The sequence below is a fragment of the Hemitrygon akajei genome, chromosome 1 (genome assembly GCF_048418815.1).
Source record: "Hemitrygon akajei chromosome 1, sHemAka1.3, whole genome shotgun sequence".
NCBI lineage: Eukaryota > Metazoa > Chordata > Chondrichthyes > Myliobatiformes > Dasyatidae > Hemitrygon > Hemitrygon akajei.
In genome coordinates this window covers 153,265,614-153,387,509 of record NC_133124.1, presented here as the reverse complement: position 1 = coordinate 153,387,509, position 121,896 = coordinate 153,265,614, and the positions used below count along the sequence as shown (strand labels likewise).

The window sequence follows — 121,896 nt, the reverse complement described above, 5'->3', positions numbered from 1 at the left end:
GAATATACATTTAAAATATATGTTCACATTGAAACTGATACACATTAGGATGAAGACTATTAAGTTAGGAATGCATTATTGTGTATGTGCACGTGTGTATATGTCTTCCTACAGTATACATATAAATATGTACACACACTCATGCACACAGAAACACACGGTGGATTCTAGATCATTTGGTCATTAGCTAATTGGGGCAGCAGCTTCTTTGGGACAATTCTTAAAGGACAAAAACTAACCAAGAAAACAGCCAGGGTTTCCTTTGTTGATTTGGGACACTATGCCACTCAACCGGGGCAGGAGACTGTTGTCAGACAGGTCCTAACTGTGGTGGGTCGCGCTCGCACTTTTGTGGCCATTATACACTACTCCACGTCTCGAGTGAATGGTTTTTAAATAGCTGCAGTTGCATGTGTTTGTGTTCAAAAATCAGAGTTTTGTCACTGATAGTTGGTGATACATAAGCAGTAAGACAATTCAGAACCATTTTGCTCACTGTGGTTTCAAGAGTTCAGGCTTGGAGATGTCAGTAATAGCTGGGAGTGAAAATGAAACGATTTCACTTCTTCAGCAAGTTAGGAATCATGAAGAATTAAGGTATCAACAATCATCTTGAATGTTACAATGAAAATTAAGATTTGCAGGATATAATCATTGAAAACATTGTATGAAGGCAGTCCATTGTTTGCAGCAGGTACCAATGCTGATTTTGTTCATTAAACATACTGGATGAATTCCTCTGTCAATATGTAGTATCAGGAACTAATAGTTTTGTAGTTTTTTTTTAAACTTTTTTTTATTGTTTTCAAATAGTTACAGAATAAAAGTGTATGAGAAAAAAAAAATGTTACCCAGCCCCCCTCCCCCCTAACATCCCTAAAAAAAAACGAAAGAGAAAAAAAAAAGGAATGCCTGGATATTGGAAGATCCCCACACGCTCCACGGAGTTCGTAATAACTTTAGTGTATGCATTTATTTCTTTCCCCAAGTAACCAATTATTTCATCTTCGGAGCACCTATATATTTAATCCTGTCTTTTGTAAATAAGGGCGCCAAATTTTCAAAAATGTTTCATATTTATCTCTTAAATTGTAAGTGATTTTTTCAAGTGGAATACAGCCATAAATTTCGTTCTTCCAATGATCTATACTTAGGTATGTATCCGATTTCCAAGTCACTGCAATAGCTTTTTTGGCTACTGCCAATGCAATTTTTATAAATTCTTTCTGATATTTATTCAATCTGGATATCGGTTTTATCCCTTCAATATTACCTAGTAAAAGTAATGTTGGATTGTGTGGAAGTTGTATTCCAATGATTTGTTCCAGTAAAACTCTTAAATTTGTCCAAAAAGGTTGAATTTTAGAGCAAGACCAAGTAGAATGTAAAAAAGTACCAATTTCTTGGTTACATCGAAAACACTGATCAGATAGATTTGGGTTTAATTTGTTTATTTTTTGTGGTGTAATATATAGTTGATGTAAAAAATTGTATTGCACTAATCTTAATCGAACGTTTATTGTATTTGTCATACTCTCAAGACATAGTCTTGACCAGTTTTTTTCTTCAATTTTGATATTCAAATCACTTTCCCATTTTTGTCTTGACTTATGGACTCCTTGTTTAATTGCCTGTTTTTGAATCAAATTATACATACAAGAGATAAATTTTTTAATCTTTCCTTTTTGAATTAAAGTTTCTATTTCATTGGGTTTCGGTAGTAACATTGTTTGACCTAGCTTTTCTCTTAAATAAGCCCTTAGTTGAAAGTAACAAAAAAGAGTGTTGTTTGATACTTTATATTTATTCTTTAATTGATCAAATGACATTAATATACCTCCTTCAAAACAATCTCCTATATATCTAATCCCTTTTTGAAACCAATTATATAAAAGTTGATTATCCATTGTAAAAGGAATAAGTCTATTTTGGATTAAAGATCTCTTTGCTAATAAGGATTTCTTTGTCTCATCGTCAACATTTATCTTATTCCATAAATCAATCAAATGTTTTAATATAGGAGATTCTTTCTTTTCCCGTATCCATTTAGATTCCCATTTATATATAAAGTCTTCTGGTATGTTTTCTCCTATTTTATCTAGTTCTATTCTGATCCACGCCGGTTTGTCTTTCTCAAAAAAGGATGCAATAAATCTAAGTTGATTTGCTTTATAATAATTCTTAAAATTTGGAAGTTGTAACCCTCCTAGCTCAAATTTCCATGTCAATTTTTCCAACGATATTCTTGACATCTTACCTTTCCAAAGAAACTTCCTCACATACTTATTCAGCTCTTGAAAAAACTTCTGGGGTAATTGTATTGGTAGTGATTGAAATAAGTATTGTAATCTAGGGAATATATTCATTTTTATGGTATTTACTCTACCTACTAATGTTATTGGTAATACCATCCATTTATCAAGATCTTCTTGAATTTTTTTCAATAGTGGTAAATAATTTAATTTGTATATGTTCTTTATATCATTATCGACTCTTATACCTAAATATTTTATACCATTTGCCGGCCATCTAAACTGGGTTATTGATCGACATTGATTATAGTCTCCTTTAGTAAGAGGTAAAATTTCACTTTTGTCCCAATTTATTTTGTAACCTGATACTTTCCCATATTCTTCTAATCTATAGGATAATTTACGCAACGATTGCAATGGGTTTGTTAGATAAAGTAGAACATCATCAGCAAATAAGTTGATCTTGTATTCTTCTTGGTTAACTCTAAAACCCTTAATATCTGGGTCCATTCTGATCAGTTCAGCTAATGGCTCTATCGCCAACACAAATAAAGCAGGTGATAATGGACAACCTTGCCCAGTTGACCTTGTTAACTGAAATGGTGTTGAAATTTGACCATTTGTTACTACTTTAGCTTTGGGATTAGTATTTAAGGTTTTAATCCATTTTATAAAGGATACTCCTAATCCGTATTTTTCCAATACCTTAAATAAAAAATCCCACTCCAATCTATCAAATGCTTTTTCTGCATCTAAAGCAACTGCCACGCTCATTTCCTCCCTCTTCTGTGCTAAATGAATTATACTAAATAAGCGAGTTACATTATCTGCTGATTGTCTATTTTTAATAAATCCTGTTTGATCCATATGTACTAATTTTGGTAAGCATTTAGATAATCTATTAGATAAGATTTTTGCTATTATTTTATAATCAGTATTTAATAAAGAAATCGGTCTATATGATGATGGCTTTAAAGGATCTCTATCTTTTTTTGGCAATACTATTAAAATGGCTGTCGAAAAGGATTCTGGAAGTTTATGCGTTCTTTCCGCTTGGCGTATTAACTCCATAAGAGGAGGAATTAATAAATCTTTAAACTTTTTATAGAATTCAGGCGGAAAACCATCTTCTCCTGGAGATTTATTACTTTGAAGTGATCCTAGGGCTTCTTCGACCTCTTTCAATGTAAAAGGCATATCTAATCCCTTCTGTTCTTCCGTATTTAATTTTGGAAGAGTTATTTGTGATAGAAACCTTTCTATCTTGACATTGTCATTTTGTGATTCTGATTTGTACAACTCAGAGTAAAAATTCTTAAAAGCTTCATTAATTTCTAAAGGTTTATAAGTAATTTTATATACTCTTGTTCGAATTGCATTTATTGTTTTAGAAGTCTGGTCTGTTTTTAGCTGCCATGCAAGAACTTTATGTGATCTTTCACCTAGTTCATAATATCTTTGTTTAGTTCTCATAATTGCTTTTTCCGTTCGATATGTTTGGAGTGTATTATATTGTAACTTCTTGTTAATGAGTTGTCTTCGTTTTTCTTCTGTCATATTTCTTTGGGATTCTTTTTCTAATTTCGTAATCTCTTTTTCCAATTGATCTATTTCTATCATATATTCCTTCTTAATTTTAGAAGTATAACTTATTATCTGACCTCTCAAGTATGCCTTCATTGCTTCCCACACTATAAATTTATCATCAACTGAATGTGAATTTATATCTAAAAAGAACTGAATCTGTTTTTTCATAAAATCACAAAAGTCTTGACGTTTTAATAATATTGAATTAAATCTCCACCTATAAACTGATTCCTCTTTATCTGTCATTATCATTGTCATTATTAAAGGAGAATGATCTGACAGTATTCTTGCTTTATATTCCACATTTTTCACTCTATCTTGAATATTTGTTGATAATAGGAAAAAGTCTATCCTTGAGTATGTTTTATGTCTATTTGAATAAAATGAATAATCTCTTTCTTTTGGATTAATTCTTCTCCATATATCAATCAGATTTAAGTCTTTCATCAATGATAGAGTTAATTTTACTGCTTTTGATTTTGTAACAACCTTTGTTGATCTATCTAAAGCTGGATCTAGACAAAAATTAAAATCTCCACCTATTAATATTTTATCATGTGCGTTGGCCAAATTCAAAAAGACCTCCTGTATGAATTTTACATCATTTTCTTTTGGTGCATAAATGTTCATAAGGGTCCATAGTTCTGAAAAAATTTGACAGTGTATAATTAGATATCTCCCCGCCGAATCAATTAATATGTTTTGTATTTTAATTGGTAGATTTTTGTTAACCAAAATTGCAACTCCTCTCGCCTTTGAATTAAATGAAGCTGCAATAACATTTCCAACCCAGTCTCTTTTTAATTTCTGGTGTTCTGTGTCTGTTAAATGAGTTTCTTGTAAAAAAGCTATATCTGTTTTCATTTTTTTAATATATGTTAAAATTCTTTTTCTTTTTACTGGCCCATTAAGCCCATTAACATTAAAACTTAAAAAGTTTAGTAGATTAGTCATTTTTTTTTATTATATTATTCCAATCTATAATAGTACCTAATCTTTCCACTTTTGTGGTATCTTGGGAAATCTTTATAAAAATCTCCGTGTTGCTATGTGTGTCCCCACCAATCATCCAGGCTAAAAGATAGAAGAAAATTAAAATATAAAGAAAAAAACAAAATACCCCCCTACTAATGTTGTGGAAAACTAACACAACATTACCCCCCTCTGCTGTACGGGTCATGGCAACCGCCATGATTACACACGTGAATCCCGCAGTAACCGATCCAAAGCTCCCCAGCCCCCCCGCAACACAAAAACGTATATGTATAAGAAGAGAAAAAAAAAATACCATTCTCATTTAGTATTTCTAAAATTTTGCTCCCCTTTTCTATAATATCCATAAATGTCCATCAATTCTGTTCGTTGGGTCTATCTTCATAGCGAATAGATGGAAGATCTTGTACAAACTCCTCCGCTTTTCGATAATCGGGAAAAAATTTTTTTCCTTCCTCCAAAAAAATTATCAGTGTTGCTGGATGACGCATTGTAAATTTGTAACCCTTTACCCATAAGGCTTTTTTCACTGGGTTAAATTCCTTCTTCCTCATCAACAGGTTGTGACTTATATCAGGGTAAAAAAGGACTGGTTTTCCTGCTATCATCAATGGCCCGTTTCTATTTTTGGCACTTTGGGCAGCAGCCTTCAGGATCTTTTCTTTGTCTTGGTATCGTAAGCATTTTATCAAAATTGATCGTGGGTTTTGATCAGCTCGAGGTCTTGGCCTTAAGGATCTATGAGCCCTTTCGATCTCAATTGGAATTTCTCCTTCCATTTCCAACTTTTCAGGGATCCATTTTTGAAAAAAATTTATTGGGTCTTCTCCTTCTATATCTTCTTTAAGTCCAACAATTTTAATATTATTTCGTCTACTGAAATTTTCAAGCTTATCAATTTGTTCCATAAATTGTTTTCTTTCTGATGCCCAAGCAGCATTTTCATTTTCTATTTTGTCCATTCTTTCAACCATGTCCTCCGTTGTAGTTTCCAAGTCCGTAATTCTTTTTTCCATTTTTTCCTGTCTCTTTGTCATTTTATCAAGCATAATCTCCATTTTGGTCATTTTTTTTTCGAGTCTTTTTTGATTATTTTTAATTATTTTTAATGTGTCTAATTTACGCATTATTTGCCTCAAAGTCTTTTCTATATTTCTAGAAGGACTTTTAGCTTCTTCTTCATCTGATCTTTCCGAGACATTTGACTCTCCCTCCGATTCGCTATCACTTTCAGTTGCAGTGGTAGCTGGGCTTTGTAGTTCTTGTTGCTCCCGTTTGCGCATGCTCCGTCCTTCGGGTTTGCGCAATTCACGATGACCCTTCCCTTCAGGAATGGCCATTGTTGCCGCGGTCTCTTGTTCCGCCTCGCCGGTGGCACAACGTACCTGAGACCGCGGTTCCTCGGCAGATGTGGGCCCCGCCCTTGTTCCAACTTGCGTAATCTTCCCGGTATTAGTTTTCTTCATCTTCCTTCTTTGAGGCATTGCTTGACACAGTCCGGAGTAGTTTATAAGTAACTTTTAGAAGATACTGACTAACTTTTCTTCATTTAGACATTGATTTATTAACTTTTTACGGGAGAGCTGGGTTCCAGCGTCTCGATCCTACGTCATCACGTGACGTCCCCCCCAGTTTTGTAGTTTTGTAGAGGTAGTGGTAGTGTTCTAATTTGTTCTGCAATTCATTTAAATACATAATTTTTAAAGGAAGTTTGTCTTTTTCCTACTTTTTTAACTATTTCCATGAAACTTCAGCTAATTGGGGCAGCTGCTTAATTGGACCAAGATGTACTGTTCCCAATTAACTGGAATTTACTGTATATATACACACCTGTTTCTTGTATGAAACTCCGCTGGTTTCCTTTGCTGTGAAAGTCGAGGGAAGACGCACACTGTTCCTAGCAAACCCGTAAGATTGATACGGCTCCCTCATCCCAAACCCCGGTATGTGTGGATGCTGTGTAATTTGCTACCCTGTTAAAACTCAGTGCCAAGAAGTAACAGACAGTACACCGTATATGATTAAAGGAACATATTTATGAATCTTAACTAAAGGGCTACTAAAGAAAAGAAAGAAAAATCAAAAAGGGCCCATTATAATGAAACAGTCAAATGTGCACCAGTCGGAGCTCAATTTGCTGATCCTCAGTCGATCTCGCCGTCTGGATCCATCGAATCACGATCTCCCCACCGAGTCGTATCCTACGTCCGATTCTCCCCAGCGTCATTGTTCTTCACCTCCCGGCGAACAAAACACCCAGCTCGCAGTCCAAAGCACCCGTTATCTCTAACCATAACCCAAACACCGCTTCTACAGAAAGACCATTACGTTAGCAGTGAAACCGTTCCCGTGGTGTTACATACAAATGTAATGGTTCTTCACTCACTGACTTACACAGGATCATTCAAACTTGAGGCACTCTGATGTCATGCGATGGACTTTTGCTACCCTTGATCTGTCTGCAACAACATCAACTCAATTAGAACACTTCCAATACCTCCACAGTGCTCTAAAACTGTGCATTGTTCTAATGGTGATTGATAGAGGAGTTTATCCAGTGTACACTGCCGTGTTCTTTTGATTGACTGTAAATCAGCAATATCAGCACAGGCACCTAGTGTAGGTAATGGACTGCCTTCCTATAATGCTTTTGATGATTGCATCCTCCAAATCTTCATTTTCATTCCAACATTCGAGATGATTGTTCATACCTTCAAATTCTTCATAGTTCTTAACTTGAAATAGGAAAATTGTTTCATTTTCACTCCCGACTGTTTCTGACATCTCCAAGCCTGAATGCTGGAAACCAGTGAGTAAAACAGTTCTGAATTTTCTTACTGCTTATTGCTCACCAACTATCAGTAACAAAGATCACTGCTTTTTGAACACAAACAGACAACTGTCGCTATTTAAAAACTGTTGATCTAAGCACAGTGTAATGTCTAATGGTGACGCAAATGCACATGACTGATGCTAGGAAGAAACTGTTTGGCAACAATTTCCTGTTTGGCAGGAAATACACAAAGGTAATCATGGCTATTTCCTCAATTAATTTTTTTTCCAAATAAACAGCTACCCCAATTAACCAATGGCCCAACTAACTGTAGTGTTCTATCTTCTAAACATGACTATTGCCCTTTGGCAGCTGGAAGCCTGCACAGATGAATCATGTAGACCCTACCCCATCACCAGGAGTTCAAACAACCAATCACCATTCCTGGAGATTTCCATACTAAGTTGGGGAATAGGGAATCCTGACAATGATAAACACGTTGATAAGCAAAGGGTGAAGCAGAATTTTATCTGAAGAATTTTATCATATCCCCTTTGTTGTTGTTTGCCAGTTTTTTTTTAGCCAGGCCATTTATCAGTGGGATTATTGCAAGCTTTCTGTGGAAGTAACCTGGTAGAAACTGTTCCTAGTAGTGTTGCAGACATAATTATCAGTAAGATATTTCTCATTCCCATTGTTCTTTGCATTTCTGACACCAATGAGAACCTCTACAAGGAGCATTGCCACAAAAAAGCAGCATCCTTCTTCAAGGATTCCCACCATACAGGTTGTACTGTCTTATCATTGTCACAGTTGGGCAGGAGGTACAGGAGCCTTAGATCTTACACCACCAAGTTCAGGAACAGTTATTACCCTACAACCAGCAGGCTGCTGAACCAGTGTGGACAATTTCACTCACCTTAACTCTGAACAGATTTCACAACCTACAGACTCACGATCAAGGACTCTACAACTCATGTTCTCAGTCCTATTTATTTACTTTGTTTATTGCAGAGTTTGCCTTCTTTTGCACATTGGTTGTCAGTCTTTGTGTGTAGTTTTCACTGATTCTATTGTGTTTCTCTGTTCCACTGTGAATGACTGTCAGAAAATTAATCTTAAGACAAGAAGTATTTATTGCTGCACTGACACCACAGTCCCTTGCACTCTAAACTATAAAATCATTGCACATAATCACAATAGACACACAAACTCCTTCCTGATTTTGCTTCACAAACAGAATTCTGCACTTGAGATTTCAATAGGTGAACATCAGAGAGGGAATCATCCTCTGAATAAATAACAGTGCAAGAGTAGATAGATATGTTTTATTTTAAGTTATCCATTGATGCAATATATGCTCTTGAGAAATTGTCTGGAAATTCTTCACATGTACTTTCATACAATGAAGTGGTATTACACTAGGAATGCTAGGCACATAAAGCATAGAACTTGACAGCACAGTACATGCCTTTGGCCCACAATGTTGTGCTGACCTTTTAGCCTACTCTAAGGTCAATCTAACTTCTCCTTCCTACATAACCATCCATTTTCCTATCAAAGAGTCTCTTAATTGGCCCTAATTTATCTGCCTCTTTGGGGATTCTTGTGGTCTTCCAAGGTTATTTATTGCTTTCTAAGTGATGATACAATCAATTCTGATGATATTAATTCTGCTTTGTAACACATAAGGGAGAAATCCAAGGAGCAAATACATCTTTCTAGTTCTACCTGCTGTCTTCCACAGACATCATCAGCAAATCTGGGGTTTGAGGCCTGGTGTTTAGCAGGGCTTGTGGTTGATGCCAAGGATTGAGGCCCAAGGGTTGAATCAGAAGTCTAGATGTCAAGGCCCATTGGCCGGAACTCAGGATAGGGATGCAAATCGCTGGAAGTCCGCAGGGTTAGTCAAAGGCCCAATTTTGTGAGTCTAAGGCTGCTGGAGGCTAAAGATGATGGCCTTTCTTGAGGTTCAGAGGACTGTGCATGTGTGTGTGTGGAGAACGGAGCTTGTTTTGCTGTTGTTGCGTTCTGCCAAGCATTGTGGGTTTACTCTGTTGAAACTTGCAGGCTGCCCCCAGCACATACTCACTGTAGATTTTGATGTACATGTGATAAATAAACTTGAATTTTGACTGATCTACTTCCTGTGATAGACGACACTAGCCTCCACGAGGTTTTATTTCTCTAAATAAATAAACCCTTATTTGGAAGCAGAAGGCATGCTGAACAAATAAAGATTAAATTTTAAAAGTACAGTGAAATTTACAAGACTGTTGACAAGACTTGAGGACCAGAGTTATAGAGAAAGACTTTCTTCCCTGAGTGTAGGAGAATAAGGGGAGATTTGAAACATAGAATAGAAAACAGAAAACCTATGGCATAATACAGGTCCTTCGGCCCACAAAGCTGTGCTGAATATGCCCCTAACTTAGAGATTACTAGGCTTACCCACAGCCCTCTATTTTACTAAGCTGCATGTACCTATCCAAAAGTCTCTTAAAAGACCCTATCGTATCTGCCTCCACCACTGTTGCTGGCAGCCCATTCCACACACTCACCACTCTCTGTGTAAAAAAACTTAATCCTGACATCTCCTCTAGTACCTACTTCCAAGCACCTTAAACTTGTGGCAACCATTTCAGCCCTGGGAAAAAGCCTCTGACTATCCACACGATCAATGCCTCTCATCATCTTGTACACCTCTATCAGGTCACCTCTCATCCTCTTTCGCTCCAAGGAGAAAAGGCCGAGTTCACTCAACCTGTCTTCATAAGGCATGCTCCCCAATCCAGGCAACATCCTCGTAAATCTCCTCTGCAACCTTTCTATGATTTCCACATTCTTCCTGTAGTGAGGCAAACAGAACTGAGCACAGTACTCCAAGTGGGTTCTGACCAGGGTCCTATATAGCTGCAACATTACCTCTCAGCTCCTAATTTCAATTCCACAATTGATGAAGGCCAATGCATCGTACACCTGCTTAACCACAGTCAACCTGCACAGCTGCTTTGAGTGTCCTATGGACTCGGACCCCAAGATCCCTCTGATCCTCCACACTGCCAAGAGTCTTACCATTAATACTATATTCTGCCATCATATTTGATGTCTCATCAGCAAACTTACTAACCCATCTATCCTCTTCCTCATCCAGATCATTCATAAAAATCATGAAGAGTAAGGGTGCTAGAATAGATCCCTGAGGCACTCCACTGGTGACTGACCTCCATGCAGAATATGACCTGTCTACAATCACTCTTTGCCTTCTGTGGGCAAGCCAGTTCTGGATCTACAAAGCAATGTCCCCTTGGATCCCATGCCTCCTTACTTTCTCAATAAGCCTTGTATGGGGTACTTTATCAAATGCCTTGCTGAAATCCATATACACTACATCTACTGCTCTTTCTTCATCAATATGTTCAGTCACATCCTCAAAAAGTTCTATCAGGCTCATAAGGCACGACCTGCCCTTGACAAAGCCATGCTGACTACTCCTAATCATATTATACCTCTCCAAATGTTCATAACTCTTGCCGCTCAGGACCTTCTCCATCAACTTACCAAGCACTGAAGTAAGACTCACTGGTCTGTAATTTCCTGGGCTTTCTCTACTCCCTTTCTTGAATAAGGGAATAACATCCGCAACTCTCCAATCCTCCAGAACCTCTCCCATCCCCATTGATGATGCAAAGATGATCACCAGAGGCTCAGAAATCTCCTCCCTCACCTCCCACAGTAGCTGGGGTACATCTCATCCGGTCCTGGTGACTTATCCAACTTGATGCTTTCCAAAAGCTCCAGCACATCCTCTTTCTTAATATCTACATGCTCAAGCTTTTCGGTCCTCTGCAAGTCATCCCTAGAAAAAGTTTCTTTTTCATAGTGAATACTTAAGTAAAGTATTCATTAAGTACCTCTGCTATTTCTTCTGGTTCCATACACACTTTCCCATTGTCACACTTGATAAGTCCTATTCTTTCACGTCTTATCCTCTTGCTCCTCACATACTTGTAGAATGCCTTGGGATATTCCCTAATCCTGCCTGCCAAGGCCTTCTCATGCCCCCTTCTGGCGCTCCTAATTTCCTTCTTAAGCTCTTTCCTGTTAGCCTTATAATCTTCTAGATCTCTAACATTACCTAGCTCTCTGAACCTTTTGTAAGCTTTTCTTTTCTTTTTGACTAGTATTACTACAGCCTCTGTACACCACGGTTCCTGTACTCTACCATAACTTCCCTGTCTCATTGGAACGTACCTATACAGAACTCCACACAAACATTTGTGTCCCCTGAACATTTGCCATATTTCTTCCGTACCTTTCCGTGAGAGTATCTGTTCCCAATTTAAGCATCCAAGTTCCTGCCTGATAGCCTCATAATTCCCCTTAATTCAATTAAAGGATTTTCTAACTTGCCTCTTCCTATCTCTCTCCAATGCTATGGTAAAGGAGATAGAATTATGATCACTATCTCCAAAATGTTCTGAGAGATCTGACACCTGACCAGGTTTCTTTCAAGTACAGCCTCTCCTCTTGTAGGCTTATCTACATATTGCGTCAAGAAACCTTCCTGAACACACCAAACAAACTCCACCCCATCTAACCCTTTCACTCTAGGGAGATACCAATCGATATTTGGGAAATTAAAACCTCCCACCATGACAACTCTGTTATTATTACACCTCTCCAGGATCTGCTTCCCTATCTGCTCCTCGATATCCCTGTTACTATTGGGTGGCCTGTAACCCAGTAAAATTATTGACCTCTTCCTGTTCCAAACCTCCACCCACAGAGACTCTGTAGACAATCCCTCCATGATGTCCACCTTTTCTGCAGCCGTGTCACTATCTCTGATCAACAGTGCCACGCCCCCACCTCTTTTGCCTCCCTCCTCATTCTTTCTGAAACATCTAAAACCCGGCACTTGAAGTAACGAATCCTGACCCTGAGTCATCCAAGTCTCTGTAACAGCCACATCATCATAGCCCCAAGTACTGATCCACACTCTAAGCTCATCTGCTTTGTTCACAATACTTGTGTTAAAATAGACACATCTCAAACCGTCGGTCTAAGCGTGTCCCTTCTGTATCACCTGCCGATCTCCCTCACGCACTGTCTCCAAGCTTTCTCTATTTGTGAGCCGACCTCCTCTTCCCCAGTCTCTTCAGTTTGGTTCCCACCCCTCAACAATTCTAGTTTAAACTCTCCCCAGTAGCCTGAGCAAACCTCCCAGCCAGGATATTGGACCCCCTGGGATTCAAGTGCAACCCGTCCTTTTTGTGCAGGTCACACCTGCCCCAAAAGAGATCCCAATGATCCAGAAATCTGAATCCCTGCCCCCTGCTCCAATCCCTCAGCCCTGCATTTATCCTCCACCTCATTATATTCCAATTCTCACTATCACATGGCACAGGCAGTAATCCCGAGATTACTACCTTTGCGGTCCTGCTTCTCAACTTCCTTCCTAGCTCCCTGTAGTCTGTTTTCAGGACCTCTTCCCTTTTCCTACCTATGTTGTTGGTACCAATATGTACCACGACCTCTGGCTGTTCTCCCTCCCACCACAGGATATCGTGGACGTGATCTGAGACATCCCAGACCCTGGCACCTGGGAGGCAAACTACCATCCAAGTTTCTTTCCTGCATCCACAGAATCGCCTGTCTGACCCCCTAACTATAGAGTTCACTATCACTGCTGCCTTCTTCCTTTCCCTACCCTTCTGAGCCCCAAGGACAGACTCTGTGCCAGAGGCACGGCCACTGTTGCTTCCCCCAGGTAGGTCACCTCCCCCAACAGTACTCAAACAGGAGTACTTATTGTCAAGGGGTACAGCCACTGGGGTACTCTCTAGTACCTGACTCTTCCCCTTCCCCCTCCTGACTGTGACCCACTGGTCTGTCTCCCATGGCCCCGGTGTGACCTCCTGCTGATAACTCCTTTCTATCACCTCCTCGCTCTCCCTGATCAGACGAAGGTCATCGAGCTCCAACTCCAGTTCCCTAACGCAGTCCCTTCGGAGCTGCAGCTCGACACACCGTCCGGGAGGCTGGGAGACTCCAGGACTTCCCAAATCCTACACCGGCCTCACACACATTCTTCCTTTCTGCAATTAACACAGTTAAACCTACCTCGTCTCGTCCTGTTACCGCCTAACCCCATTGAGCCAAAGCCCTATCAGTCTACTACCCTCTTCCTCCGCTGCCCACTGGATACGGCGGTCTTCTTTTTGAACTTTTCTTGCACTATTTGATCGAGGAATACAAATGGTACATAATGAATGAAAGAGTTCAGAATTAGGCAGGGTATAGACAGGATAAATGGAAACAGGCTTTTTCCACTGAGGTTGACCGAGACAAACTACAGTTCATAGGTTAACAGTGAAAGGTGAAACACCGTACTGAAGGGGAACCTGAGAGGACATTTATTCAGAGTGGTGAGGGTGTGGACTAAGCTGCCAGCAGAAGTGAAGAATGTGGGTTTGATTTCAACAAATAAAAGAAATTTGGATAAGTACGTCAATGGGGAGGGGTTATGGGGGGGCTATAGTCCACGTGCAGATTGATGGGTAAGGTAGAATAATTGGCCAAACTGCCTGTTTCTATGCTGTATGGTACTAGCTTAATAAAGGAAAGATCAGTTTTCGGAGATTTCATTTTGGATTCAAACTGCTGGGTTTCAGGTCACATATTTGACATTTTACATTACAGAGATCTGAAAATAGAAAATATTTCTATTCCTGTGGTGCTACAATAGGCTTTTGTCCACATACTGTCTTGGTATGCCCTTTCTGCTGGTGCTGTCTTCTCAGTCTCCTCTCTCTCTGTCTCCATGTGCCCAGCATAGCAGCAGGCAAATAGAAGTTTCATGCCTTGTACAACAGAGTCAATGGGTGTGGAGTTCCGAACTGGAGGAATGGTGTGTTCTGGCCTCAAGTAAACAATGCAAAACCATTTGCAGCAGTTTGAGCTGTTGTCATTAGAACAAATAAGATATAACCCAACTGTCCCAGAATTTTTAAAATGACTGGAAAAGCACGGGAATAGGCATCAACCACCAGCCTAAGTAAACATCCAACTAATCATATCATTCTCTGCATATTGACGTGCCCATCTTTTCTGAGGATGATCACCTTGTCGTGGGGGCAGAAGCTTGCTATCTTTTGAGGACTGTTTGGTGGCTGCCCATGCATCAGCCTCCCCATATTAAACAAAATCACGTACAGGCATTCTCCCTGAAGGGAATAACCGCTAGGGAGAATGTCATGCTCAACTCGAGCGATCGCACTACTATCATTATGAGTTTATTCAAGAGCCTCATAGATGCCTCTATGGAGGAGGAGAAGATGGCTCTCTGGAGAATGGATATCTGTTCCGTGTTAAGTAGGGATCCGTGCACAATCCTGATTTGATGGAGGCAGACGTGAGAGCGTGGAGGAACATCTGAAATGCCTGCTTCGCTGCCGCTGCTACCGTGCGGTCCGGAATCTCCGGAGGAGAAGGCCTCCGAGACCTCGGCTTTGCTTGTTTCGGCGGCCGGGACGAGGTCGAAGGCGCTCGGGAGGCTGTATCGGAGGCTCGAAGTTTTTGGACGGACTCAGAGTCTGCTGTCGTCAGGTGCTTCCGAGGCATTGTCAGTGCCTGGAAGTTTATGGCAGGAAGAGTTCTCCCGTTTGCTGCCTGATATCAGGACGATTGGGACTTGAGACTTTTTAAACCGCGTCCATGGTCTGCGTTTATCGAATTACGGTATTGCTTTGCACTGCTGTAACTATATGATATAATTGTGGTTTTGTCAGTGTGAGTCTTGGTTTCTCCTTTTTTTATTTTGTGATATCACTCCGGAGGAACATTGTATCATTTCTTAATGCATGCATGCATTTCTAAATGACAATAAACGAGGACTGAGTGTTCTCATAATCTTAAAAAAAGAAGTATTTGCCACACCTGGTCCAGCACATCTCCTTTGAACTAGCTCCCTCTCAGCTTAAATACATGCTCTCTCGATTGTTGCTCACACATTGTTAATGGCACCACACTGAAAATTATTTTTTTTTTTTAAAGTTTTGCTGCTTCTGAAAATCCGTAGTAAAATGAAATGATGAGAATACTCACCAGGCTGGGCAGCAGTTCCTGAAAACAAAGGAGTATATTGTGTTATATTCTGTAACTGGGAATCAATGGAGGCCAGCAAATGGATTTGTATCAATGGTCTAAATGAGGACATGACCAGTATTGCTGCAGGTAGTTATTCTGAAATGGGTAAAGACAAGAATGAGCATTTCAGTGCAGAATGATAGCCTAGTGTTTAACACAATTGCTTTGCAGGGCCAGCATTCACTGATCAGCGTTCAATCCCACGGCTGTCTGCGAGGGACTTGTGCGTTCTCCCTACTGTGTTGACTGTGTGTGTTTCCTCCTACATTCCAAAGATACACATATTAGAGTTGGTGCCGGAATCAAGGCAACACATGCAGGCTACCCAGGCCAATCCTTGCTGTAACAATACAATTCACTGTACATGTGACAAATCAAGCTTAATCTTTTTCAATTGCTTCAATAACAAACTTTGAAAGAGTGCAAATCATTTCTTACAGAAGAAAAATCTGTATAACCACTAATGTACCTCCTGCCAATTTCTATACAGAGAAGGCAGAAAATTTGGTGAATAATACATTTTAATAATTTAGTTTATTAATTCAAAGAAAACAATACTGTGATGAAAGGCCACTGACCTTCTCTTTGCACAGATGCTGAAAAACAAGGTGAACATTTCCAACATTCTTTTTATTTCAGCTTTCCAGCATCTGCAGTTTTTCTTTTTAATAATGTTTCCAGGACAAAAATTTGCTTAACAATGGTGCTGCACCATCAGCATGGTGATTGCGGGAGGTATTAGGAACAAAACAAAGCTTTTGATTGTGGCAACCAACTCACTTGTCTAGCCTCTGTAAAGAGTGGATAACAACATGCACAACTGTAACATTAACACTGTGGAACAGGGAAACATTCACAAATTTGTCCAGGATGGACAAACTTGTATTGACTAAGTGAAAGATTCAAGCTTAATGAATACAGTTGTATTTCAAACCCATGTCTGAAATTAAAGTCATGGACCCTTTCTTGGAATTGAATTTAGCTGTGACTTTGAATATGATCTTAAAATTTCAAAACATTTTAGTGCTGTTTAAGAGCTTGAGAGTCACAGAGAACTGCAGCATAGAAACAGGTCTTTTAGCCCATCTGGTCCATGCTGAACTATTAATCTGCCTAGTTCAATTGATTTGCATCTGGACCATAGCCCTTAATACTCCTTCATCCATGTACCTATGCATACTTCCCTTAAACGTTGAAATGCAACCCACCATTTCTGCCAGCAGCTCGGTGCACTCTCTCACCACCTTGTGAGTAAAGAAGTTTCCCTTCAGGTTCATCTTTCACTCTCAACACATGACCTCTCATTATAGTCTCTCACAACCTCGGTGGGAACAGCCTGCTTACATTTACCCTATTGTAAAGGGGGTTTCTTCTTTTTTCTTTGTTACTGTGTATGTAATCAAAATGGCTTCTTTGTTTTGTTAAAAGCAGGAATGCTTCTTTGTTGCGAGAGAGTGCTGGAAGCTTGTTTGGGTTAAAATTTACTGATAACGAGAATTGTATTCCTTTGTAAACCAATTGGGATTAATGTTGTTCTTTCTTCTGAGTCTGTAAGCTATTGTTGGCGGGCTTTTGGGGAGATCGGCACGAGGGGTTGAGAGAGAGAGAGGACGCGATGCTGTAAGCTGGGCGAGGAACGGACCCCAAGGGGGGGGTCCAAGGCCAGGAGGTACTCCGAGGAGAGGAGATAAAGCTAGATGTGCTTGGTTGACCACTTTGGGTGGTCCTAAGCTGCGAGTCGAGGAGTTCAGAGGGGATCGAATGGTGGCCAGAAGACTTCAGTAATTGAGCTCCAACGGTTGTGCACAAAGTGGTTTGGACTTTGATAAGTTTGGCACCTTTTCTTTATTGTTTTTTCCTTCATATATACTGTATCGTTATTAATCACTTAGTTATAGTAACCTTTATAAATTGTACTCATTTAATCGCATAAGGTGTACTGTCTGTGTTTTTTGGGCGAGGCGGGGACATCACACAGCATCCACACCAGCTGATTACCCAGTTTGGCGGGGCCGAAGGCTGCTCCCCCTAGACGAGAACGAGCTGAGCGAGCCTGAGGCGACCCAGGGGGTTACACTATCTACCCCCCTCATTATTTTGGTTACCTCTAATAAATCTCCCCTCATTCTCCCACGCTCCAGTGTATAAAGCCCTGACCTATTCAGCCTCTCTCTATAACTCAGGTCACCATGTCCCAACAACATTCTTTTAAAGTTTCTCTGCACTCTTTCAATCATATTGATATATTTCCAATACCCAATATCTGAAAACATGATGAGATGAAAATAATGTCAAACTATATGAATGCATATGAAGTTTTTAATTAAGGTTCATAGTAACATCTGATCATTAAATGAAAATGCTTCCCATATTTATTTTAACAGCAAATTATATACAAGTGATATTTTAATATTGAACACTAATTTATGATATAAACATAAAGCTGAAAACTACAAGCCAATACACTATTTCACTGCTCACAGAAAAATAAATATGATTGCACAAAAAAATTGTGAAGTAGTTACATTATAATCAAGGCCGGGTAGATCACTGATAAATGAGGCCTGCATATGCCTTCATGCTTTAAAAACGGTAACTCTGATCAACAATGATGAGCCCCTACCCCACCCCAAATATGATTTTTCTGCACCTCCTAAGGTCTATGATAATCTCTTTCCCCATTTTCTCCACATCAACGAAATAAAAACTCTTATTGCTCATGCGTGGTTTTGACTTTCAACCTAATTACTCTTAATTGTGAGATTAGCAATGTACATTAGGTACATCAAGTTTAATCATGAGTTTGTTAACATCAAAAAAACAAGCAAAAATTAGTAGCTTGGACTGTATATATTTCCATTTGTATTTTACAAAGGTAATCAATAAGCACTAACAAATGGTTCTTCATTTTTCTACATTTAGTCATTCCAACCATAATTTTATAATTAACAAAATTGATAACCCACCTTCCAATGAACAAAGAAAACCTTAGAAGAGCTCAAAATTTAATTTAATTTCCACCTGGACTTTTGACCAGATAGTTCATTCTTATCAGTTCCCCTGCATTGTGTTCATTATTCAGTAGATATATGTTAAGTTGGAGACTTGCACTTCTGAAAGTTGTGATGGCGGTGGTAACATCTACAGCAAATAACAGTTCCGATTAATTAGAGTCATAGAACACTACGGCACAGAAGCAGGCCATTTGGCCCATCTAGTCTGTGTTTAGCTGTTATTCTGCCTAGCCCCACTCATCCATATACTTATCCAAACTTCTCTTAAATGTTAAAATTGAACCTGCGTCCACCACTTCCACTGGCTGCTTGTTCCACACTCTCACCATTCTCTGAGCAACAAAGTTCCCCGTTATGCTCCTCTTAAACGTCATCTTTCACCCTTAACCTATAATCTCACGCCTCAGTGGAAAATATATGCCTCAGAATATACTCTTGTCTACATTTTATTGGACTATAAAACCATAAAGCAGCTACTAGGGTCCACACTGTCAACAATTACAAATACATTCTACATGACGGCAAAGTTGTCTTCAATATCTAGTAAATACGAATATTCTAAATTACCTTAATTTACACACTTCTTTATTACTTGTTGGTTTAAACTGTTTTAAATGTATCTTGAAACAAAAATATATGAAAATAAAAATACAGAATTCTCAGAGATCCAATGCTCATGTTACAAGACACAAATCCTGGTACTTCTTCATCAAACCAATCAAACATTCAGTTCTGCAAATCAACTTTGAAGATCTTGAACTAATTCATCATATTTTGGTGCCCAATTACTTGCAGATTTAGTCTGGACATATCTGAAGCTTGGAGACAAGTGTCACAGACAGTCATCAGCAACATTCCATGACATCAGGAGTCTTTCAGAATTCAATATTTCACTGTTGTATAGTGCAAGATTTCACCTGACATTTGGAGATGACACATGCAAGATGGAATGGTGGAGTAGACTCGATGGGCCAAATGGACTCACTCTGCTCCTGTGTCTTATGGTTTAAGATATTCACCACTGGCTATTTTAAATATTTGGACTAAAATCTCACCGTCAAGTTTAAGTTCATTAACTATCAATTCTAGTACCCTTCATGAAAAAAAATCTCCTGTAAAATAAGTTGTGTGCTTAGTTGGAAGCAGCATTTTTGATATTCAGTACCCACAAAGTGCAATATAGATTCAATTTGTTTAAAACAATGAATTGTCCCAGTTTTAATAATTTTCATCCAGTTTTATCATTTGTTCTAACACAAGAGCACTGACCCAAAACAATAACTTAGTTTCAATCTCCACTGCTCTTTGGCCTACTGTAGATCCAACAATTTTATCAACACTGTCAGTATTTCACTCTCATTATTATTTTAGGCATCACATACAAGTAACTCGGCCATGGATGGTCCCAAGCCCAGATGCAAAAGGAGGAGGGTTGGGTATCGGACTAGCAACCTCATCCCATAAGAACCCAGAGCAACAAAAATACCAACGGAAGCTGCAAAGACCTTATCCTGGGAGAGGAAGGATCTTGGAGGATGGGCTACACTTGAAAGACTGGTCCAGGACAGAGGACTCTGGTGAGCTACTGTCAGTGGTCTAATCCCCTGTAGGGGTGATGGGCTTCAGTGAGTAATACAAATCAATACATGCATTCCAGTCCACATTCCCTTCAAAAGGAAAACCATAAGACCTGTAGGAAAGAAAGGCTCATTCGCCCGCAACCACAAAGTAGTAAAATAAAGGGCCAATATGGGAAAGAAAACAAACAGTTCAGATACGTTTCTCACTCCAGCCATCCTCCGCAATGATGCCGAAAGGTATGGTTTTTACTGTTGAACTGCCCCTCAAAATATCAACTTCAGTTAAAAAGTCATTACTTCTGCCCTCACAGCACAACTGCTAGTTAGAAAGTCCAAAGGTTAAGCTGAACCAAATGATATTTTAACAGAATATTTTCAATCTTTAAGCTTTGCATTTGAATAAACAAATCACATTATGTCTTACATTAGCACCATAATATTGAGATTGGAGTGATCTTTCAAAGTGCTTATTCAGCAGTATTTTGATTAAACTTAACAGCACTGCACTCAAAGCGAGCAGTGCCTGTAACTACTACTATTTAGTGCTGTTCTGGAGTTCAAATGTAGTTCAAAATATCAAGTTGAAATGCACAAAGTAAAATTGTAATAAGCATTACATGAACATAGAAATACAACTTTAACTTTCACAATTAAATAAAATGCACATTTGCCTTTTATCAAATCATAAGACTTAAATATTGCAGCATCTAAAATGTAAACCTTTCAAAATAGGAATTAATCAGTTGTGAGAGATACATAATTTAATATCACTGCTAAGACGTGTTTTACAACTAGATTCATTGACAGAAATGTTTAACATTGACTACTTGACAAAATAAATTTTCAAAGTATCACAAATAAGGAAGGAAAATATGGCAGTCTGACATGCAGTGAATCTGTACTTTAAAGATCACGTGACTGCACTTTGAGTGACTATGTCTGCTTTTTGGATAAAGAATCAATCAATATATTCTCCATGATTGTAGTAGTGACACGAGGTTTGTCCATGTTCCTGGTCTGGATTGACTGCCCATTTCCCAGCATTCCTTCAGGATGAAGTGCTCAGTAACCTAGTTCAGTTCTTGGGTTCCTGCTGCACTTCCTCATCTTCTGTTTTAAAGAAAAGTAGTGGAAACATTCCTAGTAAACAACCAATGGTCACTCCTATAACTTTTCCCTAAAAAGAAAAGAAAAATTTAAGATATTTAAAGTAACCTAAGTGACACAAGGCATAATCAGAAGATAATTCAATTCACATTTCCAAAGAAGATTAGATTTAAAGATTAGCTCTATTGGTGAAACATACATTGAAACATACAGTGAAATGCCCTGTTTGCATCAAATCAAATCAAATCAGCAAGGATTATGTTGGACAGTCTGTAAGTGTCACCACAATTCTGGCACCAACATAGCATGCCCACATCTAACTAAGCCTCACCCATCCATCTTTGAAATGTGGGAGGAAACTCGCACAAACTCCTTACAAGCAGCAGGAATTGAACCCCAACTGGTGATCAATGGAACTGTAAAGCACATTCCGATGGGCAGCAGTGACAGGTCTGCTTCCATGTAATATGACCATTGAAACAAGAGCTACACAAATTACTGGCTTGGGCAGAAACTATTTCCATGTGAAGAGCATGAGGATAAGACGTGAAAGGACCTATCAAATGTGACAGTGGGAAAGTGTGTATGGGACCGGAGGAAATAGCGGGGGAACTTAATGAATACGTTGCTTCAGTATTCACCATGGAAAAGGATCTTGGTGATTGTAGTGATGACTTGCAGTGGACTGAAAAGCTTGAGCATGTAGATATTAAGAAAGAGGATGTGCTGGAGCTTTTGGAAAGCATCAAGTTGGATAAATCGCCGGGACCAGATGAGATGTACCCCAGGCTACTGCCGGGGCGAGGGGGCAGATTGCTGAGCCTCTGGTAATGATCTTTGCATCATCAATGGGGACGGGAGAGGTTCCAGAGGATTGGAGGGTTGCGGATGTTGTCCCCTTATTCAAGAAAGGGAGTAGAGATAGCCCAGGAAATTATAGACCAGTGAGTCTTACTTCAGTGGTTTGTAGGTTGATGGAGAAGTTCCTGAGAGGCAGGATTTATGAACATTTGGAGAGGTATAGTAAGCATGGCTTTGTCAAGGGCAGATCATGCCTTACGAGCCTGATTGAATTTTTTGAGGATGTGACAAAACACATTGATGAAGCTAGAGCAGTAGATGTAGTGTATATGGATTTCAGCAAGGCATTTGATAAGGTACCCCATACAAGGCTTACTGAGAAAGTAAAGAGGTATGGGATCCAAGGGGACATTGCTTTGTGAATCCAGAACTGGCTTGCCCACAGAAGCCAAGAGTTGTTGTAGATGGGTCATATTCTGTATGGAGGTTGGTCACCAGTGGTGTACCTCAGAGATCTGTTCTGGGACCCTTCCTCTTCGTGATTTTCATAAATGACCTGAATGAGGAAGTGGAGGGATGAGTTAGTAAGTTTGCTGATGACACAAAGGTTGGTGTTGTAGATAGTGTAGAGGGCTGTCAGAGGTTACAGCAGAACATTGATAGGATTGCAAAACTGAGCTGAGAAGTGGCAGATGGAGTTCAACCCAGATAAGTGTGGTGGTTCATTCTGGTAGGTCAAATATGATGGCAGAATATAGTATTAATGGTAAGACTCTTGGCAGTGTGGAGGATCAAAGGGATCTTGGGGTCTGAGTCCATAGGACGCTCAAAGCAGCTGCGCAGGTTGACTTTGTGGTTAAGAAGGCATACGGAGCATTGGCCTTCATTAATTGTGGAACTGAATTTAGGAACCGAGAGGTAATGTTGCAGCTATATAGGACCCTGGTCAGAACCCATTTGGAGTACTGTGCTCAGTTCTGGTCGCCTCACTACAGGATGTGGAAACCATAAACCATAAACCAAACCATGTGTGCAGAGGAGATTTACAAGGATGTTGCCTGGATTGGTGAGCATACCTTATGAAGACAGATTGAGTGAACTCAGCCTTTTCTCCTTGGAGCGACGGAGAATGAGAGGTGACCTGATAGAGGTGTATAAGATGACGAGAGGCATTGATCGTGTGGATAGTCAGAGGCTTTTTCCCAGGGCTGAAATGGTTGCCACAAGAGGACTCAGGTTTAAGGCGCTTGGGAGTAGGTACAGAGTAGAAGTCAGGGGTAAGTTGTTTTTATTTTAAAAATGCAGAGAGTGGTGAGTGCTTGGAATGGGCTGCCGGCAATGGTGGTGAAGGCAGATACGATAGGGTCTTTTAAAAGTCTTTTGGATGGGTACATGGATAGAGGGCTATGGGTAACCTTAGTAATTTCTAAGTTAGGGACATGTTTGGCACAACTTTGTGGGCCAAAGGGCCTGTATTGTGCTGTAGGTTTTCTATGTTTCTACGTCTCTATAATTGTTAACTAGGTACTTTCTGATGCTTCTCAGAGACGAGATGACCTACTGTACCAGGGGTATCAAAGTGAAACTTTCCTATTTTGTTTCTTTCTTTGAATGACAGCAGGTAAGGCGCCAGTTGTGGAGCCTTGTGGCATAGACCGCCTGTTTAAGGGGTGCTGCAACAACCTTGCACTCAACACCAAGGAACTGATTGTGGACTTCAGGAAGGGCAAACGTGTAGCACTTCTCATTGATAGAATGGGTGAGCAGTTTCAAGGTTTGGACGTCAACATCTTTGAAGATCTATCCTGGGGCCAACATGTTGATGCAATTACAAAGGCATGTCAGCATTTATACTTCATGAAGGGTTTGTGGTGATTTGGTATGGCAAGCAAATTTCTACATACTGTATGTACCATGGAGCGCACTCTGACTGGATGCATCACCATCTGGTACAGGGGTACCAGGGCACAGGACTGGAACAAGCTCACCCATCTCCATCATGGGCACTAGCTTCATCACCATCTGGTACAGGGGTACCAGGGCACAGGACTGGAACAAGCTCACCCATCTCCATCATGGGCACTAGCTTCATCACCATCTGGTACAGGGGTACCAGGGCACAGGATTGGAACAAGCTCACCCATCTCCATCATGGGCACTAGCTTCATCACCATCTGGTACAGGGGTACCAGGGCACAGGACTGGAACAAGCTCATCCATCTCCATCATGGGCACTAGCTTCATCACCATCTGGTACAGGGGTACCAGGGCACAGGACTGGAACAAGCTCACCCATCTCCATCATGGGCACTAGCTTCATCACCATCTTCAAAAAGCTATGCCTTAAGAAAGCAGTATCCATCATCAAGGACCCCATCACTCAGGACATGCCCTCTTCTCATTGCATCCATCAAGGCGGTGGTACAGGAGCCTGCAGATACTCACTCGAGCAGTTCTTTCCCTCCGCCATCACATCTCTGAATAGGTACTGAACCCATGAATACTACCTCCCTGTTCCTCATCTCTTTTTGCAGCATTTATTTAATTTTTTTATATACACACTAATTCTTATTGTAAGTTATAGTTTTTATTTTAAGTATTGCAACATACTGCTGCAAAACAGATTTCACGACATATTAAACCTGATTTTGATTCTTATTCTGACACAAAGGGGACTAATTAACATTTTGTTTGGGAGTCCACTGCAGTGAAATTCAGCTGCACAAGGTCCAAGGTGACATGAGCTAATAACAAAGGACTGGATGGTCATAGGACTTCCTTATGTGTACATGACCAAGGCGAGCGCTGGTGGCAGCCGGATACAGAGCAAAAATTAGCAACTGGCATTCAAATGTAGAAACACAGTGAAATGTCTAATTTGTATTAACAACCAACATAACCTAAAGATGTGTTGGGGCAGCCCACAAGTATCAGCACACAATCCGGCACCAATCAAACATGCCTACCATCAAGAAGGATCAAGAATCAACTTTAATCTCCACATATCAGGACATGTATCAGGAATTTATTGTGGTGTGTTGGTCAGGGTGCCGCATAGAACAAAAAAACCCAGCATTCAACAATTAAAATATAGATAACCAGAGGGTCCCTGCTAAAGATATATTTTTAAAAATGAGGGCTTTGATAGAGATTTCCCCAAAGAAGATGGGTTTGAAACTGGGAGCCGAGACTTAAGTGAGGGATACAATGGTGTCAGAAACAGCTGTGATGGGAGAGAAAGCAGGCATGGGTAAAGCAGCCTTTCCAACTCAGGGAATGAGCCTGTACAACTAAACTCAACTGCTAATTGTTATGCTTCAAGTGGTGGTGCTGTTGGAGGAAACGCACATTGAAATTCTCCATTCCCTTCCCCCCTTCCATTCTTACTCGGGAGATGCCTGCAGCCCTACAGCAGCTGGAGTATCCACCAAGACAGTCTCCTAAACACCGGTCCATACATACAGGCATTCACAACCTAGAAAAAACCTGTAAACAGGTTTAGTACAAGAGATCTGGATGAACATAGTGGTCTGGGGGGGGGGGGGGGGGGGGTGTCGAGTTCTGTGGTCTCTACCATACTGTGCAAAAGTCTGGCACATGCAAAAACAATTCTGTAAAGTGAAGATGCTTTCAAGAATAATGAAAAGTTTCTGAATACCAAAAAATTTACTATAGAGGGCAGTAAACAGTAAAAACTAAATCAAATCAATATTTGGTGTGACCACACTCTGCATCTTAGGTAAACAGTCATGCAGTTTTATAAGAAAATCGACTGGTAGGTTGTTCCAAGCATCTTGGAGAACTTGCCACAACTCTTCGGCAGACTTTGGCTGTCTTACTTGTTTCTGTCTCTCCAGGTAAACCCAGATGTTGAAATCAGGGCTCGTAACTTCTGGTTAAGATGGTGCTGTCGAACTTGTGCAACAGCTCACTGGTAGTTAAGAAGTTAAGAAATTCAACTAAAACCATCTCTGAAAACTCGTTTTCTGAGGTAAATTGTGTTAACTCATCACTACAAACAGTGAGGAGGGTGAGTGATGGTGAGGGGAGTTTGGGGGATGCACCAGGATGGTGTGTTGCGGAATTGATGCAGATGGAACGAGCCATTCGGAGAGAAGAAGATGGGGCAGTGGAGTTCCAATGCCTGTAAAATTGGCCCAGGTTGGATCGCTCTGGATGCCAAGCTGATTTAGATCGTAAGACCGCGAGAAATAGGAGCAGAATTAGGCTAATTAACCCATCAAGTCTGTTCTGCCATTTCTTCATGGCTGACCCAATTTTCCTCTCAGCCCCAATCTCCTGCCTTCTCTCCGTATCCCTTCATGCTCTGACCAATCAAGAATCTATCAACTTCTGCCTTAAATATACATTTAGATTTGGTCTCCACAGTTGCCCAAAGCAAAGAATTCCACAGACTCACCACTATATGGCTAAAGAAACTCCTCATCTCCATTCTATATGGATACTCCTTTATTCTGAGGCCGTTTCCTCTGGTCTTAGACTCTCCCACCTTAGGAAACCTCCTCCTCACATCCTCTCCCCACATCAATAAGGCCACCCCTCATTCTTCTGAATTCTAGCAAATACAGGCCCAAAACCATCAAAAGCTCTTCATATGACAGGCCATTCAATCCTGGAATCATTTTTGTGAACCTCTTTTAAACCCTCTTCAGTTTCAGCACATCCTTACTAAGGTAGGGACCCAAAACTGCTCTCAATACTCCAAGTGAGACCTCACCAGTGCTTTACAAAATCTCAAAATTGCATTCTAACTTTTATATTCTAGTCCTCTTGAAATGAATGTTAACATTGCATTTGCCTTCCTCACCACTGACTTTAAGGGAATCCTGCACAGGGATCCCAATTCCCTTTGCACCTCAGTTTTATTTTTGCATTTTCTATTTAGAAAAAGTCAACTCTTTCATTTCTTGACGATACACTTCCCGACACTCTCTGCCACTGCTTTGCCCATTCTTCTAATCTGTCCAAGTCCTTCTGAGTCTCTCTACTTCCTCAGAACTACCTGCATCTCCACCTATCTTCATGTCACCTGCAAACTTTGCAACAAAGCCATAATTCCATCATCCAAATCATTGATATATAACATAAAAAGTATCAGTCCCAACACAGACCCCTGTGGAATACCACTAGTCATCGGCAGCCAACCAGAAAACTACTACTACGTCGATTCAGGCCTAGGGGGCTGGCATCGGGCATGATGACGGACTCTCCACTCCTCCCTTTCCCTCATCAGTGTGTTCAGTTCATCTACATCAGCTGCGCTGCTATCTTCTAGGAGCGTGTTGACCATAGTCTTGGGAGGGCGCCCTGGGTTCATCCTCCCATCCATGGGCTGCCATGTGATGATGAGGCTGGCAGGTAGCTCAGGGTGGCGTAGATAGTGCCCCGCTAGTTGCAGTCTTCTTGCCTCGATTTTAGTAGTGAGCATCGTTAGATCGTCATAGAGCTCGACGTTCATCATGTGCTGTTGCCAACTCACGTCAAGAGCCATCCGGAGCATTTGTGTATAGCAACCATCTAGTGACTTTCGCATGGTCTTAGTGAGTGTCCACGTCTCGCATCGGTAGGGGAGAATGTCGACTGGCCGCTGGCCAGAGCTTTATTATGCTGCCGCAACCCACACTGCCTTTTATCCTCCTCTCCAAACTTCTGATGTCTGGATTACCCGTTGGTCAAAGCTTGAAGAGCTTAAGAGTGGCTTTGGACTGGGTGGCAAAACCTGGACCCAGAGCAAGTTGTTGGGTCCTAGTGCAAGGTAGGATTCATTGTTTAGTCAAGGTAAATGCTGGCCCAGATCGGAGGTGAGAGCTGCTTTCCCTCTTTCTCCGCGACATTCACTCCTCTCTCCGAGGTGCTGTTCCGTTGTTTGGTCAATTTAAATGCCAGCCCAAACAGACCGAAAAGACAGGGTGTCTAGATCCAAGGTGAGAGCCAATTTCACTTGTTCTACACGACGGTCACTCCTCTCTCTGTGGCGCTGAGGCTACGAAGACTGTCCTGGCTGCTGTGCTCCCTACCCATTAATATGATTAACTGATTAGCGAGGCTTTGGGCCCACTTTGGGTTTCAGATCTGAGGACTTAATTTAATTTGGAATGCTGTTGTTCTCTTCAATTCTTTGCATGATTTATGTTTTTTTTCTCTTTCTCTTGCGCATTGATAATTTTTATTCTTTAACCTTGGGCCAGTTCCTGTCTCATACCACTGTAATTTCGTTTGTTCCACTGAAATATCGATACACCTGATACCAGCTTCTCCTTTTCAAATTTGAAACTGAACTCAATCATATTATCATCACTACGTCCAAGGGGTTCCATTACCTCTAGCTCCCTAATGGCCTCAGGTTCATTACACAGCACCCAATCCAAAACAGCCGATCCCCTGGTGGGCTTATGGATAAGCTGCTCCAGAAAGCCATCCTGTAGGCATTCTACAAACTCCCTCTCCTGAGATCAGTACCTTCCTAACTTTTCCAATCCACTTTCATATCAAAATCCCCCATAATTATCTTGACATTTTCCTTCTGACACGCTTTTTCTATTTCCAGCTGTAACTTTTTGTCCTCCCACGTGAGACCCTGTCAAATTTCTTGCTAAAGTCCATGTAGACAACACCCACTGCCTTTCCTTCTTCAACTTTCCTGGTAACTTCCTCAAAAACACTGTAAGGTTAGTTTGACAAAACCTAATCAGTCCCTCCCTATCCAAATTCAAAACCTTCCAGTAACTTTTCCACTGCTGATATCAGACTCAGTGGCCTATAATTTCCTGGCTTCTGTTTAGAACATTTTTAAACAGTGGAACCACATTAGCCATCCTCCATCCTTCTGATACCTCTCCTGTTGCTAAGGATGATTTAAATATCTCAGCCAGAGCCCCTGCGATCTCTGCATTTGCCACCCACAAGGTCCGAGGGAACATCTTGTCAGGCCCTGGGGATTTATCCACAATAATTTGCCTCAAGACAGTAAATACCTCCCCCTCCTCGGTAATCTGACCTCACTGCTCCTTTGCCTCACCTCTATAGGCTCTGTGTCCATCTCCCGAGTAAATAGAGATGCCAAATACAGATCTCCCCCATCTCTCTTTGCTCCATGCATAGAACCAATTTTGTCCCTTGTAATAATTTTGCTCTTAGCATATCTGTAGAATTCCTTGGGATTCTCCTTCACCTTGTCTGCCAGAACAACCTCATGCCTTCTTTTAGCCTTCCGGATTTCATTCTTAAGTGTTGTCCTGCGTTCCTTATACTCTGTAAGTACCTCACTTGTTCCTGCCCACCTATACCTGCTATGCACCCCCATTTCTTCTTAACCAGGGCCTCAATATCTCTAGAAAACTATACTACCCCACACTTGTTATCTTTACCTTTTATTCTGACAGGTACATACAAGCTTCGTATTCTCAAAATTTCACATTTGAAGGCCTCCCACTTTCCAAGTACACCTTTGCCAGAAAACAGTTATGTCCTGATCCACAATGCCTGATCCTTTCTGATACCATCAAAATTGGCCTTTCTCCAATATAGGATCTCTACCCACAGAGCAGGCTTATCTTTTCCATATTCACTTTTGAAATAATGGTATTGTAATCACTGTATGCAAAGTGTTTCCCTATACAAACTTCCGTCATTTGCCCTATCTCATTCACTAATAGCAGATCAAGTAACTGCTGCAAAGTTTCTGCTTGGGAGAGACCTTATTGATGCAGTACAACTACATTGTGTTGTGTTGTTATGCACTCCTGCCATGGGAAAGTTAAACTGTTGCATCTGGTACACCCTTGCATTTTGGTTTAGTTGTGTTTCGCCTAGTTTGATCCCTTTTACATCTGTTTCTGTTACAGTTAATCAAGTTTAGTTCATGCACCCCGTTATGTCATTGGTCATTAGCGCCCGTTTGTTATCTTTGTTTAATCAGGCACTGCGCTATATACCTACAAAGTAATCAGGTTTTTAATTGAACAGTTAATATGTTACTTTCTTTAATGAAATACAAAAAACAATGTTTAATTTTTTGGAAAATGAATGTTTGGAAATCTAAAATCTGCTCTTTCTACTGACACACTAAAACAGAAGACAAAAAAATAAACATCTGAAACAAAATTTATCTAAAAAATTTAGGGTGCCTAAGACTTTTGCACAGTACTGCTTGATCAGAGAATATAATTACTTTCTTCTCCCAGAAAAGAGGCATCTCCATTTACAAGTTGATGTGGGTAAGGTACAATTTCAAGGATCAACTTCATTCACCATATACATTTAAGGTATTTGCTGTGGTATATTGGCACAACATGAAACAAAAACAACTTCCAACAATTATAAGAATAAAAAATTTGATAAAATAAAGTTAGAAATACAGATATGGAATACAATACAGGCAGTCCCCGGGTTACGTATGAGTTCCGTTCCTGAGTCCGCCTTTAAGTCGGATTTGTACGTAAGTTGGAACAAGTACATCCGGTATTATTTAGTGTCAGTTAGTCAAACGTTTGTCTTAATATATAGTATATATTTTACCTTTCTATGCATATAAAACACTTAAGAAATGTATGTATTCCAATAATTAAACCACTGCATTGCTTAGTGATAATTGTAGCTTTCATTGGGGCAGGGCTTTTCACATGCTCCATTATTCTCACTTTATCCATTATCCTTCAAAATTGTTCTGATCGTTGACCGATTGTAGCCTAACACTTTTCCAATGACCGATGGCATTTCACCTCTTTCCAAACGCTTTATTATTTCCACTTTATTTTCAATCGCGATTGCTTCCCGTCAATGGAACAGAAACTCTGCGGGCGGTGGGTCCCTACCTCTGCCTGCTCCCGAGGTCCGCTGGGTCCTAAGGACCACCGCACTGAGCCAGGTTAAAAGGGAAAAGTGGGGGCTGTGCTGGGTTTGGGTATTTGATCCTCCACAATATTCCACGTAGGAATTTAAACTGGAGGTGGCAGTTTTTTTTTATGAGCTCGAGTTGCGAGCTCGACATCAACCCAGCATGGATGGTACAGGAGTCACTGGATCGACATCAACCCGGCATGGGAGCAGTCTGTAACTGGATCAAACTCGGGAACCTCCATTCTGCATCTGATCTCACTGCGCCATCAGCCGACCGGAATGGGGGGGGAAGGGGCAGGGTGAATCTTGCTAAGAAAAATTCAAGCCAAATACAAAGTTAAACACTCAACACAGTGTCAACGGCAAAAACTTAAAATGGCGGACGGCATCGCGATCTGACTTAAAATGGTGGACGGCGTTCTCCTTCCTTGGTTCGTAAGTACAAGTTGTTCGTAAGCCGGATGTTCGTAACTGGGGGACTACCTGTATGCATAACTGCCAGCATATATTTACCATGTAAAGAGCATTTTAATGGGGTTTAAAGAGAAGCACAGGAGTGCCTACAGGACTACTTTGAATCGGTGGACTGGACTGTTCATCTTCGAACCTGGATGAGTATGCTGCAGTTGTTACTGACTTCATTAAAACCTGTGTGGATGAATGTGTGCCCACAAAGTTTTACTGTACATTCCCAAACCAAAAGCTGTGGATGAACCAGGAGGTACGTCGTCTGCTGAAGACTAGATCTGTGGCATTCAAGTCTGGCAACCCAGGCCTGTACCAGAAAACCAGGCGTGATTCGCGAAGGGCTATTTCAAGAGTGAAGAGACAATTTCGAACAAGGTTGGAGACAATATCAGATGCACGGCAACTCTGGCAGACAAGCGAAACCCAGTAGTATGAATGGCAGTGATGCTTCACTACCAGATGAACTCAATGCCTTCTATGCACACTTTGAAAAGGAGAACACAACTAAAACTGTGAAGATCCCTGCCGCACCTGATGACCCTGTGATCTCTGTCTCAGAGGCAGATGTTAGGCTGTCTTTAAAGAGAGTGAACCTTCACAAGTTGGAAGGTCCCGATGGAGTACATGGTAAGGCTCTGAAAACCTGAGCCAACCAACTAGCGGGAGTATTCAAGGACATTTTCAACCTCTCACTACTACGGGCAGAAGTTCCCACTTGCTTCAAAAAGGCAACAATTATACCAGTGCCTAAGAAGAATAATGTGAGCTGCCTTAATGACTATCGCCCTGTAGCACTCACATCGACAGTGAGGAAATGCTTTGAGAGGTTGGTCATGACTAGACTGAACTCCTGCCTCAGCAAGGACTGGACCCATTGCGATTTGCCTATTGTCTCAATAGGTCAACAGCAGACACAATCTCAGTGGCTCTCCACATGGCTTTAGACCACCTGGACAACACAAACACCTACATCAGGATGCTGTTCATTGACTATAACTCAGCATTTAATACCACCATTCCCACAATCCTGATTGAGAAGTTGCGGAACTTGGACCTCTGTACCTCCTTCTGCAGTTGGATCCTTGACTTCCTAACCAGAAGACCACAGTCTGTGCAGATTGGTGATAACATATCCTCCTCGCTGACAGTCAACACTGGTGCACCTCAGGGGTGTGTGCTTAGCCCACTGCTCTACTCTCTATACAATACATGACTGTGTGGCTAGGCATAGCTCAAATACCATCTATAAATTTGCTGATGACACAACCATTGTTGGTAGAATCTCAGGTGGTGACGAGAGGGCGTACAGGAGTGAGATATGCCAACTAGTGGAATGGTGCCGCAGCAACAACCTGGCGTTCAACGTCAATAAAATGAAAGAGCTGATTGTGGACTTCAGGAAGGGCAAGACAAAGGAACACATACCAATCCTCATAGATAGTTCAGATATGGAGAGAGTGAGCAGCTTCAAGTTCCTGGGTGTCAAGATCTCTGAAGATCTAATCTGGTCCCAACATATCAATGTAGTTATAAAGAAGGCTAGACGGCGGCTATACTTTATTAGAAGTTTGAAGAGATTTGGGATGTCAACAAATACACTCAAAAACTTCTATAGTTGTACTGTGGAGAGCATTCTGACAGGCTGCATCACTGTCTGGTATGGAGGGGCTACTGCACAGGACTGAAAGCAGCTGCAAAAGGTTGTAAATCTAGTCAGCTCCATCTTGGGCAGTAGCCTACAAAGTACCCAGGACATCTTTAGGGAGTGGTGTCTCAGAAAGGTAGCGTCCATTATTAAAGACCTCCAGCACCCAGGGCATGCCCTTTTCTCACTGTTACCATCAGGCAGGAGGTACAGAAGCCTGAAGGCACACACTCAGTGATTCAGGAACAGCTTCTTCTCCTCTGCCATCCGATTCCTAAATGGACATTGAAGCTTTGGACACTACCTCACTTTTTGTTTATATACAGTATTTTTGTTTTTGCACGTTTTTCAAAAAATCTATTCGATATACATAATTGAATTACTTGTCAATTTATTATGTTTTATTTTATTATTTTTTTCTCTCTCTGCTAGATTATATATTACATTGAACTGCTGCTGCTGTTAACAAATTTCACCTCACTTGCCAGTGATAATAAACCTGATTCTGCTTACAGTGCAGTGTCTGAGGTAATAGATTGGTGGGGGGGGGGGGGGGCGCTAACTCGAATGTTTGATTAGATTAACTGCCCAGATCTTAAACATTTCTTCCCCCGGGAAGTTTTTGCTTTAATTGCCCTATAACACTTTGCAGAAGGAAGATTTTGGCAAAGCAGTCTGCTGGAATGATATTTTTCCTGCCCATTCTCTGTCCTGGACACATACAGGTCCTGGTGGGATGTTAGAGCTTTTCTGCTGACTTGACAGTTTGCTATCATTTTCTTATATTGTGAGAGGATGCTACACAAAACAGACAGAAACGGCTGATGCGAGGATGCTCTCTAAGATTTTGAAATAAATATATTTATAAATATCAGTATATCCTAAAATTCTGCCATTCAAGGATACCTGTTTGACTAAATACCAATGTGGAATTTGCGCTGAACAAATTTTGAGCCGTAGTCCATGTATCGGGAAGAAATGGAAATTCATTAGGTGATCAGAAACATAATGGAAGAGAGGGAAACCCGTGTAGGGCAAAGGCAGGAACACCGGAAGCCACCAATACTCACCAGCTGTGAGCTCAGTCGAGTTTGCCACATATCGGCCTGCTTTGGGTTTAGATCAGGACTCGGTAGCCCCAGCCTTGATGCAAGAGCCTCGACATATCCTGCAAGACTGTAAAACAAGATGTTAAATCAGTTTTTTTGTAATATTGTATAAACATTTCTTCATAATCATCCATGTAAGACTGTAAGACAGAATTAGGTGTTTTGATTCATCATGGCTGATTTATTATTTCTCTTAAACTCATTCTCGTGCCTTCTCCCCATAACCTTCGGGAACTGAAAGAAATTTCTTCTCATCTCTGTTCTAAAGGGATGTCTTTCTATTTCAAAGCTGTACCCTCTAGTTCTGGACTCCCACACCTTAGGAAGCATCCTCACCACATCCACTCTATCTAAGCCTTTCCATATTTGATAGCTTTCAATGAAATACAGTACCCCCTCATTCTTCTGAACTCCCAGAGCCATTAAACACACTTCATACATTAACCCTTACATTCCCAGGATCATTCTTGTAAACCTCCTTTGGACCCTCTCCAGCACTTTTCTCAGATAAGAAGTCCAAATTCCCCACATGTTGTTGGGAAAAGATTGCACTAACATCTCTCCCATTTCACGCACATCTGCCCTCACCCCATCCACCTGCCACCCCACTCGGAATAGGGTTCCCCTTGTCCTCACCTACCACCCCCACCAGCCTCTAGGTCCAACGTATCATTCTCCGTAACTTCCGCCACCTCCAATGGGATCCCACTACCAAGCACACCTTTCCCTCCCCACCTCCTTCTGCTTTCCGCAGGGATTGCTCCCTACGCGACTCCCTTGTCCACTCGTCCCCTCCATCCCTTCCCACCGATCTCCCTCCTGGCACTTATCCTTGTAAGCGGAACAAGTGCTACACCTGCCCTTACACTTCCTCCCTCACCACCATTCAGGGCCCCATTCCTCCCCACCTCCTTCTGCTTTCCGCAGGGATTGCTCCCTACGCGACTCCCTTGTCCACTCGTCCCCTCCATCCCTTCCCACCGATCTCCCTCCTGGCACTTATCCTTGTAAGCGGAACAAGTGCTACACCTGCCCTTACACTTCCTCCCTCACCACCATTCAGGGCCCCAGACAGTCCTTCCAGGTGAGGCGACACTTCACCTGTGAGTCGGCTGGTGTGGTATACTGCGTCCGGTGCTCCCGGTGTGGCCTTTTATATATTGGTGAGACCCGATGGAGACTGAGAGACCATTTCACTGAACACCTACACTCTGTCTGCCAGAGAAAGCTGGATCTCCCAGTGGCCACACATTTTAATTCCATGCCCCATTCCCATTCTGATATGTCTATCCATGGCCTCCTCTACTGTCAAGATGAAGCCACACTCAGGTTGGAGGAACAATACCTTATATTCCGTCTGGGTAGCCTCCAACCTGATGGCATGAACACTGATTTCTCTAACTTCTGTTTATGCCCCTCCTCCCCTTCTTAACCCATCCCTGATTTATTTATTCACCCCCCCCCCCACTTTTTTTCTCTCTCTGTCCATCACTCTTTGCCTGCTCTCCATCTCCCTCTGGTGCTCCCCTTCCCCTTTCTTTCTCCCTAGACAGTCCCATGATCCTTTCCCTTCTCCAGCTCTGTATCCCTTTTGCCAATCTGGAATAATGGGTTGTCTTACAAAGCAAGAGGAAACATAAGGATTGTTTTCTTTAGAGAGAAGGAGGATGAGAGGTGACTTGATAGAGACAAGAGGCATAGATCAAGCGTATAGGCAGAGATTTTCCCGGGTTGGAAATGGCTAATCCTAGGGGCATAAAATTAAGGCAATTGGAAGAAGTATAGGGAGGATGTCAGAGGTAAGATTCTTTTTACAGAGAGTAGTGTGTGCATGGAACATCTTGTCAGGGATGGTGGTAGAAGCAGATATATTATGGACATTTAAGAAACTCTTAGGTAAGCACATGGATGATAGAAGAATGGAGGGCTGGGTAGGAGGGAAGGGTTAGATTGTTCTTAGAGTAGCTGAAAGGTTGGCACAACATTTTGGGTCAAAGGGCCTACACTATGCAGTAGTGTCTAAGTTCTATGTTAGAAAAATACAAGATCCTGAGGGGCCTTGCTGGGCTGGATGTGGAGAAGACATTTCCTCTTATGGGGAAAATGTAGAACTCAGCGTTGAATTGTTAAGACTATGGCACAGTATGACATCCAGAGGTTATTCAGTTTTCCTACTAATTTGAGGTACACTGATTACAGAGGCTTAGACTCTGCAGGATCACCAGACTTTCCCCAAGCCGATCAACACTTCCACTCATGAACCTACCACCACTACTTTATCATTTCCTGTCTGTCCCTGTATGTACAGACACTCACTCCTGTGCCTAGTAACACGCAATATGCTGGAGGAACTCAACAGGTAAGACAGCATCTACGGAAATGAATAAACAGTCGACATTTTGGGCCCAGACCCTCCATCAGGACCTGTGCCTGGTGTTACTTTTTGGAGGTACAATCAATCTGGGGTTGAGAGGGTAAACAGCTTCAAGTTCCTCAGCATCCACATCATTGAGGACCTCACGAGGTCTGTGCACACCAGCTGTGTGGTGAAAAAGGTACAACAGTGCCTCTTTCACCTCAGACAGTTGAGGAAGTTTGGTATGGGCCCCCAAAACCTAAGTACTTTCTACAGGGGCACAATTGAGAGCATCCTGACTGGCTGCATCACAGCTGGTATGGGAACTGTACCTCCCTTAATCACAGGACTCTGCAGAGAGTGGTGTGGACAGCCCAGTGCATCTCTAGTTGTGAAGTTCCCATGATTCAGGACGTTTCCAAAGACAGGTGTGATAAAAGGGCCCACAGGATCATGGGGGACCTGAGACACCCCAACCACAATCTATTCCAGCTGCTACCATCTGGGAAGTGGCACTACAGCATAAAAACCAGGACCAATAGGCTCCGGGACAGCCTCTTCCACCAGGCCATCAGACTGATGAACCCACGCTGATTTGAGTGTACTCTATATTACATTGACTGTTTTATTTATTATAAATTATAATAAATTACTATGATTGCACATTTAGATGGAGACATAACATAACGATTTTTACTCCTTATGTATGTGAAGGATCTAAGAAATAAAGTCAATTCAATTCACAAGCTATCTTATTATTTATATTTGTTGTGTTTTTATTATTGTGTTCTTATTGATTTTTTATTTGGATTTGCATCAAATATGAAGTAACAATAACTTTGTTCTCCTAAACATTAGTGTAGGAAATGGCATTAAACAAATATTGAATGCATGTTATTTAAGACAGTCATCATATATTTTTGCAGTCAAATAATCAACTCCATGATGCTTTCATTATTACACCTAGTTTCATATTTTGGATACCTTAGTGCAGTACGTAACTGAGCATCACTTCTCACTGTCAGCAGAGTTCTCCTTCAAGTCTCATACCATCCCGACTTAGAACTACATTGCTATTCCCTTATTTTGCCAGCTTCCTCCTCGGAAACCTCAGCGTGCACTTAAATCTTGTCTTGCAAAGATAAAAGTGACTGTACAATTCTAGATTAACTGAATTTGGAGCCCAGGTGTAGACATACTCAAAGACAACCAACCCACCTCCCTCAGACCTAGCACTTGCTGCTTTATGGCTGTCCTTTGGATCACCCAACATTCAATTAAACAAGCTTTATTTATGTTCATGCTCATAGGCTCTTTTTCTATATGGTTTGAGGATCATGGAAGTATGTTAATGCTTTCACTGGTTAATTGTAGAAGCTCACATATGCAAGCACAAATCTAAGGGTGACACTCTGGGTACAGCATCTGATGCACTATACAGGTTTTCCTCACAAACCCTGCAGACAGTTGATATCTGAAATAAAATCTGTTAAGAGCTCTAGAAAGTTACAACAGTGCAAGGAAGGAGCTCAAGAATGAAATCAGGAGAGCTAGAAGGGGCCATAAGAAAGCTTTGGCAAGCAGAATTAAGGAAAACCCCAAGGCATTCTACAAGTATATGAAGAGCAAGAGGATGAATTGTGTGAGAATAGGACCAATCAGGAGCAATAGTGGAAACGTGCACATGGAGCTGGAGGAGGTAGCGGAGGTACTTAAAGTTTACTTTGCTTCAGTTTTCAGCAGTGAAAAGGACCTTGGCAACTGTGGGGATAACTTACAGTGAACTGAAGTGCTTGAGTCCATAGACATTAAGAAAGAGGATGTGCTAGAGCATTTGAAAGGTATTAAGTTAGATAAGTCACCAGGACTGGACAAGATATACCCCAGGCTACTGTGGGAAGTGAGGGGGGAGATCTTTGCAGCATCAGTAGGGATGGGAGAAGTACCAGAGGATTGGAGGGTTGCAAATGTTGCTCCTTTGTTCAAGAAAGGGAGTCGAGATAACCCAGGAAATTATAGACCAGTGAGTCTTACTTCAGTGGTGAGCAAATTGTTGGAGAAGATCCTGAGAGTCAGGATTTTTGAGCATTTGGCGAAACATAATCTGATTAGGGACCGTCAGCATGGCTTTGTCAAGGGCAGGTCGTGCCTTATGAACCTGACTGAATCAGAGTCAGAGTTGGAATGAGTAGAGTGGAGAAAAGTTGAAGTTGAATTTTTTTTTGGAGCCTGTCCACTGAAATCGGGAGTGAGGTTGGATCCATCTAAGAGCTGACCGGTTTAGGCCAGAACTGGCCCAGAGCGTATGGCTGCAGCAGGGCCCAGGTCAAAGTGCAGGGGACAACCCAGTGCTTGGACAATTTAAATACCAGGCTAGATGGACTGAAAAAGGCAAGGTGAGGGGCGAGCCGGTTCTGCTCTGTGACATTTTACTCGGCTGTCCTCGGCTTTTGGACTGCTCTGTGCTTGGTGTCTGCGAGCTTCACAGCAATTTTGCCTGTGGTGTGATGAACTGAGACTGAAGCTATGGGCCTGTTCCGACTGCTCCAGGCTTCTGGCTTATGGACTCAGTTTTGTTTTGGATGCTGATGCTTGCTTTATTGTGTGCAGGATGTGGATGTGTGCAAAGAACAAGAATTTCAGGATAGATGTGGCTTACATTTCTCTGATTTTAAATGGAACTACTGATCTTTTTTTCCTCTTTCGCTGCATTGGGCATTGGTCTTTTTTTTAAATTGGGTTCTTTCAGGCTTCTTGTTTAGTGGCTGCCTGTGAGCAGACAAATTTCAAGATTGTAGAATTTATATGTACAATGATAATAAATTTGAATTTGAAACCCAAAATCCAAAACCCTTCCAGCTCCAAGCATTTTGGATAAGAGGTGCTCAACCTGTATCAGTATTTTAAGTTTCCCTGCTATGCTATTGGATTGTTGAGGGTTATATTGAATTATTCCCGATGAATATAAATAAAAATGCATGGAAGCACGGCAGATCGAGCAGAGATCCTGGAAATGGAAGTGTCTTTAATCTGAAACTAGTCTGGCATATGAGATCTCATTTTCCAGGTGGGACAGACAAAGTGGAGGGCAGAGGCTACTGCATCATCAGTAGATCAATTCGAGCGATAAACAAACTGGAAAGGGTCCAGTGTAACCGGGAGAAAGGCTTCAATGTGCTCCATGACCAGCTGCCCAAAGCATTTCAGAATGATTGATATTAATGGCACAGAACAACAGTCACATCAGCAGATTACAGTCACCTTCATTGGCACTGGAATGATATTCCTCACCAGCACTTTGTTCTGTGCATCAAACAGGGCATACAAGACATTCACCCTCTCAGGGAGTGAGGCATCGTGGCCACTGATATGCAGAAGAGACTTGTAGTCTAATCTTCTGTCCCATGCATCACGTGTCTCTGGTATCGCAGAAGTGACTGTAAATTCTCTGAGGATGCTCCCGTTTGGCCTTCCTGGTGGAGCAGGAAAGCACAGTCCTCGCTTCTCTGAGAGCTGTCACATCTTACGATATAAAAGCAGTTTCATGGTCCATCAACCTGACACAGATCTCCACAGTAAGCCATGGAGTGTCACAGTCCGTCAATCAGACACAGATCTCCACAGTAAGCCATGGAGTGTCACGGTCCCTCAATCAGACACAGATCTCCACAGTAAACCATGGAGTGTCACAGTCCGTCAATCAGACACAGATCTCCACAGTAAACCATGGAGTGTCACAGTCCGTCAATCAGACACAGATCTCCACAGTAAGCCATGGAGTGTCACGGTCCCTCAGCCCAGTACAGATCTCCACAGTAAGCCATGGAGTGTCAAAGTCCCTCAATCTGGCACAGATCTCCACAGTAAACCATGGAGTGTCACGGTCCCTCAATCAGACACAGATCTCCACAGTAAACCATGGAGTGTCACGGTCCCTCAATCAGACACAGATCTCCACAGTAAACCATAGGGTGTCATGGTCCCTCAGCCTGGTACAGATCTCCACAGTAAGCCATGGGGTGTCACAGTCCATCAATCTGGCGCAGATCTCCGCAGTAAGCCATGGAGTGTCACAGTCCGTCAATCAGACACAGATCTCCACAGTAAACCATGGAGTGTCACGGTCCCTCAGCCCAGTACAGATCTCCACAGTAAACCATGGAGTGTCACGGTCCCTCAATCAGACACAGATCTCCACAGTAAACCATGGAGTGTCACGGTCCCTCAGCCCAATACAGACCTCCACAGTAAACCATGGAGTGTCACGGTCCCTCAATCAGACACAGATCTCCACAGTAAGCCATGGAGTGTCACAGTCCGTCAATCAGACACAGATCTCCACAGTAAACCATGGAGTGTCACGGTCCCTCAGCCCAGTACAGATCTCCACAGTAAACCATGGAGTGTCACGGTCCCTCAATCAGACACAGATCTCCACAGTAAACCATGGAGTGTCACGGTCCCTCAGCCCAATACAGACCTCCACAGTAAACCATGGAGTGTCACGGTCCCTCAATCAGACACAGATCTCCACAGTAAGCCATGGAGTGTCACAGTCCGTCAATCAGACACAGATCTCCACAGTAAACCATGGAGTGTCACGGTCCCTCAGCCCAGTACAGATCTCCACAGTAAACCATGGAGTGTCACGGTCCCTCAATCTGGCACAGATCTCCACAGTAAACCATGGAGTGTCACGGTCCCTCAATCAGACACAGATCTCCACAGTAAACCATGGAGTGTCACGGTCCCTCAATCAGACACAGATCTCCACAGTAAACCATAGGGTGTCATGGTCCCTCAGCCTGGTACAGATCTCCACAGTAAGCCATGGGGTGTCACAGTCCATCAATCTGGCGCAGATCTCCGCAGTAAGCCATGGAGTGTCACAGTCCGTCAATCAGACACAGATCTCCACAGTAAACCATGGAGTGTCACGGTCCCTCAGCCCAGTACAGATCTCCACAGTAAACCATGGAGTGTCACGGTCCCTCAATCAGACACAGATCTCCACAGTAAACCATGGAGTGTCACAGTCCGTCAATCAGACACAGATCTCCACAGTAAGCCATGGAGTGTCACGGTCCCTCAGCCCAATACAGATCTCCACAGTAAGTCATGGAGTGTCACGGTCCCTCAATCAGACACAGATCTCCACAGTAAACCATGGAGTGTCACGGTCCCTCAGCCCAATACAGACCTCCACAGTAAGTCATGGAGTGTCACGGTCCCTCAATCTGGCACAGATCTCCACAGTAAACCATGGAGTGTCACGGTCCCTCAATCAGACACAGATCTCCACAGTAAACCATGGAGTGTCACGGTCCCTCAGCCCAATACAGATCTCCACAGTAAGTCATGGAGTGTCACGGTCCCTCAATCAGACACAGATCTCCACAGTAAACCATGGAGTGTCACGGTCCCTCAGCCCAATACAGACCTCCACAGTAAGTCATGGAGTGTCACGGTCCCTCAATCTGGCACAGATCTCCACAGTAAACCATGGAGTGTCACGGTCCCTCAATCAGACACAGATCTCCACAGTAAACCATGGAGTGTCACGGTCCCTCAGCCCAATACAGATCTCCACAGTAAGTCATGGAGTGTCACGGTCCCTCAATCAGACACAGATCTCCACAGTAAACCATGGAGTGTCACGGTCCCTCAGCCCAATACAGACCTCCACAGTAAGTCATGGAGTGTCACGGTCCCTCAGCCCAATACAGATCTCCACAGTAAGTCATGGAGTGTCACGGTCCCTCAATCAGACACAGATCTCCACAGTAAACCATGGAGTGTCACAGTCCCTCAATCTGGCACAGATCTCCACAGTAAACCATGGAGTGTCACGGTCCCTCAGCCCAGTACAGATCTCCACAGTAAACCATGGAGTGTCACAGTCCCTCAATCTGGCACAGATCTCCACAGGAAGCCATGGAGTGTCACGGTCCCTCAATCTGGCACAGATCTCCACAGTAAGCCATGGAGTGTCACGGTCCCTCAATCTGGCACAGATCTCCACAGTAAACCATAGGGTGTCATGGTCCCTCAGCCTGGTACAGATCTCCACAGTAAGCCATGGGGTGTCACGGTCCGTCAATCAGACACAGATCTCCGCAGGACGCCATGGCTTCACATTTCTGACCTGATATGTTTCATGTTGGTAACATCTCCAGTATACTCCTCTGTGTAGCTGGTCACAGCATCCACATATTCCTCGATGTTAACATAGTTGCCACACAGAGCAGCCTCTCTGACCATCCTCCAGTGTGTATTATCAAAGTAGCCCTGTAGTGCACAGGTTGCTCCATCAGTCCACGTTTCCACCACCTTTAGAACTACATACTATTAAGTAGCAAATGGTCACTCTGACACTGACAAATTCACTCTTTCAAAACATGACTGAGATCTTCATTTTCTCTTTATGCAGTATTTTTCTATTTGTAACTAACTTCTGTTTATCATATGTGTGAGGTCGCTTCTTAGACACGCGCATCACAGTGTCTTGTGGAACTCTCCAGTTATGACAGCACGTCAGCGCTCAAATAAAAATTTGGATTTCAGAGGTTTTCAGATTTTGCAATTTCAGATAAAGGGCGACTATGTAAATGCACTCAGTGGACACTTTACCAGGTACCTCCTGTACCTAATAAAATAGGCACAGTGTGAATGTGATGGTCTTCCAGTGCAAGGTTCATACACAAGATGCTGCAGGAACTCATCAGGCAAGGTTCAGTGTGTTGTCTTCTGCACACCAGTGTTATAACGCTTACTTCTTTCAGTTACCGTCACTTTCCTGCCAACTTGAACCAGTCTGGCCACTCCCTCTCATAACAAAGGGCTTTCACCATTAGGATTGGATGTTATTTTTTTAGTTTTTTTTGCACAATTCTCTATAAATTCTAAAGATTGTTGTGCATGAAAATCCCAGGAGATCTGCAGTTTCTGAGATACTCAAACCACCCGTCAGGCACCAACAATCATTTCACGGTCAAAGTCACTTAGATCACATTTCTTCCCCGTTCTGATGTTTGGTCTGAACAAGGACCGAAGCTCTTGACTGTGTCTTCATGCTTTTACGCATTGAGTTGCTCCTACGTAATTGGTTGATTAGGTATTTGCATTAGCGTGAAGGTGTATAGGCATACCTATTAAAGTGGCCACTCAGTGGACTTCTTACGGCAATTTATAGTTTTTTTGTATTGCAATGTGCAAAACAACAAATTTCATGACATGTCAGTGATGTTAAACCCCATTTTGATTATTAATTGCATTGAACTTAGAAAACACTGTGCCCCAAGTTGTGTTTCTTTCTTCGAGTCATATGCAATGCTATAGAAGAATCATTACAAGCCAAGAAAAAATTTAGAACATAGATTAGTACAGCACAGTATAGGCCTTTGGGCCCACAATGTTGTGCCAACACTTAAACTCTGCCTCCCATATAATTTCCCACCTTAAATTTCTCCATATACCTGTCTAGTAGTCTTTTAAATTTCACTAGTGTATCTGCCTCCACCACTGTCTCAGGCAGTGCATTCCACGCACCAACGACTCTCTGAGTAAAAAACCTTCCTCCCCCTAAATATCCCCCTTGAACTTCCCTCCCCTTACCTTTAAGCCATGTCCTCTTGTATTGAGCAGTGGTGCCCTGGGAAAGAGGCACTGGCTGTCCACTCTATCTATTCCTCTTAATATCTTGTATACCTCTATCATGTCTCCTCTCATCCTCCTTCTCTCCAGAGAGTAAAGCCCTAGCTCCCTTAATCTCTGATCATAATCCATACTCTCTAAACCAAGCAGCATTCTGGTAAATCTCCTCTGTACCCTTTCCAATGCTTCCACATCCTTCCTACAGTGAGGTGACCAGAACTGGACACAGTACTCCAAGTGTGGCCTAACCAGAGTTTTATAGAGCTGCATCATTACCCCGCGACTCTTAAACTCTATCCCTCAACTTATGAAAGCTAACACCCCATAAGCTTTCTTAACTACCCTATCTACCTGTGAGGCAACTTTCAGGGATCTGTGGACATGTACTTCTAGATCCCTCTGTTCCTTCACACTCCCAAGTATCCTGCCATTTACTTTGTACTCTGCCATGGAGTTTGTCCCTCCAAAGTGTACAACCTCACACTTCTCCGGGTTGAACTCTATCTGCCACTTCTCAGCCCACTTCTGCATCCTATATGTTCTATAGGTCAGTTGTGGAGAGCGCCCTCTTCTTTGTGGTGGCGTGTTGGGGAGGCAGCATTAAGAAGAGGGACGCCTCATGTCTTAATAAGCTGGTAAGGAGGGCGGGCTCTGTCGTGGGCAAAGTACTGGAGAGTATGACATCGGTAGCAGAGCGAAGGGCGCTGAGTAGGCTACAGTCAATTATGGAAAACCCTGAACATCCTCTACATAGCACCATCCAGAGACAGAGAAGCAGTTTCAGCGACAGGTTGCTATCGATGCAATGCTCCTCAGACAGGATGAAGAGATCAATACTCCCCAATGCCATTCGGCTTTACAATTCAACCGCCAGGAGTAAGATATGTTAAAGTGCCGGGGTTAGGACTCAATGTATTTAAGTAAACTACTTAAGAACTTTTTAAAAGCTATTATTAATGCTTTTTGAGAGGGTGATTTTAGATGCATATCATATTTTTACTGAGTTAAGTATTGTATGTAATTAGTTTTGCTACAATAAGTGTATGGGACATTGGAAAAAATGTTGAATTTCCCCATGGGGATGAATAAAGTATCTATCTATCTATCAATGTCTCTCTGCAATCTTCGACAATCCTCTACACTATCTACAACACCACCAACCTCTGTGCCGTCTGCAAACTTGCCAACCCACCCTTCTACCCCCACATCCAGGTCGTTAATAAAAATCACAAAAAGTAGAGGTCCCAGAACAGATCCTTGTGGGACACCACTAGTCACAACTCTCCAATCCGAATGTACTCCCTCCACCACGATCCTCTGCCTTCTGCAGGCAAGCCAATTCTGAATCTACCTGGCCAAACTTCCCTGGATTCCATGCCTTCTGACGTTCTGAATTTAGTATTAACTGAATTCTTAATGTTATTGAATTTAGATTTCTCATATTTACAATGATGCCAGTTCGTAAGGTATACTCACCCTAGGCCAGCTACATCAGACACAAGGTTACCCAGTGCTGCAGCTGTGTTTAAAAAAAAAAGAAAGAATCCGTTGAAATAACAGCAGCAGTATGAAGGAAAATTTAACAAACATGCTCTGCTCTATAAAATAATTAAACTTCCCAGTTATATTTTCTATCTTGATTTGTTTACTTGACGAAAAACCTTAAGGTACAGGCATTGCACATCCATTGTAATGAAGTGCTTTAAGAGGCTGGTTATGAAGCATATCAACTCTGTCTACGGAGTGACCTGGATCCTGCTACACCAAGTAAACAGCAGATGCCATATCATTGGCCTTTCACTCAGCCATGGAATATCTGAACAATGAAGATGCAGACATCATACATTATTGACTACAGCTCAGCATTCGAGTATCCCCTTGAAGCTCATCAATAAGCTCCAAAACAAAGACCTCCTTGTGCAATTGGATCCTCAATCTTTTTCACTTGCAGACTCCAGTTAGTATGGATTGGCAACATCTTCTCCACAATCTCCATTAGCACAGCTGCACCTCAAAGCTATGAGTTTAGCCCTGCTAATGACTGTAAGGTTAGCCATATTCATATTCAAGTTTGTTAATGACACCACTGCTGTTGGCAGAAGCAAGGGTGGTGATGGATCAGCACTTAAGAGGGAGATTGAAAATCTGGTTGAATGGCAACACAACAATCTCTCACTCAGTCAGAAAAACCAAAGGCTACAGGAGGAAGAGGCTGGTGGTCCAGGAGCCAGTGCTAATTAGGGGATTAGAGGTGAACAGAATCAGCAGTTTTAAAATCCTTAGCAATGTCATCTGTCCTGAGACCAGCATGACAGCACCTCCACTTTCTATATATTTGGCATGTCACCAAAACCTTTGACAAACTTCTATAGATGCACATCCTAATTAGTTGCATTGTGGCCTGATACGGAAACACCAATGCCAAAGAACACAGAAGACTACAGAAATTGGTGGATACAGCCTTGCCCATCACAGGCAAAGCCCTCTGCACATTTACACAGAGCACTGCCACAAGACAGCGTCTGAGCATCCATCAAGCACCCACCATCCAGGCCACGCCATTTTCTCGCCACTATCTTTGGCAGGAGACACAGAAGCCTTTGGTCCCACACCACCTGGTTCAAGAACAGTGACCACCCTTCATCAATCAGGCTCCAGTACTGGCGTGGAGAACTTCACTCACCACAACTCTGAAGTGACTCTTCAACCTACAGACTCACTTTCAAGGACCCTACAACTTCTGTTCACAAATTTTTTTTGTTTGCATAATTTGACTTCTTTTGCACACTGGTCGTTTATGACTTGTTTATATTGTAAATTCCACTATTTTCCCTGTAAATGCCTGCAAGTAGATGAATTTCAAGGTAGTATACAGTGATGAATAGTACGATGATTACTTTGAACTTTTCTCTTCTATTATAGCTGCCTTGGGACCTCTGTTTAAACATGTGTATGCTTCGCAGTAAGAATTCCGGGTAGTAATATCACAGCTGCAGATTTTGTAATGAGTCCTGACACAAAATACAACAGTCCCATCCAACTACATACATTCATGTGGCAACTACTGTGCTTGTCACAAACCTTTGGCCAATATTGTGAACTTTTCAGGTAATTGCTGTTTACACTATACAACACAGTCAACTGAAGTGTGTAAACTCCAACATCAATGCACAGGTGCCTACATAGTTGTGTTATAACAAGACACAGGTTCAGGTGGATCCAAAATAAACAAAGGAGAAGAATAATTTTTTTTTTTTTTTAAAAACACATGGTAGATGCAAAAGTTTCATAAATAGTTGAGTAACACACAAAGAGCTGAAGAACTCAGCAGGTCAGGCAGCATCTATGAAGGGAAACAAACAGTCAGCTTTTCATCTGGAATGGAAAGGAAGGGATCTAATCAGCATAGAGGGTGTATCGGATACAGTAGATGACACTAACGGACTCAGTAGAGACCAGATATAGATTAGAATGCCATTTCATTGAGCATCTTCGCTCCATCCTCCACAAAAGGCAGTATTTCCTAGTAGTGTTCCACTTCAATTTGATTTCCCGGTCCCTTTCCAACCTGTTACTCTATGGCTACTTCTACTACAACGGTGAGGCTACACTCAGGGTGAGGGAGCATCACCTCATTACGTCTGACTCCTCCAGCACCCAGCGACTTCTCTAATACCTGGCAATTTCTCACCCCTCCCACTTCTCTCCTATTCTCCTCTCAGGTCTTCTCTTCTCCTCCTCTGTCTATCATTTCCCTTTGGTGCCCTTTCTCCTTCACTTTCTCCCATTATCTACTGTCCTCTCCTTTCAGATTCTTTCTTCCATAGCACTTTACTTCTTCCACCTATCAACTCCCAGCTTCCTACTTCATTCCCCCTCATTTGGTCACACCAATCACTGGCCTGTTCTGCTCCTTCCCCTCCCCCCACCTTCTTATTTCCCGACTTCTTTCCCCTTCATTTCCAGTCCTGATGAAGAGCCTTGGCCTGAAAGATTGACTATTTATTACCTCGACCTGCTGAGTTCCTCCAGCAATGTGTGCGTTGCTCAAGTTTTCCAGCAACTGCAGAATCTCGTGATCATAAATAGTTTCCAATCCAGTCATACAAGAGCCTGCAGACCTCAAACATAAATTTTATCCCTTTTCTGTAACCATTCCAGGAATGCACTTTTTTTTGCCAGAAGTAACTTGCGCATTCTTTTGGGATCGATAAGTTTCAACGTGAATATACACGTCTGAAACAAAGTACTGGAAGCCCAATATAGCTGCTCTTTCACATCACGAGCTACTTGTATTCAATTCTGACTTCTGGTGCTGTCTAGGTTTTGGTTTCCAATTGCATGCAGATTTTAAGGTTAATTGTTTCTTGATGGTCAGAGGTATTTATGGAAACATACTGCCAGGTTCAAGAACAAAATTTCAAGGACTCTACAACTCATGTTCTCAACATTTAGTTGCCTATCTATTTATTTTTATTATCTTTGTATTTGCACATGGATTGTTTGTCAGTCTTTGTGAGTAGTTTTTCATTGATTCTACTGTATTTCTTTGTTCTAATCTGAATGCCTGCAAGAAAATGACATATATTTGCTTTGACAATATATTTATTTTGAACTTTAGAATTTTGAGAATAGATACGTGGAAATCAGTGGGATAGTGGGATCTCCATGAGCCAGTGTAGTGTATGGCCTTCTCCTATGCCACAAAGAAAAACAGATCCAGATCATGTACAATTTGTTTGGATTAAATCCAATTCAGCAATGCTCACCTGCCATTGTAGAAATTCCGAAAATAACCCCCATGGACAACTCGATTTGCGTTCCCTGGAAAACAGAACATCAAGTAACGTTGCATGAAAATGACTAAAGCTCAATTGTGAACCCCCACAGCTGCTTTCTTTAGACAAACATTTTAAGACTGCTAAAATATATAGTCTCCCCGAACAAAATATGTAATTGTATTCTTTGCTGCAGGCTTTTACATCTTAGCAAGGAATGCAACTGGAATTCAAGTACTGATTCAAAAATCTTATTTTCTTTGCACAAATTTTAGCCCAAAACAACACTAACTTCTTCTGGCAAAATATAACCAGCTTATGAATTCAACCTTCACAGAACTCAAAGGAACTATGGACTAATTTTACCATTGTTACAACTTAATTAAAATAATTTGCCATAATTTGAAGTGAAAGCTAATGTAAAAGCAAAAGAGCGGGCATACAACAAAGCAAAAATCAGCAGGAAGACAGAGGATTGGGAAGCTTAAAAAAAACTAGAGAGAGCAAATAAAAGAATCATTAGGAGAGAAAAGATGCAATATGACAGCAAGCTAGCAAACAATATCAAAGTGAATAGTAAAAGCTTTTTCAAATATGTAAAAATATTTACATATACGTAGCTGAGTAGGCTACGGTCAATTATGGAAAACTCTGAACATCCTCTACATAGCACCATCCAGAGACAGAGAAGCAGTTTCAGCTACAGGTTACTATCGATGCAATGCTCCTCAGACAGGATGAAGAGGTCAATACTCCCCAATGCCATTAGGCTTTACAATTCAACCGCCAGGACTTAAGAACTTTTTAAAAGCTATTATTAATGCTTTTTGAGATAGTGATTTAGATGCATATCATATTTTTTACTGAGTTAAGTATTGTATGTAATTAGTTTTGCTACAACAAGTGTATGGGACATTGGAAAAAAAGTTGAATTTCCCCATGGGGATGAATAAAGTATCTATCTATCTAAAAGAGGTGAGAATGGATATAGGACCACTAGAAAATGAGGCCAGAGGAATAATAACAGGGACAAGGAGATGGCAGATGAACTAAATGACTATTTTGCACCAGACTTCACTATGGAAGATACTAGCAGTGTGCCAGATGTTGAAGGGTGTGATGGCAGAGAAGTGAGTGCAGTTTCTATTACAAGGGAGAAGGTGCTCAAAGAGCTAAAAGACTTAAGGGCACATAAGGCACCTGGACCAGAGGAACTGCACCCTAGGGTTCTGAAAGAGGTAGCAGCACAGATTATGGAGGCATTAATAATGATCTTTCAAAAATCATTGGACTCTGGCACGGTGCCAGAGGACTGGAAAACTGCAAATATCATTCCACTCTTTAAGAAAGGAGAAAGGCAGCAGAAAGGAAATTATAGACCAGCTGGCTTGACCTCAGTAGTTGGGAAGATATTGGAGTCGATTGTTAAGGATAAGGTGATGGAGTACTTGGTGATACAGGACAAGATAAAGTCAGCATCATTTCCTTAAAGGAAAATCTTGTCTAACGAACCTATCGGAATTCTTTGAGGTGGTTTCATGTAAGATGGATAAAGGGGATGCATTGGATTTTGTATATTTGGACTTTCAAAAGGCCCTTGACAAGGCGCCACATGTGAGGCTCTTTACCAAGTTAAGAGCCCATGGTATTACAGGAAAGTTACTGGCATTGGTTAGAGCACTGGCTCATTGGTAGCAGGCAGTGAGTAGAAATAAAAGGATCTTTTTCTGGTTGGCTACCAGTGACTAGTGGTATTTCACAGGGGTCAGTGTTGGGATCACTTGTTTTTAAGCTCCATGTCAATGATTTAGATGATAGAATAGATGGTTTTGTTGCCAAGTTTGCAGATGATACAAAGATTGGCGGAGAGGCAGGTAGTGTTAAGGAAACAGGTAAGCTGCAGAAGGACAGACAGATTAGATGGGCAAGAAAATGGCAAATGAAATACAATGTTAGAAAATGCATCTTTGTAAAAGAAATAAATGTGAAGACGATTTTCTAAACGGAGAAAATCAAAAAATCTGAGATGCAAAGGGACTTGGGAGTCCTTGTTCAAAGGTTTGAAGGTCCAATCTAATGTCAGAGAAATGTATACAATATACATCCTGAAATGCTTTTTCAGAAGCTTTACTGCAGAACATCTAAAGATGAACTTGCAGGCAGTGTTGGTGGTGAGGAAGGCAAATGCAGTGTTAGCATTCATTTCAAGAGATCTAGAACACAAGAGCAGGGAAGTGATGCTGAGGCTTTATAAGGCACTGGGGAGGCCTCACCTTGAGTATTGTGAATAGTTTTGGGCTCCTCATCTGAGAAAAGATGTGCTGGCATTGGAGAGGGTTCAGAAGAGGATCACAACGATGATTGCGGGAATGGAAGGGATATATGAGAAACGTTTGGTGGCTCTGGGTCTGCACTCGCTGATATTTAGAAGGATGGGGGTAGAATCTAATTGTAACCTTTCAAATGTTGAAAGATCTAGACAGAGTAGATGTGGAAATAATGTTTCTCATGGTGGGAGAGTCTAGGACAAGAGAGCACAGCTTCAGGATAGAGGTGCATTTGTTTAAAAAGTGATGCAGAGAAAATTCTTTAGCCAGAGGGTGATGAATTTGTGGAATTTATTACCACAGGCAGCCGTGGAGGCCAGGTCGTTGGGTATTGAAGGTGGAGCTTGATAAGTTCTGGATTGGACACGAGAAGAAGGCTAGGGAATGGTAAACAGGATCAGCCATGATTGAATGGCGGAGCAGACTCAATGGGACAAACGGCCTAATTCTGGTCTAATTACATTGTGAAATTGACAGATGCCTTTAAGTGTGCATAGACACAGTCAAACTTGGAAATCCAAGTCACTCAGACCAGTCAAGGGAGTATTGGTTTCCAATCGCACCTCAGAAGAAAAAAAAAAATCAGTGAACTGGCAAAAACTTCAAGTTGAATAAACTAATCCAGCACAGTAATTTGAAAACTGTTGCAGGAGGTTAAGAGCAAATATTAAATATTCATATTACTGGTCAATAAGCACATGACCTAAAAACTAATTATGTGTATACATTTTTAAAATATTTACTACAGGGAATTATAATATTCGATGTACAGTGGATTCAAGTTAATTGGGACACATCAGGGCCAGTACATCTTAGCCCATTGAAGCGGCTGCCTCAATTAGCCAAAGTTTCATGCAAGTTGAAAAGTATAAAAAAGACAAACTGAGTAACAAATTATGCATTTAAATGAAATATAGAACAAATTTGAAACACCACAAGAATACTACAGTAGTATAAAACTATGCATTAGTTCCTAATAGTTACTGACAGAGAAATTCATCCAGTGTATACAATGAACAAAATCAATGCAGACACCTACTGGAGATATTGACAGCTTTCATACAATGCTATTGATGATTGAGTCCTCCAAATCCACATTTTTATTGTAACATACAAGATGATTGTCAATACCTTTGAATTCTTTATAGTTCGAAGTAGTGAAATTGTTTCATTTTCACTCCCAGCCATTTCTAGCATCTCCAAGCCTAAACACTTGAAACCACAGTGAACAAAACAGCTCTGAATTGTCTTACTGCTTATTTCTTGCCAACTATCCTTCCTCAAGTATGGAGACCAGATCAGCACACAGTACTCGTACCCTGTGTAGTTGCAGCATGACCTCCCTGCTTTTGAATTCAATCCCTCTAGCAATGAAGGCCAACATTCCGTTTGCCCTCTTAATAACCTGCTGTACCTGCCAGCCAACTTTTTGTGATTCATGAACAAGCAATCCCAAATCCCTCTTTACAACAGCACGCTGCAATCTTTCACCATTTAAATAATAATCTGCTCTTCTATTATTCATTCCAAAGTGGATGATCTTGCATTTACCAACGTTGTATTCTATCTGCCAGACCTTGGCCCAATCACTTAACCTATTGCTCCACTACAAAACCTCTTAGGAGTCAGCGGGAGACGCTCATGGAGTGAGTACTGTTTCAGATCCGCTCCATAACCTTTACTTTTTTTAAACCTTTGATCACCATTATTCAACTTATTGTTACCTACACCAAAAGATTTTTGCTACTCTCTCGGGCTTATCGTTAAGATTTTATTGTGAATTTTGGAAGATATGCAAACAGAAATGGCTCTTAGATCCAAAGGACGAGAACCGGGGCGAAACCCGAACGGTAATGGAAAGAAGCCAGCTCAACCGCAACGCACTGAGTTAACTTATGAACTGCTTATGGAGCTTTTGGATAAAAAATTTGAGGAACTACATCAGGCTTTTCAACGAGATATAAAGGCTTTTCAAGATTATATGGTTAAGACGGATTCAGTAATTAACCAGCAGCAAGCGCTTATCACATTGCTGCAAGAAGAAGCTCGGAAACGAGATTTGACAATTGAAAAATTGCAACAGGATTTAATTTCGACTATTAAACTGGTGGAGACACTTAAAGCCAAGAGTGTCGATTTGGAGAATCGGTCCAGAAGACAGAACCTACGCATACTTGGTCTCCCAGACGGCATAGAAAAAGGCGACCCTTCGAAATACTTTGCTCAATTTCTAAAAGATGCGTTTCCGTCGGTTTTTCCAGAAAACCCTCCGCTACTTGACCGAGCACATAGAATTTGGAGTCGTTCACCGACGGTTTCAGATAAGCCCCCGGTAGTAATCGTCCGATTTCATTACGTACACGACAAAGAGCAACTCATTCGTGAAGCTCGAAGGGCTGGGATGATTAAATTTCGTGATTATTGCTTCCGTTTGGTGGATGATTTTAGCCCAGAAGTTATGAAAAAAAGGCTGCTTTTTAAACCTCTGATGTCTGAATGTTATGAGAAAAATCTAAAACCTGCGCTCTTATACCCGGCGAAGCTCAGGATCTCCCCCCCGAATGCTCCGCGTAAAGTATTTTTGTCTACCTTTGAAGCGAAAAAGTATTTGGAGGAGAACTTCCCTACTGATACAATTACTACTCCCCATTAAATGAGTGATTCTGATCGTGAAAGATGGTTTTCGATTTCTTAAACCAGGGTTAGTCTCTGGTTATTGGTGTAGGTTTATCCTATACTTCATATTTAAGTTAAAGTGTGTTTTCGTTATATTAATCGCTTTGTCTTATACACTTTAACTACTATACTATATTTTTGTCTATTATTTTTGTTCCCTTGAAGGTATATTTTTAACCTTTCGAAGTGAATTTTTTGTTTAATATCAAGATAATGGTTTTTTGCAAAGTATTGGTTTAGTTTAAGATGGCGTTATTGTTTCTTTTTTCGTCTTCTTCCTATAATGCATCGCTTATCATAGTTTAAATACTTCTTGATTTGTTTGGGTTATAACCCGATGTATAAACTTTTAGTGATTATATTCCCTTTTTCTTTACAACTCAGCATATTAAGAAGCGTAGTTTTTAGTACTGCGATCATAATTCTTAAAGTTCGGGTGTTTTTTTTTATATATATCCGTTAAACACGGAGTGGTCTGCCGTTGATATGGGGGTAGAGTTAGTCTGATTTTTTATTTTTTCTAGCCATATTTTGGCTTTTTTTCTTTTTCATGTGGGGGTGGGGGTTGGTCTGTTTTCCTTTTTAATTTTTCTCTTATCAATTTGTTTTAGTTTTTTTACTTGGGCTGTTCTTGAACTACAAATATGTCTACGATGTCGTCACTTCCGGGTCCGCTCTTTATTTTTGTTCCTCTTCCGGGTGCATGAGTTTATAACATGGTTAACCCTTTATATACCAAAGGGATGACTTTAGAAACATGGCTCAAACCATTAACTTTGTGTCTTGGAATACTAATGGATTAAACCATCTGATTAAACAAAAGAAGATTTTCAAAGTATTCCAAAGACTTAATGCTCATATTATTTTTGTACAAGAAACTCATGTGAGGAAGGAGGACAAATATCACTTTTTTAGGTCTTGGCGGGGTCAACAGTATCATTCGAATTCGAATGTCAAAGTTAAGGGAGTTTCAATTTTTATTGACTCCTCTATTGCATTTGTTCAACATGATATCCTTTCGGATCCGAATGGTAGATTTTTGTTAATTACGGGTTTACTCGGTAATAAAAAGGTTGCTATGGTTAATGTTTATGCCCCAAATGTGGATTGTCCTGATTTCTTTAAGTCTTTATTTACTTCTTTACCTAATTTAAATGAATATAAGTTAATAATGGGTGGTGACTTTAATTGTTGTCTAATTCCTTTGATGGACAAATCTACACCTATTCAGACTCTACCCAATAAGTCGGCCACTTGTATTAACTCCTTTTTGACTGATAATGGAGTTTTTGACATTTGGAGATTTCGTCATCCTAATGACAAAGAGTTTTCTTTTTTCTCACATGTTTATCACTCCTATTCGAGAATTGATTATTTTTTTATTGACTCTTGTTTTATTCCATCGGTAATTGGTTGTAATTATGATATTATAGCTATTTCCGACCATGCTCCATTAAAACTTTCTATTAATTTTACGGATACAGCTTTAAGTGCTAGACAATGGCGTTTTGACTCTACCTTATTGCAAGAGCTGGACTTTATTAAATTTATGAAGGAACAGATCGATTTCTTCTTTTCAACTAATTCCACGGAGGATATCTCTTGCGGAATACTTTGGGACACTTTTAAAGCGTATATACGTGGACAGATTATCTCTTATTCTGCTGGTCTGAGAAAACGCATTAAGAAGGAAACTCTTTTATTGGTTGATAAAATTAAAGAGATTGACAAGAAATATTCGACTACTCCTAGCAAGGAGCTTTACAAACAAAGGGTTGAACTTCAAATGGAACATAGTTTATTACTTACATCTCCGATTGAAAATCAATTAATGAAAACCAGATCTGATTTTTATATACATAGTGATAAATCGGGAAAACTGTTAGCTAGTCAGCTGAAGAATGTTTCAGTTAAACGGCAAATCACTATGGTTCGTCAGCAGAACGGGGATTTGACAGTTAACCATGATGAGATAAATAAGTCTTTTCAAGACTTTTATACCTCCCTGTATCAATCTGAATTCCCTCAGGATCATAATACCATGTGTGATTTTCTTGGGAAATTGAATTTTCCAAAACTATCATCTGATGATCTTTCAGTAATAGATACTCCGTTTACGGATGCGGAAATTAAAGGGGTCATTTCCTCAATGAATTCTGGGAAAGCACCAGGTCCAGATGGGTACACAGTAGAATTTTTTAAATGTTTTTCAGCTACTCTATCTCCTTGGCTATGCAAGGTTTCTGAAGAAGCAATTAGATTGGGGAATTTGCCTCAATCTTTTTATAGAGCTTCCATTTCCTTAATACTGAAGAAAGATAAAGACCCTACTGATTGTGCATCTTATAGACCAATATCTTTATTGAATGTGGATTCTAAGATTTTTTCCAAGTTACTGGCTTCCAGGCTGGAGAAGGTACTACCCCAAATTATTTCGGAAGACCAAACCGGTTTTATTAAAAATCGCTATTCTTTTTTTAATGTTAGGAGATTATTGAATATTGTTTATACTCCTTCACACAATACTTCAGAATGTGTTATTTCATTAGATGCGGAGAAAGCATTTGATAGAGTTGAATGGCCTTACTTATTTTATGTGCTGGAGAAGTTTAACTTCAGTCCGACCTTTATTTCTTGGATTAAACTGATATATCAAACTCCAGTAGCCTCGGTGTTTACTAATAATCAAAGATCTCCATTTTTTCGTTTATTTCGGGGCACTAGACAAGGTTGTCCTCTTAGTCCATTACTATTTAACATCGCTTTAGAACCTTTGGCAATTGCCATCAGAGAATCACAGGATATTTTGGGTATTAATCGTGGAACAGATATTCATAAGGTATCTTTATACGCAGATGATTTATTATTATTCATCTCTAACCCTGAGAAATCTATTCCAGCAGTCTTATCATTGTTGGCTCAATTTAGTGAGTTTTCTGGGTATAAGTTAAATCTTAATAAGAGTGAATTGTTTCCTTTGAATAGACAGGTCCCAAACTATGGTATTTTACCGTTTAAATTAGTTAAAGACTCTTTTACTTACTTAGGGATTAAAATTACAAAAAACCATAAAGAATTATTTAGGTTTAATTTTCTACCCTTAATTGATCAGATTAAAGGCTTGTTTATCATTATCTTTGTCTCTGATAGGTAGGATTAATGCTATTAAGATGGTTATTTTACCTAAATTTTTTATATATTTTTCAAGCGGTACCAATTTTTATTCCGAAATCCTTTTTTACTAATGTTGATTCAAAAATTTCCTCATATATATGGCAGAATAAAAATCCCAGGTTAGGTAAAATATACTTACAGAAGACAAGGAAGGATGGTGGGTTGGCATTACCCAATTTCAGATTTTACTATTGGGCAGTTAATATTAGATATTTGATATGTTGGTTGAAAGAATGGGATGGTCCTTTTGGCCCTCATTGGGTGAGTTTGGAAACTAAATCGGTATCTGCTTATGCTCTGGGTTCTATTTTAGGGACATCTCTCCCTTTTGCTCTTTCTAAATTGCCGAATCGAATCGACAACCCGATAGTTAAATATACCTTACGTATATGGTTTCAATTTCGGAAATTTTTCGGGTTGACTCAATTCGTGTTAAATAGTCCTATTGTATCTAATTGTTTTTTCCACCCCTCAATTATAGATCAAGCTTTTTTGGCTTGGAAAACTAAGGGATTATTAAGATTTTCTGACTTATTTTTGGACAACTGTTTTATGTCTTTTGAGCAATTAGCAAATAAATATAATTTGCCTAGATTTCATTTTTTTAGATACTTACAGGTTAGGCATTTTTTAAGTACGGTACTTCCTTCATTCCCAAATTTTGTGTCTTCAGATATTTTGGAGAGTTTGTTTGAATTAAACCCTTTTCAAAAAGGGCTTATATCAAAACTTTATAATATAATTATGAAGATACGTTCAGTGCCCTTTGATAAGACCAAAAATGATTGGGAAAGAGAGCTTAATCTTATTATTCCTATTGAGAATTGGGATAGAATTCTTCAATTAGTTAATACATCATCTATATGTGCCAAACATTCATTAATACAATTTAAGGTTGTGCATAGGGCCCATATGTCCAAGGATAAATTAGCTCATTTTTATTCTCATATAAACCCTATTTGTGATAGATGTCAATCAGAAATCGCGTCTTTAACTCATTTGTTTTGGTCATGTCCGATTTTGGAAAAATATTGGAAAGATATTTTTGATATTATTTCGGCGGTACTGAACATTGATTTACAACCCCATCCTATTACCGCAATTTTTGGTTTACCGATGATGGGCTCACTTCACTTATCTCCTTCCGCCTGTCCAATGATTGCTTTTCTCACTTTGATGGCTAGAAGATCTATTTTGTTGAATTGGAAGGAAATTAATCCTCCCACGGTATTTCATTGGCTTTCTCAAACTATGTTATGTCTAAATTTAGAAAAAATTAGAAGTGCTGTATTTGATACTTCTATTAAATTTGAAAAGATATGGAGACCATTTATTCAATATTTTCATATGATGTAATGGCCCTGTGCCAGGCTTATTGGTTTTTTCAGCTTTAATCGTATGTATGTTGAGAGGATCGGAGTTGACGACATTGATGTTTATGTATGCTTGTGAGATATTATGAACAGCCCTTTTTTTTTTCTTTTTTTTTAGTTTTTTCTTCCTTTTTTGTTTTTTTTCTTAGATATTAGATTAGTAGATTAGTTAACTTTCATATATAGATTTATATTTTTTTTCTCTTTTTTTTGTATTATATATTATGGAATATCTAGACTTACCTTGTTCATATATACACTATATGGTTTATGTTTGGGAAAGCTTACTTATACTGTATTCATTGTTTATGTATTCCTTCATGTGTAATGGGAGTTCATATGTTTGTAATCCATTATTAATATTTTAATTGTATTTTGTTCATAATATTTTTAATACTAATAAAAAGATTAAAAGAGAGAAAACCTCTTAATCACAAAGTATGTACATGGTGGGACACTTACTTGAGCTGATGGTTCTGCACTGACACTATCATTTATAGGCAAGCTTTCATCCGACTCGTAAACAGCGCAATACTCCTTAGTGCCTCGTGGTCTTACCAGTCAGATAATTCAATTAAAAAAATCAAAAATGCAAAGTAAAAATACTTACAGCAACAATCATTATTGCATTATCCAGGAAGCCAAACCCAATAAAAGGAATTGCACTGTGAAGAAACACTGCAAGATTAAAACAGAATTGTATAAAAGGTTTTTTCCCTAAATAATGTGTCAAAATAATATGATATTACAGCTAATCCTGGTCACTCATTACAACTATGTTGCACACACAAAAAAAAATCAGTAGGAACTCAAGTAACTTTCAAGATCTTAATCTTTTCAACACTGGTTTAACATTCAATTTAGCTTCTGAATTACCGAATATGAAAGAGAAAGTACTCCAATATTGTAAATAAATATTTAAGTATATTTGCTTCCTTATAATTTTCATTGCTTTAGAATTTTACATTCTAAAAAATTGAGTATTCTAATATTGTAAATAAATGTATAAATATATTTGCTTTTTTTTTACAATTGTCATTGCTTTATAATTTTGTATTCTTAACTTTCCCTGCTTTCATGTTTACTTTGGTACTTCCGCAATGGAGATCTGATCAAGTCACAATCTGATTCCCCGCAACACAGAAATACAAGGGTAGCTGGTGCCACTTGTCATCAGAGGAAATTTACCTTTGCTCATCTCAAAATCTCTTTTTAATTGCAAAACTCTGGTTTGGCAACTATTTGCCAGATGGGAGATACATTTATATTTAATAGCATGATGCTATTAAGTTCACCACCAAAACGTGAGCATGTGTTGGCAATAATTGCCTCTCTGGCTGGAGGTCTGTGACTAGTGGAATATTGCAAGGATCGGTGCTGGGTCCTTTACTGTTTGTCATCTACATCAGCGCTTTTGATGATAATGTGGTTAACTGGATTAGTATAATTGCAGATGATACCAAGATTTGGGGTGTGGGAAGACAATCAAAACTTGAGGTGGGATTTGGACGGGCTGGAAGAATGGGCTGATGAAAGTTAATGCAGACAAGTGCTGAATTTTTGGAGGACCAACCAGGGTAGATGAGTGTGCGGTAGGGCACTGAGGAGCGCAGTAGAACAGAGGGATCTGGGAATACAGATACAAAATTCCCTAAATGTGGCATCACAGGTAGATGGGGTCGTAAAGAAAGCTTCTGGCACATTGGCCTTCATAATTCAAAGCATAAAGGTACAAGAGATTAGATGTTATGTTGAAGTTGTATAAGAAGTTGGTGAGATCTAATTTGGAGTCTAGTGTGCAGTTTTGGTCACCTACATACAGGAAAGATGTAAATAAGATTGAAAGAGTGCAGAGAAAATTTACAAGGATGTTGCCGTGACTTGAGGACCTGAGTTATAGGGAAAGGTTGAATAGATTAGAATTTCATTTCCTAGAACGTAGAAGATCGAAGGGAGATCTGATAGCGGTATATAAAATTATGAGTGGCATAGATAGGATAAATGCAAACCGGCCTTTTCCATTGGGTGAGAGTAAACCAGAGGTCATGAGTTAAGGGAAAAAGTTGAAATGTTTAAGGGGCACCCTTTCACTCTGTGGGTGGGGAGTGTGGAACAAGCTGCCAGTGGAAGCAGTGGATACAGGTTTGATTTCAACACTCCTGACAGAGTGGTGTCAAGAAAACAACCTCTCCCTCAATGTCACAAAAACAAAGGAGCTGGATGTGGCCTACAAGAGGAATGGAGACAGGCTAACCCCTATTGACATCAATGGATCTGGGGTTGAGAGGGTGAACAGTTTTAAGTTCCTCAGCATCCACATCACCGAAGACCTCACGTGGTCTGTACACCCCAGCTGTGTGGTGAAAAAGGCACAACAGCATCTCTTTTACCTCAGACGGTTGTGGAAGTTTGGCATGGACCCCCAAATCCTAAGGACTTTCTACAGGGACACAATTGAGAGCATCTTCACTGCCTGGTATAGTAACCGTTCCTCCCTCAATCGCAGGACTCTGCTGAGAGTGTTGTGGACAGCCAGGCGCATCTGTAGATGTGAACTTCCCACTATTCAGTACATTTACAGGGCCTGAGGTATCTTTAGGGACCTGAGTCACCCCAACCACAATTCATTGCAGCTGGTACCATCTGGGAAATCGTACCACAGCATAAAAGCCAGGACCAACAGTATCTGGGACAGCTTCTTCCACCAGGCTTTCAGACTGATTTATTCGAGAGACAGAGAGAAACAGATTGATTGTTGGTTCCTATTTTGGGTGGCTTGGAGAAGCAACACAGAAGATTGTTATATTGGAAGAGGGAGCGCCCACTCTCTCTCTTTCTCCTTCATTGTTGAGAGAGATCCTGTCTGAGATATCGAAGTGTTGGGTTATGGACTGTAGTTTTTGATGGACTCTGGATCAAGGTCTCTTTGGAGAAAATGGACACTTATTGATAAACTGTGATACTGGTAAGTTCAAGTCTTTCTCAAATTATTGTTCTTGTCACATCCTGTCCATAAACTGAAAACCAAGATTCAAGGGAGAGTGGCAGATTGGAACTAAAATATACTCAAATTCAAGGAGAAAAGGACAATGGTTGATGACAATGGTCATATTATTGCCAATGAGGCCCCTCATAGGTCAGTAGTCCACCCCTTGCTGAAAATGTGATGGAGGCAGAAACTCTCATCACCTTAAGACTTGGATGTGTAGTGCAAGAACCGTAATCCGGAGGGCTTTATAACAAGTGTAGGAATGTAGATTTCTTCTTTGTTGATCAGTACGGGCACAATAGTCTGAATGGGCTCCTTTGATGTCCAGGAGCTTCTGTGATTCTGCAATTCCATTGCATTTTGATCTAGTCCTTTCCTTCCAGTTTTCTTTTATTCTGTACAATGAGCCATGGCATCCCAACTAATGACGGAGACAAACTGATCCCTCATGACTGCAGTAGCCACAAACAATAATTGCTTTGAAAGGCGAGTCAAAGTACTGGTGCAGGGTTTGGGATTGAATGGACAAAACGTTCTTCCTACATTGGAAACTTGCTGGTCTTCTTAGGAATCCACCTGAGCACGGAACAGAAAGGTCACATGGCCCCAGGAGCTTGCTCTAGCTTATCAAATGAACATGGCTGAACGACCTCAACCTTCAGTTCCCATAAACTTTCATCCTGTTGCTTATCAAAAATTTAACAGGAATAAATTTTGAATCATTGGACAACCATGTTATCATAAAACGTCTTCTAATGTTCTTGAAGGAAGATCTTTGCTATCCCCACCTGGGCTCTAGTGTAACATTGGACTTACCAGTGTCACAGAAGTTTAACTGCTGTTCAGAATTATCTAGCAAGCCACCAAATTCAGGGGTAATTTGGGAAGCAGAGCGATAATCCATGATTATCCTTCCCAGCTGGCCAATAGTTCCTCCCCTTCCCACCAATGCAGTGAAGTGACCCTGCTTCATCGATTCTGATGGAAGAGAATGAAGGTGCAGAAAGAAAATCCTGCTTTTTTTCTCCGCTGAAAATGGAAATTTTAGGCAAAAGTGAAAAGTGTTGCAAAAATGTCCTGTATTATCACTCAGATGGATCTTCTGTTATTATTTGTTCACAAGCCATGAACATTACTGGCAAATTGGTGCAGTTAGTACCACCAGTGCCTCACAGCTCCTAGGAGCCAGGTTCAATCCTGACCTTGGGATCTCTCTCTGTGGAGTTTGCACATTCTCTCTGATTTCATGTGCTTCCTCCCTTGGTTGCCCTTCCCTGAGCTGGCCAAAATCTGAGTGCATACACAATCATCTGTTTGATCCCTAAATGGTTGAGAAAGGCTTTCAGGTAGACAGAGATGTAACAAAGATTTTTATTCCTCATGTATATGAAGGATGTAAGTAACAAAGTCAATCAATTCAAATTATAATATGATTAGTAGTAGTCAGCATGGCTTTGTCAAAGGCAGTTCATGCCTTATGAGCCTGATTGAATTTTTTGAGGATGTGACTAAACACATTGATGATGGTAGAGCAGTAGATGTAGTGTATATGGATTTCAGCAAGGCATTTGATAAGGTACCTCATGCAAGGTTTATTGAGAAAGTAAGGAGGCATGGGATCCAAGGGGACATTGCTTTGTGGATCCAGAACTGGCTTGCCCACAGAAGGCAAAGAGTGGTTGTAGACGGGTCATATTCTGCATAGAGGTCGATGACCAGTGGTGTGCCTCAGAGACCCTTCCCTTTGTGATTGGGGGTGTTGTGGATAGTGTGGAGGGCTGTCAGAGGTTACAGCGGGACATTGATAGGATTCAAAACTGGGCTGAGAAGTGGCAGATGTAGTTCACCCCAGATAAGTATGAGGTTGTTCATTTTGGTAGGACAAATATGATGGCAGAATATAGTATTAATGGTAAGACTCTTGGCAGTGTGGAGGATCAGAGGGATCTTGGGGTCCGAGTCTATAGGACACTCAAAGCTGCTGCGCAGGTTGACTCTGTGGTTAAGAAGGCATACGATGCATTGGCCTTCATCAAGGGTGGGATTGTGTTCAAGAGCCGAGAGGTAATGTTGCAGCTATGTAGGACCCTGGTCAGACCCCACTTGATCGCATGTATAGTCAGGGACTTTTTCCCCCAGTGCTGAAATGGCTAGCACAAGAGGGCATAGATTTAAGGTGCTTGGAAGTAGGTATAGAGGAGATGTCAGGGGCAAGGTTTTTTCAAACACGCAGAGAGTGGTGAGTGTGTGGAATGGTCTGCTGGCGGTGGTGGTGGAGGTGGAAATGATAGAGTCTTTTAAAAGATTCCTAGATAGGTACACGGAGCTTAGACAAATAGAGGGCTATGGGTAAGCCTAGGTAGTTCTAAGGTTAGGACATGTTCAGCTGAGCTTTGTGGGCCAAAGCGCCTGTATTGCGCTGTAGGTTTTCTATGTTTCTAATTCAAATTCATTTGAGCTATTAGGATAGGTACAAGGAGGGATATGGTCTAGGTGCAGGTCAATGAGATTAGGTAGATTAATGGTTCAGAATGGACTAGATGGCCTGAAGTGCCTGTTTGTGTGCTGTAGCGTTCTTTGATTATGACTAATGGGATTGAAAGGGGTAATAAATCAGCCATGATGGAATGACATAGCACACTCAATGAGCTGAATGACCTAATATACTCCTATAAGTTATAGTCTTCTGGTCTCAAAATTTGTACCCATTGCCCTGTTGAGCATGGTTCATTGTGCACTGAATGCACAACGGACTATATTAACTTTTGTGTGGATGCCGTTGTCCCTGTTAGAACTGTTCGCTGCTATCCCAATAATAAGCCCTGGATCACTAGTCACATCAAAGGCCTCCTAAACCAGAAGAAGAGGGCCTTTAAAGATGGTGATCGGTTGGAGCTTAAAAGAGTTCAGAAGGAACTCAGAGTACAGATAAGGGGGGCAAAGGAGCAGTATAGGAGGAAGCTAGAACAAAAGCTGCAGAAAAAAAGCATGAAGGAGGTGTGGGATGGGATGAAGATCATCACCAGATGCGGTGCAAAGCGGGGGACAAACATAAGTGGAGATGTGGAGAAAGCGAACCAGCTGAACAACTTCTTCAATAGGTTCGACAGCACAATCTCATCCTCACCGCAGAACTCCACACCAGGCTTACTTCCCTCACAGGAAAATAGCCACTCACAGGAGACCTGGCCCACGCCCAGGTTTACGGCTGCACAGGTGGAAGGTCAACTGAGGAAGATCTGTACCAGCAAGGCGGCGGGACCGGATGGAGTTTCCCCACGATTACTGAGGGCCTGTGCGACTGAGCTGGGAGAACCACTACAGCGCATCTTCAACATGAGCCTGGAGCAGAGAAGAGTACCCAGACAGTGGAAAACATCCTGTATTGTCCCGGTACCGAAGAAACCACAACCAAAGGAGTTGAATGACTTCAGACCTGTTGCCTTGACGTCGCACGTGATGAAGACCATGGAGCGGCTGATAATACAGAATCTGAGGCCACAAACCAGGCACGCCCGGGATCCTCTTCAGTTTGCGTATAAGGAGAAGGTGGGAGTGGAGGATGCTATCACGTATTTGCTGCACAAATCCCTCTCTCACCTAGATGGGGTCAGTGGTGCTGTGAGGATTACATTCCTGGACTTCTCTAGTGCCTTTAACACCATCCAGCCCAAGATCTTAAGGCACAAACTAACGGAGATGGGAGTAGACTCTCACATGGTGGATTGGATAGTGGACTACTTGACAGATAGACCTCAGTATGTGCGGTTGGGAGACTGTAGGTCTGACACAGTGGTCAGCAGCACAGGAGCGCCGCAGGGGACCGTGCTCTCTCCGGTCCTGTTCACCCTGTACACATCAGACTTCCAATATAACTCGGAGTCCTGCCATGTGCAGAAGTTCGCTGATGACACGGCCATAGTGGGGTGTGTCAGGAATGGACAGGAGGAGGAGTATAGGAAACTGATACAGGACTTTGTGATATGGTGCAACTCAAACTACCTGCGTCTCAATATCACCAAGACCAAGGAGATGATGGTGGACTTTAGGAGATCTAGGCCTCATATGGAGCCAGTGATCATTAATGGAGAATGTGTGGAGCAGGTTAAGACCTACAAGTATCTGGGAGTACAGTTAGACGAGAAGCTAGACTGGACTGCCAACACAGATGCCTTGTGCAGGAAGGCACAGAGTCGACTGTACTTCCTTAGAAGGTTGGCGTCATTCAATGTCTGTAGTGAGATGCTGAAGATGTTCTATAGGTCAGTTGTGGAGAGCGCCCTCTTCTTTGTGGTGGCGTGTTGGGGAGGAAGCATTAAGAAGAGGGACGCCTCACGTCTTAATAAGCTGGTAAGGAAGGCGGGCTCTGTCGTGGGCAAAGTACTGGAGAGTATAACATCGGTAGCTGAGCGAAGGGCGCTGAGTAGGCTACGGTCAATTATGGAAAACTCTGAACATCCTCTACATAGCACCATCCAGAGACAGAGAAGCAGTTTCAGCGACAGGTTACTATCGATGCAATGCTCCTCAGACAGGATGAAGAGGTCAATACTCCCCAATGCCATTAGGCTTTACAATTCAACCGCCAGGAATTAAGAGCTTTTTAAAAGCTATTATTAATGCTTTTTGAGATAGTGATTTAGATGCATATCATATTTTTTACTGAGTTAAGTATTGTATGTAATTAGTTTTGCTACAACAAGTGTATGGGACATTGGAAAAAAAGTTGAATTTCCCCATGGGGATGAATAAAGTATCTATCTATCATTCAGTATTAATAACTTGCAAGCATACGGTAACCACTAAACTTTTAAAAAGACATGCTTATAAAACAATTACATTACCGTATCTCTGCTGTGCTGATGATGGAGGGCTAACTTGCATTTCTCCTGCAAAGAGAAAGAGGAAATGCTTACAACTGTATAATTTTCCTGAAAAAAAAACTATTACCATTAAATCCAGTGCTCCTCTTCTACATCATTGAGATCCTAAGTAGTTTTGGGGGCCGCTTTGTCAAGCATCTTCATTTTGTCCGCCACAGGCAGGATCAGCCAGTGGTCACACATTTTAATTCCTCTTCCCATTCCAACATGTTGGTCCACGTCTTCCTCAGCTGCCACGACAAGGCTACTCTCAGATTGGAGGAGCAACATCTCATTCTGCCTGGATAGTCTCCAACCTGATGGCATGAACATCAATTTCTCTAACTTCCAGTAATTTCCCCCTCCTCCACCTCCCTCTTCTTCTATTCCCCATTCTGATTCCCCTCTTACCCCTTTTTTCTCACCTACACATCACCTCCCTCTGGTTCCCCTCCTCCTTCCCCTGTTCCTATGGTCCATTCTCTTTTCCTAACATTTCCTTTACCTTTTCCACCTATCACCTTCCAGCTTCTTACTTCATCATCTTGATTACACCGTAAGAACACAAGACAGAAGAACAGAATTAGGCCATTCAGCCCATCGAGTCTGCTCTGCTATTCCATCATGGCTGATTTATTATCCCTTCAACTGCATTCTCCTCCTCCCTATAATCTTTGACACCCTGACTAATCAAAAATCTATCAGCCTCAACTTTAAATATAAGGAATGACTTGGCCTCCACAGCCATCTGTGGCAATGAATTCTACAGATGCACTGCTCTCTGACCAAATAAATTAAAACACAAGATATAGGAGCAGAAGTAAGACATTTGGCTTATCGAGTCTGCACTGCCATTCATTCAATCATGGGCTGATCCAATTCTTCCAGTCATCCCCACTCCCCTGCCTTCTCCCCATACCCTTTGATCCCCTGGCTAATCAAGAACCTATCAATCTCTGCCTTAAATACACCCAATGACTTGGCCTCTACAGGGCTCTTGGTAACAAGTTCCACAGAATTACCACCCTCTGATGAAAGTAATTTCCCTGCATCTCTGTTCTAAATGGATGCACCTGTATTCTGAGGCTGTTCTTTCTGGTCTTCGATTCCTCCACTGTAATAAACATCCTCTCCACATCCACTCGATTCCACTGTAATAAACATCCTCTCCACATCCACTCGATTCCACTACAATAAACATCCTTTCCACATCCACTCGATTCCATAATAAACATCCTCTCCACATCCACTCGATTCCACTACAATAAACATCCTCTCCACATCCACTCGATTCCACTGTAATAAACACCCTCTCCACATCCACTCGATTCCACTACAATAAACATCCTCTCCACATCCACTCGATTCCACTGTAATAAACACCCTCTCCACATCCACTCGATTCCACTACAATAAACATCCTCTCCACATCCACTCGATTCCACTACAATAAACATCCTCTCCACATCCACTCGATTCCACTACAATAAACATCCTCTCCACATCCACTCGATTCCACTACAATAAACATCCTCTCCACATCCACTTGATTCCACTACAATAAACACCCTCTCCACATCCACTCGATTCCACTACAATAAACATCCTCTCCACATCCACTCGATTCCACTACAATAAACATCCTCTCCACATCCACTCGATTCCACTACAATAAACATCCTCTCCACATCCACTCGATTCCACTACAATAAACATCCTCTCCACATCCACTTGATTCCACTACAATAAACACCCTCTCCACATCCACTCGATTCCACTACAATAAACATCCTCTCCACATCCACTCGATTCCACTACAATAAACATCCTCTCCACATCCACTCGATTCCACTACAATAAACATCCTCTCCACATCCACTCGATTCCACTACAATAAACATCCTCTCCACATCCACTTGATTCCACTACAATAAACACCCTCTCCACATCCACTCGATTCCACTACAATAAACATCCTCTCCACATCCACTCGATTCCACTACAATAAACATCCTCTCCACATCCACTCGATTCCACTACAATAAACATCCTCTCCACATCCACTCGATTCCACTACAATAAACATCCTCTCCACATCCACTCGATTTAGGCCATTCAATATGTTTCAATGAAACTACCCCCACACAATTCTTCTAAACTCGTGAGTACAGTCCCAGAGCCGCCAAACACTCCTCAAATGTTGACACTTTCAACACTCATTAATCTCCTCTGGATCTCTCCAAATCCAGTATATCTTTTCTTAGATAAGGGCCAAAAATTGCTCAACATTTGCATTAACAAGCAATGTACAGGTCTAAAGAGTGGCATTTTGTGTTACAAAGGGAATGTAATGTAACCAGAATAACCAAACACTGTACTCAAGAGAAAGGTACTAAAGGATCAACTTTACTCACCATACGCATTTAAATGTGTTATGAATTTTCTGGTGTTTGACTGTCAGACATACAACAGCAAACAACATTTAGATATTCTAAAGATTAAAGAAATATATAAAATAAAGTGTGAGGTTGAAGTATTGATATGAAATAAATTGTGCATAAAGAGTAAATAACGATGAGGGAATTCTGATACTGATTAAAGGCAAATCTTTGTATTCAGAGGCAAAAATGAAAAAAGGAAGTTAACACCTGTAGGGGAAAATTTTAAAATAGTTTGTTTTTATGGCCAGCGTTAGAGACAAATACCACTGGGCATGTGGCTAAAAGATCAATCTCAATAGCAGAAATTCCAATTTCAATATTCGCTCTATTGTTTCAATATCAGAACATTAATTGCTACAACAGCATCTGAAATTGACTGCAGTTTAAATTAAAAGGTTACACACAACAAGAATTGGCTGTCTGGGATGTTGGCAGTGATACAGGAAGAGCAATGAAAGTAAGAACAATTTCAAAAACACAAGAGAAGGGGGAAGAAGTCAGAAAAAGGTCAGAAGAGAGGAAGGAGTACAAGCTAACGTGGTGGGTGAAAGCAAATGAGGGTTGGGTAGGTGGGAGACATCACCCGAAGTTTACTCATAGAAAAATTTCAGACACACTCCCTGCAATATATAGAAATGTACAGCAACACAAACAAAAGTGTAGAGGAACCGGTGAATTGATGAAAGATCTGGACTTAAAACGTTGATTGTTTGTTCCTCTCCATAGATGCTGCCTGACCTACTGAGTTCCTCCAGCATTGTGTGTGTGTTGCTGAAGAACCACTTCAACTCATAAGTTCAATGCAGAACTTTTAAAATATATGTTAAAGCAAAAATATGCCAAGGAACGTGACATGCAGCAACTGAAACTGGGTGCTGAATAGACTAGCTAATTACCCTAAATTACATATAAGGTATATTCATGGGTATTCATGTACAGTTGAATGACAAGTAAACTTGAACTAGATTGGGATAGGAGTATTAGAATGAGGTTGATGAGCACAAGAGAGAATAAAGGAATAGGGGAGGCAGATAATGGAAGTTAAAGGCCAGTTAGCCAGACCAGTGATTGGGAAAATGTTGGAATCGATTTCTAAGGATAAAGTTTCAGGGTATTTGGAGGCTCATGATAAAATAGACAAGCAAGGTTTCCTTAAGGGGAAATTTTACCTGACAAATCTGTTTGTGGAAATAACAAACAGGATAGACAACGAAGAGTCAGTGGACGTTGTCTACTTGGATTTTCAGAAGGCCTTTGACAAGGTGCCGCACATGAGACTGTATAACAAGATACGGGCCCATGGAATTGTAGGAAAGATACCAGCATGGATAGAAGACTGGCTGACTGGCAGGAGGCAAAGAGTGGGAATAAAGGGAGCTTTTTCTAGTTGGCTGCCTGTGACTAGCAGTATTCCATAGGGGTCTTTGTTGGGACCACCTCTTTTCATGTTATATGTCAATGATTTTTGGATGATGGAATTGATGGATATTTGGCCCAGTTTGTGGACTGTATGAAGATAGGTGGAGGAGGACAAGCAGTGTTGAGGAAACGGATTCTACAGGAGGATATAGACAGACTGGGAGAATAGGCAAAGAAGTGGAAGATGGAATATAGAGTAGACTAGTGAAGAAGTAAAGATGTAGACTATTTTCTAAACAGGAAAAAATACAAAATTCAGAGGTGCAAAGCAGCTTGAGAGCCCTTGCACAGGATTCCATAAAGGTTAACCTGAGGGTAAGGAAGACAAATGTGATGTTTGCATTCATGTTCAAGTTTATTGTCGTTCAACTATACATATATATACTGCCAAATGAGACAACGTTCCTCCGGACCAGGGTGCACAACACAGTAACCAACACACCACACACATACATCAACAATAAGGTGCAAATATCATACAAGTTAAAAAGTAAACAGTATAACACTACTGACCTTCAGACATGACGAGACCAGGTGGTGGCAGGACATTCACTACTCTTACAGCGTGGATGAAGAAGCTGTTTGCCATCCTAACAGCTCTTGCTCTAACGCTACGGTACCCCCTGCCTGATGGTAGGGGATCAAAGAGATTGCTGGGTGGATGGGAGGGATCATTGACACTGCTAAGGACCCTGCATATGCAGCACCCCTAATAAATATCTCTAATGGATTGAAGAGAGACCCTGATTATTCTCTCAGCTTTTTTGATGCAAGAGGTCAGGGACATCAGAATCAGGTTTAATATCACTGGCATACGTTGGGAAATTTGTTGTTTTACAACAGCAGTACATTGCAATACGTAACAATAACTAAATTACTATATATATATATAAATAAAAAGAAAATTAAATTAAATAACTAGCGCAAAAAGAGCGTGAAAAATACTGAGGCCCATGGGTTCATTGTCCCTTCAGAAATCTGATGGCAGAGAAGTTATTCCTGAAACGTTGAGTGTGTGTCTTCAGCTTCCTGTAACTCCATGATGGTACCAATGAGGGATTTCCTGGGTAGTGGGGGTCCTTAATGGTGGATGCCACCTTTTTGAGGCATCATCTTTTGAAGGTGTCCTCAATGCTGGGGAGGCTAGTGCACAAGATGGAGCTAACAGAATTCACAACTTCCTGCAGCTTTTTACAATGCTGCACAATGGCCCCTCCATACCAGATGCTGATGTAACCAGTTAGAATGCTCCCCATGGTACATCTGTCAAAATCTACAAATGTCTTTGATGACATACCAATTCACTTCAAACTCCTAATGAAATATAGCCGCAGTTATGCCTTCTTTGTAATTACATCAATATGCTGTAGATCCTCAAAGATGTTGCCCCCCAGGAACTGAAACTGGTCACCCTTTCCAATGCTGATCCCTCGATGTTGTTCCCTTGACTTCTCTTCCTAAAATCCACAATCAATTCCTTGGTCTTACTGACATGGACTGCAAGGTTGCTGCCGCAACACCACCCAACCAGCTGATCTATCCCACTGCTGTACGCCTCCTCAGTACCATCTGAAATTCTGCCAACAACAGTTGTGTCATCAGTAAATTTATAGATGGCATTTGAGCTGCGCCTAGCCAATCAATCATGGGTGTAGAGAGAATAGGGCAGTGGGTTGGCGTTAGATAGGTTCCACAGGAGGGTCACAAGAATGATTCCGGGAATGAAAGGGTTAACGTATGAGGGGCATTTATGGCTCTGGGCCTGTACTCGCTGGAGTTTAGAAGAATGAGGGGAGATCTCATTGAAACCTATCAAATATCGGAAGGCCTAGATAGAGAGGGTGTTTCCTATAGTAAGTGAGTCTGGAACCAAAGGGCAAAGCCTCAAAATAGAAGGATGTCCCTTTAGAATAGAGATGAGGAGGATGAGAATCTGTGGAGGTTACAGGGATCGGCAGGAGAATGGAGTTGAGAGGGATAATAAATCTGCCATGTTGAAATGGTGGAGCAGAGCCGATGGGTTGAATGGACTAATTCTGCTCCTATGTCTTATAGTCTTGTGGGAATAAGTAGGAGTATGGGATTGCTGCTGCCATTGGGAAGGAGATACAGGAGCTGTAGGTTCCATATCACCAGGTTCAGAAACAGTTATGACCCTCCAACCATCAGGCTCCTGAACCAGCATGGGTAACCTCACTTGCCTCAGCTTTGAACTGGTTCCACAACCTATGGATTTACTTTCAAGAACTCGAAAACTCATGTACTCAATACTATTTATTTACAGTTTTTATTTGCATGGTTTGTCTTGTTTTGCAAATTGGTTGTTTGTCAGTCTTTGTGTGCAAGTTTTCATTGAATGTATTGTATTTCTTTGTTGTACCATGAATGCCTGCAAGAAAATGGATCACATATGATGAGATATATGTACTTTGATAATAAATTTATTTTGGACTTTGATGGACCAAGTTACATTCTTCTGTAGATATGAGACAATGGAAGGTTGTAGGTTGAGAAACATTTGATGAATTACTGTCGAAAGCCAAAAGTGGTAATTTAGAGTAATGAGTTAATCTATGTAACACTCGTAAACATAACGTGTGCACGTTTTTGAATGAATATACCTCAAAAAATTTCTGCATTGAATTTATGAACAGATTTAATGGTTTCTTGACCAACTAACATAAAATGCTGGAGGAACTCAGCATGTCAGACAGCATCTATGGAAACCCTATTTGAAAAAAGAATAGAACAGATTTTTTTTTAAAAAAGGACAATGTAACAGTGTAAAAGAAACAAACTTTGTTGGACACATGGGTTACAGAGAGACAAATTCAAAATCTGTTCAATGCAGAGAAGCTTAAAAAGTGTGGAGGTAAAGTTTGATGCTCAGGAGAAAGCAGCTTTTTGAATAGTGAAGAAAAGAAGTTTTGCTTTATTTGTCACATGCACATCGAAGCATACAGTGACATCCCCAAAAGGTGATAACTCAAACGGTGGCATCCATCATTACGGACCCCCAACACGCAGGCATGTCCCCTTCTCAGTACTGCCTTCAGGCAAGAGCTACACTCAACATTTTAGCAACAGCTTTTTCCCCTCCACCATCAGATTTCTAAATGGACAATAAACCCATTAACACTACCTCACTATTTTTGGTCACTTTTTGAACTACTTAATTTTTTATATACATTTCTTATTGCCATTTATAGCATATTTGATGTATTGCTCTGTACTCCTACCTCAAAACAACAAATTTCAATGCTAATAAAGCCGATTCTGATTCCAATTATCTGAAATGCACAGTAATGGTCCAGAGAAAGTGCTGCAAAAATTACAAACACACAAAATTATTAACAGTCTGATGTTAATTTAAAATGTGGAGAAGCTAGAAAAAACAGTATAGTGCTCAAGAGGCAGAGCAGCTTTAATGTTGGAGAGTTGGAAGATTAGTTTCTTTTGTCTCATCTACATTAGAACATTGAAGCATACAGTGAAATGTGTCGTGACTGTGCTGAGAAAATGTTTAAGGTAAACAAACTTAATAACAGTCTTAAATGGGATATATAATGTATAATATAAAAACGAAGTGGAAAAATAACAAAGTGCTAGAAATATAGAACTCCTGAGGGAATATGTTAACAGGTCAAAGGCATTTCAACAGGAAAAGAATTAGCATTTCTGTAGAGGGAAAAAATGAAAAATATGCAAATTAAATGACCCATTTTGAAATACAAAAAGAATTATAAAATAAACCAAATCAGATAGAGGGCAAATGGAGAACAAGTGAAGTATGGTTGCAAAATTAACATATTTTCATTATACCGATCAAAATACCACCTCATATGTAATGGATATGGACAAGAAAGAAACTCATTAAAAAATATCTGAAGAAATGAGAGCTGAAATTGAGGTTCTGTAATTAACACCATGAGACCATAAGACATAGGAGCAGAATTAGGCCATTTGGCCCATCAAGTCTGGTTCACCATTGAATCATGGTTGATGCCTTTATCCCTTCATAAAAACATAGAAAATAGGTGCAGGAGTAGGCCATTCGGCCCTTCGAGCCTGCACCACCATTCAGTATGATCATGGCTGATCATCCAACTCAGAACCCTGTACCTGCTTTCTCTCCATACCCCCGATCCCTTTAACCACAAGGGCCATATCTAACTTCCTCTTAAATATAGCCAATGAACCGGCCTCAACTGTTTCCTGTGGCAGAGAATTCCACAGATTCACCACTCTCTGTGTGAAGAAGTTTTTCCTCATCTCGGTCCTAAAAGGCTTCCCCTTTATCAAAAACTGTGACCCCTCATTCTGGACTTCCCCAACATCGGAAACAATCCTCCTGCATCTAGCCTGTCCAATCCCTTTAGAATTCTATACGTTTCAATAAGATCCCCCCTCAATCTTCTAAATTCCAGTGAGTATAAGCCTAGTCGATCCAGTCTTTCTTCATATGAAAGTCCTGCCATCCCAGGAATCAATCTGGTGAACCTTCTTTGTACTCCCTCTACAGCAAGAATGTCTTTCCTCAGATTAGGGGACCAAAACTGCACACAACATTCTGGGTGCGGTCTCACCAAGGCCTTGAACAACTGCGGTAAAACCTCCCTGCTCCTGTACTCAAATCCTTTTGCTAGGAATGCCAACATACCATTTAACTTTTTCACCGCCTTCTGTACCTGCATGCCCACCTTCAATGACTGGTGTACAATGACACCCAGGTCTCATTGCATCTCCCCTTTTCCTAATCGGCCACCGTTCAGATAATAATCTGTTTTCCTGTTCTTGCAACCAAAGTGGATAACCTCACATTTATCCACATTAAATTGCATCTGCCATGAATTTGCCCACTCACCTAACCTATCCAAGTCACCCTGCATCCTCTTAGCATCCTCCTCACAGCTAACACCGCCGCCCAGCTTCGTGTCATCCGCAAACTTGGAGATGCTGCATTTAATTCCCTCGTCTAAATCATTAATATATATTGTAAACAACTGGGGTCCCAGCACTGAGCCTTGCGGTACCCCACTAGGCACTGCCTGCCATTCTGAAAAGGTCCCGTTTACTCCCACTCTTTGCTTCCTGTCTGCCATCCAATTCTCTATCCACATCAATACCATATCCCCAATACCGTGTGCTCTAAGTTTGCACACTAATCTCCTGTGTGGGGCCTTGTCAAAAGCCTTTTGAAAATCTAAATATACCACATCAACTGGCTCTCCCCTATCCACTCTACTAGTTACATCTTCAAAAAATTCTATAAGATTCGTCAGACGTGATTTTCCTTTCACAAATCCATGCTGACTTTGTCTGACGATTTCACCTCTTTCTAAATGTGCTGTTATCACATCTTTGATAACCAACTCTAGCATTTTCCCCACCACTGATGTCAGACTAACCGGTCTATAATTCCCTGGTTTCACTCTCCCTCCTTTTTTAAAAAGTGGGGTTACATTAGCCACCCTCCAATCCTCAGGAACTAATCCAGAATCTAAGGAGTTTTGAAAAATTATCACTAATGCATCCACTATTTCTTGGGCTACTTCCTTAAGCACTCTGGGATGCAGACTATCTGGCCCTGGGGATTTATGTGCCTTTATTCCCTTCAATTTACCTATCACCACTTCCCACCTAAAATGTATTTCCCTCAGTTCCTCCATCTCACTAGACCCTCGGTCCCTTACTATTTCCGGAAGATTATTTATGTCCTCCTTAGTGAAGACAGAACCAAAGTAGTTATTCAATTGGTCTGCCATGTCTTTGTTCCCTATGATCAATTCACCTGTTTCTGACTGTAAAGGACCTACATTTGTCTTGACCAATCTTTTTCTTTTCACGTATCTATAAAAGCTTTTACAGTCAGTTTTTATGTTCCCTGCCAGCTTTCTCTCATAATCTTTTTTTCCCTTTCCTAATTAAGCCCTTTGTCCTCCTCTGCTGGTCTTTGAATTTCTCCCAGTCCTCAGGTGTGCCACTTTTTTTTGCTAATTTATATGTTTCTTCTTTGGACTTGATACTATCCCTAATTTCCTTTGTCAGCCACAGGTGCACTACCTTCCCTGGTTTATTCTTTTGCCAAACTGGGATGAACAATTGTTGTAGTTCATCCATGCGATCTTTAAATGCTTGCCATTGCATGTCCACCATCAACCCTTTAAGTATCATTTGCCAATCTATCTTAGCTAATTCACGTCTCATACCTTCAAAGTTACCCTTCTTTAAGTTCAGAACCTTTGTTTCTGAATTAACTATGTCACTCTCCATCTTAATGAAGAATTCCACCATATTATGGTCACTCTTACCCAAGGGGCCTCACACGACAAGATTGCTAACTCATTGCTCAATACCCAATCTAGAATGGCCTGCTCTCTAGTTGGTTCCTCGACATGTTGGTTCAGAAAACCATCCCGCATACATTCCAAGAAATCCTCTTCCTCAGCACCCTTACCAATTTGATTCACCCAATCTATATGTAGATTGAAGTCACCCATTATAACTACTGTTCCTTTATTGCACGCATTTCTAATTTCCTGTTTAATGCTATCCCCAACCTCACTACTACTGTTAGGTGGCCTGTACACAACTCCCACCAGCGTTTTCTGCCCCTTAGTGTTATGCAGCTCTACCCATATCGATTCCACATCCTCCAGGCTAATGTCCTTCCTTTCTATTGCGTTAATCTCCTCTCTAACCAGCAATGCTACCCCACCTCCTTTTCTTTTCTGTCTATCCCTCCTGAATATTGAATATCCCTGGATGTTGAGCTCCTATCCTTGGTCACCCTGGAGCCATGTCTCTGTGATCCCAACTATATCATATTCATTAATAACTATCTGCACATTCAATTCATCCACCTTGTTACGAATGCTCCTCGCATTGACGCACAAAGCCTTCAGGCTTGTTTTTACAACACTCTTAGCCCTTATACGATTATGTTGAAAAGTGGCTCTTTTTGCTTTTTGCCCTGGATTTGCCTGCCTGCCACTTTTACTTTTCACCTTACTACTTTTTGCTTCTACCCTCATTTTACACCCCTCTGTCTCTCTGCACTTGTTCCCATCCCCCTGCCACATTAGTTTAACAACAACGCTCCCCCTAGGACATTGGTTCCAGTCCAATGTTCCTCAGCCTTCTCCTTGTAACCTTCGATGCTGTGCCCAATCAAGAACCTATTAAGCTCTGCCTTAAACACACCTTTCGTCCTGGCCTCCACAGCTGCCTGTGGTAACAAATTCCACAAATTCACCACCTTCTGGCTAAAGAAATTTCAGGGCATCTGTTTTAAATATACGCCCCTCTATCCTGAGGCATATATTCTGCTCCTATGTCTTACAGGGTCTTATAGTCTTGTGGGAATAAGTAGGAGAATGGGATATCTGCTGCCATTGGGAAGAAGGTACAGGAGCTGTAGGTTCCATATCACCAGGTTCAGAAACAGTTATGACCCTCCAACCATCAGGCTCCTGAACCAGCATGGGTAACTTCACTTGCCTCAACTTTGAACTGGTTCCACAACCTATGGATTTACTTTCAAGAACTCGAAAACTCATGTACTCAATACTCAAGACCCTCTTGTCCTAGACTTCTCCACTATGGGAAACATCCTCTCCACATCTACTCTGTCTGAAACCTTTTCAGTGTTGAAAGGCTTAATGAGATTCTCCTCCTAAATTCCAGTGATTACAGACACAGAGCTATGAAACATCCCTTGTATGATAACCCTTTCATTCCCAGAATCATCCTTGTGAACCTCCTCTGAACCTTCTCCAATGCCAGCACATCTTTTGTTATTTCTTTTGCCATTCAGCTCATCGAGTCTGCTCCGCCATTCCATCATGGCGGATGACTTATCCCTCTCAACCCCATTCTCCTGCCTTCCTCCAAGAACCTTTGATGCCTTGACTAACCAAGTTACGAAATTTGTTGATCTGTGGTAGCTGTACAGTGCAGTACATAAAAATTTACTGTGAGTTACAAAAATGCAAAATTAATAAATTAAGATGGCATGATCAGCCATCTTATAAAGTATTCAGACAGGTTCAAGGGACCATCTGTTTCTATTTCACATTCTTAATTCTTGTGACAGCAAACTTTATTTTACAATTATGAATAATCCTGCTACTTACACACTTTTTGTTTTACTTATTTAGAGATGCAGCACAATAACCTTTCCAGCCCAATGAGCCAGCACTGCCCAAATCAAAGTACATACATGTCACCATATGCAACCCTGACAGACAGACTCAATAAACACAACCACCATAATAAAATCGATGAAAGATCACACCAACAGGGTGGATACCTAGTGTGCAAAAAACAACAAACTGTGCAAATACAAAATGAAAGAAAAAAATATTAATAATAAGAAACAAGCAATATCAAGAACACAAGAGTTCTTGAAAGTGAGTCCATAGGTTGTGGGAACAGTTCAGTGATGGGGCAAATGAAGTTGAGTGAAGTTATCTTCTCCAGTTCAAGAGCCTTGAGGGGTAATAACTGTTTCTGAACCTGGTGGTGAATCCTGAACCTCCTGTCACTTCATTCTGGTGGCAGCAGCCAGAAGAGAGCTTGGCCTGGATGCTGGAAGACCCTGGAGGTGGATGCTGCTATCCTGTGACAACCCTCTGTGTAGATGTGCTCAGTGGTGGAGAAGGCTTTAACCATGATGGATTGGGCAGTATCCACTACCTTTTGTAAGCTTTTCCATTCAAAGGCATTAATACCAGGCTGAGGTGCAGTCAGTCAGTATACTCTCCATTACACATCTACACAAGTTTGTCAAAGTTTTAGATCTAAAGCACTGCTGTACATTCTTTACAATTGCACTTACGTGGTAATCCCAAGACAGGTCCTCTGAAATGATAACACCAAGAAATTTAAAGCTGCTGACCCTCTCCACCACTGATCTCCTAATGAGGATTGTGAAATGTCGACCCTGCGTTTCCCTCGGCAGCTGCTGACTGATGTGCTACGTTTCTCCAGCATTGTGCTTTTAGCATCTTCCAAACTTGGACAGCACGATAGTCAGTGTTATGCTTTTTGAGTGCCAGTGACCTGGGTTCAATTCTCACTGCTGTGTGTTTGTATGAGTTTGTATGTTCTCCCCAAGACCCTGTTGGTTTCCTCCCACTTTCCAAAGAGGTACAGATTGGTAGATTAATTGGTTACAATGAGGATTGACTCTCCAGTTTCCTCCTCCTGAAGTCTATAATCATTTCCTTGGTCTTGCTGACATTGAGTGAGAGGTTGTTGTTGTGGCACCACTCAGCCAGATTTTCACTCTCCCTCCTATACGCTGATTCGTCACCACCTTTGATTTGGCCTATGACAGTGGTGTCATCAGCAAACTTAAATATGGCATTGGAGCTATACTTAGCCACATAGTCATAATTGTAAAGCGAGTAGAGTAGGGAATTAAGCACAGAGCCTTGTGGTGCACCTTTCCTGATAGAGATTGTGGAGGAGGTGGTGTTGCCAATCCAAACTGACTGGTGTCTGCAAGTGAGGAAATAGAGGATCCACTTGCACAAGGAGTTATTGAGGCCAAGGACTTAAAGCTTATTAATTAGTTTTGAAGGAATGATGGCATTGAATGCTGAGCTTTAGTCGATAAAGAGCATCCTGATATATGCATCTCTGCTGTCCGGATGCTTCAGGGTTGAGTGAAGAGCCAATGATACTCATTGTAACCAATTAACCTACCAATCTGTACCTCTTTGGAAAGTGGGAGGAAACCAAAAGGGTCTTGGGGAGAACATACAAACTCTTTACACACAGCAGTGAGAATTGAACCCAGGTCACTGGCACTCAAAAAGCATAACACTGACTATCGTGCTGTCCAAGTTTGGAAGATGCTAAAAGCACAATGCTGGAGAAACGTAGCACAATAGGCAGCAGCTGCCGAGGGAAACGCAGAGTCGACATTTCACAACGTTGAATCAGAATCAGGTACGAGACCATTAGACATAGGCATCTCACATCTGAATGAAGTGCCAGTAAAGACAGCAAGTTGTGAAAAATTAAGCATAGGTAAATCTTCAAAGTAGCCCAATGTGTGCGATAAACGTTTGCAAAAGTAAACCACTAAATAGCAGTCAATTGTGTGTTACTATTCATCCATTGAGATAGTACACTATCACTTGAGGTGCTTATTGACAACCATGAAGCAACAACACTTTTATAACTACCATAATTGGTAGCTGCCCTGGGGAAGCAAACCTGTTATGACAACAAGCTGTGCAACTATAAAAGTGGTATATCAATGATTTTGATGATCATGTGGTAAATTGGATCAGCAAGTTTGCTGATGACACTAAGATTGGAGGCATTGTGGACAGCAAGGAAGACTTTCAAAGTTTGCAGAGGGATCTGGACCAACTGGAAAAATGGGCCAGAAAATGGCAGATGGAATTTAATGCAGACAAGTGTCAGGTGTTGCATTTTGGAAGGACAAATCAAGGTAGGACATACACAGTAAATGGTTGGGCACTGAGGAGTGTGGAAGAACAAAGGGATCTGGGAGTTCAGATACATAATTCCCTGAAAGTGGTGTCATAGGTAGACAGGGTTGTAAAGAAGGCTTTTGGCATCCTGGCATTCATAAATCAGAGAATTGAGTATAGGAGTTGGGATGTTATGATGAGGTTGTACAAGTCATTGATGAGGCCAAATTTGGAGTATTGTGTACAGTTCTGGTCACCCAACTACAGTAAGATTGAAAGAGTGCAGAGAAGATTTAGTAGGATGTTGCCGGGTCTTCAGGAGTTGAGTCACAGGGAAAGATTGAACAAGTTAAGACTTTATTGATTGGAGCATAAAATAATGAGGGAGGATTTGATAGAGGTTTACAACATTATGAGGAGTATAGACAAAGTAAATGTAGTAGGCTCTTTCCACTTAGATTAGGAGAGATAAATACGAGAGGACATGGCTTAGGGTGAAAGGTGAAAGGTTTATGGTGAACATTTGGGAGAACTTCTTCACTCAGAGAGTGATGGGAGTGTGGAACAGGCTGCCATCTGACGCGGGCTCATTCACTCTTAAGTTTTAAGAATAAATTGGATGGATACATGGATGGGAGAGGTCTGGAGGGTTATGGACTGAGTGCAGGTCAATGGGACTAGCGGAATAAATTTTTGGCACAGACTAGAAGGGCTGAATGTCGTGTTTTCTGTGCTGTATGGAGGCGCAGTAAAAGCCTTTGAACGTCATTGAGACAAGAGATTCTGTTGATGCTGGAAATACAGAGCAGCATCATTATTGAACACCACTGAATGCTTAATTGTGAAAAATAGGCTACTTTACAGCATCTCAGAGACACACTCCAAATATAGTGATGTCTAGAAATAGCAACTCCTTCCTGTTGTAATATAACATGCAGAGATGAAAAATAGCTTCTCCAAGTTTTATCCTGAATCATGAGCAACTAGAAATTTCAACAGAAAGTTGAATAGTCTCTGCTTTTATATGACCTACAGCAATGGGCCAAAGTGCCTGTTTCTGCACTGTAGCTCTATGACTCTGCAGGTGTGGAGCATGGAACTAGGCAGAGTAACAATTTGGCATTGAATAGACAGGCCAAAGGGCCTGCTTATGTACTTTTGTGTACTATGATAAGGCTAAGCCTCTATAGAACTTGTATATCAAAGTGAAACTTCTCTGACCTACAACCAGAGGGTGATTTCATTGCATCAGTGTGATGTGTTTGGAAAATTGCAACAGTACTTCCAAATCCAACATGTTAGGCTCAAAATAAAGACACAAGCCAAGGCACAAGTACACCAATTCACAACATGCAATATTGACAGATTATTTATGACACATATTTATAGCACATAATTATGACAGTCACAGGGCAACAGTTAACGTTCACTTCACAGCAATATGAAAGAAAAATATACAAACTAAACTTCTGAATATCTGTTCTGATATCCAGAGCAGCACAGAAAGACAAAGGCAAAGCAACTGCAAAGCTCTAACTGCACAAACACCACAGACACTTTTCAAAAGACAACGAAACAGCAGGTGAGAGCACTACAGCAATCTGCCATTGGGGCTTGAACAGGTACACCAACATACAACAAAGCATCCAGCATCACCTGCAGCTGCCTGCTCACTCCACTTCCCACTTATGGCAATCTGGGCTTTAGGGTAGCGGTGTCCAGGGCTTGCTATAAATTTAAATAGAAGCACCTCATTATGAACCATTCGACGTGGAGGTACGTACCTAATGCATTTCTCAAAGGTTAATGAAATAACTCGCCCACACAGCACCCATACCTTTCATCCTTCTAATCAGAGGTGCAACACAGTGCTCAGAGCCACTTTATCAGGTACAGGTGTGCAGCCCAGTGTAGTCTTCTGCTGTTGTAGCTCATTCACTTCAAGGCTCAAGGAGTTGTGCATTGGGAGATGATTTTCTGCACACCACTGTTGTAACGTGTGGTTAGATGAGTTACTGTTACCTTCCTGTCAGCTTGAACCAGTTGATCTGACCTCTGTCATTAACAAAGTGTTTGCACCCACAGAACTGCTACTCAGTGGATGTTTTTCCTGTTTTTCACAACTCTAGAGGAAAATCCCATCCCGTTTAGTACCAACAATCATTCCACAGTCAAAGTCACATTTCTTCCCCATTCTGATGTTTGGTCTGAACAACACCTGAACCTCTTGCTCATGTCTGGCTGCTCTTATGTATTGAATTGCCACCGCGATTGGCTGACTAGATCTGTATTAATGAGGTGCACAGGTGTACCTAATAAAGCGGCCGTTGTATTAGCACATTCAAGATCTTGTCTGGAGAAAAGGACGTATTGTTCATCACATCTCACTATTGTTTTGTTTCCTAGCTAACAAGTACAATATGGAGTGATTATTACAATTGATTTTTAGGCATCAACAAAATAAGTGCACTGATTCTTCCAGTGCTGTGATTGTCAAGTTCTCTTCAGAGTGATAGATTGAGGACTTCAATGATTCATAATTAGTTAAAATTAAGTATAACTGAATGGCATGTGCATTGTGCATAGCTGCTAGCTGTCAATTATAATGCTATCAATCACAAAGCCATCAATTCCATTATCTAAATCACTGACAAACATTGTGAAAAGTAGTGGTCCCAATACAGACCCCTGAGGAACATCACCAGCTCAAAGGTTGAAAGGTACAATCTAATGTCAGAGAAATGTATACATCCTGAAATGCTTTTTCTTCACAACCATCCATGAAAAGAGGAATGCCCCAAAGAATGAACGACAGTTAAATGTTAGAACCCCAAAGTCCCCCTCCCCCCCAGCGGCAGCAAGCAACAATCCCCCCTCCCCCCACTGGCAAAAAAAAGCATCGGCACCCGCCACTGAGCACTCAAGTGTGAGCAAAGCAACAGTAAAGTTACAGACCTGCAGTTTCACCAAAGACTTCGCATTTCACCCTGTATTCAACACACCACAGGTCTCTCTCTCCCTAATAAGGGAGAAAGAAGTGTCTCCGTTTTCCCAGCGAGCAGAGAGACATAACAAACAACTCGCTGGTTTATGATGTTAAAAGTCCACCACATCGCTTTTTCCTGGACACACAACCACAGACATTCCGACTCCCCTGACGACACACGGATCTCCTGCCGTGACTCCAATCCTCGATCCACCTGTCTCCAGAGCCCCAAGATCCTAGGCTTCCAAATCCGAGCCAGACCCTTGGCGTGCCAAACAACAACGGCCGATTGTGGAACCCCGAGAGCGGGTCCCATTCCCGCAAAGAACCATAGACAGCATGTAACTTCAGGGTACTAGTCACTAGAAACCAACCAGAAAAGGCCCCCTTTATTCCCACTCGCTGCCTCCTGCCTGTCAGCCATTCCTCTATCCATGCCAGAATCTTTCCTGTAACACCATTGTATCTTATCTTGTTAAGCAGCCTCATGTGAGACATATTATCAGATGTCTTCTGAAAACTAAGTAATTGACATCCACTACCTCTCCTTTGTCCACCCTGCTTGTTACTTCCTTGAAGAATTCTAACAGATTTGTCTGGCAAGATCTCCCTTTACAGAAACCATTCTGACTTTGACTGATATCAATAGTCTCCAAGTACCACATCCTCAATAATGGAGTCCATCACTTTCCCAGTCACTGAGGTTAGGCCAGCTGAACTTCAGTTGTGGGAAAGTTGATGGAGTCTGTTGTCGAGGATGATGGTTTGAGGTACTTGGAGACTAATGATGGGATGGGTCATGGTTAGCATAGGTATGTTCAGGGAACATTTGCATGGTGTTCTGCATAGGTAAGTTCCATTGAGGCAGGGAAAGATGGTAGGGTAAAAGAACCAGGGTGTACAAAGGATGCTGAAACTCTAGTTAAGAAGAAAATAAAATCTTATGAAAGGTTGAAGAAACTAGGTGCTGTCAGAGCTCTAGAAAGTTACAAAGGTGCCAGGAAGGAGCTCAAGAATGAGAAGACTTTGAGAAGGACTTGGCGAGCAGGATTAAGGAAAACCCCAAGGCATTCTACGAGTATGTGAAGAGCAAGAGGATGAGCCATGTGAGAAAAGGACCAATCAGGAGCGATAGTGGAAACATGTGCATGGAGCCAGAGGAGACTGTGCAGGTACTTAATGAATACTATGTTTCAGTACTCAGCAGTGAAAAGGACCTTTGCAATTGTGGGTATGACTTACAGTGGACTGAAATGCTCGAGTATATAAACATTAAGAAAGAAGATGTGCTGGAACTTTTTAAAGGTATTAAGTTAGATAAGTTGCCGGGACAGGATGAGATACACCCCAGGCTACTGTGGGAAGCAAGCGGGGAGATTGCTGATCCTCTGGCAATGATCAATAGAGATAGGAGAAGTACCAGAGGATTGGAAGTTTGCAAACGTTGTTCCCTTGTTCAAGAAACAGAGTAGTGATAACCCAGGAAATTATAGACCAGTGAGTCTTACTTCAGTAGTGGGCAAGCTGTTGGAGAGGATTCTGAGAGGCAGGATTTGTGAGCATTTGGAGAGATAATTTGATTGAGAATAGTCAGCATGGCTTTGTCAAGGGCAGGTCATGCCCTACAAATCTGATTGAATTCTTTGAGGATGTAACAAAACACATTGATGAAGGTGGTTGCGAAGGTAGAGCAGTGGATGTAGAGTATATGGATTTCAGTTAGGCATTTGATAACGTTCCCTATGCAAGGCTCATTCAGAAAGTACGGAGGCACGGGATCTAAGACCTTGCTTTGTGGATCCAAAATTGGCTTGCTAAGGGTGGTTGTGGATGGTTTGTGTTCTGCATGGAGGACAGTGACCAGTGGTGTTCTGCAGGGATCTGTTCTGGGACCCCTCCTCTTTGTGATTTCTATAAATGACCTGAATGAAGAAGTAGAAGGGTGGATTAGTAAGTCTGCTGATGACACGAAAGTTGGGGGTGTTGGGAATAGTCTGGAGGGTTGTCAGAGTTTACAGCACAACATCGATAGGATGCAAAACTGGGCTAAGAAGTGGCAGTTGGAGTTCAACCCAGATAAGTGTGAAGTGGTTCATTTCAATATATCAAATGTGAAGAGAGAATGGTAAGACTCTTGGCAGTGTGGAAGATCAGAGGGATCTTGGGTTCCGTGTCCGAGGGGCACTCAAAGCAGCTACACAGATTGACAGTGTTGTTAAGAAGGCATATGGTGTGTTGGCCTTCATCAATAGTGGCATTGCATTCAAGAGCCATGATGTCATGTTACAGCTATACAAGACCTTAGTTAAACCCCACTTGGAGTACTGTGCTCAGTTCTGGTCACCTCATTACAGGAAGGATGTGGATGCTGTAGAGGAGGTATTGTCTGGATTGGAGAGCATGCCTTATGAAAATAGGTTGAGTGAACTTGGCATTTTCTCCTTGGGCAATGGAGGATGAGAGGTGACCTTATAGAGGTGTATAACATGATGAGAGGCATTGATTGTGTAGATAGCTAGAGGCTTTTTTTTCCAGGGCTGAATTGGCCAACACAAGGGGCATAGTTTTAAGGGGCTTAGAAGCGGGTACAAGGGGGACGTCAGGGGTAAGTTTTTCCCCCACAGGGAGTGGTGAGTGCATGGAATGCACAACCAGTGATGGTGGTAGAGGCGGATACAATAGGATCTTTTAAGAGACTCTTAGACAGGTGCATGGGGCTATGTGGTAGGGCAATTCTAGACAGTTTCTAGAGTAGGTTACATTGTCGGCACAACACTGTGGACCAAAGGACCTGTAATGTGATGCAGATTTCTATGTTTCTGTGTTTAACTTCCCTGGTCAGCCACAGTTGCCTAGCCCTGCCATTTGAGAACTTCTTCTGTGGGGCATTTTGTAAACTATTCCCAGAAATAGCAGGATGACAAATATTACTGCTGCTGCTCACATCACAGATAAATAGCAGAGTTCAAATAAAACTTTGGATCTTTTTGCCTGATTCAGTTGGCCATTGTTAACATAGAATACCATGAGTCTGAATCACTGGTCCATTGGCAAGAGCAGCAGCAAGGGAGGTGCGTAGCCTCAATTATCATGCAGACCATCTCTCATGCCTCCTGGTCACCTGTTTTAGCCAGCAGGGAAGGGAGCTGGGTGTAGGCTCTGTTGGGGGGCTGGCCTCTCCCGTCAGTGTTTGCTCAGCGGAACCCAAACTGGATTGTGCCCATCTGCCACTGTACTTGCGCAAAATAAGGAACTGCTGTGGGCTCCAGGACAACTTCCATGCATCATCAATCTACAAGCCATAACACTCAGAGACTTGGGCTAGATTATTACCTCTTTTACATTTTCTTTGCAATTTACGTTTTTCTGCTATCACAAATATATACACATGTGCTGTGTGCAGTGTATGACCATTGGTTCTGTGTTTTACACCTTGACCCCAGAGAAACGTTGTTCCATTTGTTGTATTCATGTGTATGCTTGAATAATAATTAAAATTGAACTTGACTATCTTCTTTTGCACATTGGTTGTTTGTCAATTTTTGTATGTGTAGATTTTCATTGATTCTACCGTATTTCCTTGTTCTACTGCAAATGCCTGCAAGAAAATTAATCTCAGGTTAGTATATGGTGACAGATCTGTACTTTGATAATAAATTTACTTTGATTTTGACTTTGAGTATTAGTGGGATGAACTGTCAATGTGTATCTGTTTCAGACAGGATGTTGTAGTGCTGCAGCCTTTTCCCACTTTAATTGATAGGGTATGGGGTCCACAAGTGATATCTTTGTTTACATTCAGATTTTTCATAAATTCTATTGTATTTCTTTATGCTCCTGTGAATGCCTGCCAGAAAATGAATCTCAAGGTAGTAAATGGTGACATACGTATAAAGGTAAAATAAAACTTTGATGGGGTTGGTGAAACCCAGGAACATTTTGCTGGCAGCTTACAAAATTTATCAATATATTTCTTTTCAACTATTCTCACTGCAATCTGCAGCCGATCATTTCCTATTAAGCAATGTACTTTCAAACCTTCTTACCAACCAATCAATTTCACAATCAGTCATCTGAAGGACTCAGTAGACTTAAACTCTCATGAATACAAGTATGTCACCTTTAAGTGGACAAAGGTATATCGCCTAGCTGGAAGAGGGGAGGACTCCAAGATGGAGTAAAGCAGCAGGTGTAAAACTTCCTCTAACCAGTATCTTGTTAGCAAACGTGGTCACTGGAGAACAAAACTGAAGACCTAAGGGCAAGATTGCTCTATCGGAGGGGAATGAGGAATCATTGAGTTCTGCGTTTCAAAGAGACGTGGCTCACGCCGACCACGCAGGATACATTGGTGAGACCAGAGGGCTTCTTGACACATCTGATGATTCAAAGAGGGCAGAAGTGGGATTCTGTGTTTCAAGATAAACTCCTCATGGTGCTCAGACATCATGGTCTTGTCACACTCTCGTTACCCCAACCTAGAACATCTAATGATTAAGTGCCTACCTCTCTCATTCCCAGGAGAGCTCCCCTCATGATCCTGACTGCAGTTTACATACCACCAAAGGCTATGACAAACTTCTATAGATATGTGGTGGACAGTATAGTGACTGGTTACTATCACGGCCTGGTACGGAAACACCAATGCCCTTGAATGGAAAAGCCTACAAAAAGTAGTGGAAACAGACCCATGCATCTTGGGTTAAACCTTCACCACCATTGAGCACATCTACATGGAGTGCTGCCCCCGCCGGATCCAGGGATCTGGTGTGCAGGAGGTACTGGGATTGTCAATTGGACACAAGTACAGTTGTGTTGAGAGATGGTACCTGACAGCCGGTACATCCTCTGTTCCCCTTAAACTCACCCGGAAAATTCATCATTACTATGATGCAACATATTAAAAAGTGAAATGTAAGCATGTTGGGGTAAGAGATTAGCTTTATTTGTCACATATACATCTAAACACAGAGAGAAATGCATCGCTGGTGTCACATCAAATCAGCAAGGATTGTGCTGGGGGCAGCCCACAAATGTCGGCACTCTTCCAATGCCAACATACCATGCCCATAACTCACTAACCCTTACCCGTGCATCTTTGGAATGTGGGAAGGAAGCAGAACACGTGGAGGAAATCCATGTGGTCATAGGAGAACATACAAACTCCTTACAGACAGCTGCAGGAACTGAACACTGACCTTATAGCTGACACTGTGAAGCAATTGTGCTAACCGCTACACTACACTGCCACTCTAACAGAAGTATTAATTGGTCTCACTTCCAATAGTCCAGAAGATATGCTTGTCCAACACTGAAGTCCCAAGATTATTGGAGCTTGACTGAACTTAATTCTAAAAATGTTTCACAGGAGCATGTGGTCGATTGACTTGACACTTGGCCAGGAGTCAAAACATTATATAAAAAGAATAAGAACTGTAAAATGATGTGTTTGAAGTAAAGTCACATTGCAACATATGGTCTCCCTAAATAGCCTTTTGCAGATTAGTTCTCGCAGTATGATGCTGCAGGAGCTGACAAAAACTAACGTGATGACTATGGCCTAATAGTCATAAGCTCAGTGATAATTTAAGTTTTCCATTTAGCCTTTCTGATTAGAAATGGCACAAGGACATAGCCATCGTATTATCTCCTAAAAGTTTAAACTATACTGATAATATATGCACTTTTGAACTTGGTCTTATCACAGCTTGGAGTTCAGTGAAACAGTTGGAGTCTCACTGTTATCATTCTCCCCCGTGCACCTGCCAAGGAATTCAAGTTCATACCATATCATTAGTATCCGGATCAAAGACACATTATTGTACGTGGAAGTTGATTTTCGATCATAATGTGCACTGGTGCATGTCAAGTACTACAGTAACCGAAATGGATACGCAGTTGTATCATATTCAGTGAAATTTTGCACAATCAGTAATTGCACTTGTTAGCCAGCTTGGCTATAAAATATGTAAACAGCTGAGATGATAAAAAGACTTTGGACAGGTATAAGCAGTCTGAATGTGCTACAGATTGAAGATTGCGGAGCAAGGGTCTGTATTGTGCTGTAGGTTTCTGTTTCTATAATGAATTGTGAAATTCACTTCCAGACCTGTGGTTGAGGCAAATTAAGCTGGACAGCTGAGTAAAGTATAAATAAGATAATATGATGAGGAAATCAAATTAAATTTTATTCACTTTCAGACCTACACATTATTTCTAAAATCATGTTTTAATTGGTTTCTGACTCTTTGTGAATGAAACAATTTTAAATTATATTTTCCCACTTGCAAATTGAAACCAGTATCAAAGTTCAAAGTAACTGTATTATCAAAGATGTTTATATCACCTTCTACTACCCTGAGATTCATTTTCTTGCAGGCATTCACAGCAGAACAAAGAAATACAATAGAATCAATGAAAAATTACACACAAAAAAAAACTGATAAGGAACAATCAAGGAATTAATTATGAACTTCAAGAAGGGGAAGTCGAAAGAACACGCATACCAGTCCTCCTCGAGAGATCATCAGTGGAAAAAGGTGAGCAGTATCAAGTTCCTGGGTATCAACATCTCAGAACATCTATCCTGGGCCCAACATATTGATGCAGTTACAAGGAAGACGTACAAAAAAGCTGGATGAACTCAGCAGGTCGGGCAGCATCCGTTGACTGCTCGACCTGCAGAGTTCATCCAGCTTTTTTGTACGTCTTGATTTGACCACAGCATCTGCAGTGTACTTGGTGTTTACAAAGAAGACATGATAGCAGCTTGAGGAGTCTTGGTATGTCACCAAGGACTCCCACAAATTTCTACAGACTAGTATTCTAACTAGTTGCATCATCGTTGGTATGAGTTTGGGAGCCTGATGGCTGAAGGATAATAATGGTCCTTAACCTGGTGGTATGGGACCTAAGGCCTGAGAAGAGAGCATGGCATAGGTGATGGATGTCCTTGATGATGGGGGCTGCTTCCTATTTGAAGAGCTGTCACTAACCTTATGCAATGAGCAGTTATATGGAGACTTCATTCTGTAATTGTCAGCAGATAGTCATGAGCAGGAATGCAGCATAGGCTGGTTAAAGCTGTGTGAATATTTTGGATGGGATAGGGATGAAGTACAAGCTTGTGTTATTTTTATTCAGGAATTCATATGAGGAGATGACTGAAGCCATACTTCCAAGAGAATAAGGTCCTAGAGTTACATCAAAGAGTCTTCATCCTGGCTGAAGGGAGTGTAGTTCTTTAGATTTTTTACTTTGCCAAAGTGATAACTTGCATGGACTTTTATATATCTGCTTTATTTTTCCTGGCAAATGGATTTTTCCTCAAATTCTATTTAAAGTGGGCATTATACTAACAACAATAGTAATATCACATAAATGATTAAAGCTTAGCTTTATTTGTCAAGTGTACACCCAAACATCAGAGCATACAGTGAAGCCCATCAATATACCGCTATAGATGTGTAGTGCAGAATATATTTACTGACTGCATCACAGCCTGGTATAGAAACACCAGTGCTCTTGAACGGAAAATCATCTGCAAGCCCAGTTCATCATGGGCAAAGCCCTCCCCGCCACTGAGCACATCTACGTAAAGCATTGTCATGGGAAATCAGCATCCATCATCAGGGACCCATCACCACCCCGGACACTGCTGCCATCAGGTAGGTGGTACAGGAGCCTCAGGACACATATCACCAGGTTCAGGAACAGCTACTATCCCTCAACCATCAAGCACTTGAACCAAAAGGGGTAATTTTTCTCAACTTCAGTTGCCCCAGCATTGACTCACTTTCCAGGACTCTTCATTTGATGTTCCTGACATTGATTGCTTATTGCCTAACCAAGGTAGAACATACAAGGTAAATGGTAGGACACTGAGGAGTGCAGTAGAACAGAGGGATCTGGGAATACAGATTCAAAATTCCCTAAAAGTGGCACCACAGGTAGATAGGGTTGTAAAGAAAGCTTTTGGTACATTGGCCTTTATAAGTCAAAGTACTGAGTAGAAGAGTTCGAATGTTATGGTGAGGTTGTATAAGGCATCGGTGAGGCCGAATTACCTTACATACAAGAGAGTGGTGGGAGTGTGGAATGAGCTGCCAGTTGAAGTGGTAAATGCGGGCTCACTTTTAACATTTAAGAAAAACTTGGACAGGTACATGGATGAGAGGTGTATGGAGAGATATGGGCCAGGTGCAGGTCAATGGGACTAGGCAGAAAAATGATTCAGCATAGCTAAGAAGGGCCAAAAGGCCTGTTTCTGTGCTGTAATGTTCTATGGTTCTATTTATTTATTATTTCTTTTGTTTTTTTTAATTACGTCTGCGTGAAAATGCATCTCAGGGTTGCATATGGTGACATATATGTACTTTGATAAGAAATTTACTTTGAAGTGTGCTGTTTTGCATCAAATTTCAACACCGTCCAAGTATTGTGCTGCGGGCAGACTGCAGGTATTGCCACATTTCCAGCACCATCGCATGCCCACAACTCACGAGTCAAATCCATACATCTTTGGAACATGGGATATCATCAGGAGGAAAGCCACATACTCATGGAGTGTAGATACCAACTCCTTACAGGGAGCAGCAGGAACCAAACCCGATCTGTGATCAATGGTACCGTAAAAACAATTGTACTAAATACTATGCAACTGCACCACCCCATACCCATTGCACTTTCAAAACAGTGTTACCCAAGTTACAGATGCTTCATAAAAGCGACACTGATGTAAATCATCTAGTTTAGAATGTTCTCTCTCCATCAACTCTCACCTCAAGAGCATAGTCATTGCTGAGTTGTAACAATTTTTTGTTGTCTGAAAGAAGGTTTAGCTACATTTAAGAATAGGTTCACCTCACCCCCCCCCCCCCCCCACTGTGCAACCTCTGCAATGCACAGTGGAGAGGATCCCAACGAGGTGCATCACGGCCTGCAGGGAAAACCAATGTCCAAAAATGGGAAAGTCTAAAGAGAGTGGTGAATATTGTCCAGTCCGTCACAGGCAAAGCCTCCCCATAACTGAGTACATTTACAAGGAGCACTGCCACAAGAAAGTAGTATTCATCATCAAGGAGACTCACTATCGGACTATGCTCTCTTCTTACAGCCATCCTCAGGAAAATGCTAAGGGAGCCTCAGGTCCCACACCCGTCAGGTTAAGGAACGGTTATTAATCTATGAAAACAGGTGGAGTGAACTCAACCTTTTCTCCTTGGAGCAACGGAGGATAAGAGGTGACCTGATAGAGGTGTACAAGATGATAAGAGGCATTGATAGTGTGGATATTCAGAGGCTTTTTCCCAGGGCTGAAATGGTTGCCACAAGAGGACACAGGTTTAAGGTGCTTGGGAGTAGCTACAGAGGAGATGTCAGGGGTATTTTTTTTTTTTAAAAACACAGAGAGTGGTGAGTGCATGGAATGGGCTGCCAGCAACGGTGGTGGAGGCGGATACGATAGGGTCTTATAAGAGACCTTTGGATAGGTACATGGAGCTTAGAAAAATAGAAGGCTATGGGTAAGCCTAGTAATTTCTAAGGTAGTGACATGTTCAGCACAGCTCTATGGGCCGAAGGGCCTGTATTGTGCTGTAGATATTCTATGTAGTATATGGCATCCCTACACTCAGAAGCCAATTTATTAAGTACACCTGCTTATTAATGCAAGTATCTAATCAGCCAGTCATGTGTCAACAACTCAATGCACAAAAGCATCCAGACATAGTCAAGAGATTCAGTTGTTGTTCAGACCAAACATCAGAATGGGGAAGAAATATGATCTAAGTGACTCTGACTGTGGAATGTTTGTTGGTGCCAGACAGGGTGGTCTGAGTATCTCCGAAACTGCTGACCTCCTGGGATTTTCACACACAACAGTCTCTAAAGTTTACAGAGAGTTATGCGAAAAAGAACAATCAAGGAGCACCAATTCTGTGGGAGAAAACACTTTTTTAAAAATGAGAATGGTCAGAGGAGAATGACCAGACTGGTTAAAGCTGACAAGAAGGAGACAGTACTCAAATGACCATATGTTACAACAGTGGTGTGCTGAATAGTATCGCTGAACACACAATATGTCGAACTTTGAAGTGGATGGGCTACAAGAGCAGAAGACTATGAATATATACTCAATGGCTTCTTTCTTAGGCATAGGAGGTAACTAATAAAGTAGCCACTGAGTACATCAGTGACAATAAACCCAACTCCAAATCTGAATCTCACTGTACAAGCTTCATTTAAATAATTGCTTCCACTTGGCTGATAGCTGATTTGTTTGAGGTCTAAAATGTGGCTCAGCTAAAGAGTTGGAGGGGAGATCCCGAAATTTGCGGCATGTGTATTATGTCGAGTCGATGGTTCAGTTCGTGACCATTTTTGATCTTGCTGCAAATAGAGTAGACTTCAATCTGCCTGTCCACTTGGTCAGTTCATACATGAGATCACAGGAATCCACTCAATGCAGACAAACTGCACTGGCAGAATGTAAAAATGTGCTGGCAAATTCTGACATATGCACAAGTCAATTGCTTATTTTATTGCAGAGTTGAGGACAAAGTCCAAATCTATCCAACATGGTAAACAGACTAAACCTGAAACCCACAAAGTTGAGTTCATAATTGCAAATTAGTTCTTCACTGTAAATTCTTTGCTAAGAATCAAGAAGAAATGTAATAATTCATCATTAAACGTCTTAGTCATAGAGCATTACCACAGAGAAACAGGCCCTTCTGCCCATCTAGTCAATGTTGAACTATTATTCTGCCCAGTCTCATTGACCTACACCTGGTCTATAGCCATGCATACCCTTCCCAAGTATGTACATCCAAACTTCTCTTAAATGTTGAAATCAAACCAGCATTTTGAACAAATACAATTTGACTTGTATTTCTGACATGGTTTTGAAAGGAACTAAAATCTTTAAGCTTAGAATTATACATAGTCAATAAAATTGCATCCCAGACTGATTCATAAAGGTTTCCCATATTCTACAACGTGTTCTGTTATCCACAGTTCTCTCTAGAGCCAAGAGGGTGAGTGCCTGCTATAACGCATTTCTGTTCTGTTTCTAATAGCTGACCACCATGACTGTAGTGATGGTACAGATCATGGTGAGGCAAATTTTCATCCCAGAAACACTGTTACTGAGTGTGTATGAATTTAATAATAAATTTACTTTAACCTTTAACAGAAGTGGTATAATAGTTAACTGGGCTATTAAATTCAATGTAAGCAGCATATGAAGTCAAAGATAGAGTGATTAAGAAGCACAAAATTCAAAGAGATTAACTCACATAAAATTAACGGCTCAGCAAGGAGGAGGGAATTAAAGGGAGTAGTTCTGATCAGCATTTATACTTTCCCAGAAGTACATCTCCAATACACCATGGGCCATGTATAATTGTCATTATTCCTGTTACCTATTCCTCTGTCTCCTGGCTGAACATTCAATAGTTAAAGGTGCCCATAAAATTGTAAGGTTTACTGCGTGGTTTTTTGTCATTGTGCTTGCTTAGAGCTTCTCTTTAAAAAATTACAACCTTCATAATTTTCATCAATCTGCTTCATCATAATTTCTGACCATTTATTTTCCATTTCTCTCTCTGGGTCCGAGGTCATTGTTTGCTTTATTTAGTCCATTGTTGCAGAAGATCCGCCAAACATTGAAGTGACTCCCTGATCATAGCTTTTTAAGCACGAATTAAGGTTCACAAGAATGATCCTGGGAATGAAAGGGTTAATGTCTGGGGAAAGTTTGATGGCTCAGGGACTATACTCACTGAAATTCATAATACCTCATTAAACCTGACAAATATTGAAAAATATTGACAAATATCCTAGGTAGAATGGAAGTTTCAATGTGGGGGGGGTCTTGGACCAGAGAGCACGGCCTTAGAATAGAAGGACATCCTTTTAGAACAGAGGTGACGAGAAATTTATTTAGCCAGAAAGTGATGGATCTGTGGAATTCATTGCCACAGATGGCTGTGAAGGCCAAATCATTGGGTGCATTTAAAGCAGAGTTTGATAGGTTCCTGATTAGTTAGGGTGGCAAAGCTTATGGGGTGAAGGCTGGAGAAAGGGTTAATAAATCAGCCACGGTGGAATGGCAGAGCAGACTTGATTTGCCAAACAGCCTAATTCTGCTACTCTGCCTTACATGCATTGTGTGCATAAGTAATGGTGGAAAGTTAACATTTTCACATGGTGAAATGGTGATGCAATTTGACTCACCCCTGACTCACATTCAATGGCATTCCATCAAAACTCATAGGACATTGAAAGACGATCTGAATCGTTATCAGGATATTATGACAGCAGTACAGCAAAATACATGAAAAAAAACTTGTTACTGAAAGGAATACAAAAAAAGTTGTGAAAAAAAAGAGCAAAATACTGAGGTAGTCTTCATGGGTCATTCAAAAATCTGATGGCGGAGGAGAAGAAGTTGTTCCTAAAATGTTGAGAGTGTGTCTTCAGGCTCCTGTACCTCCTCTCTGATGGTAGTAATGAGAAGAGCATATGTCCTGGATGGTGAGGGTCCTTAATAATAGATACTTTTAGTAGACATTGTATTAGGATGGGAAAAGTGGTCGAACATCTGACTTTGGTGACACAAGTATCCCTTCTCAGTCTTTCCTGTCCTGATTAAAGGTCTCCAATTGTCCATTTTCCTCCACAGATATGCTACCTAATCTGCTGAGAACCTACAGCTGTTTGCATTGCTTCCTGAACGTTAAGTAAGCTCCACTGACAAGAATAGAATATAAATTTATCTTCATTGTCCAAGACAAGATTGTGGTGCTACTCCAGTCCATGCACACAGATATTTACAATGCATGCAGTACAGTTTAATTTATAAAAAGAAATTCCCATACCTATATGACTTTGATAGCCCATAACACACAAAGAGAGGGCATTGTCAAGTCGGGGTGTAGCATTATTCAGCTTCACAACAGCCCTCGGGAAGAAGTTGATTTTTAGTCTTTCTGTATCTCCTATCAGATGGCAGGAGATTGAACAGGCAGTGTTTGGAATGGGATAACTCTTTAATAATGTTATTAGCAGCCTTAGGCATCGCAAATTGTAGATTGTCTCCAAGTCCAGTAGTTGAGTTCTACTGATGTTCTGAGCCATCCTAATAACCCATTGGACTGCTTTGTGACCATCTTGGTGCAACTGGAACACCACCCTGTCACTCCTTATGTCAGTATGCTCTCTATCACACATCAGTAAAAGTTGGCCAGCAATTTTTGGGGCAGATTAGCTCTCTTTAAGCATCTCAGGCAGCATAGTCACTGTTGTGCCTTCCCTACTAAGTTATGCTAACTGACCAAGTGGCATTCATCCCCAAAATCCTGAAACTGGTGACCCTTTCCACTACCTCACCATTTGTCAATAGTGGAGCTTGCTCGGGACCTCTTGCCTTCCCAAAGTCAATTATCACTTCTTTTGTCTTCGTGGTGTTGACTGATAGGTTGTGATTGGACAGTTCAGCACCTCCTCGCTATACACAGACACATTGTAGTTTGTGATTAGGCCAATCACAATTCAGTCATCTACAAATTTGATGATTGATTTGAAGCATAGGTGAAAACAGAGTACAGAAGTGGGCTCAGTACAGAAGTGGGCTCAGTACACACCCTTGCAGGACATCAGTGTTCAGGATTCGGGGAGGGTGGGGCAGATTGATGTACAGTTCCCTAGTTTCACTGTCTGGGTATACATTTAGTGAGGATGTCTAAGATCCGGTTACAGGTTGGTGTGCAGAGACCTAGATTATGGAGTTTGACAGTCAGCTTGTTCTGTACTATGGTGTTAAAAGCCAAGCTGTAATCAATAAAAAGCAGCCTTACATAGGTGTCTTTGTGCTCCAGGGGTTCCAAAAGAATATGAAGGACAATAGTAATGATGTTTTCAGTTTTAAGATTAGTCTGATTAAAGTCGCCAGCTATGATGAAGGCACCAGCAGGGGTTATTTAATAATAGCATCATACAGTTCAGCTAATGCTGCTTGGCATTGGCTCAGGGAGGTACAATATATGAACTGCTGTAATATAAACAACAGTGATTTCTCTCAACAGATGAAAGGGCCTGCACTTTATCGTTATGTATTCCAACTTACAGCCGTAACTTCCAATAACGACTGAATTAGTACAACTGGCAGTGCTAACATAAATGCATAAACCACCACCTGATTCCTTGTTGCAATTGTATGTACTCGGAAGGCCATTCATTCTAGTAGTCCATATAGCTGCATCAGATACTCCCTGGTCCAGCCAGGTTCCTGTGAGGACCAATGCTCAGCACTTTAGTAGGGTTCTTCTGCAAGGTGAGTCAAATCTCATCCATATTATTAACAAATTAACCATGCATTTGCTAAAAAGACTCTCAGGAGTAAGGGCTGCAAAGGTGAGTTTCTTGGTCTGGTATGTGTACCAGCTCTCTAGCCATGCTTCTGCCTTCTCTCATAGCATCATTGTTTGCATTTTCCAGCTGGTATCCAACATTGTGGTGGAGTTGTAACAATCTTGGACGGTAGCATTCTCATGATCACAAATGGCAGAAGTTCTCTCAAGGGAGAACAAGGTTCCCTAAACTAAGAAATCTTGGTCAGTAGTGTTCGTGAACCTTGGCTTCTGAGAGATTACCTTGAAACTAATGGTTTTATGATCACTAGATGCCAAGTATTCCCCTACACAAACTTCTGCCAACTGCCGTTATTCCCTAATAAAAAACAGAATATCATATGCTCTCTCCAATTGGCACCTCTATGTACCATTTAAGGAAATTTTCCTGAACAAAGTTGACAAACTCTTTCCATAAGACTGCAAGATATAGGAGCTGAATTAGGTCATTTAGCCCATCGAGTCTGCTCTGCCATTTTATCATGGTTGATCATTTCCCTCTCGGTCCCAATAACCGCCTCACTAAACAAGCTTTCCTGTCAGTCCTGACTCAGTAATGCCCTGATATTTTCCCTGATTAGTAATGCCACCCCTCCCCCTTTGTTACATCTAAAACAAACAGAACTCCAGAACTTAGAGCTGCCAGTCCTGCACCTCTTGCAACCAAGTCTCACTAATGGACACAAGGTTGTAATTCCATGCGCTGATCCATGCCCCAAGCTCATCTGCCTTTCCTACAATACTCCTTCCATTGAAATATATGTAGCTCAGAACATTAGTCCCACCACGCTCAAACTTTTGATTCCTGTCCTTGTAAGTAGGCTTTACAAAATCTGTCTCCACAACCACTCCACTATCTGTTGTGGTGCTTTGTTTCCCCATTCATCTGCCTCTCTAGTTTAAACCCTCTCCCCCCCCACCACCATGCAGCACTAGCAAACCTTCCCACGAGGATGTTAGCCCCTCTAGTTCAGGTGTAAATTGTCCCTTCTGTACAAGAAAGCCCAATGATCCAAAAATCTAAGTACTCCTTCCTGCACCAACTCCTCAGCACGGCCTGCATGGTGGGGCTCCTGATGATGGATGCTGCTTTCCTGCAATAGTGCTCCTTGCTCAATGGTGGGGAAGGTTTTGCCTGTGATGGACTGGGCTGTATCCACCACTTTCTATAGAAATATTGATTCAGTGTTAATATTTCCCTTTGTTTAAACTACCTTGACTCCCTGCGGCTTCTGATATCCCTGAATGATAGGATGTAAAAGTGACTCCAATGCGAAAAACATTTAAAACCAACCAAGAAACAAGCGTCACAACAAAATCCAGAAGGCGGAAATCTGAAGGAGATACCCAGTGATCAGGCAGCATCTGGGGAAGGGAACTGTTAATGTTTGAAATTGATACTCTGCTAATAGTTTTCCCTCTCTTTGTAGCTGCTAACTGAATATCCCCAGCATTTTCTGTAAGCAAATGTTTTCAGCCCCTGACAGTGGCTGAAGAAAAAGAAACAGGCAATTCTGGGATGCAGGTCAGAATCAGGTTTAATATCACCGGCCTATGTCATGAAATTTGCTGTTTTGCAGCAGCAATACAGAACAATATGTAAAAACTATATTATATACAGTGGATTCTCGTTAATTGGGATACATTGGGACCAGTACGATTCGGCCCAATTAAGCAGCTGCGCTAAATATCCAAAGCTTCATGGAAATGGTTAAGCACGTATAAAAAATGCTTCTCACTGGCTTGCCTTCTGTGGGCAAGGCAGTTCTAGATCCACAAAGCAATGTCCCCTTGGATCCCATGCCTCCTTACTTTCTCAATAAGCCTTGCATGAGATACCTTATCAAATGCCTTGCTAAAATCCACATACACAGCATCTACTGCTCTTCCTTCATCAATGTGTTCAGTCACATCCTCAAAAAATTCAATCAGACTCGTAAGGCACAACCTGCCCTCGACAAAGCCATTCTGACTCCTAATCATTTCATACCTCTCCAAATGTTCATAAATCCTGCCCCTCAGGATCTTCTCCATCAACTTACCAACCACTGAGGTAAGACTCACCGGCCTATAAATTCCTGGGTTATCTCTATTCCTTTTCTTGAAGGAAGGAACAAAATCCACAACCCTCCGATCCTCCGGAACCTCTCCCGTCCTCATTGATGATGCAAAGATCATTGCCAGAGGCTCAGCAATCTCCTCCCTCACTTCCCACAGTAGCCCAGGGTACACCCCATCTGGTCCTGGAAACTTATCCAACTTGAGGCTTTCCAAAACCTCCAACACATCCTCTTTCTTAATATCTACATGCTCAAGCTTTTCAGTCCAACGATAGACTTCCAGGCATCCTGTATAGTCACTAGCTGAGGTTCAGTTGTGTCATCCTCGTCACCTTGCTTGTCTTTCTATTCTTTGCATCGATATTTTGATGGCATCCCTCAAGTATTTATTTTCATTGTAACATTCAAGATGATTGTTGCTAACTTCAAATTCTTCACAGTTCCTAACTTGAAGTAGTGAAATTGTTTCATTTTCACTCCCAGACATTTCTGCCGTCTGCAAACATGAATACTTGAAACCGCAGTGAGCAAAACAGTTCTGAATGGCTTTGCTGCTCATCTCCCATCAAACCGTATTGCCTGTAAAAGGTGTGTACTAACTTCCTTGGCTATTGATGAGGTCAGTAGATTTTCTTCAATGGATTTGAGAATGTGCTTCACCAACTTTCCATTATGTCTTTAAACTTTTTAATGATCCTCATATCCATTGGCTGTACCAAGGATGTTGTTTTGGCAGGCAGAAATTCCAGACGGATGTTTCTCAAACATTCTACATCAGGGCGTACTACACAACTGTCAACAAGCAGAAGAATTTTACGATTTCCAATGTAGCTTTTTATCCCAACTCATCAGACATTTCTTAAAAGTTTCGAAGTCATCCACACCCATTTGGCTTAGTATTCAATTGGTAAACTCTCCATTCTAAGCACCTTAAAGCATCGAGGCTTAACACTTTCCCCAATAACCAACATTTTATTTTAAATCAGCAACACACACAAAATGCTGGAGGAACTCAGCTGGCCAGGCAGCATCTATGGAAAAAAAAGTAAACAGTCAATGTACCAGATCAGCTGTTATTATTTTCCATAGATGCTGTCTGACCTGAGTTCCTCCGGCAATTCATACGTGCTGATTTGGATTTCTAGCATCTGGAGATTTTCCTGATTCGTTTCATCGGTTCCTAACATATTTGCACAGCACAACACAGTTTTGTGATCCATTGCTGTCTTTGAAATTGATAGTGTTGCATATTTGTAGCTAAGGGAACAATCCAGGAGGGCACAATAAAACCTGCACAGAATTTCTGAAGCAAGCTGCGGAATTTTCTAGATTTCTGTGTTTCTGCACTTATAGCATCAGCACTACCTTTAACACGACAACCAGCCATCTTTTGCAATTGTAGATTTTGCCACTCCAGTGATCTCTGCCAGCTGATGATGAGTGATGTTAGACAGATGGCTTTTAACTCGGATCAGTAGTGTAATTTTTTTTGGCTAGTGTCAAACCTTTTCATAGCATCTTGGCAAGGGTCAATTTCTTTTTAAATATCAAAAATCACTGCTTTTGAATTGGTGTCCTTCAGCCCAGAGAGATAACACAACGCTAGCACGTGTGACTGATCGCTTTAAGCATGGCATAGTACCTAACGGCCACACGTGACTGTCTCCTGTCCTAATTAAGCAATGTAGTGACCCAAATAAATAAATGGAATCCTGGCTAGTTTCTTGATTTGTTTTTATTCTTCAAGGTTTGTCCCAAATAAGCAGCTGACCCAATTAACCCATGGCCAAATTATCCAAAATTCACTGTATATACAAAAGAAAAGTTAAATTTAATTAACTAATGCAAAAACAGAGCAAAAATAGAGAGGGAGTGTTCTTGGGTTCATTGTCCATTCAGAAGCCGTTTCTAAAACATTAAGTGGGTTTCTTCAGGCTCCTGTACCTCCTCCCAGAGGGTGGCAATGAGAAGAGCACTTGTCCTGGGTGATGGGGGTGGGGGTGGTTATTGATGGATGCTGGTTTGAGGCATCACCTTTTGAAGATGACCTTGATACTTAGGAGGATAGTGCCCATGATGGAGCTGGCTGAGTTTGCAACCATCTGCAGCTTTTTCTGATCCTGTAAGTAGCCCAGCCATATCAGACAGTGATACAACCAGTTAAAATGCTCTGCACAGTACATCTGCAGAAAATTACTTGAGAGTGTGCAAGGGATCTTGTTACAAGATCACAAGATAAAGGAACAGAAGTAGGCCATTTGACCCATCGAGTCTGCTCCATCCCTTCAGACAATTTGATCTCACAGTAACAAGTGAATGGTGTTAGCAACCCTACATTTTGTACATTACTGCACTCTGAAAATGAAAGCAGGGTGGAGACACATTCCCCATATTAATACCCAATTTGACCTATCTATTCTTATTCTTTTAAATTCATAAACCAGTCCTGCCCAGTTTTACCTTAGGATTGGGTGAAAGAATGCAGACAAACATCATTCAGCATTCTATATCATTGTTGATAGTAATGATCCATTTACAAATAAGATACCCAACTTTCAGTAATTTCTCCCCCTCCTCTCTTTATTCATTCATTCCCCATTCTGGTTCTCTCATCCGCTTCTCGTCTCCTCACCTCCCTCTGGTGTATCTCCTCTTTCCTTTTCTCCCATGGTCCACTGCCCCCTTTTAACAGATTTTCTTCTTCAGTTCTTTGCCTCTTCCACTGATCACCTCAGCTTCTCATTCAACCCACTTATTTTCTCCTTACCTTCTCTCACCTGTTAGTTTGCACCCCTTCCCCTTCCACCACCTTCTTATTCTGGTTTCTAACCCCCCCCCCCCCCCCCATCCAGTCCTGATGAGGAGTCCAAGCCCGGCACATCAACTCTATATTCCTCTCCAAAGATGCTGTCTGACTTGCTGAACTCCTCCAGCATTTTATATGTTGCTCTGAATTTCCAGCATCTGTCAAATCCCATGGGTTTATGATGTACAACCTCCATCAGTGTCCTGAGGTACAGCTGATGATCCGGTTCTTCATGCTCTAAACTCTAACACTGCAATGCTACCCAAGCGATGACAGTCTGAACAAGAAATCCCACTTCTCTCTTCAGCTACACTGAAAATGCAAAATCCTGTAAACTTAACAAAGACAGATTTTTGTCTGCTGAAAAAACATTAACACCGACTGCAGATTTAAAGATCTGTTTAAATATTGATGTAGATACGAGATCTGTGTGACGGAACAATGAAGTTCCCACTTTGCAACGCACAGCTATACCCATACAGAGAAGAAACCACATCCTTCGGGGAAAAGTAGGGATAAATTAAATGAACAGCTGCCTTATCTGGCCACTTTAAGAGCAATTCTTAACACGCCTTTGTCAACAGGCCTCTGTGCTGCTGCCACAGGAGTTTCCATGTGAAAAGCCCAAAGTTCAAGTTTATTATCATACATGTGTGTACAGCTAATCAATGGTCTGGGACCAATATGCAGAACACTGCACAGTCACACACAGTACATACAAGGTGGAATAATCCTCCATCCACAAAAATTTCAGTATAAATACAAAACGACAAAAGACAGATCTGTAGAAGTTTATGCAGGTAATTTCTCAGCACCATCTATAATGAAGCCAGTAAATTGTCCCATTATACCCGATTCACGTTGTGTTTGCAGTCCAGATATTAACAATCTTACAGCAAATGCTATCGCTTTACACGGTCTACCTTTGCAAACCGCAGGAAGAGATAAACTATTCCTCACACTGCAAGGACAAGGTACAGATTTAACCTTAAATCTGCGCTGGTCGTTAGCTATTTTGCAGGTTACTGGCGCGACGACTACTTGTATGGTAGTTTACGCCCCCCCACACACACACACGCCCCCTTCACATCCACTTATTTTACAATATCTACACGGGTGGGTGGGAGAGAAACAGGCCCTTCAGCCCATCACGACCATTTTAAACTGCCTACACTCATCCCATTCGTCCGCATTAGAGCTCCATCTTTCTATGCACCAGCTCCGGCAGCGCGTTGCAAATATCAACCTCACTTGAAGTTTCTTCAGATTCACGTTAAAACTCCTTTCTTTCAACTTAATCCGTGCTTATTTGATTTCGATACCCCCTATCATGAGGAAAAGACTTCCCCAAATTTCAGAATGCATTTTCCCCACCAGAATGACTAAGCTTTCATGTTTCCGTGCTTGGGCTCACATTTGAATAACCTTCTCGAATACACCGTAACCTAACCGCTCGTTCAGCCGAACCACGTGTGCACCATTCTCAAAGGTGTCCAAAGGTGAACTCCTCTCCGGCCTGCAAACGACTCGGCCTTTCTGCCTGCCCCTCGCCGAGCTATCCGAGCGCTTAGCAACGATCCGGTCACAAACCCTATTCGTGTACCTCCTACCTGCCGCTCTCCTACCTTGTGCCGCAGCCATCGATTCGAACCTCTGGAGCTCCTGAAGGAGGGTTATCCTTTCCCTGGAGTGCAGGCTGTACACAAAGTCGCGGGCTCCCTGAGCCGTGGAGAGCGGCTCCACCGGCTCTTTGGACGAATGAGTACCATAGCCCTGCCGGTAAGGAGCCAGCTCGGCCGTGCTCGAACGCGTGAGCAGTGCGTTGAGAGGGAGGGACCTTCTCGCTGAAGTCAGGCTAGAAAACAGAGTCCGGGACGGGCGCAGAACTCTCGTCAGCAGCATGGCGAAGGCAAAAAGAGCGGAGAGCAATGGAAACACAGCGATCGAGAGCCCTTGCACTCATTCAAGAGCCAGCTCCGCCCGAATATATCATTGTCGGGGCCGGCCGACACCGCGTTCCGGTTTTAAATTCGAATCCAATGTCTGAAATTGCCAAAGCAGCTGATGCACACGCCTGGGACAGGGGGAAAGTGCCAATGACAGCGCCTAAAGGAGCAGCGCGCATGCTCCACCCGGACGCGTAGCACTATCGGCGTTGTAGTCTGAATGAAGGAATTTCAACTGGACGGCGTGGACCGCGGAACGACAACTCCCGGCATCCTATGCGCCATCGCCCCGATTATGACGCTGTGTTATCAAACAGCTGGAGGAGCGGTGTGGAAATTGTGTGTCAGGCGTTAAACTATTCAGGGCGTGTGGTCCGCATTTTGACGCTATAACGCCCATTCTTTAGGGAAACGCCCAGTTCACTCTCCAAAAATAATGTTTTCTCTGTAAGAGGGCATTTGTATAAAATGCGGAACTTTTTTATTTAGCTCTTTCACTTTGGTTCTTCGACAGTGATTTGTTCACGTTGCATGCTGGGTTTGCTGAATGGGAAGAATGAAACAATTTAGTCTTTGGCACAAAATACTGAAACTATTCAACAAGTCAGGCAACGTCTATCGAGGAAAAAAAACATAATTAACACTTAAGGTCTGCGACCCTTCATCAGAACAAACCTGTAGTTCAGTTTTTATTATAAATATGTAGCATTAACATTTTTGGTTTACTTGAATGCTTCTATCAGATGCAAACAAAAATAAAAAGATACCATGCTAGAAACATGCCATAAATTCAAAGAAATCGATGACAAAATAAAACAAAGAAAATAGCAAAATAATCAACTTGAAATATTAATCTACGTTTGTGTACATGACAAGAATACGGAGGATGGGATAATACAGATATACTCCTAAATCCGTGGGATTTATGTCCCAGATAGTACTACTCTCGTGCACGTAGCACCTCTGTACTTCTCGGTAATGTGTTTTGGGGGAGCTGTGAAGGAATCCGGCGCGTCCCTGTTTAATAATGAACTCAGATGACAATTGACTTGGTTTAATGTTATGCATTTTACCTTTGTTTCTCAGAAAACAATATACCAATATAAATGAATAAAAGAAAGTTAAAATAAGAAATAAGCTGATTGGCCCTTTGAGTCTTATCTGTCATGCAACAAGATAATAGAACCCCTGTTCTGGAGATTGTTGTTCACAAAAATCCCAGGAGATCAGCAGTAACTGAGATACTCAAACCACCTTGTCTGTCCACAATCAAAGTCACTGAGATCACATATCTTCCCCATTCTGATGTTTGGTCTGAACATCAACTGAACTTCTTGACTATGCCTACATGCTTTTATGCATTGAGTGTTGGCATATGATTGGCTGATTAGATATGAGCAGGTTTACAGGTGTACCTAAAAAAGTGGCCACTTAATTCAATCCAGTCACAGCACAAGCAGGCTCCAGTGTCAACATGCACATGAAAAAAATTATAACAGTCGCAGAAAACTACAAGCATTGTGCCTTTTGCTTCTGTTTGTGAATTTCTGTTAACTTATTATCTTCTTGTTAATAAAAAGTATTTATTTTTTTTCTTTTTTTGATTGAAGCGTGACTGAGCAGGCATATGGACACCAGCGAGTTACACTGGACTGGCAGGAAGAATTTAAAAGGAGAGCATTTTTTTCTTCAGCAGTTTGATCGAAGCACAACTGCATAGGTGTTAATGTCAGTGGGAAGAATTTAAAAAGAAGACAACTTTATAGAGCGGGTACTAGAGCAAGGGATTTAGAGTGGAGTTTATTAGGTGTGTTCAGGAAGGTTTCCTGACGCAATATGTAGATAATCCTTCAAGAGGAGAGGCTATACTTGATCTGGTATTGGGAAATGAACCTGGTCAGGTGTCAGGTCTCTCAGTGGGAGAGCATTTTGGAGATAATGATCACAATTCTATCTCCTTTACCAATAGCATTGGAGAGAGATAGGAACAGACAAGTTAAGAAAGCGTTTAACTGGAGTAAGGGAAAATATGAAGCTCCTAGGCAGGAACTTGGAAGCATAAATTGGGAGCAGATGTTCTCAGGGAAACGTACGGCAGAAATGAGGCAAATGTTCAAGGTATATTTGGGTGGCATTCTGCATAGGGACATTTCCAATGAGACATGGAAAGGATGCAAAGGGACAGGAACCAAGATGTACAAAGGCTGTTGAAAATTTAGTCAACAAGAAAAGAAAAGTTTACCAAAAGTGCTATTAATGTATAGGTATGCAATAGAACAGTACTGAAGGCATTGATTATGAATGTAAACAATGAAAAGATTTTGCAGTTTCTTCTGAATTGACTGTTGTTGCCTGTGGGTTTACTGATAGCCCTTTGACAGTCATTGCATGTGGATTGACTGAATGCCTTTGACAGGTGTTGCCTGTGGATTTACTGATAGCTCTTTTACATTTATTGCCTGTGGATTGACAATAGCCCTTTGACAGTTGTTCCCTGTGATTGACCAATAGCCCTTTGATAGCTTTTCCCTGTGATTGACCAATAGCCCTTTGACAGTTGTTCCCTGTGATTGACCAATAGCCCTTTGACAGTTGTTCCCTGTGATTGACCAATAGCCCTTTGACAGTTGTTCCCTGTGATTGACCAATAGCCCTTTGACAGTTGTTCCCTGTGATTGACCAATAGCCCTTTGACAGTTGTTCCCTGTGATTGACCAATAGCCCTTTGACAATTGTTCCCTGTGATTGACCAATAGCCCTTTGACAGTTGTTCCCTGTGATTGACCAATAGCCCTTTGATAGCTTTTCCCTGTGATTGACCAATAGCCGTTTGACAGTTGTTCCCTGTGATTGACCAATAGCCCTTTGACAGTTGTTCCCTGTGATTGACCAATAGCCCTTTGACAGTTGTTCCCTGTGATTGACCAATAGCCCTTTGATAGCTTTTCCCTGTGATTGACCAATAGCCCTTTGACAGTTGTTCCCTGTGATTGACCAATAGCCCTTTGACAGTTGTTCCCTGTGATTGACCAATAGCCCTTTGACAGTTGTTCCCTGTGATTGACCAATAGCCCTTTGACAGTTGTTCCCTGTGATTGACTAATAGCCCTTTGACAGTTGTTCCCTGTGATTGACCAATAGCCCTTTGACAATTGTTCCCTGTGATTGACCAATAGCCCTTTGACAGTTGTTCCCTGTGATTGACCAATAGCCCTTTGATAGCTTTTCCCTGTGATTGACCAATAGCCGTTTGACAGTTGTTCCCTGTGATTGACCAATAGCCCTTTGACAGTTGTTCCCTGTGATTGACCAATAGCCCTTTGACAGTTGTTTCCTGTGATTGACCAATAGCCCTTTGATAGCTTTTCCCTGTGATTGACCAATAGCCCTTTGACAGTTGTTCCCTGTGATTGACCAATAGCCCTTTGATAGCTTTTCCCTGTGATTGACCAATAGCCGTTTGACAGTTGTTCCCTGTGATTGACCAATAGCCCTTTGACAGTTGTTCCCTGTGATTGACTAATAGCCCTTTGACAGTTGTTCCCTGTGATTGACCAATAGCCCTTTGACAGTTGTTCCCTGTGATTGACCAATAGCCCTTTGACAGTTGTTCCCTGTGATTGACCAATAGCCCTTTGATAGCTTTTCCCTGTGATTGACCAATAGCCCTTTGACAGTTGTTCCCTGTGATTGACCAATAGCCCTTTGACAGTTGTTCCCTGTGATTGACCAATAGCCCTTTGATAGCTTTTCCCTGTGATTGACCAATAGCCCTTTGACAGTTGTTCCCTGTGATTGACCAATAGCCCTTTGATAGCTTTTCCCTGTGATTGACCAATAGCCCTTTGACAGTTGTTCCCTGTGATTGACCATTAGCCCTTTGACAGTTGTTCCCTGTGATTGACCAATAGCCCTTTGACAGTTGTTCCCCTATGATTGACCAATAGCCCTTTGACAGTTGTTCCCTGTGATTGATCAATAGCCCTTTGACAGTTGTTCCCTGTGATTGACCAATAGCCCTTTGACATTGTTTGCCTGTGGATATATCGATAGACCTTTGACAATTGTAGGCTGTGATTGACCGAAAGACCTCTGATAGTTGTTACCTGTGTATTGACTGATAGCTCTTTGCCAGTTGTTACCTGTGTATTGACTGATAGCCCTTTGCCAGTTACTGCCTTTTGATTGAATGACATTCTTTCACAGTTGCTACCTGTGGATTTACTGATAGGCCTATGACAGTTCATGCCTGCGGATTGAAAGAAAGCCTTTGAGAGTTATTGCTTGAGGATTGACAATTTGACATGGACAGTTGTTCCCAGTGGATTGACAATAACCCTTAGACATTTGTTCTTTGTGAATTTACTGACAGCCTCTGACAATTATTTCCTCTGAATTGACTGATGGCCCTTTGACAGCTGCTGCCTGTGGATCGACCAGTAGCCCTTTGAATGTATTTCCCTGTGAATATACCAACAGGCCTTTGACAGTGTTGGCTGTGATTGACCTAAAGCCGTTTGACAGTCATTGCCTGTGGATTGCCTGAAAGCCTTTGACAGTTCTTTCCTGTTTATTGACCAATAACACTTTCTCAGTTCTTGCCAGTGGATTGCCAATAGCCCTTAGACAGCTGTTGCCTGTGGATTGACTGACAGCCTTTGACAGTTGTTGCTTGCTGATTGACCAATAGCCCATTAACAGTTGTTGTCTGTTATTGACTGAAAGCCTTTAACATTTGTTGCCTATGGATTGAATGACAGCCTTTGATATTTGTTGCCTGTGGATTGAGCTATAGCCCTTTGACAGTTATTGCCTGTGGATTGAGCTATAGCCCTTTGACAGTTGTTGCCTGTGGATTGAGCTATAGCCCTTTGACAGTTATTGCCTCTGGATTGAGCAAAAGCCCTTGACTGTTGTTGCCTGTGGATTGACTGACAGCCTTTTTCAGTTGTTGCCTGTGGATTGACCAGTAGCCCTTTCAACGTGTTCTCCTGTGCTATCATGTTTGCTGTTGTGTGCTGGGGCAGCAGGCTGAGGGTAGCAGACACCAACAGAATCAACAAACTCATTCGTAAGGCCAGTGATGTTGTGGGGGTGGAACTGGACTCTCTGACGGTGGTGTCTGAAAAGAGGATGCTGTCCAAGTTGCATGCCATCTTGGACAATGTCTCCCATCCACTCTATAATGCACTGGTTAGGCACAGGAGTACATTCAGCCAGAGACTCATTCCACCAAGATCCAACACTGAGCGTCATAGGAAGTCATTCCTGCCTGTGGCCATCAAACTTTACAACTCCTCCCTCAGAGTGTCAGACACCCTGAGCCAATAGGCTGGTCCTGGACTTATTTCCACTTGGAATAATTTACTTATTATTATTTAATTATTTATGGTTTTATATTGCTATATTTCTACACTATTCTTGGTTGGTGCGACTGTAACAAAACCCAATTTCCCTCGGGATCAATAAAGTATGTCTGTCTGTCTGTCTGTTACTGGTAGCCCTTTGACAGTGCAGGCTGTGATTTACTGATAACCCTCTGACAGTTGTTGCCTGTGGGTTGACAATAACCTGTAGACAGCTGTAGCTTAAAGATTTTGACAGTTGTTGCCTGTGGATTTACTGACAGCGTTTGAGAGTTGGTAACTGTGGATTGACTGACAGTCTTTCAGTTGTTTCCTGTGGATTTACTGACTGTCCTTTGACTGTTGTTCCCTGTGGATTGACAATGGCCCTTAGACAGCTGTTGCCTGTTGATTGACTGAGGGTTTTGACAGTTGTTGCCCATGGGTTGACTGAAAGCCTTTGACTGTTGTTGCCTGTGGATTGCCTGATAGCTCTTTGACAGTTGTTGCTTCTGGATTGACCAATAGCCCTTTGACAGTTGTTACCTGTGGATTGATCAATAGTCATTTGACAGTTGTTGCCTGTGATCAACTGATTGTCTTTGACAGTTGATGTCTGTGGATTAACTGAAAGCCTTTGACATTGTTGCCTGTTGATTGAATGACAGCCATAGATGGTTGTTCCCTGTGGATTTACTGTTAGCCGTTGACAGCTGCTGCCTGTGGATTGACCAGTAGTCCTTTGACAGTTGTTATCTGTGGATTGATAAATAGCCCTTTGACAACTGTTGCCTGTAGATTGACTGAAAGTCTTTTACAGTTGTTGCCTGTTGATTGACTGACTGCCTTCGACAGTTGTTACCTGTGGATTCTCCAGTAGCCCTTTTACACTTGTTGCCTCTGGACTTACTGACAGTCTCTCAGTTGTTGCCTCTGGATTGAACAATACCCCTCTGACAGTTGTTGCCCCTGGATTTATGCCTTTAAGCCCAACTCACTCAGTAAAATTGGCACTTGTTTTGCATTGCCTATTTGGTTTGCTTCAAAATACTACTGAATTCGTTCAGCATACAAAATCCAGTTATCAGTTGTGCAATTGAGCACATCAACCTTTCTGATGTAGCCAGTCATTTCAATTCTCCTTTTCTTAGAAGTCATTATTATTAATAATAATCCTCACTTATTATGCACCAATGAATTTCCAATGGACTATATGATGTAGGAGTAGAATTAGTCCATTTGGCTTATCGAGTCTGCTCTGCCATTTTATCGTGCCAATTCCTCACAGACCTAATCTACTTTCTTCTCCCATATCCCTTCATGCCCTGACAAATCAATAATCTATCAACCTCTGCCTTAAACATACATAAAGACTTGACCTCCACAAGAATTCTACCTGTGGCAATGAATTCCGCAGAATCACCTTTCTCTGACTAAAGAAATTCCTCCTCATCTCTGTTCCGAAATGACACCCCTCTATTCTAAGGCTGTGTCCTCTGGTCTTATACTCACTCACCATAAGAAATATCCTCTGCATCTCCATTCATCAAGGCCTTTCAGCATTCAATAGGTTTCAATGTGGTCACCCTGCATTCTTCTGAATTCTGGTGAATATAGGCCCAGAGCCATCCAACGCTCTTCATGTGATAAGCCGTTCAGTTCTGGAGTCATTTTCATAAATCTCCTCTCCCATTTCAACATATCCTTTCGAAAATAAGTGTCCAAAAACTACTCACAGGTCTCACCAATGCTTTATAAAGTCTCACCATAACATCCTTGCTTTTATATTATAGTCCACTTGAAATAAATGCTAACATTGCATTTGCCTTCCTCACCTCAGACACAAAAATACAAATAAACCTTCAGGGAATCCGGCACACGGTCTCCCAAGTCCCTTTGCACCTCAGTTTTTCAGATTTTCTCTCCGTTTTAGAAAATAGTCAACTTTCATTTTTTTCAGCCAAAATGCATAACCATACACTTCCCAGCATTCCATCTGCCATTTCTTTGCCCATTCTCCTAATCTGCCTAACTTCTTCTGTGGCCTTTCTACTTCCTGAAAACTACCTGCTCCTCTGCCTATAAAACCATCATCCAAACCATTGCCATATAACATAAAAAGTGTCCGTGCCAACACACACCCCTGGGGAACACATCTAGTCACTGGCAACCAGCCAGGAAAGACTCCCTTTATTCCCAGTCTTTGCCTCCTGCCTATCAGCCACTGCTTTATCCATGCTAGGGTCTTTCCTGTAATACCATGGGCTTATAGCTTGTCATGATTGGCACCTTGTCCAAGGCTTTCTGAAAATCCACATGCACAGCATCAACCAATTCTCCTGTGTCTATCCTGTTTGCTATTTCTTAAATAGTTCCAACAGACTTGTCAGGCAAGATTTTCCCATGAGGAAATCATGCCAACTATGGCCTATTTTATTATGTCTCCAAGTGTCCCAAGGACTCATCGTTAATAATCGACACCAAATTCTTCCCTACCACTTCGGTCCGACTAACTGTCCTATCGTTTCCTTTCTTCTGCTTCTCCCCCTTCTTGAAGAGTGGAATGACATTTACAATTATCCAGTCATCTGGAACAAGTCCAGAATGTAGTCATTCTCAAAAGATCATTGCTAATGTCCCCACGATCTCTTTGGCCACCTCTTTCAGCACTCTGGAGTGTACACCATCTGGTCCAGGTGACTTACCTCGCTACAGACCTTTCAGTTTCCCAAGAACCTTCTCTCTAGTTATGGCAACTCCACACGCTTCATGACCACTGATACCTGGAACTTCCACCAGACTGCTAGTGTCCTTCCACAGTGAAGACTGATGCAGAATATTATACAGCTCATAACTGGTTAGTGCTCTATGGCACAGAGGGGAGGACAGTAGGCTGTTATTTGGTGAACGATAAATTGCGCGAAAGAGAGGACGGTAGGCTGATAATTTGTGAGTGATGGATTGCATGGAGGGGAGGACGGTAGGCTGATAGTAGGTAACTGCTGTACTGCACAGAGGGAGGACGATAAGCTGATAATTTGTGAGTGATGGATTGCATGGAGGGGAGGATGGTAGGCTGATAGTAGGTAACTGCTGAACTGCACAGAGGGAGGACGGTAGGCTGATAATTTGTGAGTGATATATTGCATGGAGGGGAGGATGGTAGGCTGATAGTAGGTAACTGCTGTACTGCACAGAGGGAGGACGATAGGCTGATAATTTGTGAGTGATGGATTGCATGGAGGGGAGGATGGTAGTTTGATAATAGGTAACTGCTGTACTGCATGGAGGGGAGGGCCGTAGGCTGATAATTGATAACCCCTATAATACGTGGAGTGGAGAACAGTATGCTGATGTTAAGAGGGCTGTATTGCACCGAGGGGAGGAAGGTAGGCTGATAGTGTGCGCTATATTATATAAACGAGAGAATGGTAGGCTGATAATTGGTGAGCTTTGAATTGCATGAAGGGGAGGATGTTAGGTGGATAATTGGTGAGCATTGTATTGCACGGAGGGGAGGACTAAAGGCGGATAATTTGTGAGTGCTGTATTATACGGAGGGGAGGACAGTAGGCAGATTAATGTTGAGCGCTGTATTGCATGATGGATAGGACAGCAGGCTGATAATTGGTGAGCGTTGTATTGCACGGAGGGGAGGACTAAAGGCGGATAATTTGTGAGTGCTGTATTGCATGGAGGGGAGGACAAACGGTAGGCTGTTGATTGACAGAACACACTGAAGGTTAGCTTGCAAGTTGAGTCAGTGGTGAGGAAGGCAAATGCCATGTTAGTACTCATTTCAGGAGGTCTAGAATACAAAATCAAGGATGTGATGTTGAGGCTTTATAAGGCACTGGTGAGGCCTCACCTTGAGTGTTGTGAACAGTTTTGGGCCCCTCATCTTAGAAAAGATGTGCTGCCATTGGAGAGGGTCCAGAGGTGGTTCACAAGGATGATTCCAGGAATGGAAGTGTTATCATACGAGGAAGGTTTGATAGCTCTGTGTCTGTACTTGCTGGAATTCAGAAGGATGACAGGGATCTCATTGAATCCTTTCGAATGTTGAAAGGCCTAGACAGAGTTGATGTGGAAAGGATGTTTCCCATGGTGGGAGAGTCTAGGACAAGAGAGCATAGCTTCAGGATAGAGGGGTGCCCTTTCAAAACAAAGATGCGTAGAAATTTCTTTAGCCGAAGGGTGGTGAATTTGTGGAATTTGTTGCCACATGAAGCTGTGGAGACCAGGATGTTGGGCATATTAAAGGCAGAGACTGATTGGCTCTTGATTGGACATGGCATCAGAGGTTATGGGGCGAAGGCTGGGAACTGGGGTTGAGGAGGAGATAAAAAAAGGAGGATTAGCCATGATTGAATGGTGGAGCAGACTCGATGGGCCAGATGGCCTCATTCTGCTCCTATGTCTTACAGTCTCATATCCGTTACAATTTGCCTTTTGCTACAATAGGTCTACAGCGCTTGCAATCTCACTGGTTCCCCACTCAGCCTTGGATCACCTGGACAATAGTAATTCAATGTCAGGCTGCTGTTTATTGATTACAGCTCAGTATTCAACACAATCATATCCTCAGTATTAATCAGCAAACTCCAAAACCTGGTCTTCTGTACCTCCTCTGCAACTGGATGCTTGACATCCTCATTGGGAGACCACAGCCAGTGTGGATCAAAAGTAACATGTCCTCCTCAATGACGATCAACACTGACACACTTCAAGAACGTATACTTAGCCCACTGCTCTACTCTCTCTGCATCCATGACTTGTGTGGTTATGCACAACTCAAATGCAATTTATAAATTTGTCAGTGATACAACTATTTTTGGCAGAGTTTCAGATAATGATGAGGAGGCATACAGGAGTGAGATAAATCAGCTGTTTGAGTGGTGTCACAACAACAGCCTTACATGCAGCATCAGTAAGACCAAGGAATTGATTGTGGACTTTAAGAAGTCAAGGGAACACACACAAGTCCTGAACGAGGAATCAGAAGTGGAAAGGCTGAGTTGGGTGTCAATGTCTCTGAAGATCTATCCTGGGCCCCACATATTGATTAAATTACAAATAAAGTATGACAGCGGCTACATTTCATTCAGAGTTTGAGCAGACATAGAATGTCACCAAAGATTCTCGCAAATTTTCAACAGATGTTTCATGGAAAGCACTCTAACTGGTTGCAACATTATCTGGTATTGAGGGCCAATGCCCAGAATCGGAAAAAGAAGCATAAAGTTGCAAACTCAGCCAGCATCAATATGAGCACTAGCCTCCCCAGAATCAAGGACTTCTTCTAAAGGCAATGCCTCAAAAAGGCAGCATCAATCATTTAGAGCCTCCGTCACCCAGGACTTACCCACTTCTCATTGCAACCTTCAAGATGGAGGTACAACAGCCTGAAGACACACTCAGTGTTTTAGGAACAGCCTCTACACTCCAGCATCAGATCTCAGAATGGACAACGGACACTACCTCACTGCTTTTTACCCCACACCACAGTTCAGGAGACTGGGTGACTTTGTCCATAGTCTAATGCTGGACACATGAATACGGCCTGCCCAATAGAGCTAGTTGAATATTTCTGTACATATTGACCTGGGAGAGAGCACTGATGTTTAATCATATTATCAATAGACTTAGGAGGATTTTGGAGAGACAGCACTGACAGATACTTTACTGATCCCAAAGGAAATTGCAGTGACACAATAGTATTACAAGTGCACAGATATAGATATTAGAGGAGAAGTAGTAAGAATAAAAAGTAAGTTACCACAAGTACCAAACAGGAGGGATCATCACTTCTCTGACTATAGGTTGACTCATTATAGAGCGTAATAGCCGAGGGTTTAGAATGACCTCATATAGCACTCGTTGCAGCAGCACAGTTGTCTTCATCTATTACTAAGAGTGCTCCTCTGTTCAGTCAAGGTGGCATGCAGAGGGTGAGAAACATTGTCTAGAATTGCCAGGATTTTCCATAGGGTCCTTTGTTCTACCACAGCTTTCAGTGTGTCCAGTTTAACAGAACCAGACTTTCGAATCAGTTTATTGAGCCTGTTAGCATCACCTGTATTGATGCCATTGCCCCAGCACACCACCGCGTAGAAGATAGGACTGGCGGCAACAGACTGGTAGAACGTGTGAAGGAGAGGCCTGAATACTCCAAAGGACCTCAGTCTCCTCAGGAAGTAAAGGTGACTCTCACCCTTCTTGTACACAGCCTCTGTGTCGGTGCTGCGCTCAGGTTTGTCATCCAGGTGCAGCCTCAGGAACTTGTAGGTCCTCAGCACATCTGCGTTCTCACCATCAACAGTAAGAGGGAGCAATGCAGGCCTAGTCCATACTTTGTCTTTCTGATGTTAAGCTGCAGATGATTCAGCATGCACGACTTGACAAAGTCCTCCACTGGGGCCCTGAATTTATCCTCCCATCCTCCCTTTATAAACAAAACTACTGCTGAGTCATCAGAGAGTTTCTGCAGATGGCATGACTCAGTGTTGTATCGAAAGTCTGAGGTACTGTATCCAGGGTAAACAGGGAGTCCCCTACGGAGGCCAGGGCAGCTTATAGCCATGTCTGAGACACAGATCTGAAGGATACAATGGAGTGATAACCTGCATTGAATGGAGCTTTTCCCCCAGCAATGAGGGCTGTATGGTATTGAAGGCATTTATTTTCAGGAGGCAGAGCAGAGTGATGATGGCACTAAACAGTGACTCCTTTGCTTGCATCTTCAGCTCTATTTCCATCTTTAATGTCTTTAGTTTTTCCCTTTCAGGTTCTTTTGAAGGCCCTGACCTGGAGTTACACGCTGACCACGGTTCTTTGCAGGAATGGGACCCATTCTCGGTGTTAACATAGAAACATAGAAAACCTACAGCATAATACAGGGCCTTTGGCCCACAAAGCTGTGCTGAACATGTCCCTACCTTAGAAATTACTAGGCTTACCTATAGCCCTCTACTTTTCTAAGCTCCATGTACCTATCCAAAAGTCTCTTAAAAGACCCTATCGTATCCGCCTCCACCACCATTACCAGCAGCCCATTCCACGCACTCACCACTCTCTGCGTAAAAAACCTACCCCTGAAATCTCCTCTGTACCGACACCCCAGCACCTTACACCTTTGTCCCCTTGTGGCAAGCATTTCAGCCCTGAGAAAATGCCTATCACTATCCACACAATCAATTCCTCTCATCATCTTGTACACCTCTATCAGGTCACCTCTCATCCTCCGTCGCTCCAAAGAGAAAAGACCAAGTTCACTCAACCCATTCTCATAAGGCATGCTCCCCAATCCAGGCAATATCCTTGTAAATCTCCTCTGCACCATTTCTATGGTTTCATAAATGGCCGTTTAGCATGCCAAGGGCTCGGCCTAGCATGTGGCTCGGATCTGGAAGCCTAAGGTCTCGGGGCTCTGGAGGTGGTGAATCGAGGGTCGGTGCCATGGCAGGAGACTCGTGTGTCATCGGGGGAGTCAGAATACCTACAGCTGTGTGCCCCGAGCTCAAAAAAAAGCAACATAACAAACTTAAAACATCATAAACCAGCGAGTTGTTTGTTATGTCTCCCTACTCACTGTGAAAATGGAGACACATCTTTCTCTGTCACTAGCGGTATGTCGAATAGCGGGTGAAACGCGAAGTCTTTGGGGTATCTGCAAGTCTGTGTCTTTGCTGTTGCTTTGCTCAGGCTTGAGTGCTCGGTGGCGGGTGCTGATCTGCTTTTTTTTGCTGGTGGGGGGAGGGGGGATTGTTGCTTGCAGGAGGGAGGGGAGCTGGGGGGGACTTTGGAGTTCTAACATTTAACTTGTTTATTCTTTGGGGCATTCCTCTGTTTTTGTGGATGCTTGCGAAGAAAAAGCATTTCGGAATGTATATTGTATACATTTCTCTGACATTAAATGTACCTTTGACACCTTAGAAATCAAAACACAGGATCGTCACAGTGCTGGCCTGCTTATCCAAATGGGAGCAGGCTCTGTTCAGCAGGGAGATGGCAGCATCGACTACTCCAGAGTGCTCCTGGTAGGCAAACCGTAGGGGATTGAGGGCTGATCTGATCAGGGGCCAGGACCAGCCTGTCTAGGGTCTTCATGATGTGTCAGGTTAGGGCCACTTTCTGTTGGCCCCGACCGTGTGGAAAACACCATGTGTGGTCCCAGTACCCAAGTTAGACATTGGGTTCTATATAGTAAAGGTGATATCATTCCAGAACTTGGCAAGTCCAAGTTAAAGTAAAATGTATTATCGAAGTAAGTACATGTTACCATATACCACCATGAGACTCGTTTTCTTAAACATTTACAGGAAAATAAAAGAATACAATGGAATTAATGAAAACTATACAAAAACAAAGACTGACAAGAACAACCAATGTGGAAAAGAAGACAAATTATGAAAGTAATAAATAGATAAATGGATAAATAATTCTGAGAGCACGCGTTGTAGAGTCTGTAGATTGTGGAATCAGTTCAGAGTTGAGCTGAGTTAAGTTATTCATGCTGCTTCAGGAGCTTGATGGTTGAAGGGTAACAACTGTTTATGAACCTGGTAATGTGAGGCATGAGGCTCCTGCCAAATAGTAGCAGCAAAACGAGAGCATGCCCGGTAAGGTGGAGGTCCTCGATGATGGACGCGGCTTTCTTCGGCAGTGTTCCTTGTGGAAGTACTCAGTGGTGTTTTGCCTGTGACGGAGTGGGCTGTATCCATCGTTTTCTGTAGAAGGTCAGAAACATACAGGAGTGCAGGAATCGATGTTGTGCAGAATATTAATTATGAGGTCTTGATCTCCAAGCTTCCTTTTTCTCCAAGTAAGCAAAATCGCCACTGAAGGAATCTCAATGATATTTAGCTTTGCTATAAGATGACTCCCAAGACAAAGGAAGTTGTATAAAAAAGATAAAGGAGGTGGGTTATGTCTTTCAGAGGCTTGTCTTGGGCCTTTAATGTCAGGGAGACATGTCATAAAGCAGGGTTAGATGAGTACCAGAGCTTCCCAAATGCCCCACCACATTTTCAGTCTGTTTCACGACAATCCTGACACCCCGCCTCCACAAGACTCCCACTGAAATGCAACTAATCCACAGGACTAACTGGAAACTGTTCAACCTACTGTCAGGGTCCCGACCGTTAATTTCCCATTTTCCCCTAATTCTCTTTGATGATGGCACACCTGGTTTTCATCAAGACCTGCAGCATAAGAACTCTGGCGTTACAACCACTAGTTGCCAGATCGTTGGTTTCACTTGTCTGGTGATTAACTTTCCCCAGCCGCTTAGGACTGCGTGTTCTAAGTTTTGCTCCAGTACCAAGAATTAACTGTGAAACTCAGTCTCGTTGTGTCAAGATAAGTTTTCTAAGTTCTATTCCAGCACCGAGGTTTACCTATAACCATATAACAATTACAGCACGAAAACAGGCCATCTCGGCCCTTCTAGTCCATGCTGAACACTTACTCTCACCTAGTCCCACTGATCCGCACTCAGCCCATAACCCTCCATTCCTTTCCTGTCCATATACCTACCCAATTTTACTTTAAATGACAATACCGAACCTGCCTCTACCACTTCTTCTGGAAGCTCATTCCACACAGCTACTACTCTCTGAGTAAAGAAATTCCCCCTCGTGTTACCCTTAAACTTTTGCCCCCAACTCTCAAATCATGTCCTCTTGTTTGAATCTCCCCTACTCTCAATGAAAAAAGCCTATACACGTCAACTCGATCTATCCCCCTCATAATTTTAAATACCTCTATCAAGTCCCCCCTCAACCTTCTACACTCCAAAGAATAAAGACCTAATTTGTTCAACCTTTCTCTGTAACTTAGGTGCTGAAACCCAGGTAACATTCTAGTAAATCTTCTCTGTACTCTCTCTATTTTGTTGACATCTTTCCAAAAAAGATTTTCCAAAAAATCTTTCATCTTTCCTGTGTAACTCCGTCTCTCCGTGCTAAGAAAAGTTTTGTCTTCTGCTTCCCTTTCTACGCTCCGTGTCAAGATCAGTTCTGCCTGTCTCCTGTCTTCCTGCACTCTCTCCTGTTTGCCATTCAACACTCACGCCCGCGTCTACATCCTAATGCAATCTCCTTGCATGTGTCCTACGCTTGGGTTCGCCTCGTTCATTGCAGCAGAACGATCTGGCCACCATGGACCCAGCGGACACTAACACCCTTCAACAAGCCCTCGCCAGCCAGGTTTCCCTACTGGGACAGCACGACCAACTCCTCTGGGAGGTCCTGGAGACCCTCCGTACCCTGTCTGCTCACGTCACGCAGATCAGTGACCAGGTGGACCGTGTCTCCACTCATTTCACTCAACCCACTCCTGGAATCCTGTCTAACCAGCCAATACAGCCTGTAGTGGCAACCCCCTACGTGTCAGCAACACCCCCGCCAAGAGAGCCGCACGTACCTGAACCAGATCACTACGCTGGGGTTTTGGGGATGTGCCGGGCCTTCCTTCTGCAATGCTCCTTGGTGTCTGAACAACAGTCATCCACGTACTCCACGGATAAGTCAAAGAAGCTTATATCATGGGGTTGTTGTGGGGAAGTGCCTTAGTGTGGGCCACAGATAACCAACCAGATATCAACTCTTCTTTCACCACCTTTATCACGGAAATGAGGAAGATCTTTGACCACCCCGTCCGACGCCACCAAGCGTCTACTGACTCTCCGCCAGGGCTCACACAGTGTTGCCGAATATTCCGTGGAGTTCCAGTCGTTAGCGGCAGACTCGGGGTGGAACGATGAGGCACTCCAAGGGGTATTTTGGAATGGTCTCAGCGACATGGTGAAAGATGAGTTGACAGCCAGAGACGACACCGACAGCCTGGATTCCTTGATCTCCCCAGTCACCAGATTAGATAATCGTCTCTGAGAACGACATAGAGAAAAAACTGGGCGTCCACCATCTTTGGCCACTCCTCGGCACTCATTACTGCCTCCCGCCAGAACAAGCCTCTCTCATCCTCCTGCTCCTGGAGTAGCTCCCAGCCCGGCCACTTCCACCACCCTGGGAGAGGAACCCATGCAGCTGGGACGGAACCGTCTTTCTCCCACAGAACAACTATGGAACGACTAAGAGCGGGAGAGTGTCTCTATTGCAGCCAGTCCGGCCATTTCTGTGCTACCTTTCCCCTTCAGTAAAAAGAGAAGGCCCCAATAGAAAGAGGGATCCTGGTAGGTTAGACAACATTCCCTTCTGTCCCCCGAACCCGGACGCAGCTTCAAGCCACTTTGCGTTACAACCACCAGTCCCTGCCTCTGTCAGCTCTAGTGGACTCTGGTGCTGAGGGAAACCTTTTGGATGAAAACATAGCTTCCCGGGCTGGAATTCCTCTTGAGCTGTTGAGTACTCTCCTGGAAGTCCGGCCACTGGACGGTAGACTACTGTCCCGAGTCACACACTGCACACCACCCGTCTCTCCTTCTCTCCGGAAACCATCGGGAACAGATACGATTCAATTTAATTTCCTCTCCTCAAGCTCCG

The 121,896-nt window shown here is 41.9% G+C and overlaps 1 protein-coding gene across 3 annotated transcripts; it reads right to left on the bottom strand.

Moving 5' to 3' along the window:
- Nucleotides 1–18,061: 18,061 nt before the first annotated feature.
- tmem65 (transmembrane protein 65) lies at nt 18,062–105,251 on the bottom strand. Of its 3 annotated transcripts, XM_073052987.1 has the most exons (9): nt 104,727–105,251; nt 82,495–82,566; nt 70,901–71,014; nt 66,510–66,554; nt 59,287–59,354; nt 49,118–49,172; nt 45,825–45,867; nt 34,301–34,406; nt 18,062–21,527 (listed from the first exon to the last, which is right to left on the bottom strand). In XM_073052987.1, the coding sequence occupies exons 1-9, from the start codon at nt 105,001–105,003 to the stop codon at nt 21,426–21,428; spliced, it is 882 nt and encodes a 293-aa protein (XP_072909088.1). In that variant the 5' UTR covers nt 105,004–105,251; the 3' UTR covers nt 18,062–21,425. The 3 variants fall into 3 exon arrangements, with proteins under 3 accessions (XP_072909088.1, XP_072909093.1, XP_072909099.1); XM_073052992.1 differs by lacking the exon at nt 70,901–71,014 and having other exon boundaries at nt 104,727–105,247; XM_073052998.1 differs by lacking the exons at nt 70,901–71,014; nt 82,495–82,566 and having other exon boundaries at nt 104,727–105,242.
- Between the last annotated feature and the right edge of the window lie 16,645 nt (nt 105,252–121,896).

Bases quoted from the DNA above. Each gene is read 5' to 3' on its own strand.
- tmem65 (XM_073052987.1), bottom strand. From the start codon at position 105,003: ATGCTGCTGACGAGAGTTCTGCGCCCGTCCCGGACTCTGTTTTCTAGC. The intron at 71,015-82,494 runs GTGATGCTGGAT...CCCTACCATCAG, and splicing joins GAGTGAGCAGGCAGCTGCAG to GCAGGGGGTACCGTAGCGTT. The intron at 21,528-34,300 runs GTGAGTATTGGT...TTTTCTTTTTAG, and splicing joins CTCGACTGAGCTCACAGCTG to GGAAAAGTTATAGGAGTGAC.